Source organism: Oncorhynchus clarkii, chromosome 33 (genome assembly GCF_045791955.1).
Source record: "Oncorhynchus clarkii lewisi isolate Uvic-CL-2024 chromosome 33, UVic_Ocla_1.0, whole genome shotgun sequence".
Lineage (NCBI taxonomy): Eukaryota > Metazoa > Chordata > Actinopteri > Salmoniformes > Salmonidae > Oncorhynchus > Oncorhynchus clarkii.
In genome coordinates this window covers 7,616,035-7,760,213 of record NC_092179.1, presented here as the reverse complement: position 1 = coordinate 7,760,213, position 144,179 = coordinate 7,616,035, and the positions used below count along the sequence as shown (strand labels likewise).

Here is a 144,179-nt window from a genome sequence, read left to right as displayed (position 1 = left end):
TTAGAGGATGAGGAATGAATCAAGCTAGCTCGCTGGGTTACAGTGGCTTTGTCCTTACAGTCAACAAGGCATGTGACAAATAACCTTTTGCAGTTTAACCATACTACTCACACCACCAGGAGCCTGGAGTAGTCCCCTTTGGGAAACGTAAGAACCTTTGAGGAACACGTTGGTGTCTGTCACAGGCACTGTGTATTGAAATGTTGGTCCTGTCATTGCATTCATTTGAAAGAAAGGGAGTTCAATATAGAGTGTGATTTTCGTTTTCACTTAAGTCCATTACCCATCAGTTGGCACTGTGTTGGTGCATCTTTAGCTCCTAATCCTATGGGGACTGGGGCGCCATTTTGGATCCAGAAGCATTAGATGAACGCTGAGCTACAAGTGCCATTTTGTCTCCGCTCTGACCCAGTTTCCTGTACTCTGCCCTGCAGATCATTGGACCTGACAGGGCCGCTGCTGCTGGGGGGTGTTCCCAACCTGCCCGAGGACTTCCCTGTGAGGAACAGAGACTTTGTGGGCTGCATGAGGAACCTGAGCATCGACAGCCAACCCACCGACATGGCCAGCTTCATCGCTAACAACGGAACCACTGCAGGTAACAACCTTTGTTTGTTCACTCGCTGTTCGGCGGGTGAACAGCCAAACTATTAATTCATTCATTCATAGATACATATAGTTGTGTTCATCTTTACTCAGGTTAACTGTGTTGTTTGTATACTGCTACTGATTGACATCTATTATGACCCGTGTAGGTTGTCCTGCCAAGAGGAACTTCTGTACTAAGGATTTGTGTCAGAACAGAGGAGTGTGTGTCAACAAGTGGAACACCTACAGCTGTGACTGTCCTCTGGGCTACGGGGGCAAGAACTGCGAACAAGGTGAGGGTGTGTGTGTAGCTGATGTGAAATGGCTAACTAGTTAGCGGTGCACGCTAGTAGTGTTCAATCAGTGACGTCAATTGCTCCGAGACCTAGAAGCAGTTGTTTCCCTTGCTGTGCAAGGGCCACGGCTTTTGGTTGAGCGATAGGTAATAGTGCTTTGTGGGTGACTGTTGTCAATGTGTTCAGAGGGTCCCTGGTTCGAGCCCAGGTTGGGGCAAGGAGAGGGACGGAAGCTATACTGTTACGTGTGTGTGTGTTTCAAGATGGCATAAGGACCTGCAGCCGTGCATGTTACAGTGAGGGTCCCTCGTATTGAATATCTGGGTCGACATCTGTATGCGCCAGTGTGAACAGGACTTGTTTGTGTTACAGTTGATTGCATAAGGAAGTGAGGAAGGACACTGGAGTTAATGTGGCTTAGCTTCCTGTGAAGGAAGTGTATTTTCAGATAGCGATCAAGCAGGGTGTGAGAGCGTGTGTGTGTGTGAAGGAAGTGTATTTTCAGATAGCGATCGAGCAAGGTGTGAGTGCGTGTGTGTGTGTGAAGGAAGTGTATTTTTTAGATAGCGATCAAGCAAGTTGTGAGAGCGTGTGTGTGTGAGAAGGAAGTGTATTTTCAGATAACGATCAAGCAAGGTGTGTGTGTGTGTGTGTGTGTGAAGGAAGTGTCTTTTTTAGATAGCGATCAAGCAAGGTGTGAGAGTGTGTGTGTGTGTGAAGGAAGTGTATTTTCAGATAGCGATCAAGCAAGGCGTGAGTGTGTGTGTGTGTGTGTGAAGGAAGTGTATCTATGGATAGATATCCAACAGGAATCTGAGTTGACTGGTCATTACTGACTCGTACACGTGCTCTGCAAATCAATTCAAATGTTATTTGTCACATGCGCCGAATACAACAGGTGTATTACAGTGAAATGCTTACTTACACGCCCTTAACCAACAGTGCAGTTCAATAAATATATTTACTAAATCAAGTTTAAAAAAATCGAATCAAATCAAAAAGTAACAGGGTGTTACGGTACAGAGTCAATGTGGAGGCTATATACAGGGGGTTACGGTACGGAGTCAATGTGGAGGTTATATACAGGGGGTTACGGTACAGAGTCAATGTGGAGGTTATATACAGGGGGTACTGATACAGAGTCAATGTGGAGGCTATATACAGGGTGTTACGGTACAGAGTCAATGTGGAGACTATATACAGGGGGTACTGGTACAGAGTCAATGTGGAGGCTATATACAGGGGGACAGGTACAGAGTCAATGTGGAGGCTATATACAGGGGGTACTGGTACAGAGTCGATGTGGAGGCTATATACAGGGGGTACTGGTACAGAGTCAATGTGGAGGCTATATACAGGGGGTACTGGTACAGAGTCAATGTGGAGGCTATATACAGGGGGTTACGGTACGGAGTCAATGTGGAGGTTATATACAGGGGGTTACGGTACAGAGTCAATGTGGAGGCTATATACAGGGGGTACTGGTACAGAGTCAATGTGGAGGTTATATACAGGGGGTACTGGTACAGAGTCAATGTGGAGGTTATATACAGGGGGTACTGGTACAGAGTCAATGTGGAGGCTATATACAGGGGGTTACGGTACAGAGTCAATGTGGAGGCAATATACAGGGGGTTACGGTACAGAGTCAATGTGGAGGTTATATACAGGGGGTACTGGTACAGAGTCAATGTGGAGGCTATATACAGGGGGTACTGGTACAGAGTCAATGTGGAGGTTATATACAGGGGGTACTGGTACAGAGTCAATGTGGAGGTTATATACAGGGGGTTACGGTACAGAGTCAATGTGGAGGTTATATACAGGGGGTACAGGTACAGAGTCAATGTGGAGGCTATATACAGGGGGTACTGGTACAGAGTCAATGTGGAGGCTATATACAGGGGGTACTGGTACAGAGTCAATGTGGAGGCTATATACAGGGGGTACTGGTACAGAGTCAATGTGGAGGCTATATATACAGGGGGTTACGGTACGGAGTCAATGTGGAGGTTATATACAGGGGGTTATGGTACAGAGTCAATGTGGAGGCTATATACAGGGGGTACTGGTACAGAGTCAATGTGGAGGTTATATACATGGGGTACTGGTACAGAATCAATGTGGAGGTTATATACAGGGGGTACTGGTACAGAGTCAATGTGGAGGCTATATACAGGGGGTTACGGTACAGAGTCAATGTGGAGGCAATATACAGGGGGTTACGGTACAGAGTCAATGTGGAGGTTATATACAGGGGGTACTGGTACAGAGTCAATGTGGAGGCTATATACAGGGGGTACTGGTACAGAGTCAATGTGGAGGCAATATACAGGGGGTTACGGTACAGAGTCAATGTGGAGACTATATACAGGGGGTTACGGTACAGAGTCAATGTGGAGGTTATATAGAGGGGGTACTGGTACAGAGTCAATGTGGAGGTTATATACAGGGGGTTACGGTACAGAGTCAATGTGGAGGCTATATACAGGATGTTACGGTACAGAGTCAATGTGGAGGCTATATACAGGATGTTACGGTACAGAGTCAATGTGGAGACTATATACAGGGGGTTACGGTACAGAGTCAATGTGGAGGTTATATAGAGGGGGTACTGGTACAGAGTCAATGTGGAGGTTATATACAGGGGGTTACGGTACAGAGTCAATGTGGAGGCTATATACAGGATGTTACGGTACAGAGTCAATGTGGAGGCTATATAGAGGATGTTACGGTACAGAGTCAATGTGGAGACTATATACAGGGGGTACCAGTACAGAGTCAATGTGGAGACTATATACAGGGTATTACGGTACAGAGTCAATGTGGAGGCTATATACAGGGGGTACCGATACAGAGTCAATGTGGAGACTATATACAGGGGGTACCGATACAGAGTCAATGTGGAGGCTATATACAGGGGGTACTGGTACAGAGTCAATGTGGAGGCTATATACAGGGGGTACTGGTACAGAGTCAATGTGGAGGCTATATACAGGGGGTACTGGTACAGAGTCAATGTGGAGGCTATATATACAGGGGGTTACGGTACGGAGTCAATGTGGAGGTTATATACAGGGGGTTATGGTACAGAGTCAATGTGGAGGCTATATACAGGGGGTACTGGTACAGAGTCAATGTGGAGGTTATATACATGGGGTACTGGTACAGAATCAATGTGGAGGTTATATACAGGGGGTACTGGTACAGAGTCAATGTGGAGGCTATATACAGGGGGTTACGGTACAGAGTCAATGTGGAGGCAATATACAGGGGGTTACGGTACAGAGTCAATGTGGAGGTTATATACAGGGGGTACTGGTACAGAGTCAATGTGGAGGCTATATACAGGGGGTACTGGTACAGAGTCAATGTGGAGGCAATATACAGGGGGTTACGGTACAGAGTCAATGTGGAGGTTATATACAGGGGGTACTGGTACAGAGTCAATGTGGAGGTTATATACAGGGGGTTACGGTACAGAGTCAATGTGGAGGTTATATACAGGGGGTTACGGTACAGAGTCAATGTGGAGGCTATATACAGGATGGTACGGTACAGAGTCAATGTGGAGGCTATATACAGGATGTTACGGTACAGAGTCAATGTGGAGACTATATACAGGGGGTTACGGTACAGAGTCAATGTGGAGGTTATATACAGGGGGTACTGGTACAGAGTCAATGTGGAGGTTATATACAGGGGGTTACGGTACAGAGTCAATGTGGAGGCTATATACAGGATGTTACGGTACAGAGTCAATGTGGAGGCTATATACAGGATGTTACGGTACAGAGTCAATGTGGAGACTATATACAGGGGGTACCAGTACAGAGTCAATGTGGAGACTATATACAGGGTATTACGGTACAGAGTCAATGTGGAGGCTATATACAGGGGGTACCGATACAGAGTCAATGTGGAGACTATATACAGGGGGTACCGATACAGAGTCAATGTGGAGGCTATATACAGGAGGTACAGGTACAGAGTCAATGTAGAGTCTATATACAGGGGGTACTGATACAGAGTCATTGTGCGGAGGTACAGTATAGTCAAGGTCATTTGTAAAGTGACTACATATAGATAATAAACAGCAAATAGCAGCAGTGTAAAAACAAAGGGGGGGGGGGTCAATGTAATTAGTCAGGGTGGCCATTTGATTAGATGATCAGCAGTCTTATGTCTTGGGGGTAGAAGATGTTAATGAGCCTTTTGGTCCTAGACTTGGCTCTCCGGTACCGCTTGCCGTGCGGCAGAAGGGAGAACAGTCTATGACTTGGGTGACTGGAGTCTTTGCCATTTTTTGGGGGGCCTTCCTCTGACACCTCTGTAGCACCTTACGGTCAGATGCCGAGCAGTTGCCAAACCAGGCGGTGGCGCAACCAGTCAGGATGCTCTCGATGGTTCAGCTGTAGAGCTATTAGAGCACATATGTCAGAGTCAAGGCCCGCGGGCCACATCCGGCCCGCAAGAAGGTTTTTTACGGCCCCTGGGATGATCTTGATTTATTATTAGAACCGGCCCGCAGCAAGCCGGCAGCCCGCAGATCTTTTACACGCACCAATACTACATTTCCCACAATGCAAAGGTGACGCACCGAGCAGTAGGCTGCTTCATTTCAATATTTATTGGCACAGCAGTCGTCAGCATCACAGTAAAATTAACTTTCAGATACCCATCAAAAATGGCAAAACGGAAGGTGGATACTGAGAACCGGGGGTTTCAAACAAGGTGGGAGTCGGAGTATATGTTCACGAAGGTAGCTGGAAAACCTGTGTGTCTTCTGTGTGGAGAAAGTGTGGCGGTACTGAAAGAGTATAATCTGAGACGACATTATGAAACGAAACACGCGGACAAAAACAAGAATATGGACATGGAACAAAGGCTACAAAAGGCAGAGGAATTAAAACGAGGCCTCAAATCTCGACAGGCTCTGTTCAAAAAAGCCAAATCACAAGGCCAGGCTGCTGTCAAGGCCAGTTTTATTTTGGCAGAAGAGATCGCTAAATCAGCCCGGCCATTTACGGAGGGGGATTTCATCAAAAACTGCATGATTAAAGTTTGTGACGAAGTTTGCCCAGAAAAAAGGCAACTCTTTTTAAATGTGAGTCTGAGCAGAAACACCATTGCCGAGAGAGTAGACCAGTTGTCCATCAATCTAAAAGAGCAGCTTGTGAAAAAGGGAAAAGATTTTATTGCATATTCCTTGGCTGTGGATGAGAGCACCGACATTTCTGACATTGCCCAGTTGTCAATTTTCATCCGCGGAGTGGACTCCAACCTAAGCGTGACAGAGGAGTTTTTGGCTTTACGTCCTATGCATGGCACAACTACGGGGCATGATTTGTATGAAGAGGTGTCAAGATGTGTAAATGAGATGGAGCTGCCTTGGGAAAAACTCGTGGGTTTGACAACCGACGGAGCACCTGCGATGTGTGGACACAGGAGCGGACTGGTGGCGAAGATACGGGAAAAGATGCAAGAGGAAAACGCGACAGGTGAGCTGACAGCTTATCATTGTATCATACACCAGGAAGCGTTGTGCGGTAAAGCCTTGAAAATGGAGCATGTAATGAGCATCATCACGCGCACAGTTAACTTTATCAGAGCCAAAGGTTTGAATCACCGCCAGTTCAAGGCATTTCTGACGGAGTTAGAAACGGAGCATGGTGATTTGCCTTATCACACAGAGGTGCGATGGCTAAGCCAGGGAAAGGTGCTTCAAAGATGTTTCGAGCTTCGTGAGGAGATTTGTCTGTTCTTGGACAGCAAAGGGAAAGACACAACACAACTCCGAGACGAAATGTTTCTGTGTGAAATGGCTTTTCTGTGTGACATTACGAGTCATCTGAATGCAATAAACTTGCAGCTGCAGGGTCGGGATCGTGTCATCTCTGATATGTACAGTACAGTGAAGGCATTTAAAACCAAACTGACTCTGTGGGAGACGCAGATGCGGAAAGAAAATTTGAGCCACTTTCCCAGCTGCCAGACCATGAAAGAGAAGCTCTCTACCAGTGCGTTCCCGAGCACACAGTTGGCTGATAAAATAGGTATGCTTGCCGCTGACTTTCGACGCCGATTTGCTGACTTTGAAGCACAAAAAAGCAGGTTGGAACTGCTCGGTAACCCATTTGCTGTTGACGTGGAAAGCTCACCACCAAACCTCCAAATGGAGTTGATTGACCTCCAATGCAATGATGCACTGAGGGCAAAATATGCGGCAGTGGGTGCTGCGGAGTTCGCCCGTTTCCTCCCCGGCACAATGCCCCAGCTGCGCATCCAGGCTGCTCAAACGTTGTCTATGTTTGGCAGCACATACCTGTGTGAACAACTGTTTTCTTTGATGAACCTGAACAAAACATCACACAGAAGTCGACTTACTGCTGAACACCTCCACTCAATTCTGAGGATTTCTTCAGCTCAGAGCCTTACCCCGAACATTGATGAACTTGTGGAAAAGATGGGACACCACCAAGTATCACCCTCAACCTCAAACAAGTGAACATTACTGTGCAATCACATATTTAGAGTTTTTACTCAGTTCAAGTTTAAAAGTTAAAATTTAATATTTGTTTTCACTGCATGTTACTTCTCCTTAAACAAAGTGTTGTTTTTGATTAATAGATTTTTGCACTTTATTTTTTTGTATTTCAATCCAATTATATTTTTAAAATATTTCAGTTGAGTGGATGATAGAAAATTGCTATTATTGTTTTTTCTTTGAAGTAAATTTAGCCCACTTTTGCTAAAATAGAAAATATAGTCTACTGATGGTGCCTTGAATACCGGTTTCTTTCATTTAATGTTCATGTTATGGGGATATTTATATAAAGGAAATTTGTCTTTTGTGTCTGTTGAAAATTAAAGATTACTGACAGAGCCATAAGAAAATATTGCTTTATTTATCTGATCATATTGTAATATATTTGTTAGGTTTTCAGTAGGTTCAATTAGGTTCACTAGACTATATGCGTCATTTAAAAATTTTTCAATGAACATTCGAACAGTCCGGCCCTCGTCTTGTAGCTGATTTTTTTATTTGGCCCTCCGTCCATTTGACTTTGACACCCCTGTATTAGAGGACCTGAGGATCTGCAGCAGCTAGATGTTCATATAATAGTCAAACTAAGAACTTAGCCTGAAGAGCTGTTGTCTATTTCACTAATGAGACAATGACCAACTCTGACTCATATCATTGCTGGGGATCAAGAGACGGGAACACACACGCGGACCCTGTGGTTGCTCCGTTGTTGTTGAGCCAGATTGTTTACATGGAGCAGACCACAGAGCTCCTGTAATGTGTGTGTATACACTAGCAGTCATAACAGTCCTATATACTCTGCTGCTGATGGATGTGTCAGTGTGTGGTTACACTGTTACAGCTTGCCCTGTTTTGATCCTGACTGTTCTGTTGCTCATATCCCTCACTAGGGATGGATGGATGGGGTGGGGTGTGTGTGTATGTCTAACAGGCCTAATGATAGCGCTGTATGCTTGTATGACAGTGGTTTACTGGTTTTGTGGTCAGGTCTTGTGTAAGGCCAGGAGAGGGGTTGCTGAAATAGTGTGTGTGTGTGTGTGTTCCGCTGAAAGGGTTAAAGTAAGTGACTCACTCTGTGCATGTCCTGTCTCGCACACAGAGAGATTTCACGCTAAGTCATCACGGGAAGCTGTAGTGTGCGACTATGTTGTGCGCCTGTGTGTCAGCATTATGTCAATGTCTTTATTTGGGAAACTAACCAAGGCCAAGGCAATAGAACCAGAACAACACTTGCCAAATATATTGTTATTTTTACCTGAGCGAAATGAATTCTACAATATGACTGTGGGCAATAGTCGTACTGAGTTATAAAACAGTAAGCAGATGGCTTTGATTTAACCTCTAGGGCCTGCTTCCCGAACAATTAGAAAACACACAGACATGGATATTTGTTTAACTATCTCCACCTAGTCTGGGCTGGATGGCTGGATGAGGTAGCTGTGTAGTGGTGCCAGGCAGCAGATTGAGTATCTATAGTTGGGACTTAGGGACAGAAGTAACACGGATGGTTTGGCTGCTCCACTACTTGTTGACAAGCTGTGTCGAAAGCAGAAACCATAGACGTTATATCAAGGTTACAGACAGCACCCATGATAGACATCATATCACTTTTAGAGCGGCAAGGGACACCATAGACATATCAGTGGTACTGTAGAGGCGCAGCAAGGGAAGTATGACGAGACAGTCGATTTTGTAGTTGACTATTTCCCAGACACATTCTGTGGGGTTGGACATATGTTGCGGTTTAGTTGACCTGTGTGTGACGGTTTGGTGTGAGCTGGTGGCTGGTGGTTGCCCTCCACTCTCCACTGTCTTATGAACTGTATACTGAAGGAATTTTGTATCTTTGGTGTTGTTGTCTTTTTATGCATCATTGAAATCTTTTGACTCTTTCCAGGCACTGCGAATGAGCGATATATCATGTGGAAAAAAGAGACCGAGAGAGGGCAGCGGTTCAGGAGCTAGTCCCCCAGCATCTTCTGACTGTGTGTTTTTGTCAGGTGTGTGTGTGTGTGTGTACTCTGTGCATCAGTAGAAATATGTGCCCTGCAGAGAAGAGGGAGATCGAGAGAGCTTAGCGCTTCAGTTGTCTCGTAGGGGAAAAACCTAGGCTATGCTGACAGACGTACTGTTATACTGACTGACTGAGTACAACATCTGTTTGGCCGCAGGGCTAGTGGGTGCTCTGGAGTGTGGTGTGTTGCACTGTGGGCATGTTTGTCAAAGAAGGATTAGTGTCCTGTATGAAACAAGGTAATTGACAGTAATTGATGTCTTGTAGCTGAATTAGACACGGAGGGGTGGATTAGCTACTCTAATTATTCTCCCTGGAAGAATACACAAATGCAAGAACCAATCTGTATGTCCGACATACTACGCATTAACGATGGGGTGGGAAAATGGATACAGTTGCATATCGAGATATTGTTTTTGGACGATGTTATATCGAATAATTTGACTCTGGGTTATCGACATGTAAAAATACTCATGTTTTTGTTTGTTTGCTAGATAGCGCGAGCTAGCGCGATCCGACTGTACCTGCGCCAAAAACTCTGGTATTTTTCACCCTATAGCTTGTTCTCTTCTTTTCGAATAGCGAGCCGACGTCTTTTCAAGCACTTGTATTTCCTTTGACTGATCACATTTTCTCATGTCCTCTCATCTCTCTGCAGCAGACGTATAGAGAGCAATAGATTTGGGACATCAAATCGCGGCACAAACCGCAGTATAGAATCACAGCACAATCGTGAGAATCACAATACATATCGCATCGGACACCTAAGTATCATAATGATAATATCTTATCATGAGGTCCCTGGCAATTCCCAGCCCTACAAAGCAGGTGATGTGTTTGACACGCGACTTGGCCTTAACAGCAGTGGTTATTACACATATTATGCGTATTCTCATCGGTATTGTTCTCCTCCTCTAGTGATGCCGTCCCCGCAGCACTTTGACGGCCAGGCCCTGGTGTCGTGGAGTGACCTCGACGTCACCATCGCTGTGCCCTGGTACATGGGCCTGATGTTCCGGACGAGGCAAGGCACAGGCACGCTGATGCGGGCTACCGCTGGAGACTTCTCTACTGTCAATCTACTGGTGAGTTATTGTACGCACACAATAACGACGACAACAGAGCGAGCAGGTAAGTTGGCTTACATGGTTGATCGAAGTTGAGTGGACTGCCTGTGTGTTGTAATTGTCTCTCTCTCTCTCTCCGCCCACCCTCCCCTCAGATAAGTGATCAGTACGTGAGGTTTGAGGTGTTTCTGGGATCCGAGCGGGTAGCGTTGCTGGGCTTCCCTCAAGTCCGGGTGAGCGATGGGGAGTGGCACCATGTCCTTGTGGAGCTGCAGAGCGTCAAAGACGGCAAGGACATCAAGTACATGGTGTCACTGGACTACGGGCTATACGAGGTACTGAGCCGAACGCATGCACACCCGAGACACAGACACGAACACACACGCAGCAAATCTTACACTCTGTGTGTGTCTGCGTGTCTCCAGAGGTCTGTGGAGATTGGCAACGAGCTGCCAGGTCTGAGGCTGAGGGCTCTGTATCTGGGAGGATTACCAGGAGAGGGGAACCACGTCCACGAGGGCTTCACCGGATGCATACAGGTACGTTTTAACAGTAAACCACGTCTGGATGACATTATTCTCCACAACATCAAGTACTGTAGCCCACTGTATGTGTGCACCTACCTGTCTCCGGAGTGTGTGTACCTGCGACTCTGGGACTTAATGGAGAGGGTGTGTTCTTTCCCCACAGGGTGTGCGCATGGGTGAGACGTCCACCAACGTGGTCAATGTGAACATGCTGCTGGGCTTTAAGATTCATGTAGAGGACGGCTGTGACCTGGCCGACCCCTGTGACTCCAACATCTGCCCTGAGAACAGCCACTGCAGCGACGACTGGAGCGCGCACACCTGCGTCTGCGACCCAGGTAACACACTCATACCCACGTACGGACGCACATACACACACGCACACACACACACTGTAGTAGACATACACACACCTGCGTCTGCGATCCAGGTAACACACTCATACCCACGTACGGGCGCACATACACACACACACACACACACACACACACACACACACACACACACTGTAGTAGACACACACACACCTGCGTCTGCATCTCGTCTCATACCATTCACTTGCTCTGAAGGATATTTTCACCATGGGAAGGTTGTTTCATAGTCTTCAGCTTTAACTCTGAGTTTTGTGTGACTGTGTATAAGTCTGCCATGTTGTTGAAGACCTGCTGACCAGATGTCTCTCTCTCTCTTCTCTCCGTGACCCGTGTCCTTTCCCAGGGTACTTTGGGAGGGAGTGTGTTGACGCGTGTCACCTCAACCCCTGCGAGCACGTGTCCACCTGCGTCCGCAAGCCTAGCTCCTCCCATGGCTACACCTGCGAGTGTGGACAGAACTACTACGGACAGTACTGCCAAAACAAGTAAGACCTGGCCGCTTTGTGCAACTGCCTGTGTAAGTGTGTGTGGGTGTGTGTGTGTCCTGGCTTGGCTCCACAGTGCGGTGGGAAACACACATTCACATGCCTCCGATATCAACACAACATCCGATTTGTTTTTATGTTAGCCTAATCAGCCTCTGCTCCCTTACCTTCCTCTCTGTCTTTCACAAAAATGCGCCTCGCTCTTCATCTGCCTGGCAACAGCCTTTACTTTTACTGGCCTTACCTCAAAACAGTCCTTCTCCAGCACCCGGTGTAAGACTGCTGGTAATGAACCCCAGATGTGGCTGTTCCCAGACCTGTGATCTGAGCTCTCTGGGGGATTTTTTTTCTTCTTCCAAAACTGATCCCAGATCTGCCTTTGATTAGAGCAGGAATCTGGCGTGAGAGTCAGGAGCCTGAGGGTTAGATGAAACCACTGTGTGTTGTTCTAGACATTAACTGGGTCTTGTAACAAGTGTGTGTGTGTGTGTGTGTGTGTGTGTGTGTGTGTGTGTGTGTGTGTGTGTGTGTGTGTGTGTGTGTGTGTGTGTGTGTGTGTGTGTGTGTGTGTGTGTGTGTGTGTGTGTGTGTGTGTGTGTGTGTGTGTGTGTGTGTGTGTGTGGTTTAAATGCAAACGAGGTCGGTAGCGGGTGTGAGTGTGTGTGTGCCATATATAACGGTAAGCCGAGCCTCAGGCTTGGCTATAAAAGGTTCTGGCCATAACTGGCCAGAACTGTAGTTATGGGACTGTAGTTATGTAGCAGTACCCAGCAACATACTGTACTCCTGACTATTCCCCTGGGTGGTAGATTGGATGTCAATTCTTTACCCACCGACCTTTGACCTCCTGTCTATGGCAGGATGTGGGAACCCCTCATGCTTCACTGCTCCTCCATAGGTGTTTGGTCTCCACCTGCACTGCTATTCTGCTACTGACTACCCTGCCCCTATCAGAACCTCCTATCTTACCCCTCCATCAGCTCAGAGACATGAAAGTGTCTCTCTTCCAAGGGATAGAAGGTTTATTCTAGATTTGTGATGCAGTTGAATGCATTTTTGTTGTTAAGCGATATTGTTATAGAGCAGGTATGTGATGTGAAGGATAAATGCAGTCTCCTTTCTATCTTTCTTTCCCCCCCCCCCATTGGATTTCCATTCGTTATGTGCTAAACTCGACTAAATGTGTTGTTATTGTGTGACGTGTCAGGGTTGAGAAGCCGTGTCCTCGGGGCTGGTGGGGGAACCCCATGTGTGGCCCCTGCCACTGTGACGTCAGCAAAGGGTTCGACCCTGACTGTAACAAGACCAGTGGAGAGTGTCGCTGCAAGGTAAGAAGATAATCACGGTCACTCTTCTCACAGGCTAATGCAGCGTTTCTCAAATGTGTTGTGGACCCTCCCTATGCCTTTTGAGTTTTCTGTGGCCCTAAGATGAATCTAACTAGCTTTTCTCTTGAAGACCCCCGGTTGTAAACCAATGCAAACCTAGTAGGAATTGACCACAACTCCCAAAATAGGTCCCGAATCAACCAAGGCTGTATGTTGTAGGCTTAAGTAAGCTGACCGTAGTGGAAGGTGCTAATTGCTAACTTTCCCCCCATCTTCTCCCCTCCCCAGGATAACTACTACCAGCCCAAAGATGAGGACACCTGTTACCCCTGTGAGTGCTTCCCTCTAGGGGCCCACTCCCGTACTTGTGACCCCCACACCGGACAGTGCCCCTGTAAAGCCGGGGTCATCGGACAACAATGTAACCGCTGTGACAACCCCTTCGCTGAGGTCACCGCCACCGGTTGTGAGGGTATGTGGAAGGAAATGGTGCACATGCAAGTGTTTGATACTCCTAAATGCGATCTTGAGACCTGTGAGGGCATTCTGTCTCTCCTTTCTTCTGTCCTTCCTTCCTTGATGTGATCATTGTCAGATCAGTTATATAACACCAAGGACTGGAGGAAGGAAGGATTCCTGGTTCAAGGCCTTCCCTCTTTTAGATCTCGCTCTAGCTTCAGTAAAAAACCACGGTCCCCATACCATATCTGTCACCTAAGTGCTTCAACCCAACCTTGTGGCTACTGTATAAAAGGTCTTCAAAGAGTTACAATTATGGTCACTTAGGATATAAGCACTTGGGTGTGTATACAGTACAGCACATAAACAGACTGCATTACTTAGGGAGCCATAACAACACGCATACAAGTCTTAACCTGGTTTTGTTTAGGATTAGGCTACTTAATTAATTAAATCATGTGAATCATTTTGTATCGTTGCGTAACCACTCGAGTAGGATTATTGATATAATTGCTGGCCTGTTTGGCTGTTTTGAAAACCTCGGAAGAGTCGTTAGCAGTAGTGTTTCTTGGGCGTGTTAGATATGTGTAATGCAGCCCACGGCAGAAGTTGGTCTAGGATCAGATTACACAAACCTCACTGCCAACCAGAAAACTATAAGGGGATCACAAAACATCTGACCCAGTGTCAGTGGTTAGGGTTTATAGGGGCCACTTCTAACTGTGTGCCATCTGTCCCCTCTCGTCTCTCAGTGGTGTACGAGGGCTGTCCCAAGGCCTTCGACCAAGGGATCTGGTGGCCCAAGACCAAATTTGGCCGTCCTGCAGCCATGAACTGTCCCAAAGGATCTATCGGTGAGTTCCTCTGCACGCTACACAGCTCTTATCATAGCAGGAACAGTCACAATAACCCAGACCAATTCGTACAGATATCAAATGCTTCAAGGTATTTTATTCATAGTAAAGATTTTATGGGTGGAGAATGAAGGTTATGTACTGTGGTGTCCCTTAGTTCAAGGCCTTCTGCTGTTCCTAACACCTTTCTGTGGAAGGAACTCATTCACACAGCACACGGACGAGGCCCTCTCATTGGTCTATCAGGGCCTTTTGAGACTTGTCATTGGCCAATGGTGTTCGTGAAACTCTGTCTCTGGAGGGCAGCAGCCGGAGACAGAGACAAACACCGGGCCTTGTGAAGAAGACTTGACAACGTCTGCTTGGAAACACATCCATAATACCACAGAGCCGTGTGTGTTTGTGTGTGTGTGTGTGTGTGTGTGTGTGTGTGTGTGTGTGTGTGTGTGTGTGTGTGTGTGTGTGTGTGTGTGTGTGTGTGTGTGTGTGTGTGTGTGTGTGTGTGTGTGTGTGTGTGTGTGTGTGTGTGTGTGTTTCCTGCTCCACATAGAGCCTTAGCAGTAGAGACAATATGGGCAGGGCCAAGACGTAACATCGCTGACCTGCTCCCATTAAACCACAATAACCTCCCTAGTTACCCCCTTAGTTACCCTTGTCACCACGGAAACCCTTTGTTGCCCCGCTGGACACTCTTGGGCCGTTTTTATTGGGTGACACGGCTTGGCTCACATCAACCAACGGTCCTGTCAGTTCTAACCGTAAACTCTTTTCTCTGTTGAACGCTTGTTTGGAATTAATGGTAATGAGTTGGCATTTAGATTGTGCTTTCATCTAATTTATTATATCAAGTAACTCCCCATTTCTACCCATGTGTAGCAGCCGCCTGGCGCTAGGAAGAGACCCCCAATATTCCTCTTCTCCTCCTTTTTGTTTTTGCTTTTCCTACTGTAAGTACCGCGATCACCCAACTCGTTTACTTTCTCACTGTAGGAACTGCTATCCGCCACTGCAACGATGAAAAGGGCTGGCTGCCTCCTGAACTCTTCAACTGTACCACAGTCTCCTTCACCCAGCTCATGAAGATGGTGCGTATGCTCGATCTTATCCATAGTTCACTCACACAGAGACCTGTTCTAGCTACAGATGTGCATGTACACAGCTCTTTCGTAACTTGCAAATCTCCCACTGAAAGATTATACACAATTCAGAGTCACTTACGCAAATCTGAGAGTTCAGTGGTGGAAGTAAGCCTATACAGCGTCCCGGCAAAATACATTGTGGAGGTTACGGCGTACTCGGTAAAACTATAGGCTAAATACATTGTGGCGGTACGCCGTACCCGGTAAAACTATAGGCTAAATACCACTATTTAACATTACTGAATGTCAGCCACATGGAACATTTGCAAATTGCATTGTGGTTCAATGAGAACACTTACATTTTGCAAAAGTGGAGATGAAAGGTCAAGACGCGCGAGGACAAGGCACAAATTAGTGGCTGAGACCGAGCAGTAAAGATGAGTAGCTGACACCGAGCAGTGCAGACGAGTGGCTGACACCGAGCAGTGCAGACGAGTGGCTGAGACCGAGCAGTGCAGACGAGTGGCTGAGACCAAGCAGTGCAGACGAGTGGCTGAGACCGAGCAGTAAAGATGAGTAGCTGACACCGAGCAGTGCAGACGAGTGGCTGAGACCGAGCAGTGCAGACGAGTGGCTGAGACCGAGCAGTGCAGACGAGTGGCTGACACCTAGCAGTGCAGACGAGTGGCTGAGGCCGAGCAGTGCAGACGAGTGGCTGAGACCGAGCAGTAAAGACGAGTGGCTGAGACCGAGCAGTAAAGATGAGTGGCTGAGACCGAGCAGTAAAGATGAGTGGCTGAGACCGAGCAGTAAAGACGAGTGGCTGAGACCGAGCAGTAAAGACGAGTGGCTGAGACCGAGCAGTAAAGACGAGTGGCTGACACCGAGCAGTGCAGACGAGTGGCTGACACCGAGCAGTGCAGACGAGTGGCTGAGACCAAAGTGCCCGTTAATAACAGTGGACATCCATTCAGGCTACACGTGTAGGCCTAATGACAATCCCAGAATGTCATTACAATACATGTAGGTGTTCTGTAACAGATGTCTCTTTCAATTCATCAAATTGCAGGTGCACAGTGCACTGTGGGGTTTGGATGCTGGAACTATTTTGTGAGAGGAGGAACATGTGTGGGGAGCCTACAGGAGAGCGCCTTTGTTAAGTGGTTGATTGACAATCAGGTGAAAACATCATGACTGGTTGTGTTTATGCCACATTAAAAGGCATAGGTGGCATGTCCACAAGGCTAGGGGCAGCTTTCCCTAAAGTCAATTCAATTGCCAATTAAAAAGCCTAATTAGCTTATTTATGTCTACAAATAAATAAATAAACAATAGGCTACTACACTAGAAAGCAATGTTTTGGCTACAGAGGATCATTAGCTTCTTTTTTGGTTCTACAGTCAGAGGGGCCCGCAATTGGGGAGCGCACACGGCAAATACCAAATAGATGATTGTTGAGTTGTGACTGTCAGTGAAAAGCAGACAAGACTCAGCCAGGCATATCGTAATACTTAAAAACACAATCGTGGAAAAGCTGTTTGGGAAGCAAATGGCTATTGCTGTAAAGAGAGGACAATGAGAAGGCTCCAATCTCAACTTAATTGAGAGAACAGTAAGCCTGTCTCATTGGCACTAGCGGAGAACATCGGCCATATCTCCGGTGAGTCTCGGTCTTTATCATTGCGCCAATGCCACTTTTTGTTTTGTTTTTGGACAAAATAAATTCCTCCGGGTTAGATGCACGTCATATTGTATTTGTGTCTCCCTCTTTTCGTAGGCCGTTTATATGGATCCCACGACATTGTGTTTATTCATCCGTTTGTCAATGTCAGCACAGTAGGCTACCCTGTTAAAAAAAGTCTCCAGTCATATAAAGTGTAGTAGAATTGCTTGAAATGTGTTTATATAAAGGCCAACGTGAAAATGTATCTGATAGCCCTATAGCTTCTATCCTAGGCCTGCTCTACGTCACTACCCGCTGCATTGAACAGTCTTTTCTCTTTTCGAACAGTGATTGAGTTATATTATTAGCCTAAATAATGACTATCCAATAAAATCATCACATAAGTCTTCGAATGCGAGGATGCATGGAATGCTTTATTGGGGCTCTCGCATCTCAGTACAAGAGGCATCATCACTGCAGTACCTGGTTCGAATCCAGGCTAAGTCACATCCGGCCCTGATTGGCCAGCGCACAATTGGCCCAGCGTCATCTGGTTTTGGCTGGGGTAGGACGTCACTGTAAATAAGAATTTGTTCTTAACTGACTTGTCTAGTTAAATAAAGGTTCAATAAAATGACAAAGGTGCATGTTTATGGTGAAAATGTGCTTCCTCAAACTTGAAACCCATGCCCTGCCTGTGTTAAAAGGTGTTGCATGTTAAAAGGGATATATACAGTGGGGCAAAAAAGTATTTAGTCTGCCACCAATTGTGCAAGTTCTCCCACTTAAAAAGATGAGAGGCCTGTAATTTTCATCATAGGTACACTTCAACTATGACAGACAAAATGAGGAAAAAAAATCCAGAAAATCACATTGTAGGATTTTTTATGAATTTATTTGCAAATTATTGTGGAAAATAAGTATTTGGTCAATAACAAAAGTTTATCTCAATACTTTGTTATATACCTTTTGTTGGCAATGACAGAGGTCAAACGTTTTCTGTAAGTTTTCACAAGGTTTTCACACACTGTTGCTGGTATTTTGACCCATTCCTCCATGCAGATCTCCTCTAGAGCAGTGATGTTTTGGGGCTGTTGTTGGGCAACACAGACTTTCAACTCCCTCCAAAGATTTTCTATGGGGTTGAGATCTGGAGACTGGCTAGGCCACTCCAGGACCTTGAAATGCTTCTTACGGAGCCACTCCTTCGTTGCCCGGGCGGTGTGTTTGGGATCATTGTCATGCTGAAAGACCCAGCCACGTTTAATCTTCAATGCCCTTGCTGATTGCTGGAAGGAGGTTTTCACTCAAAATCTCACGATACATGGTCCCATTCATTCTTTCCTTTACACGGATCAGTCGTCCTGTTCCCTTTGCATAAAAACAGCCCCAAAGCATGATGTTTCCACCCCCATGCTTCACAGTAGGTATGGTGATCTTTGGATGCAATTCAGCATTCTTTGTCCTCCAAACACGACGAGTTGAGTTTTTACCAAAAGGTTATATTTTGGTTTCATCTGACCATATGACATTCTCCCAATCTTCTTCTGGATCATCCATATACTCTCTAGCAAACTTCAGACGGGCCTGGACATGTACTGGCTTAAGCAGGGGGACACGTCTGGCACTGCAGGATTTGAGTCCCTGGCGGCGTAGTGTGTTACTGATGGTAGGCTTTGTTACTTTGGTCCCAGCTCTCGGCAGGTCATTCACTAGGTTCCCCCGTGTGGTTCTGGGATTTTTGCTCACCGTTCTTGTGATCATTTTGACCCCACGGGGTGAGATCTTGCGTGGAGCCCCAGATCGAGGGAGATTATCAGTGGTCTTGTATGTCTTCCATTTCCTAATAATTGCTCCCACAGTTGATATCTTCAAACCAAGCTGCTTACCTATTGCAGATTCAGTCTTCCCAGCCTGGTGCAGGTCTACAATTTTGTTTCTGTTGTCCTTTGACAGCTCTTTGGTCTTGGCCATAGTGGAGTTTGGAGTGTGACTCTTTGAGGTTGTGGACAGGTGTCTTTTATACTGATAACAAGTTCAAACAGGTGCCATTAATACAGGTAACGAGTGGAGGACAGAGGAGCCTCTTAAAAGAAGAAGTTACAGGTCTGTGAGAGCCAGAAATCTTGCTTGTTTGTAGGTGACCAAATACTTATTTTCCACCATAATTTGCAAATAAATTCATAAAAAATCCTACAATGTGATTTTCTGGATTTTTTTCTCATTTTGTCTGTCATAGTTGAAGTGTACCTATGATGAAAATTACAGGCCTCTCTCATATTTTTAAGTGGGAGAACTTGCACAATTGGTGGCTGACTAAATACTTTTTTGCCCCAGGCTACTAGGACCACAGAGATCATATATGAAATTAATAGGTGCACGTGCTTGGGTGTCCCGTACTGGTAAGAAATTAAATCTACTTTCACCGCTGGTTAGGATTCATCTATTATTACCAACCTACCACAGACAGTCCATATAGTTGTAACTGTCTCCAGTATCTCTCTGTATTCTTGACCTCCTTCTCTTCCCCTCCATCCCTCCAGAATGAGGAGATGCATCGTAACGTGTCCAGGATGGACCGCGAGCGCGCCAACGCTATCGTCCGCCTGCTCCACAACGCCACCAACCACACGGACAGTTACTACGGCAACGATGTGAAGACAGCGTTTCAGCTGCTGACCAGGGTCCTCCAGTACGAGAGTCAGCAGACAGGCTTCGATCTCACGGCCACGAGAGACGCAGAGTTCAACGAGGTCAAGAGTTTTTTAAATATTTTTTTTACATAACGTTGCCAGTTTGCTGACTGCAAACTGGCTAAATGCAATATTTGTATTTTTTTCTAAAGCTGTGTTTTTATATGCGCGGTATTTCTCTCAGGGACCGTGCGCTAGTTGTCTGTTGTGTCAGACAGCAGGGCATTAGGTGCATTACCAGTGCATTATTCAGGATTATAAACTGGGTGGGTTCGGTTACACTGGGAAGACTGGAGGAATACTGCCCTCCTCTGGCTCTCTTCCAGTTCCACTAACAGGGGAAGCTGACCTGGCCAATGGGAACGCAGGCTGGAATGTATTTAGACCTGGAGGCAGCTCTGCAGAGTGGTCACTAACAGGGGAAGCTGACCTGGCCAATGGGAACGCAGGCTGGAATGTATTTAGACCTGGAGGCAGCTCTGCAGAGTGGTCACTAACAGGGGAAGCTGACCTGGCCAATGGGAACGCAGGCTGGAATGTATTTAGACCTGGAGGCAGCTCTGCAGAGTGGTCACTAACAGGGGAAGCAGACCTGGCCAATGGGAACGCAGGCTGGAATGTATTTAGACCTGGAGGCAGCTCTGCAGAGTAGTCACTAACAGGGGAAGCTGACCTGGCCAATGGGAACGCAGGCTGGAATGTATTTAGACCTGGAGGCAGCTCTGCAGAGTAGTCACTAACAGGGGAAGCTGACCTGGCCAATGGGAACGCAGGCTGGAATGTATTTAGACCTGGAGGCAGCTCTGCAGAGTGGTCACTAGCTGGCACAGTCACACATTCCTATAATCTGATTTTAAACATAACCTTGACCACACTGCTGACCCTAATGCCTTACTCTAACCTTAAATTAAGCCTTTTTTGGTTTTCATACATTTTTGACAATATAAACAATTTTGACTTTGCGGAAAACCGTTCTGGCTGCAGGGAAAGACTCGTGACAATAAACGTCAACCTGCAATATGAATTCTAATCTCCAAAAAGATGAGCTATTTAACATCTCCACATTATGTTATGGCATTTCTCTGTAGGCTGTACATATTTTAGGTCACCTATCTTATATAGGCCTACTTGAGCAGGTAACGTCTGCTACTCTAGGACTTAGACAGGAGTGACAGAGTTTGAGCTGTGCCCACATTCAAAGCGGCTTCCTGTCTGACCGTCCTGCTCCGTATTGTTAAACCCTTCAGAATCTGGTGAGAGCGGGCAGTGCCATCCTAGACCCTGGCACCAGAGACCACTGGGAGCAGATCCAGCGCTCTGAGGGGGGCACCGCCCATCTGCTGCGCCACTTTGAGGATTACACCAACACCCTGGCACAGAACATGAGGAAGACATACCTCAAACCATTCACCATCGTCACTGACAACATGAGTGAGTGAAGACACATTTACAGACCAATGAAGAGAGGATTTCAGAGAGTCGAGGAGCAGATTCCTAACTCCCTAACATAGAATGTGAACAAATATTCCATTGGTAATTTGTCTCTGGGTAAACTGCAGTCACTTTCATGCAGTGCAATTCTAATATATCACCCTTATCTGATAATGAGCTGGTCTCGACATGTGGTTCTTTCTCTCTCCTTAGTCATTGTCGTTGATTACCTGGACACGTCTGTCCCTGGGCGGGCCTCATTCCCTCGCTTCCATGAGATCCAGGAGTACTACACCAAAGACCTCACGTCCTCTGTCCGTTTCCCACAGTTCAACACGAGGCCCCAGGAGGTCCCCGACAAAGGTACAATCGTCTGCTCACACTACCGCTGGACCTGGACTGCTGCAAACTGTACAAACTCTTTTGGGCTGTAATCCATCAAAACCTTTGGGATTTGTCGGTGAGAGTGCTTGAAGTCCAGCTTAAGCAGTCGCGTAAACCCAGTCTCTTACCAAGACACAAAATGAATCGGCCGTGATTTGTATTCATATTTATTATGGATCCCCATTGGCTGCTGCCAAGGCAGGAACTACTCTTCCCAGCAAAATTAAGGCAGTTCTATACAATAAAAAAAAAACATGACATTACATTTCACAACAGATTTCACAACACGTTAAGTGTGTCCCCTCAAGCCACTACTCTACCTCCACATATCTACAATACACAAATCCATGTGTACGTGTGTTTGTTATCGTGTGTGTGTGTGTGTGTGTGTGTGTGTGTGTGTGTGTGTGTGTGTGTGTGTGCGTGTGCGTGTGCGTGTGTGTGTGTGTGTGTGTGTGTGTGTGTGTGTGTGTGTCTCTTCACAGTCCCCGCTGTTCCATAAGGTGTATTTTTATCAGTTTTTTTAAATCTGTATTTTACTGCTTGTATCAGTTACTTGATGTGGAATAGAGTTCCATGTAGTCATGGCTCTATGTAGTACTGTGAGCCTCCCATAGTCTGTTCTGGACTTGGGGACTGTGAAGAGACTTCTTGTGACATGTCTTGTGGGGTATGCGTGGGTGTCTGAGTTGTATGCCAGTAGTTCAAACAGACAGCTTGTTGCATTCAACATGTCAATTCCTCTCACAAATACAAGTAGGGATGAAGTCAATCTCTTCTCTACTTTGAGCCAGGAGAGATAGACAACAATAATTGTTTCACCTCTTCCACACTCACTTTACGGAATTCAAAATCGCCATGTTTGTCTTTCATAATTTGGTCAAATATGTGTAGGTTCAAAAATAGTTGTTGGCATGTCATGCCTAAGTTTGATCATTTTACCAATGAAAAAAACATCAAAGTAGTTATATCAGTGGATTTTGTGATGAATGAGCCAGCTGATTCAATAAATGATGGAGCTGAGTGTCTTTTTCCCCCAAATTCCATTTAAGGTGCTCCAAAACTTTTGACAATGATTCTTTATATCACTTATCTTCGTTTCATGCATCAGTGGGTCCCAATCTACTTTGTAGTAAGGACTTGAATAGGTGTTTAGGTTGTCTCTTTCACACTCTTACTCTCACTCTCTAGTAGTCAATCCCAGCCCCAGCGTCGAGCCCTCTCACACCGGCGCCCCTGAAGAGGATCACACCCATTCCAATAAGAGACGCCGTCATGTCGAGTCCGCCGCCCCCCTGCCTGTTGCCGTGGTGATAGTGTTTAGGTCGTTGGGTCAGCTCCTCCCTGAGAGATACGACCCGGACCGTAGGAGCCTCAGGTAACCAAGGGCAACACTTTACTACATTTTACTACGCTTTACTTCAATCTTTCACCAAATCTGACATAACCAGACACGGCCTTTTATCAATTTCTACATAGCTAATCTAGCCATCATAATAAAGACATAACATATCTCATAAATGACTCAAACGTGGCAACAGATATGGCAACTGTATTTGCGTTGGCACAAACCACTGTTTACTTTAGGTCTGATTATTGCCCCGGCGTACTGTGGGTGTTTGTCTCACATCATTGCCATGCTGTCTGAGCCTGTCACTGTATACCTTTGGACCACTCAAAACTCTATATATGATAAAAACACGTCGTTAGAAATGTAACACATATAAGGCAGAGTTAAATGTGGAACAGTTTGGTTGGCAGATTATAAGATTTAGCGCCGTGTGTGTATGTGATAGCTGCTACACTGGTACTAGAAGGACTCAGAAATCACTATTTGGCTGGTTGCCAAGCGGCCACAAACAGCCGAGAATGTATATTTTGGGAACTCCCGAAAAGGAGTGTTTGCTTGCGTGCGTGCGGTCATACGTGCGTAAACATTACTTCAAAAGCTATCAAAATAAGTGTGTCCGTTCATCCTTGTCGTGTGTGTGTGTGTGTGTGTGTATGTGCAGGCTGCCCAACCGTCCAGTGATCAACACCCCCATAGTAAGCACGTTGGTGTACAGCGAGGGTTCTCCCCTCTCCTCCCCCCTTGACCCCCCCATCACACTGGAGTACACACTACTGGAGACAGAGGAGAGGACCAAACCTGTGTGTGTGTTCTGGAATCACTCCATTGCGTGAGTACTACACACACATGCACACACACACACACGCACACACACACACACGCACATGCACACACACACACACCACACTCTTTACATGGTATTCATTGTCTGTCCTCTGTGTGTGTGTGTGTGTGTGTGTAGGATTGGTGGTACGGGGGGCTGGTCGTCCAAGGGATGTGAGCTGCTGAACAGGAACAACACACACATCAGCTGTCAGTGTGACCACATGGCCAGCTTCGCTGTGCTCATGGACATCTCCAAGAGAGAGGTAGGCTCATAGAGATATACTGTACAGAACTCTAAATTGTTGTCATTTAATTGCTATGGGCAGGATACACTACAGCAGTAGGGGGGGGGGGGGGGGGGGGGGTAGTTCATGTCCTCTCACTGTTTGCTGCTATCAAGTATGATAATGATCTTTACCCCCCTCTCTCTTTCTCACCCCTCTCCCCCTTTCTCTCCTCTTCCTCCCCTAGCATGGTGACGTGTTACCCCTAAAGATCGTGACCTACACCACGGTGTCAGCCTCCCTGGTAGCCCTGCTCCTCACCTTCATCCTGCTGGCTCTACTCAGGAAGCTACGCTCTAACCTCCACAGCATCCACAAGAACCTGGTGGCGGCACTCTTCTTCTCCGAGCTCGTCTTCCTCATCGGCATCAACCAGACTGACAACCCAGTGAGGAACATTTATCCTATGACCCCTGACCTCTTACTCTAACCCTGACGAACTGACCAGACTGACAACCTGGTGAGATGAACGGAACTAAGGAAGCCATTGTGACCTCTAACCAGGACCCTGACCTCTAACCCCTGAACTCTAACCTCTGACCCATCAACAAGACTGAAAACCCAGTGACTGAAAACTTAAGGGACCCTGACCTTGAAACTCCTGCAAAATGACATTGACCATGCTTTAGCAGGGATAGTTTGGAATGTTTAGCATTTGTGACTATCTGGATATGAATGAAAAAGATGTTGGTTGCTTGGTAGCACTCCTGATTCTGACGCTTAAGTGTTAGAAGTACACTAGCACCTCTTATCTCTGCTTGGAGCACAGGTGTGCTTTCCATTGTATTCACAGTTACAATGTAGTTCTTTAGTCCCCACATTTAGCCTACAAATGACAGGGATAACCTGGGATAACCCCGGGGATACAGCCCTGCAGCCATTTTCTCCTTGGCGTTATGGGAATTCGTCATCGTTGTTGAGCTGAGAAAAGACTCATGCGCTACTTCAGCATTACGGGGAAGTCTGTGTCTGCCTGCACAGGTTTCTCTTTTTTGATCAAAATCACATTGCAATGTTTAAAACACACAAACAACCCACGTTCATTATCTACACAGGCACACCCCTCCCACGTCCCCCCCACACACACCCAACATCTACAGTATTTGTCCTATTCCTGTAAGGGGGTGTGTTTTCAGGTAGGTTAAGGGATAAAGCAGGGATTTCCGTTTCAGGTTCACTCCGGTTAGAGGTTTCTGGTAAATAGCTGCTATTTGTTTTCCTGCAGCCATTCAGGTACTGCTGCTGACAGGAGCTTACAGGGATCGCTTCCACCTGAGAGTTTGTCTTTGTCTGCTAGATTTTTCTAGATTGTACATCTGTTGCTTCACTAATAGTGTTAGAGCTAAGGGATTTACTGTTCTGGATGGGACTAACCATCTCTCTGTTGTCGAACAACAGATACTCTATTTAAGGCATTCTGAGATGTCTGATACTGTGTATTCACATAGCATGTGATTCCTGTACCTGAAGGGCATTATAAAGGTTTGCCTATAGGCAAGTAATCTAATAGTGTATTTTGACATACATTTAAGTACATTGATGCAATTTACTCTGTAACTGTATTGCGCAACACACACGCCTGTGCGCACACACACACACACACACACACACACAGGCCTGCTGTCCCTCCAGGCCTGTGATAATAGAGACATGCTGTTACTGGTGCCTGACTGTTTGAGCCTCAGGGCAGTAGACCCTGTCACAGACAGACATACAGGTCTGAGTCTGTCTCCATAGACTCTGTTACTGTTCAAATCAAATTCAAATCTACTTCTTTCATATCAGAAGCTTTACAAATACCCAGCCTAAAACCTCAAAGAGCAAGCAATGCAGAGGCAAAAGCATAGTGGCTAGGAAAAACTCCCTAGAAGGCAGGAACCTAGGAAGAAACCTAGAGAGGAACCAGGATCTGAGGGGTGGCCAGTCCTCTTCTGGCTGTACTGTTACAACATTAGTAACGAACGACACTTACTCACTGACTCACCCTCTGTTTTTCTGAAGTTAGAAGCCTAGCCGCGCGCGTGCGTCAGTGCTGTGGAATGCTGTCGTCAGTCACAGCCCTGAGCATCTCCTGTTAGATTGATGACCCTCTGCTCTGTAGACTGTGATCTAGCTCTGTCCCTCCCCTACCTACTGGGAGATTCCCAAGAACACTGCATTCTTCCTGGAACAAGGGATGGAGGGAGATAAAGAAAAGTAGAGAGAGACCCACTCAGGGCTGTACACTGAGTGTACAAAACATTATGAACCCCTGCTCTTTCCTTGACACAGACTGACCAGGTGAAAGCGATGATCCCTTATTGATGTCCCCTGTTAAATCCACTTCAATCAGCGTAGAATGAAGGGGGGGGGGGGCATGTTAAAGAAGGATTATGACCAGATGGACTGCATGTGTGCCATTCAGAGAGTGAATGGGCAAGACAAAGCTCTGTTAGGAAGGTGTTCTTCACGTTTTTGTACCCTCAGTGTAGTGTGGCCAGTGCTGAAGCATGGGACTGGGATCTTGGATTAGTGGTTCTCGGTGTGATTGAAATGGATGTCCCGGGTGACCTCTGACCTCGTCCCTCTGTGACTCCCTGTCTGCAGTTTGTGTGTACGGTGATCGCCATCCTGCTCCACTACTTCTACATGTGTACGTTTGCCTGGATGTTTGTGGAGGGCCTCCACATCTACCGCATGCTGACGGAGGTCCGGAACATCAACCACGGTCACATGAGGTTCTACTACGCCATGGGCTGGGGCATACCTGCAATCATCACAGGTGAGGACACACACACACACACACAATATATGCACACACAGACGCACAAGCAGACAGACGTGCATGCATGCACTCACACACACTCACACACCTAAACTCCATCACCCCAATCCCAGGTAAACGAACCTAGTCACACCGCCTTGTCTGCGCCTCGCCTGCCTCCCCTTGAGGAACCTTTGATCCCCGTGGGAAACTTGGGAGGGGAGAGAGAGAGCAGTAGGAAAAGCCCAATAATATGAGGGAGAGAGCGAGGAAGCGAGCAGAAGGGAGAGGGGGGGGGGGAGAGACTTCCTGAAGTCTCTGTCCAGTAGTAGTCTCCAGCGCTATATGTCCCCTCCTGTCCTCAAGACTTCCTCTAGGTGATTAGACCTGTGTCTGCTGATGCCAGTCGGCCCATAATGCTATCACCTTCCACCCTGGCACACTCACAAAGCCCGGGGAGAGAATAAGTCCCTAACCCAGCCCAGCCTCCGCTCTTCTCTCGTGGATAATACCAGCGTAGACCTGTTTACACCGTTGTGCACTGCAGTGAGGTGTTTTATGAAGCCTCTGTGTACATCTATGGATTTGAATGAAGAAAGAAAGCGCCGTTCCCTAGCATGCTTTGCTTGACCTGCAATATCGTTTGTGGATGAACCATGCTCAGGCTTTCTAGTCTTCCTCTGCTATTCTCTTCTCCCATCAGTAATAGCCCAATGCGTCTACTTCTAACAGGTGCCACTGGCTTATTTTTCTCTGCATTTGAGTGAAGAAAGAATTCCTGCACAATGCAACTGTATTATTGTCCCAGTGCAGGTGAAGCTCATACTTCACAGTAGGCCGGTAGCTAACACAGTGTTGATGTGTTTCTCTGGTTCTCCCCTCAGGTCTGGCAGTGGGTCTTGACCCTCAGGGCTATGGGAACCCAGACTTCTGCTGGCTCTCTGTCCACGACACCCTCATCTGGAGCTTCGCAGGGCCCATCTCTGTAGTCGTCCTGGTGAGTGCCTGAGATAAATGGTGCCTTTTTTTTTTTTAAACCTCTAATGGCGATAGATTTTTTTTAACTTACTGTGCATGTTTCTTTTCAATGTTACGTTCTTTCTTTCTTTCTCTGCTCGTTCTTCTCTCCTCGCCCTTCCCTTTTATTGTTGTCCTTCCTTTGCTCGCTCTCCCTCTCTAATTCCTTAGTGAATGAAATGCCTGTGTTAAATCGTGATTTGCAGTTCGAGGTCTTGAGTGTATCTGTTGTTGGCTGGAAGTGAATTATCCTGTTGTCTGCCATGGTTCCAAGGCTTGTCTCGCTCCTCTCTCTCAGGTCAACATCGTCATCTTTGTACTGGCAGCCAAGGCATCCTGTGGACGCAGGCAGAGGTCCTTCCAGAAGTCTGGAGCCATGTGAGTTAACACTCATAACTTACACGCGCAGGACACCAACACACACGTACACACGCGCCCACACACACACACACACACACTTGAGGTGAAGGATATCAAAGCCCATTCTCTACATTACACGAACAGTCTATTAGTAGGATTTACGTGTGTGTCTGTGGACGCGTGGGTGTGTATGAGTGTCTGCATGTGTGTTTTATGTTGTGTGTGTGTGTGTGTTATAATCTGAGTCTCTCCCCCTACCTCCCTCCCCCTACATAGTCCTGCTCTGAGGATGGCCTTCCTGCTCCTATTGCTCATCAGCGCCACCTGGCTGTTGGGCCTCATGGCCGTCAACAGTGACGTCATGACCTTCCACTACCTGTTCGCCATCTTCAGTTGTCTGCAGGTGAGGGGTCAGGGACAGGGCCTCAGGATTAAAGGTCACGGGCCAGGCTGTACAGTCCACTGTCATTCACTGCACTCTCAGCTAAAACTCTCAGCCTTACTGTACACCAGTGATCACCAGTTTTTACACAATCCATTATTTTCTCTGATATTAGGCCAGGGCCTGCATTCATAAAGCATCTCAGAGTAGGCATACTGATCTACGATCAGGTTTTGCCTTTTAGATCATAATGAATAAGATTACATCGCCGGGGGGGAGGCTGATCCTAGATCAGCACTCCTACTCTGAGACAATATGTGAATGCAGGCCCTGGCCTAATATCAGTGAAGAGAATGGATTTTTGGTAAAGGCTTTCACTGACCCCCTCTCTCTCTGTCTCCTTATAGGGCATCTTCATCTTCTTCTTCCATGTGATCTTTAATAAAGAAGTGAGGAAGAATCTGAAGAATGTCTTTACCGGGAAGAAGGCTTCACCGGATGAGTCCAGCACTACCAGAGCGTCTCTCCTCACCGTGAGTGTACACACGGATAAACACACACATAAGAGATGAACAGATGTCTTGACTGTCTAGTACTGACTGGTTTCTTTCCCTCCCTCCCTCCCTCCCTCCCTCCCTCCCTCCCTCCCTCCCTCCCTCCCTCCCTCCCTCCCTCTCTCTCTCTCTCCCTCCCTCCTTCCCTCTCTCCCTCCCTCCTTCCCTCCCTCCCTCCCTCCCTCCCTCCCTCCCTCCCTCCCTCCCTCCCTCCCTCCTAACCAACCCCCCCTTCCTCCATTCCTCCCTCCAGCGGTCTCTGAACTGTAACAACACGTACACTGAGGACGGTCCTCTGTACAGGTCAGCCATTGCGGAGTCCGCTGTTTCTCTGGAGAGTACCGTCAGGTCAGCCAAAAGCCACAGCAGCTACCTCCCTTTACACACTCAGCTAGCACGGTGGCTGCCGCATGACTATGGCAACTGTCTGTCCTGTCTCAGTCTGGATCTCTCTTTTTTTCTCTGTTACTCTTTTGGTCTCTGAGCCATCTCTCTCTCTCTCTTTCTCACTCTCTACACTAACCCTAGTAGCAGCCTCCACAGCATCTCTGAGCCATCTCTCTCTCAATCTCTCTCTCTCTCCACACTAACCCTAGTAGCAGCCTCCGCAGCACCTCTGAGCCCTGTCTCTCTCAATCTCTCTCTCTCTCCACACTAACCCTAGTAGCAGCCTCCGCAGCACCTCTGAGCCCTGTCTCTCTCAATCTCTCTCTCTCTCTCTCTCTCCACACTAACCCTAGTAGCAGCCTCCACAGCACCTCTGAGCCATCTCTCTCTCTTTCTCTCTCTCTCTTTCTCTCTCTCCACACTAACCCTAGTAGCAGCCTCCGCAGGACCTCTGAGCCCTGTCTCTCTCAATCTCTCTCTCTCTCCACACTAACCCTAGTAGCAGCCTCCACAGCACCTCTGAGCCCTGTCTCTCTCAATCTCTCTCTCTCTCCACACTAACCCTAGTAGCAGCCTCCACAGCACCTCTGAGCCATCTCTCTCTCTTTCTCTCTCTCTTTCTCTCTCTCCACACTAATCTTAGTAGCAGCCTCCGCAGCACCTCTGAGCCCTGTCTCTCGCTCTCTCTCTCCCTCTGTCTCTCTCTCTGTCTCTCTCTCTCTGTGTCTCTCTCTCTCTCTCCCCCCCTGTGGTTTTGTGACTGTTTTTCTACCTTGCTGAATACTATTTCATGCGCATGCAGGCAAAGCATGGCTCAGCTTAACACAGCAGTTTGTCAACCACGCAAGCATACAAAAAGAGACGACACACCTACGCGCACACACAAGCACAAACACACACACAGGTCAACTAGTGCTAAGCCCAGCAGGTGGGGAGTGCCTGGCTGGAGGAGGGAGGTATATACAGTACCTGGTAGAATATTTCAGACAAACACAGCTGGCCTCTGGCAGTCAGCTAGGCTCCAGCCCCAGCAAGCCTAACTCTTAGATCAGAAGGCATCAGACAGGTTAGGTACAGTACAATATTGCTGTAGGCCCTCTGGCTAATGTCTCAATCTATAAGAGTTTGGAAAAGGTATGACTCTTGTTGCAGCGATGGGACAAGACTGTAACTACCAATTGAATATCACGAAATTGGGGAGGAAAAAGGGGTATAAAGTAAAATAAAAAATGAATTCCGTCATCAGTTCTTCTGCAGCTCTACAGTAAGTTGAAAGGCTCCAACGTGATTCCACCTAGCTGTGTAACTAACCTGTGTTTGGCCTGCTCTCTGATGTAGGGGTGACTCTGGCCAGAAGCACAGTGTATCGTCAGGGACAGCTAACGCAGGTCACACTGACCTGGACGGACCTCTGTTCCACAGGAACGGCACTAAAGGAGGAGACGGTAAGCCGTGATCCGGTTCAAAACTCCGTCAAACTGTCCTTGTTAGAAGAGTTGATGGAGATGGTGTGTCGTCTTCACAGCAGTGAGCTGCGTGTCTGCATAATGCCTTCATGTGTTGCTCTTTCTCTCCCTTTTGTCTTTTGGTCTCTCTCGCTCTCAGACTCGGACTCGGACAGTGAGTTGTCTGTCGACGAACACAGCTCGTCCTATGCCTCGTCTCACTCTTCGGACAGCGAAGATGATGACATGGACATCAAGCCCAAGTGGAACAACGAGAGACCGCCTCTACACAGCACACCTAAAGGGTCCAGCATCAAAGGTAGCCATCCATTTCTCATCCAAAACACCGCTCACCCTAACCGGGAACCTATCAGTTACCCGGAACGTCCATGGTCTCACTGCTCAGAAAGCACTGCAGTTTCTCTCATTTAGCTTTTTATTCATTCTTAATGACTCACTGGTAAGATGACATAAGTATTAGAATTAGAGCTGGATTATAGTGCATTATACCGTGTTATCAACAGTGTTATCAACATGATTTATTATTGTACTGTGTGGTATGGTAGTACTACCTACAACCAAAATACTGATTGGCTCATGTTTCTTCTTCCTCTGACCCTAGTGGAAGCAGTGTCCAATCATGTGAGGCCTCACTGGCCCAAGGAGGCGATGACAGCCAGTGACAGCGAGGATCCTGGGGGTGCAGAACGTCTGAGGGTGGAGACCAAGGTGAACGTGGAGCTGCACCAGGAGGACAAACACAACCACGTAGGAGAGAGAGGAGAGACACCCCAGGACAGGGAGACCCCCACTAGGGAGAATGGACCTCTCAGTCTACCCTCCAATGGGCCTCCCAGCCTGGGAACCCACCAGCCTGAGCCCAAGAAGGGTGAGAGATGTAGACATTCCATCTTTTATTTGTTTATTTTTTTGGTTTGTGTGTTTGTTCATTCACTCACTCGTTTGTTTGTTCATTCACTCATTCATCCAAGCATACACTACATTGGCCCTGTAACTGAGTCTTTATGTATTTGTGAAAGCTTTGTTATTACACCTAAAACAAATGTAAAACGATGCTGTATTTTCCCCATCTCAGGCATCCTGAAGAACAAGATCACGTACCCTCCTCCCTTGACCGACAAGAACATGAAGAACCGACTGCGTGAGAAGCTGAGTGACTACAACCCTCCATCCAAGACCCCCTCCGTGGCCTCCAACGACGGGCTGCACCCTGTCTCTGTGGGCAACAGCGCAATCATCAAGCCGCCGCTTGCCCCACGGCCACAATTACCACAGAATGGGGGCGTGGCTATGAGCATGAAGGCGATGACGACCAACGGAGGCCACGAATCAGACTCGGAGTGAGTGGGTAGTCGCGTGATGATGATGTCATAGTGTAATTCTTGTGTGTGGTGTTTTTCAATGGAACAGAGAATGTAGTGTCACTCGGCGTAAAGTGATGAATGATTCCTTTTAGCCTAAATAGTGAAGGATGAAGATGAGTTTTTTATGTCAGACTGCATCTGAATGGTATTTCATTAAGACATGTATCTGCTGATCATGGAGGCTATTGATGCTGACCTGCATGTATTAGGTGAAGTTTTTACATGAGGACATATTTCGCTGTTGTCTATATGTACCGTATGAATGAAAGTTCCCATCCCACATATGAATGCTGCACGTGGTTGTACACTGTCTAGTGGTGTTAGCCTGCATCCCTACCTGCACACATCTAACCCAGCATGTCTCCCCTCCCCTCCCTCTATCCTCCCCTCCCTCCCTCCCTCTATCCTTCCCTCTCTCCCTCCCTCTATCCTTCCCTCTATCCTTCCCTCCCCTCCCTCTATCCTTCCCTCCCCTCCCTCTCCTTCCCTCCCCTCCCTCTCCTTCCCTCCCCTCCCTCTATCCTTCCCTCCCCTCCCCTCTCCTTCCCTCCCCTCCCTCTATCCTTCCCTCCCTCCCTCTATCCTTCCCTCCCCTCCCTCTATCCTTCTATCCTTCCCTCCCCTCCCTCTATCCTTCCCTCCCCTCCCTGTATCCTTCCCCTCCCTCTATCCTTCTATCCTTCCCTCCCTCCCTCTATCCTTCCCTCCCCTCCCCTCCTTCACTTCCTCTATCCTTCCCTCCCCTCCCTCTATCCTCCCCTCCCTCTATCCCTCCCCCTCTATCCTTCCCTCCTCCTCCCCTTCCTCTATCCTCCCCTTCCCTCCCTCCCTCTATCCTCCCCTCCCCTCCTATCCTTCCCTTCCTCTATCCTTCCCTCCCCTCCTATCATTCCCTTCCTCTATCCTTCCCTCCCCTCCCTCTATCCTCCCCTCCCTTCCCTCCCCTCCCTCTATCCTTCCCTCCTCCCTCTCCTCCCCTCCCTCTATCCTTCCCTCCCCTCCCCTCCTCCCTCCCCTCCCCTCCTTCCCTCCCTCCCTCTATCCTTCCCTCCCCTCCCTCTATCCTTCCCTCCCCTCACTCTATCCTCCCTCCCTCTATCCTTCCCTCCCCTTCCCTCTATCCTTCCCTCCCCTCCCCTATCCTTCCCTCCCCTCCCTGTATCCTTCCCTCCCTCTATCCTTCCCTCCCTCTATCCTCCCCTCCCTCTATCCTCCCCTCCCTCTATCCTCCCCTCCCTCTATCCTCCCGTCCCTCTATCCTTCCCTTCCTCCATCCTTCCCTCCCTCTCTCTATCCTTCCCTCCCCTCCCTCTATCCTTCACTTCCTCTATCCTTCCCTCCCCTCCCTCTATCCTCCCCTCCCTCTATCCTCCCCTCCCTCTATCCCTCCCTTCCTCTATCCTTCCCTCCCTCTATCCTCCCCTTCCTCTATCCTTCCCTCCCTCTATCCTCCCCTCCCCTCCCTCTATCCTCCCCTCCCCTCCCTCTATCCTTCCCTTCCTCTATCCTTCCCTCCCCTCCCTCTATCATTCCCTTCCTCTATCCTTCCCTCCCCTCCCTCTATCCTCCCCTCCCTCTATCCTCCCCTCCCTCTTTCCCTCCCTTCCTCTATCCTTCCCTCCCCTCCCTGTATCCTTCCCTCCCTCTATCCTTCCCTCCCCTCCCTCTATCCTCCCCTCCCTCTATCCTTCCCTCCCCTCCCTCTATCCTTCCCTTCCTCTATCCTTCCCTCCCCTCCCTCTATCCTTCCCTCCCCTCCCTCTATCCTTCCCTTCCTCTATCCTTCCCTCCCCTCCCTCTATCCTCCCCTCCCTCTATCCTCCCCTCCCTCTATCCCTCCCTTCCTCTATCCTTCCCTCCCTCTATCCTCGCCTCCCCTCCTCCATCCTTCCCTCCCTCTATCCTCCCCTCCCCTCCCTCTATCCTTCCCTTCCTCTATCCTTCCCTCCCCTCCCTCTATCATTCCCTTCCTCTATCCTTCCCTCCCCTCCCTCTATCCTCCCCTCCCTCTATCCTCCCCTCCCTCTATCCTCCCCTCCCTCTATCCCTCCCTTCCTCTATCCTTCCCTTCCTCTATCCTCCCCTTCCTCTATCCTCCCCTTCCTCTATCCTCCCCTCCCCTCCCTCTATCCTTCCCTTCCTCTATCCTTCCCTCCCCTCCCTCTATCATTCCCTTCCTCTATCCTTTCCTCCCCTCCCTCTATCCTTTCCTCTCCTCCCTCTATCCTTCCCTTCCTCTATCCTCCCCTTCCTCTATCCTTCCCTTCCTCTATCCTCCCCTCCCCTCCCCTCCCTCTATTCTCCCCTCCCTCTATTCTCCCCTCCCTCTATCCTTCCCTCCCCTCCCTCTATCCTTCCCTCCCCTCCCTCTATCCTTCCCTCCCCTCCCTCTATCCTTCCCTCCCCTCCCTCTATCCTCCCCTCCCTCTATCCTTCCCTCCCCTCCCTCTATCCTTCCCTCCCCTCCCTCTATCCTTCCTTCCCCTCCCTCTATCCTCCCCTCCCTCTATCCTTCCCTCCCCTCCCTCTATCCTCCCCTCCCCTCCCCTCCCTCTATCCTCCCCTCCCTCTATCCTCCCCTCCCTGTATCCTTCCCTCCCCTCCCTCTATCCTTCCCTCCCCTCCCTCTATCCTTCCCTCCCCTCCCTCTATCCTTCCCTCCATCCCTTTCTCTCTCTCCCCGGAACAGCGGCAGTAATGAAACTTCAATCTGACCCAGCAGGAAAACCAGAGTGTCTCTGCCCTTATGAGAGGAGAAAAGATTACCTCTCTCTGGAGTAGAGGAGAGTAAAGGAACAACAGAAGAAATGACAATGAAAAGGAGAAGAGGAGAAAACAAGAGAGTAAAGGAGAAAAGAGAGGTGGGAAAAGGATAGGCATAAAGAAAAAGAGAGAAGGTTTCATGCCTATGTGCAATGGAGAAGTGACCTCTCACCCTTGACCTTTCACCTTCATCTCCTAAGGAGAGCAGTATTCCTTCAGAGCCACACCTGCCGAACTGAACTACAGACAAGGGAATGTATGTGTCAGACTAAACCAAGTAAAGGAGGAGGTCCTACCTACAGGACTAATGGAACCTCCTGTGCCAAACCACTAAAGAGGAGGTGAAGAAAGAGTCCATCCCCCAGAATGAGTGGCTCGCATTGGTTGGACAGAGACTCGAGAGCCTCAGGGCTGATACAGATATGGATATATGACCACTGTGTGCTGGTACAGTCAGTTGTAGTCCAGAGAAAGACTTCTAAGACTACAAATCCTATAGAGGCCTACAGGAAGTTCAGGAGAAACTCAGAGACTTACCATGTGCCCTGTTCCTCCAAGCTACCCATAGAAAGAGGAATATAGCCTTTCACCCAGTGTGTTTAGAGTGTAATTAATATGTAGATATTTCAACAACAAAAACATCTATATTTTGTATTTGAACTGTGTCATCATGGATGAGAGACAAAAATACATGTTTGTAAATTGAAAAGAAAATGCTTTTGTAAAAACAACAATTCTAGAATCCCTTTCTGATTGTGGAGAAATCCCACCCTGTAATAGGACATGTTCTTCTGTGGCTCAGACTAGCAAACCTGTGCCTTATCACTGTGCAAACCATACCCATCCCAATGCCCCCCCCCCCAAAAAAACACAGGTCAGCAGCACACACCCATTATTCTGCTTACCAAAGTAGGTAAAGAACCACTGCAGTACATATATGGTATGGAGTCTCTAATGTCAAGCTAACCACTACATAAGTAATACCTTTACAGCACTTCCTATCATGTGATCGGCACTGTACAAAATGTCATTTTTTTTGTACGATCAAAGACACTGGAATTGTTTTGTAACATATGTATATTTATTTTTATGGTTTCAAGACACTGGGGGAAAAAAACGATGATTGTAACTGTAAAATTAAAGAGGACATGTTGAATTCTTTTTAAAGCAGTCTGAATTCCGACCTCAGACACATTACAAAAAAAAGAAAATAAATACCCTTGAGGGAGATAAAACTGTGACATGAGGATAACTGTGAACGAGGTAACGGAGGAAAGAAAAGAGATGTACTTTGAATGGATTTATTTTCCTTAAAAAGGTAGTGTAGCAATGTCTTCAATGACTCCCTGTATATCATTACACTGTCCAAGGAATGTATTGTCTCTTTACACTCCTTGATACTGTCCTGTGCTGTGCCAGGCACAACTGGGAGTGTGTGTCTGGCTGGCTGATGGACTGTCTGCTGTGGGGTCCAAAGTCCAGACAGTGACTGAGGTCCAGGGCTAATCCTTTATGAAACAATGGTGCTTACTGGTCCTGCTGTGTGTGACCCTTCTGGGGTACCGTACTTTCTCTCACTCACTCACTCACACACACACACACTGTGTTATCCACTTGACAGGGGCAAAGTCAGTGTGTAATAGAAGAGACATTTCTGAAGTGCGTTGAGTTTTTCCTGACACCCTGATAAAGAGTTTAGGTATTTTATCACACTTTCTTAGTCGTTCTCTGACAAATGGCTCAAAGTTTATGGAGTAGGTGACCTGAGGTTTAAGCAATGAGTATTGATGATGACAAGGAGGAGGAGCAGGAATGTGTCCTGATTGAGACCAGACCCGTATTCACAAAGCGTCTTAGGATAGCTGATTTTGGATCAGTTTTGTATTTTATATCATAATGGGTTATATGGATTTTATTTTACCAGGTAAGTTAACTGAAAACACTTTCTCATTTACCAATGACCTGGGGAATAGTTACAGGGGAGTGGAGATTAATTAGGAGAAGCTGGGGATGATTATGTGGCCATGATGGTATGAGGGCCAGATTGGGAATTTAGCCAGGACACCGGGGTTAACACCCTTACTCTTACGATAAATGCCATGGGATCTTTATTTTTGTGACCACAGAGAGACAGGACACCTGTTTAACGTCCCATCCGAAAGGTGGAACCCTACACATGGAAATGTCCCCAATCACTGAACTGGGGCATTATAAAAAATATTACCAGAGGAAAGAGTGCCTCCTACTGGCCCTCCAACACCCCTTCCAGCAGCATCAGCAGCATCCAGCAGCATCTGGTTAAAAAAAGTGTGCAGCGCATCAACACTTCATTTAACAGATTACAGTTTGAATTGGACAGCAGCCAATCAAATTGTGCCAGCAGAGAAAAAATGCGAGTGGCAGTGCAGAGGACTACAGTGTTGCCAACTTAGCGACTTTGTCGCTATATTTAGCGAGTATTCAGACCCCTCTAGCGACACATTTTCAAAAAAGAGACTAGCGACAAATCTAGCGACTTTTTCTGGTGTTATTGGAGACTTTTGGAGACTGACGCGAAAGCACGTATCGTTCTTACTCTTCTCAACGAGCATGGCCCCACCCATGTCCCAAAGCACTCACAGGCAGCCCAGTCCTCGAGCAGCAGTCCCTCCCAGCTGCAGTCAGAACAGGAGATGTTCACCCCTCCTCGTTCAGACTGCAAATGAATCGCGCATGCGGGGAGCCCGCCCTGGCTTACATTAAAAAAAACAATTAACCTGAATCAGGGCCAGGCTAGGTTATCATAATTTTCTCACATTACCACTGACAGTTTTTTCTATTGTCTCTTTTTGGTCCATTTAGATTGTATACAAAAAAATGTTATGGTTAAAAATGTTCATGTTTTACTGTGACTTGTCGTAGGCTCCTAAGTGGACCATAAGTGTAAAAACCAAACCAAATTAAGAAAACTAAACTAAAAAAATGTAATAAAAAGAATTTTTTTTAAAAAATAAGTAACTCTGTTTTGGGTCACTTTTGCTGGTCTCAAGCCCCCAATCAAGGAGGGCTGGAATTGTGACATAAAAAAATAAACAATAATTGACAGAAGAAAGTTCATTTGTTGTTCTAAACATATTTAGGGTGTTTTTTACTCACTTTTTGTCTCTCCCACGGAGTTATTCCTCTCTCCAACAGCATCCATCACAATTACATGCACATGGCCAATTATGCAAATTAGGTGATGGCATTTTGGACAGCCAATAGCTACTGAGGAGTTGGCAACACTGCAGAGGAACGTCGGCGGGTGAATTCAGACGGAGCCCTTGGAAAGATGCACCTAATCTTTGCACCTAAAATTGAGCCGCAACTGGTAGCTGCTGTTCCTAAAACCATTGACATACATTAACCTACTGTAACCCCACACAGGGGTGTGTTAAGATTGGGCGATTGTGTACATGCCTACATCGCCCGATTCCGCCCCGTAGCGATCCTCAATAGTCGAGGGTATGGTGCAGTGCAGGTTTTATCTCCCATCTTTGGGATCTGTATATTTTTCAGACTTTCAGGAAAGGGTTCAAATTGTAGGCCTACTTGAAGTTCAGTAGCAGTTGTTTTGATGTACCTTTTAGCAAATGATTGTAACTTTATGGCAGGATTATTTTAGGTGTCTAGAGTATATCTGGAGAGAGAGAGCACTACAATATTTAGTTTTTGTCATATTGATGTCTTTCTCATGGCTACCCATGTTTTCCAAATGGAGATAAAGTTTATTTGGAAAATAAATATACTGTAGATATTTTTAAAAGCATTGATGATTTGTGTAAATTTAATATACTAACTATTATTCTTGTTAAAATTAAAAATATGAAATGGTATTCAATTTGGTGGAGAGCACATTATGACTTGTCTAGGACTCGAAAGTCAGTTTAGGACTTGAGACTTGACTTGTCGGTCTTGACTTGAGACTTGACTCGGACTTGTCTGTCTTGGGACTTGAGCGCTAAGACTTGAGACTTACTTGTGACTTGTAAAACAAAGACTTGGTCCCACCTCTGAAAAACAGCCAAGTGACTTCTCTGACAATGGAAATATACGTCCTCAATTGATTGAAAGCAGGCGAGATCAGGTGGGGCCATTCTAGCCAATGAGAGGGCAGATACTCCTGTGGAACAACAGGCACAGCCTTAGTCCGTTTTCTCAAATGCCACATGCATCCACTTATATCAGTACATTTGTAACAGCCTAAACATTATCAAACTTCTATTCAATCAAATAAGCCTCCCCTAATTTGACATGCTCTCATAGACCTACATACAAAAAAGGGTTTGTCTCATGCGGACAGTGTAAATCCTCTCGCTTTGCCTATTCCTCTCTTTTATTTATTTAACTAGGCAAGTCAGTTAATTAAGAACAAATTCATTTTTACAATGACAGCCTACCCCGGCCAGACCCTAACCCAGACGACGCTGGGCCAGTTGTGCACTGCCCTATGGGACTCCCAATCACAGCCGGTTGTGATACAGCCTGGAATCGAACCAGGGTCTGTAGTGACGCCTCTAGCACTGAAATGCAGTGCCTTAGACCACTGCGCCACTCGGGAGCCTCTCTGATGACATCCGGGCATTTAAAGTATAGGCTAATTGATTTTCAAATGTTCTGCCCTGCATGCATTGTTTGTAGTTTTCCTCTGGACATTTAGGAGAATCTTACAGAACTGCGTGCAGGATTTCCATGGGGTGTTCGTCCCAGTAGGTGAAATCTTGTTTTACAAGTGGAAACCCACTCCTCGCTGCATAAAGTGCAAATGGTTCAATGACACATTCAATTAGTTTTAGCCAAATTTTTGAATTTCAATTTGCGTTAGCTTTTTTTATTGTGTAGAATGCCCTGCGTGCTTTCTCAGTTTATTCACTGCCTCATTTAGGTGTCCAGTTGAGCTTATTGTTTTATTGTAGCGTGTGAAGTACTCTATGGGCCTATTGTAACCATCGATGGCCACTAAATTATCACCAGCAGATCTCTTGTTAAACATAAATATGTGCTAAATTCATCCGCACAGCTGATCTCAATTGCAACCATGACCTCATCTCCGCTCCCTAAAAGATAGTGTTACCGGAGTATTTCAGGATATGTTTTGCCCTCTGGTGGGTATTATCATCAGAACAACTTTGTCCTACTTTTTGAGCAGTCTCGGAGCGATTTATCTATGAGACAATTATTCCGTACAACTGAAATAAAGTATTTCCTAATTTCATAGGAAAAATAGCCACGGGGGGATGTGCCCCCCAATATTCAGAACAGGACGATTCGTCCCCTACAATCATTGATTTAAAATCAATGTTCGTTAGGGCCCCCCCCAGATAGCATATGAACATGTCATAAGGACAACATGAACTGCAAAATGTGCTTTCATCCTCATGGCATATTGTGAGGAATGGCATGAGATGAGCTCTGCTCATGGCAAAATATGTAGAATTGCAGGAAATTAGCTTTAAAACGGCAACATTCTTTTAGCCTAATGACAAAATGTTTTGAAATACAGGAAGTTAGCTGTTTCCCCGCTCAAAAAGTAGTTTTCCGTAAAACTTTTTTTTTCGGGGGGGCTTTGCTTTACCCTTATACTTGTCATTTCGTACACTCATTCTTTGTAGGAACACCAGTCAGCCATGACCACTGTCAGTAGCTCAAACACGGAGTTTACCTTGGACTTTCTTCACACACTTGGCTAATCCAACTCCAGTAAGAACATCTGCTTCTCTCCCATGGTCCACCTGGGGGCCAAACGAGACACTTCTGCTCTGATGAAACCAGTGCACAGTCACAAATGAATATTTTAGAAATACTTTCTCATCAACATTCAACGGTGAAACGGGCCTGTAAAAAGCACACATCAAGTAGTCTTCACCTCTTTCGCTGGAGTTAATTGTCCCGCTGTGGAGTGGTTCTACGTTTGAATTGTTTGTCCACAGATAAAAATGAAAGATTGTTAAACCAGGAAATGTCAACAAAATGACCAGACTGGTTCTTGTGAATGCTCTGTACTTTAAAGCAACTTAGTTACGTACATTCTCCAGTGCTCGTACCTCTGACCATCCATTTAACATCAACCAGGTGAGTGTTATCCCTTTAAGCAGCACTGGAATAGAGAATAAACATCTGAAATCCTGTATATTGGCATTTCAAATGACCCCACTACTAAAGGTACAGAACCTTCCCGTTAGCCTATACTGACATAGAAGACAGAACATTAATAAAACCACTACTGAAGATTGATAACCTCCAAGTACAACTCCGTCAACGACTTTATACTGAAAGTATAGAGCCTTACAACATCTATAGAGTTCAACTAGTTAAATGTGTCAATTAGCCAGCTAGCTTGGGTGCTTGACTGCCGTTGTAAGATCAGAAGGCTTGGATCAACCGTTCTCTTCAGCCAGCGCGTCCAGTATGTGTTCTGGATTAGCAAACAGACAACGCTCTGAATTCACAAATTACCCAGAGCGCACTCTAACACACTGGAGGAATATTTACGAAGGCACCTGACAGAGTGAGAAGAATGAAGCTTGTACAGGATAAAAAATACTCTAAAACATGCATACTGTTTGAAATACTTCAAAACAATGTAACTTTTTGTCCTGAATACAAAGAATTATGTTTAGAGCAAATCCAACACAACACATTACTGAGTACCTACCACTTCATATGTCAAGCATGGTGGTGGCCACATCATGTTATGGGTATGCTTGTAAAGTTGTTTTCATTGCAAGTTTAAAGCGTACTGTTAGCTGGCTAGCTAACGTTAGCTGGCTCGCTAGCTAACATTACGTATAGGATCTGTGTAGAAACCATTTGCATTTCTAGTTATAGCCTAATGTTAAATAAGATAGATAACATTGAATCTAGTTGGGGTGATTACGGGTCATTTATTGGACTAGATAAAGTGGATTTTTGCTACTACATCACTTTTACACTTGACATCTTTGGTTGTTTACTACACTACCTTACACTGTTTAACACCTGGCCTTACGTGAATACTTAAAGAAATGGGTTGAGCTAAGGCTTAAGAAGATGTGAATGGTGCTGAATGGGTGTAGACAAAGAAGAGCTATCCAGTAGGTGTACCAAAACATTCAAGGGCCATGTTATGGGTACCCCCCTATCCACATCGACGGGACAGTAGTGGAGAAGGTAGTAAGTTTTAAGTTCCTCGGCGTACACATCACGGACAAACTGAATTGGTCCACCCACACAGACAGCGTGGTGAAGAAGGCGCAGCAGCGCCAACCTCAGGAGGCTGAAGAAATTTGGCTTGTCACCAAAAGCACTCACAAACTTTCACAGATGCACAATCGAGAGCATCCTGTCGGGATGTATCACCGCCTGGTATGGAAACTGCTCCGCCCACAACCTTAAGGCTCTCCAGAGGGTAGTGAGGTCTGCACAACGCATCACCGTGGGCAAACTACCTGCCCTCCAGGACACCTACACCACCCGATGTCACAGGAAGGCCATAAAGATCATAAAAGGACAACAACCACCCAAGCCACTGTCTGTTAACCCCGCTATCATCCAGAAGGCGAGGTCAGTACAGGTGCATCAAAGCTGGGACCGAGAGACTGAAAAACATCTTCTATCTCAAGGTCATCAGACTGTTAAACAGCCATCACTAACATTGAGTGGCTGCTGCCAACATACTGACTCAACTCTCGCCACTTTAATAATGGAAAAATGTATGTCATAAATGTATCACTAGCCACTTTAAACAATACCACTTAATATAATGTTTACATACCCTACATTACTCATCTCATATGTATATACTGTACTCGATACAATCTACTGCATCTTGCCATCTGTATGTAATACATGTATCACTAGCCACTTTAAACAATGCTACGTTTATATGTTTACATACCCTACATTACTCATCTCATATGTATATACTGTACTCGATACCATCTACTGCATCTTGCCATCTGTATGTAATACATGTATCACTAGCCACTTTAAACAATGCTACGTTTATATGTTTACATACCCTACATTACTCATCTCATATGTATATACTGTACTCGATACAATCTACTGCATCTTGCCATCTGTATGTAATACATGTATCACTAGCCACTTTAAACAATGCTACGTTTATATGTTTACATACCCTACATTACTCATCTCATATGAATATACTGTACTTGATACCATCTACTGCATCTTGCCATCTGTATGTAATACATGTATCACTAGCCACTTTAAACAATGCTACGTTTATATGTTTACATACCCTACATTACTCATCTCATATGAATATACTGTACTCGATACCATCTACTGCATCTTGCCTATGCCGTTCTGTACCATCACCCATTCATATCTTTATGTACATATTCTTCATCCCTTTACACTTGTGTGTATAAGGTAGTTGTTGTGAAATTGTTAGGTTAGATTACTCGTTGGTTATTACTGCATTGTCGGAACTAGAAGCACAAGCATTTCGCTACACTCGCATTAACATCTGCTAACCATGTGTATGTGACAAATAAGATTTGATTTGATTTGATTGTCATCAGCAGTCTGCTTTCCAACAGACGCTGGGAGACAAATTCAACATTTCAACATGAGCTTACCAAGATGACATTGAATGTTCCTGGGTGGCTTAGTTACAGTTTTGAAAATCAATGGCAAGACTTGAAAATGGCTGGCTAGCAATGACCAACAACCAACTTGACAGAGTTTAAAGAATTTGTAAAAGAATAATGTGTGCAAAGCTGTTAAAGACTTACCCAGAAAGACTCACAATTGTGGTTGCTGCCAAAGGTGATTCTAACACAAATTGATTCAGGGGGTTGAATAAATTATATCTAATATATAGTATTAGTGTTTTATTTTCCATTAATAACAACAACAACAAAACATTTATTTTGGATAGATCCTTGACAAAAATGAATGACAATTAAATCCATTTTATTCCCACTTTGTAACACAACAAAATGTGGTAAAAGTGAATGAGTGTCAATACTTTCTGAAGGTAACCTGTTCAATTATAAGTGGTCTCTTCCATTCTTATGTCAAAGCTGGAAAAAGAGCTGACACCAGAGAAAATGAACTAGTGGACGGACAGGAGAAACATGGATGCCGACACTAAGGTCACCGTCAACCTTCCTAAATTCACTCTTTCACCTAATTTAACACCTGATTTACTTTTTTTTTTAAAAGACATCTCAATAGGTCCAGGGCTTTCCTTTTTTCTTCTATATTGCTTGTCTATTGTTCCTCAAGGGGGGAGGCCAATGACAGGAATTATTCCCATCAGACCAACTCCTTCAATGCTCTACTTCTTGAAGTTTGCCAAAAATATATATATTTTGGTATAAAATGTTTTTTTTTTACCCTTTAGTGTGTGTACTTTGCTGTATTTATATTTGGGATATCGCTTTTCAACAGTAAAACGTCGCTGAAGGATGTCTTTAAAGTTGAGGACAACCAATTGAGGGAGCATCTGTCTCAACTAGACGTGACTAACATGTTTGACAATGACAAGGCAAACCTGTCTGGGATGAACCGAACAAAAGCTGACGCATGTAGTGGGGTTAATGCGAGGCAGATCACGTTATTCTAAAAAGAGGTACTGCCTCAATGCAGACCACCCCTTACTCTTCTTCACCAGACACAAGACCAACTCCATCCTCTTCCTCGGCAGATTTGTGTCTACTACAGAAGCCCTGAAGTCCACCCCATCCCCCCAAAAAAGAATTGAACTCTTGGAATTATCTCGTCTGAACGACTTACGATCTCGTTGGAACAACTTAGTATCTCATTTTGAATTATTTAATTTTTTTACTAAGTAATTCCAACAAGATATATAGCAAGGCCACACTTACCTGGACCACACTTAGCAAGGCACAATTAGTACGAAGTAAGTGGAAATGCTAGAATGGTCTTGCTGAAGCAAGGCACACTAATAAGTACAGTACGTTGTGTGAGGGGAACGTGAGGGAACGTCAGTCAGCCCAGTGACAACAGGCTCTACCTCAGGTGACAGAGCTGGTGTGGGACAAAGACAGGTGAGGATGTGTGCAGGTTGTAATGAGGGTTGTTAAGGATAGAGGTAGTCTTGGGGGCACCTGAGACCAAGAGCTTTAAAAATCTCAAGATGTTGTGCTCTCGAAGTCGTGATAAAATTTTAAAAAATTCACAAAATGTCAGAGTGTTTTTCGGTCTGAGATGAACAATCAGCCAATACTCCTTTTATTTCATACTCTTCAGAATCATATGTTCACTGTATAATCACACTCCGTGTGTATCGTTGGGGGTTAAAGAGGAGACACTTTAGCCTCCTCAGAAGACTGGCACTGACCTTTCCTCTCTAAATGATCTTTGCCCCACCTGAGTATCTCTCAGGCACTGTTATCATTTTAGTAATTCATCTTCCTGTAGGCGGGCCCATGGTGGCACCACTGGAAGACAGTGCCATACAGCAGATACACAGACTTCAGCAAACTGTCCTCCTTGTCGGCTCAAAAAAGTCCATGACAATGATCCTACACTGCCATCTATTGGTTGTGAAATAGTATCACAACAAGTACATTCTATTGCAGATACATTCATCTCACCTGCCCTGCAACAATAGATACCAGGGCTGATGGGTAGGGGTAAGGGCCCTGATTGAATACCTCTTGGTATGCTCTAATTGTCTTAAATCTGGACTAAGGGCTCCCTTTTAGGATTTTCTCTGGCGTGTGTGAAGTCTAGACTACACACACGCAAACACACACACACGCACACTTAGTGTCACTGAAATGAAAAAAGTCACCCCTGCCACCTCTTTCCTCTTTACTTTCCTCTGCCTCTAAGCGAGGGGTGTCAAACATACGCGAGGGGTGTCAAACATACGCGAGGGGTGTCAAACATACGCGAGGGGTGTCAAACATACGCGAGGGGTGTCAAACATACGCGAGGGGTGTCAAACATACGCGAGGGGTGTCAAACATACGCGAGGGGTGTCAAACATAAGATCAAACATACGCGAGGGGTGTCAAACATACGCGAGGGGTGTCAAACATACGCGAGGGGTGTCAAACATACGCGAGGGGTGTCAAACATACGCGAGGGGTGTCAAACATACGCGAGGGGTGTCAAACATACGCGAGGGGTGTCAAACATACGCGAGGGGGATCAATCTGGCCCACAGTTGGTTTGAGCTAAAACAAGATATAAAAAAAGACCAAATGGAAAGTGTCTAGAATGGAGATACATTTATACAATTTCTGACTGTATCCATCTGTCTAAATCACGGAAATTAAAGCTAAACAGTCAGTGACATTGTGGATTATATATATATATATATATTATTTTTTTTTGGGGGGGGGGGGGGTATCATTTAAGATGCTCTTTGACGAGGTACTGTTTCAGGTGTTTTCAGAAGATAGACAGGGACTCGACCTCGTTGAAGCCCGAATGCGGAGTTGGACACCCCTAAACTAAACTCAACCATCTCTGCACACCATCCTCTTGACATCTTACAATGTATTTACATTCATTAAGGTTGCCAAGGCAGCAGCTACACTTCCTGGGGTACAGCAACATTAAGGCAGTTACATTACATAACCAAAAGTATGTGGACACGTGCTCGTCAAATATCTCATTCCAAAATCTTTGTGCAGACCAGTCAAGTTCTTCCACACTGATTTCGACAAACCATTTAAGTATGGACCTCGGTTTGTGGACGAGGGCATTGTCATGCTGAAACAGAGAAGGACTTTCTCCAAACTGTTGCCACAAAGTTGGAAGCACAGAATGGTCTAGAATATCATTGTATGCTGGAGCAGTATTATTTCCCTTCACTGGAACGAAGGTGCATAGCCCGAACCATGAAAAACAGCCCCAGGACATTATTCCTCCTCCACCAAACTTTACAGTTGGCACTATGCATTTGGGAAGGTAGCATTCTCCTGGCATCCACCAAACCCAGATTTGTCCATAGGATAACCAGATGGTGAAGTGTGATCCAACGGTGGCGAGCTTTACACCCCCTCCCAGCCGTGTGTGGATGCTCGGCCATGGAAACCCATTTCATGAAGCTCCCAACGAACAGTTATTGTGCTGGTGTTGCTTCCAGTGGCAGTTTGGAACTTCTGTAACAGACAGACAATTTTTAAGCAATACGCGCTTCAGCACTCAACTTTGAACGTTTCTTCAAATGCAGTCACAAAAAACATAATGTGCTATGATGAAACTGGCTCTCATGAAGACCGCCACAGAAGAGGAAGAACCAGAGTTAAGTTAATTAGAGTTACCAGCCTCAGATTGCAGCCCAAATAAATGCTTCATAGAGTTCAAGTAACAGACACATCTCAACATCAACTGTCCATTGGAGACTGTGTGAATCAGGCCTTCATGGTCAAATTGCTGCAAAGAAACCACTACTAAAGGACACCAATAAGAAGAAAAGTCTTGCTTGGGCCAAGGAACATGAGCAATGGACAGTATACCGGTGGAAATCTGTTCTTTGTTCTGATGAGTCCAAATTGTTTGTTCTAACCGGCCTTGTCTTTGTGAGACGAAGAGTAGGTGAACGGAGGATCTCCACATGTGTGGTTCCCACTGTGAAGCGTGGAGGAGGTGTGATGGCGTGGGGATGCTTTGCTGATGACACTTGTTGTTTAAAAAAAATTCAAGACACACATAACCATCATGGCTACCACAGCATTCTGCAGCAATACGCCATCCCATCTGGTTTGCGCTTAGTGGGACTATCATTTGTTTAACTCTTTTTTTTGGTTACTACATGATTCCATATGTGTTATTTCATAGTTTTGATGTCTTCACTATTATTCTACAATGTAGAACATAGTAAAAACAAAGAAAAAGCCTTGAGTGAGTAGGTGTTTCCAATGTTAATGTGGGCTATTTCTAGCACTTCTCTGGGATGCTTGGTTGTTTTTATTGCTTTACTTGGAAGCTTATCAGAAGTAGACATGACAATGTTATTTATGTTTGAGCATATAGTGCAGGGTGAGCTTCACACAGTGGACTTCCTACTAGGACAAACCGCCTCAGTGCTAATAGTATAACTCTGGTTCATAGGCACATGATTATTGTATACAATATCTGTAGGATCGACAGAGGAATTCAGGGGAGTTAGAGGGACATGAATTAGGCTACTTACATTGTGACTGCCAACCCCACTGGGATAATGTACATTTCCTGCAGCATTACGACAACTCAGCGACACAATAGTAGGGATTATCTGATCTGGGCTTGGGTCATTGATAAGTCATTGTCTCAATGCAGCCTTGAAAAGCGTGGACAGAGTCCAGGAGCCAAGATGATTTGGATGCACTCCGTCATTCTTGTGGAGCATCGTCTGTTTCTAGAAGGTGTCAAAGTTATCTATAAAAGTTATTCCAACAGAGCTACAGTAATCTGTTAGCCAGGTGTGTCATGCCAGTAGCCTGATGAATCTTTCACACCCATGGCTCAACAATGGGTGTGAGTGCTACTCTCTCAACGACAACGATGAGACAGCCTATAGGGAGGAGGTCAGAGACCTGCCGTGTGGTGCAAGGACAACAACCGCTCCCTCAATGTGATCAAGACAAAGGAGATGATTGTGGACTACAGGAAAAGGAGGACCGAGCATGCCCCCATTTTCATCGACGGGGCTGTAGAAGAGCAGGTCGAAAGCTTCAAGTTCCTTGGAGTCCACAATATCAACAAACTATTATGTTCCAAGCACACCAAGACAGCCGTGAAGAGGGCACGACAAAACCTATTCCCCCTCAGGAGACTGAAAAGATTTGGCATGGGTCCTCAGATCCTCTAAAAGTTCTACAGTTGCACCATCAAGAGTATCCTGACTGTATCCTGACTGCGTGCATCACTGCCTGGTATGGCAACTGCTTGGCCTCCGACCTCAAGGCACTACAGAGGGTAGTGCGTACGGCCCAGTACATCACTGGGGCCAAGCTTCCTGCCATCCAGGACCTCTACACCAGGTGGTGTCAGAGGAAGGCCCTAAAAATGGTCAAAAACTCCAGACATTCTAATCATAGACTGTTCTCTCTGCTACCGCATGGCAAGTGGAACCAGAGCACCAAGTCTAGTTCCAAAAGGCTCTCAACAGCTTCTACCTCCAAGCTATAAGACTCCTGAACAGCTAATCAAATGGCTACCCAGACAATTTGCATTGCCCCCCACCCCCCTTTTACGCTGCTGCTATTCTCTGTTTAATATCTATGCATAGTCACTAACTCTACCTACATGTACATATTACCTCAAGTACCTCAACTAACCGGTGACATTGACTCTGTACCAGTACCCCCTGTATATAGTCTCCACATTGACTCTGTACCAGTACCCCCTGTATATAGCCTCCACATTGACTCTGTACCGTAATACCCTGTATATAGCCTCCACATTGACTCTGTACCAGTACCCTCTGTATATAGCCTCCACATTGACTCTGTACCAGTACCCCCTGTATATAGCCTCCACATTGACTCTGTACCAGTACCCCCTGTATATAGCCTCCACATTGACTCTGTACCAGTACCCCCTGTATATAACCTCCACATTGACTCTGTACCGTAATACCCTGTATATAGCCTCCACATTGACTCTGTACCAGTACCTCCTGTATATAGCCTCCACATTGACTCTGTACCATAATACATTGTATATAACCTCCACATTGACTCTGTACCGGTACCCCCTGTATATAGTCTCCACATTGACTCTGTACCAGTACCCCCTGTATATAGCCTCCACATTGACTCTGTACCGTAATACCCTGTATATAGCCTCCACATTGACTCTGTACCAGTACCCCCTGTATATAGCCTCCACATTGACTCTGTACCAGTACCCCCTGTATATAGTCTCCACATTGACTCTGTACCATAATACCCTGTATATAACCTCCACATTGGCTCCAGGTACTGGTACAGAGTCAATGTGGAGGCTATATACAGGGGGTACTGGTACAGAGTCAATGTGGAGGCTATATACAGGGGGTACTGGTACAATTGACTCTTGGGTACTTTGCCAGAGTTTGATGTCCACGGTGAGTGACATATCTTCATGGATGGTTGGTAGGACGAGAACAAGAACATCCACCAAGTCATCCAGTAGCATCCTACTAACTCCAATATTTATTTTTGATATTTTTATTTCACTTTTATTTAACCAGGTAGGCCAGTTGAGGACAAGTTCTCATTTACAACTGCGACCTGGCCAAGATAAAGCAAAGCAGTGTGACACAAACAACACAGAGTTACACATGGAATAAACAAACGTATAGTCAATAACACAATAGAAAAAAATCTATATACAATGTGTGCAAATGAGGTAAGATTAGGGTGGTAAAGGCAATAAATAGGCCGTAGTGGCAAGTAATTACAATTAAGCAATTAAACACTGGAGTGATAGATGTGCAGAAGATGAATGTAGTAGAGATACTGGTAGAGATACTGGGGTGCAAAGGAGCAAAAAATAAATAACAATATGGGGATGAGGTAGTTGGATGGGCAATTTACAGATGGGCTATATACAGGTGCAGTGATATGTGAGCTGCTCTGACAGCTGGTGCTTAAAGTTAGTGAGAGAGATACAGTATGAGTCTCCAGCTTCAGTGATTTTTGCAATTCGTTCCAGTCATTGGCAGCAGAGAACTGGAAGGAGAGGCAGCCAAAGGAGGAATTGGCTTTGGGGGTGACCAGTGAAATATACCTGCTGGAGCGCGTGCTACGGGTGGGTGCTGCTATGGTGACCAGTGAGCTGAGATAAGGCGGGGCTTTACCAAGCAAAGACTTATAGATGACCTGGAGCCAGTGGGTTTGGCGACGAACATAAAGCGAGGGTCAGCCAATGAGAGCATACAGGCCACAGTGGTGGGTAGTATATGGGGCTTTGGGTGACAAAATGGATGGCACTGTGATAGACTGCATCCAATTTGCTGAGTAGAGTTTTGGAGGCTATTTTGTAAATGACATCACCAAAGTCAAGGATCGGTAGGACAGTCAGTTTTACGAGGCTATGTTTGGCAGCATGAGTGAAGGATTATTTTTTGTGAAATAGTGGCTAGGAGAGTTTACAGGAAGGAGAGTTTACAGTCTAACAAGACACATAGGTATTTGTAACTGTCCACATGTTCTAAGTCTGAACCGTCCAGAGTAGTGATGCTGGACGGGAGGGCAGGTTCGGGCAGCGATCGGTGGAAGAGCATGCATTTAGTTTTACTTGCATTTATGAGCAGTTGGAGGCCATGGAAGGAGAGTTGTATGGCATTGAATCTCGTCTGGAGGTTAGTTAACACAGTCTCCAAAGAAGGGCCAGAAGTATACAGAATGGTGTCGTCTGCATAGAGGTGGATCAGAGAATCACCAGCAGCAAGAGCGACATCATTGATGTATACAGAGAAAAGAGTTGGCCCGAGAATTGAACCCTGTGATACCCCCATAGAGACTGCCAGAGGTCCAGACAACAGGCCCTCCGATTTGACACACGGAACTCTGTTTGAGAAGTAGTTGGTGAACCAGGCAAGGCAGTCATTTGAGAAACCAAGGCTGTTGAGTCTGCCGATAAGAATGTGGTGATTGACAGAGTCGAAAGCCTTGGCCAGGTCGATGAATACGGCTGCACAGTATTGTCTTTTATCGATGGCGGTTATGATATGGTTTAGGACCTTGAGCGTGGCTGAGGTGCACCCATGACCAGCTCAGGACCCAGATTGCATAGCGGAAAAGGTACGGTGGGATTCGAAATGGTCGGTGATCTGTTTGTTAACTTGGCTTTCGAAGACCTTAGAAAGGCAGGGTAGGATAGATAAAGGTCTGTAACAGTTTGGGTCTGGAGTGTCTCCCCCTTTGAAGAGGGGGACGACCACTGCAGTTTTCCAATCTTTGGGGATCTCAGACGATACGAAAGGGAGTTGAATAGGCTAGTAATAGGGGATGCAACAATTTCGGCGGATAATTTTAGAAAGAGAGGGTCCATATTGTCTAGCCCAGCTGATTTGAAGGGGTCCAGATTTTGCAACGCTTTCAGAACATCAACTATCTGGATTTGGGTGATGGGGAAATGGGGAGGCTTTGGCATGTTGCTGTGGGGGGGTTGCAGGGCTGTTGATCGGGGTTGGGGTAGCCAGGTGGAAAGCATGGCCAGCCATAGAAAAATGCTTATTGAAATTCTCAATTATTGTGGATTTATCGGTGGGGACAGTGTTTCCTAGCCTCAGTGCAGTGGGCAGCTGGGAGGAAGTGCTCTTATTCTCCATGGACTTTACAGTGTCCCAGATATTTTGGGAGTTTGTGCTACAGGATGCAAATTTCTGTTTGAAAAACTGCCTGTGTATTGGTTCCTAACTTCCCTGAAAAACGTCCCTGAAAAGTTGCATATCACGGGGTCTATTCGATGCTAATGCAGTACGCCACAGGATGTTTTTGTGCTGGTCAAGGGCAGTCAGGTCTGGAGAGGGCTATATCTGTTCTTGGTTAAAAAAAAATTTAATGGGGCATGCTTATTTAAGATGGTGAGGAAAGCACGTTTAAAGAATATCCAGGCATCCTCTACTGACGGAATGAGGTCAATATCCTTCCAGGATACCCGGGCCAGGTCGATTAGAAAGGCCTGCTCGCTGAAGTGTTTTAGGGAGCGTTTGACAGTGATGAGGGGTGGTCGTTTGACCGCAGACCCATTACCGACGCAGGCAATAAGGCAGTGATCGCTGAGATCCTGGTTGAAGACAGCAGAGGTGTATATAGAGGGCAGGTTGGTCAGAAGGATATATATGAGGGTGACCGTGTTTACGGATTTGGAGTTGGACCTGGTAGGTTCCTTGATACATTTGTGTGAGATTGACGGCATCTAGCTTAGATTGTAGGACGGCCGGGGTGTTAAGCATGTCCTAGTTTAGGTCACCTAACAGTACGAGCTCTGAAGATAGATGGGGGGCAATCAATTCACGTATGGGGTCCAGGGCACAGCTGGGGGCAGAATGTGGTCTATAACAAGCGGCAACGGTGAGAGACTTGTTTTTGGAAAGGTGGATTTTTAAAAGTAGAAGCTCAAATTGTTTGGGCACAGACCTGGAAAGTAATACAGAACTCTGCAGTAGATTGCAACTCTCCCCCTTTGGCAGTTCTATCTTGTCGGAAAATGTTATAGTTAGGGATGGACATTTTTGGTGGCCTTCCTAAGCCAGGATTCAGACACGGCTAGGACATCCGGGTTGGCAGAGTGTGCTTAAGTAGTGAATAAAACAAACTCAGGGAGGAGGCGTCTAATGTTAACATACATGAAACCAAGGCTTTTACAGTTACAGAAGTTAACAAATGACAGTGCCTGGGGAATGGGAGTGGAGCTAGGCACTGCAGGGCCTGGATGAACCTCTACATCACCAGAGGAACAGAGGAGGAATAGGATAAGGGTACGGCTAAAGGCTATTAGAACTGGTTGTCTAGTGCGTTAGGAACAGAGATTAAAAGGAGCAGGTTTCTGGGCACGGAAGAATAGATTCAAGGCGTAATGTACAGACAATGGTATGGTGGGATGTGAATACAGTGGAGGTAAGCCTAGACATTGAATGACAATGAGAGAGGTTTTGTCTCTAGAGACATCAATTAAACCAGGTGAGGACACCGCATGTGTGGAAGGTGAAACAAAGGGCTTAAAATTAAATTAATCAACTTTTTTAAAATTTTTATTACAATTGACATGCATATCAATTCATATCTGATCTCCTTTCTATCTCTTACAAAATGTCTAATCTCATTTCCCCTCATACAATTGTGTGTTTACATCATTAAAGCAGCACCAACCCCTCCAAGCTGTTCTATAATTGACTCAAAGTGTGTTAGTTGTGATTGCGTAAGAAGACAACATGTGCAATGAATGCTCTAGAAAACGCTCAATTGGGATTAGGACTTTTCTTAATAACATGGAGGGAGGATTTGGGCGCCTCAGCCATGATATATATATATATAATATATACAGTATATATATAAATAAATAAAAGAGAGAGAGTTGTGTTTAGGCCAGAAATAGAGTAGGGATTACTTACTGTAAAACCATGGTATAAAATAATTTAGTTTCCACAAAACATACCTCCTGCTACTGTTACATGTCCAATGAGAAATTTGGGATCAGGATTTTATGTCATAGTACTGTGATATTGTGTCAAATAAAATGTGTTACAATATTGTAAGACGGTCATTGAATTACCTCAAATATGGTCTCAGTGGACTTACGTAACACAACGCATATGCACAGTGGTGATTGAAGTTTTTAAGTCTTGATTTGAATTTCTCTTAATCTGCTGTATTACTTAACAATGTAAGATAGTGTTGTGAGAGGATGACCTGGCATTTTATCTGATTGGTTTTACTGCAAGATGCTTGAATTGCAAAACAGTGCTTGCTTTGCTCATCCAGTGCAATGATGAACAGCTCAGTGACATTTTAGTGGGGTCCATCTGTTTCATGTTTGTTAAGTGAGCATCACCTCGTGGAGGACATTAAAAGAGAGGGAGAGAGAGTAAAGAGAGAGAGTGGAGAGAGAGAGAGATTGGGTAGGAAGAGAGAGAGAGGGAGACCAGACTTCTGCCTAGTCCAAAATCAAACCCTCTTCTCCTAGACACTTTGTTGGTCTGAATGGATCAGATGGATGCAAGCCATATCATGAAATCATGAATATTACAGCAGCTCCACCTAGAAATACATTCTCAGATCTAGGTTTACAGGACAGACAAGCGACAGAAGGAGGCTGGTTCTGGACTGGGCCAAAACACTGAACAAAGGTCCCATGTTACATGTGGTGAAATAAAATATCCCAGAAATGTTCCATACACAAAACAGTTTATTTATCTCAAATCTGTACATCCCTGTCACTGAGTATTTATCATTTGCCAAGATAATCCATCCACCTGACAGGTGTGGCATATCAAGAAACGTATTAAACAGCATGATCATTACACAGGTGCACCTTGCAAAGGCCACTCTAAAATGTACAGTTTTGTCACACAACACAATGTTACAGATGACTCAAGTTTTAAGGGAGCGTGCAATTGGCATGCTGACTGCAAGAATGTCCACCAAAACTGTTGCCTGAGAATTGAATGTTAATTTCTCTAGCATAAGCCACCTCCAATAGCGTTTAGAGAATTTGGCAATACGTCCAACCGGCCTCACAACCGCAGACCACGTGTAACCATGCCAGCCCAGGACCTCCACATCTGGATTCTTCACCTGCGGGATCGTCTGAGACCAGCCACCCGGACAGCTGAGGAAAGAAATACTGAGGAGTATTTATTTCTGTAATAAAGCCCATTAGTGGGGAAAAGCTCATTCTGATTGGCTGGGTCTGGCTCCCCAGTGGGTGAGTGGGTGCCCAGTCATGTGAAATCCATAGATTAGGGCCTAATTTATTTATTTCCATTGAGTGATTTCCTTATATGAACTGTAACTCATTGAAAAAAAATAATAATTGAAATTATTGCATGTTGAGTTCATATTACTGCTCAGTATACATGTCAGAGAGGCATGTTTGTTCTACATAGCATATTACTATCTGAACATTCCAAAACATTGCATCCTGCTGAACATGCCCCAGTGTAAGTCTATATGCCTACTGAAGGGATTCACTAATTTGAAGGGGTGTCCACATACACTATATATACAAAAGTATGTGGACACCCCTTCAAATTAGTGAATGTGGCTATTTCAGCCTCACCGTTGCTGACAGGTGTATAAAATCAAGCACACAGCCATGCAATCGCCATAGACAAACATTGTCAGTAGAATGGCTTTACCGAAGAGCTCAGTGACTTTCAACGTGGCACCGTCATAGGATGTCAGTTTCTGTCCTGCTAGAGCTGCCCCGGTGAACTGTAAGTGATGTTACTGTGAAGTGGAAAAGTCTAGGAGCAACAACGGCTCAGCCGCGAAGTGGTAGGCCACACAAGCTCACCGAACTGAACTGCCGAGTCAGCACAATAACTGTTAGTCGGGAGCTTCATGAAATGCTGTTCATGGCCGAGCAGCATGCCAAGTGTCGGCTGGAGTGGGGTAAAGCTCACCACCATCGGACTCTGGAGCAGTGGAAACGCAATCTTTGAAGTGATGAATTATACTTCACCATCTGGACAAATCTGGGTTTGGCGGATGCCACAAGAATGCTACCTATTCCAATGCATAGGGCCCACTAGTGTTGTGAGGAGGAATAATGGTCTTGGGCACTTTTTCATGGTTTGGGCTTGGCCCCTTAGTTTCAGTGAAGGGAAATCTTAACGCTAAAGCATACAATGACATTCTAGATCATTCTGTACTTCCAACTTTGTGGCAACAGTTTGGAGAAGGCCCTTTCCTGTTTCAGCATGACAATGCCCCCGTGCACACAGCAAGGTCCATACAGAAATGGTTTGTCGAGATCGTTGTGGAAGAACTAGATTGGCCTGCACAGAGCCCTGACTTCAACCCCATCGGACACCTTTGAGGTGAATTGAAACGAGACTGCGACCCAGGCCTAATCACCCAACATCAGTGCCCGACCTCACTAATGCTCTTGTGGCTGAATGGAAACAAGCCCACGCAGCAATATTCCAACATCTAGTGGAAAACCTTCCCAAAAGAGTGGAGGCTGTTATAGCAGCAAAGGGGGATCAACTCCATATTAATGCTCATGATTTTGGAATGAGATGTTTGACGAGCAGGTCTCCACATACTTTTGGTCATGTTGTGTACTTTTGGCCATGAAGTGTATCAACAGTCTCATCACTGAGTCACAGACCTAGTCTCACAACAGACTGACAACAGACAGACAGACACATTGTTCTAAGTATCAGCATGTACAATAGAACAAATTACTTTCAGCTGCTGGAGAGTATAGAGAAGACCATTCATTGTATGGTGACAATTGCATGTTGACTAGTCTACATTAGTTTTTGCGACTGTAATACAGGACAAACGCCTTATACATTGTTTTGGAGCTCATTTCTGTAGATGATGGATGTTTAGATTTCTGCCTTGCTCATCTGAGTGGACACATGCAAAGGTTTTGTATTTCAAAAACACTTGCCAACTGTTTGGTTATTTCATTAAAAATGGTTTTGTTGCAGTTTATATATAAATAATGTTTATATATGTGCAAATGTAAATTAATTCAATGTATGTATGTATGCAATATTTAATTATCACCTGTATTACATGAGAGAACTGTCCCAATAATATATGACATCAACTGTGCACATGCAATACTGTTGGTAGGCCTACATCGTTAAAATACTGTCAGCCAACAGAGGATGCTGATGGGCATTATGAAAGCAGACGAACACATAGTGAGAGGTACAACAACAGCAAGGGCAGGCTTGTTGATAACTTTGAAACTCCATAAGCGGCCCCTTTAAGAAAGGACGTCTGCTGACATGACGAAATGTCCTGGTCTTGTGTGTGAGAGCTATGAAATCAACAAGCGAGAGAGACTGGTTTCAAACGGTACTGAATGAGATAGTCTATGCTATTCTCTCTTAGGGGGGGGGGGAGTTGGCATTTCTACAAAACTAATCAAGGCTGCAGCGGGATGTAAATCGTTGCTCTGGTTTACAAAAGAGCGGATTGTGATGGCGGGGCTGAGGCTCAATAAACAGCTTGTGTCTTGGCGGTTGTGAGCAGGTGTACGCTACTGGATACATTCAAAGGCAATTCTCAGTGTTAATGAAACTCTGCTACGATTTACGGGCTGGGTAAGAAAAACTTGATATTTTTAAATATAAATAATGTCCATGCAATGTAGCCTAGCTCAAGTATTTACGTGTTGTGTCTGTTGGCTTTTAGTTGGGTAATTCATTATTATTTAATGGAGCGCAAGGTCTACTGTGCGTAGTCTCATTTACGAAGATTACAATTTAATTGGGAAATAGGAATTGGGAAGTACAAATAAACAGTATTACAAATGAACGTTGCATCGCCATAGCGTCAACAAACAAAAAAATGACTGGTGGGAAGCTGAGACTAACCTAACGGACTTGTAACATTATGTCACAGCGGGCCAACACCTACTGTTGCTTACGCGCTTTGTTACAGTCGCGAAGCAGCACAACACTGGTCCTTCATACTCCGTCGATCACGGTGTTTTTAGGCTCATATCTTACCAGTACCTTTTATCCTTTAGAGCAGAAGTCTCAGTTCCATTAGTTCCATTCCACAAGTCATTGGATCAAGGCGTCTTCTGTACGGGGAAGGTTTGTTAAGAAACCCCCAGACGCTCGGTCTGAACATTACATGCATCGCATGCCGTACGGTTTTGGAAGCATAAGGATCTTTCATATCAGAAATAAATAATTTGTGAACAACGTTAAATTGATACTTTTTTTATAGGGTTGGGGGGGGTCAGTGTCCCCACATGGACATATATCCATGTTTGTGTGTGCTTATAGAAGACACCTGTTCTAATGTGCTATCTGGTGGCATGCTCCCAAACACCTGTATGTAACAGAAGGCCGCTAAGAAACATGTTGTCACTGAAAAAAATACGGTTAGCTGCAACTGTGGAAAAAGTTGTTAAAACGGTACACAACACAGCCTTGTTCACAGTGAAGGCCTTAATTCCACTATCCGTTTTGGAATACTGACTGTCCAAACAGCAAGAGACAAGTGACCTAATTTGGATTTGTGTGTTCAGACCGCTGACAATAACTACGCTAGTTGTCATAATAAGTGTGTGCTCAGCCTTCCTTCAGAAGTGATGTAGTAAGCTATGGTGACAAACAATGCCTCCTGCCATGGATGTTTCCCAGTAAGAATATAATTTTTTTTAAAGCCTCAAAGGACGAGATGATCCAACTTTCAAAACGAAGTCCATTTTGGATGGGCAACTTAGTTACCAACCTAGCTAGCTGTTTAACCTTCTAGCACATTCACTCGTTTGTTTGGAAACCAACAAGAAATGCCAAATAACAGTCTAAAAACCAGACGGGTAAATGAATCCGATTTGACTGTTCAAACAAAAGTCCCATGGCCAGGAATCAGATTTGTATTTGACTTCAAACCGTTTGAAATATGGCTTGAAATATCTACCACCATGTGCTTTTTGGCTGTTTAGATTGCAGGAAAAATAACCGATTCTTATGGGATATGCAGAGAAACAGGATTTGAGTCGCTTCAAACTGCCAATGCTTAAGTGTGTATTTTGCATTTGTGAAAGGATTTTAATGTGACATGAAAGTAAACGGATTTAGGTTTCTAGAACCATATCGCAATTGAGAACCGATTCATGCTTAGTTTTTGGCTGCCAGAGCTTGTCTACCTTTGAACATAACATATATATGGTACTTTGACTCTTTTAAGGAGTAATGGTAAGCTCCTTAAGAGTGCATCTTGGTTTAGCAGTGCCTGTCCCTCACCGATGATGTGTTCATTGAATAGAGTTATTAGCAGAGTTGATATGGCGACTGGAATAATGGGGTCAGCTGTGGCTAGTTAGACTCGGTAGCCTACTGTAATTTATATTTGGGTCATAATTTGATCACCCATCATAGACTGAATAGCCTCAATCACAGCACATTATCAAACATTGTATTGTGATGATGAGTCTTCCTTTCAACCTAACGATTTACAGTGTGCCTACCTAGGCAATATGGCCCTCCGCCTTGATTCCGACTGTAATAAAGTGAATTCCTTATTCGTCTCGTAGTTTAGGCCTATAGTGTGTTGTCATCCTGATTTAGCCTAGCTTCTATTTGTAAAATATGTGAGCTTGGACCAAGTGTAGTGAGACTCCTAGACCAAGTAGAATCTCAGCAACTTGGATGAGAGAGAAATAAGCATGACTAGCTTTCTGGTGTCCTCCGAGAACTATACCAATGTCATTTTATAAATTCTAATCGTTGAAATTTAGTTATTTTTTGTCCCTATTCCACTAAATTTGTAATAAAAATGACCCAACACTCAACTCCTTCACTAAAACGTTTCAACAGATAGCCTAACTTTGACATTCATTCAGAAATCACTCTCCTGAATGAACAATCACATGTAGACTACATGTTCAGTGGGTCTGCAGCCAGGAATGACATTGACAGGGGGTTGTGTGTATTTCATGTGAAACTAAACAGTCACTAAGGTGACTGCCTAGTAAATGTAACACCTACAAGTGGGTATGAGATGTGTAAAGCACTTGCCAATGAGGGTTTCCGGGTGGGCGTTTCTGGTTGGTATTATTCTCAGAAATGTCTGTCAATTTGTTTTACTATCTCTCACCCTAAACCTAACCATGTTTGATTTAATGTCTCTGTTGAATTCAACAATGTCCTATTTTCTATGCAAGTGTGGGGTCTTCCATCACTGCTAACAATGCCAGTGACTATCCAGTTCCTAGAATGCTGTTCTCTTCTCAGAAAGTGCTCAATCAAACACACACTAGGCATTGAAGAGAGCAGAGCCAAGTCTCTCTGTGGCCCCTTCTCTTTTCCAGCAGACCCACATCAGAGGTTGGAAGCTCATTGACGTGAGACATGACAGCACTCATGGCTGGCATGCAGTAGCAATGGCTCTCCATAGGAGTATATAGACTGATGTGCAGTCACGAGTACTGTGTGTCAATGTGCCTGAAAAGTTATGAGGTGTGTGTCTTGAGTCTGTGTCGTCTAACTGTGTATATGTTTGACTGATTTGAATGATTAAGCAGTACTTCAGACCTCTCTGGGAATATCCCATTTGAAGAAGCACTCACTCTCTTCTCTGAACAACATTACAGCTTTACCCTATAGTACCGCCTTGCTCCCGCAACTGTCCAAATGCTTCACTAAGCTGATGGTGTTGAGTTCTGTGGTCAATATCTGATCTAAGGTAGAGGTTAATCAACTCCCTAAATGGTCATGGTTAGGATTAGGGCAATGGCAATCTGATTCTAGATCTATGGTTAGGGGTAACTTCTACCTTGATCATCATTGGCAGGGGCTTAGTGACACACTGACCATAGAGGTGTATAATAAGGTGAGCAGAGGACTTCCTAGAGATGCACATGAGGACACAACAAGCTTAGATGACATCCACCTTGAGAGCCAGATCAGATTCCCCTGGCCTGAACTATCCTATAGGAAGTCCTGTGCCTCCATGTGTGCCATCCTTTTTGGTCTGCTCTAATGGTGTCATCACTTGTAGGACAGAGCTCTGATGCTCACCATTTTACATTAGAGTGAAGGATCCCTTGGCTGTGTAGATTTGTCATTGGTGCTATTCGCATCATTAGATGCTCTCTCAACATTTAGGTTTGTTTGTGTGGGATTTTAATGAAGTGTGAATGAGCCAAGGCCTTTCAGGTAGGTGTGTGTGTGTATCGCGTTCTTTCTCTGTTCACATGTGGGTGGAAGTGTTTTTGTTGTTTTTTCAGCTGAAGGAAAGGGATAGAGGTATGACGGTCCTGATGGTTTCTCTGCCCACACAGAGACCAGAGTCAGTGTTGTGATCAGAGAAACATTGAGTATAATTCCTCTCCTTTCTTTCTCTCATCTAGTGGGCGCCAGGCTTTCCAGCTCCTCTATCTCACTGTTACTCTGAGATGTGCTGCTTCTGCTCCAAACGAATGAAAACGTGAAGGCTGTAGATAGAAAGATGCAGTAGGCCTATAACAACACAGCTAGAACCTTGAGCGCTGCATGGTGTTATCAAGCCAGATCTGTTTCTAAGGGGAGGGGTGTGTGTGTGTGTGTGAGAGCTATTGTGTCACCCACAAAGTTTCCGCTAGCCCCTTTCCACCCCCTTTCCAGGGCCGGCTCCAGACATAAGCGGTTGCTTAGGTCCCCGACCTGTTTGTTTTCTTCTATTCTTGTTTACAATGAAAGTGACTTGAAAGTGACAATTCCCAACCATAACAAACTGAAAATGCATCCAAAAAGTTTGTAGAGTCACACTTGATGTAATCATTGCGTGCTAGGAATATGGGTCAAAATACTGTCAAGTTTAATGTAATACACTATTAGTTAATTTGTCCAAATACTTATACCTTCAAATGGGGGGGGGGGGGGACTAGATACAGAGTGAGAAAGTTAGACCTAAATGCTAACCTCCCCTGTTATTGGTAATGGTGAGAGATTAACATGTTTTAGGGGTATGCTATTATGATACCTTTTGAATGGGGGGGGGACTAGATGCATAAAGTGCTTTTATTTGTAAATGGTAGAACGGATATGTATGAAAATCCCTCAAGTTAAAGGTGACATTCTGCACTGTTGCCTCATACAGAACATTTGATCTAAAATACTGGAGTAGGCTATAAAACCAAATTAAATGTTTGTTTTTTTTTAGCTTCACTGCCCAAATATATACTCAGAGGGGGTAGATCTAGGTCAAAAGGATTCGCATGAATCAAGTCGTTAAGTCATATTTTTGGAGTGTTTGAAGTGAGAGGATGATCGCATCTTGTCTCCATCTCGCTCCATGCCTCGTTCTGGGGTTGTGATCATTTCCTAAGCAGGAAGGGCTGTGGCCCTGGATGATGGCTGACGACTGAACCACTGATGGGCCTTCGATGGATCTACTGCTAGATCTATATGGCTGTGTTCCAAATGGCACTCAATTCCCTTTTCTAGCTCACTACTTTTGAGCAGGGCACTGTAAAGGGAATAGGGTATTTTTTTAAACGCTTGTATCGGCAACTCTTAACTTGTGCATCTGTGCTCCGTAGTGTTTAGGTACTTATTTACAAGAAACTACTTCTGTGCAAAGAAATGTCTTGCTATCGACCCCACCCTTTCATTTTCAGTGCTTTTCAAAGGGGAACCTCTGACCCTTGTCTGTTTGTCTTTTCAGGATTGCTGTACACCATGCTAAGGTAAAGCCGCTGAAGAGAGGGGTGTTGAACATGCTAAAGCGGCTGGACAAAATCAGGTTCAGAGGTCAGAAGCGAGACGACTTCCTGGATCTAGCAGAGTCCCCCAACGGATCCGACAATGAATGTAGTGATGACATCCTGCTGAGGACGAGGCCTTCACTCAAGTCACAAGACACGGAAGAACTAGGAGACCCTGTAAGAATGCATTCCACTTTGCTGTGTTCTTTGACTCAAATGAGAGACCGTGAGTAGGGCCACAAGTTTTTCCTTGCAATGTTACCCGACCAAGAAAAACTCTGGGCCATAGTTGGTCTGGAAAAACTCTACGTCAGTGTTTCCTAGCGTCCATGTTTTTACCTGTGCGTGCGCAAGCTTAGGGTTCTGTATACAAATTGCCTATTATTTTGGCTGGCATGGCTAGAATAAGCGCTCTGACTTTGAGAGGCCTCAAAGGAGCATAGGGGGTGTGTGTCAGTCACCAGATTCTTGGAACGGCGCTTGACAAAACACACGGCATCAACGGCATCAACAAAACACAAAGCTATGGAATTTCTTGTGCAAGAGTGGTGTCGCATCCCTCCAATAGAGTTCCAGACTCTTGTAGAATCTATGCCAAGGTGGATTGAAGCCGTTCTGGTATCTCGTGGTGCCCCAACGCCCTATTAAGACACTTTATGTTGGTGTTTCCTTTATTTTGGCAGTTTCCTGTATATTGTGTGTCAGTTAGTGATGTGCAGGCTGACTCAACCTGCAGTCCCCACGGTTATATCCACAAGGCAGATGGGTTTAGGGTAGAAGTCAACCGATTAATCGGATTGGTCGATTAATTGGGGCCGATTTTACTTAAGGCCGATTTCAAGTTTTCATAACAATCGGAAATTGGTAAATGTAAACTCTGATTTTGCCGATTTAAAAAAAAAATATATATATATATATAGTTATTAATTATTTTTTTATATTTTTTTACACCTTTTTTTTTAACCATTCAAGTCAGTTCAGAACACATTCTTATTTTCAATGACGGCCTAGGAACGGTGGGTTAACTGCCTTGTTCAGGGGCAGAACAACAGATTTTTACCTTGTCAGCTCGGGGACTCAATCTTGCATCCTTACGGCTAACTAGTCCAACGCTCTAACCACGTGCCTCACGAGGAGCCCACCTGTTACGCGAATGCAGTAAGAAGCCAAGGTAAGTTGCTAGCTAGCATTAAACACTAATCAATCATAATCGCTAGTTATAACTCCACATGGTTGATGATATTACTAGTTTATCTAGTATGTCCTGCGTTGCATATAATCGATGCAGTGAGCATTCGTGAAAAAGGACTGTCGTTGCTCCAACGTGTACATAACCATAAACACCAATGCCTTTTTTAAAGTCAACACGCAGAAGTATATATGTTTAAACCTGCATATTTAGCTAAAAGATATCCGGGTTAGCAGGCAATATTAACCAGATGAAATTGTGTCACTTCTGTTGCGTTCATTGCACGCAGAGTCAGGGTATATGCAACAGTTTGGGCCACCTTTGCCAGAATTTTACGTAATAATGACAACATTGAAGGTTGTGCAATGTAACAGGAATATTTAGACTTATGGATGCCACCCATTAGATAAAATACGGAACGGTTCTGTATTTCACTGAAAGAATAAACGTCTTGTTTTCGAGATGATAGTTTCTGGATTCGACCATATTAATAACCTAAGGCTCGTATTTATGTGTTTTATTATGTTATAATTAAGTATGATTTGATAGAGTAGTATAACTGAGCGATGGTAGGCACCAGCAGGCTCGTAAGCATTCATTCAAACAGCACTTTTGTGCGTTTTGCCAGCAGCTCTGCTGTTTAGGACTTCAATCCTATCAACTCCCGAGATGAGGCTGGTGTAAAGATGTGATGTGAAATGGCTAGCTAGTTAGCGGGGTGCGCGCTAATAAGAGTTTCAAACGTCACTCGCTCTGAGACTTGGAGTAGTTATTCCCCTTGCTCTGCATGGGTAACGCTGCTTTGAGGGTGGCTGTTGTCGTTGTGTTCCTGGTTCGAGCCCAGGGAGGAGTGAGGAGAGGGACGGAAGCTATACTGTTACACTGGCAATACTAAAGAACATCCAATAGTCAAAGGTTATATGAAATACAAATGGTATAGAGAGAAATAGTTCTATAATAACTACAACCTAAAACTTCTTACCTGGGAATATTGAAGACTCGTGTTAAAAGGAACCACCAGCTTTCATATGTTCTCATGTTCTGAGCAAGGAACTTAAACGTTAGCTTTCTTACATAGCACATATTGTACTTTTACCTTCTCCAACACTTTGTTTTTGCATTATTTAAACCAAATTGAACATGTTTCATTATTTATTTGAGGCGAAATTGATTTTATTGCTCAATTATATTAAGTTAAAATAAGTTTTCATTCAGTATTGTTGTAATTGTTATTATTACAAATACATTTTTAAAATCGGCCAATTAATCGGTATCGGCTTTTTTTTGTCCTCCAACCTGTATTGGCGTTGAAAAATCATAACCGGTCGACCTCTAGTTTCGGGTCATGAAATATTGTGTGTGTCAGTTAGTGATGTGCAGGATGACTCAACCTGCAGTTCCCACTGTTATATCCACAAGGCAGAGATGGGGTTTAGGGTCATGAAATATTGTGTGGATGAAGGGCAGGTGGGCGGTCGGGTTGAATAAACTGAATACATAAAAATACAAATGTATCATTCTTATGCCATTTATATCTATAATTGACATTAGGTTTTTCTTTCAAAGTTTAACATTTTTTAAATTAGTGTGTATGCCTGACTTGACGCATGACAAATAGCCTACACACCAATTTCCAAATGGGCAGGAAAAGTTAACTTGGATCCACTGAGGTTAAAAGGACAATGTCTGCGTGTTTAATTCAATAAGAGAGAAGCTACAAAATGGAGAGTTAAACATAAAAGAGAAGGGAGGGCCAGAAAAGTGATGTTTGGTAAAGATTTGATGATGGTAATAGAGAATGATCAGTGCCTATGTTGTTTGAGGAGCTATGCAAATTCGCCAGTCACAAGACCAGGACTTCAAATAGACCTACGGCATGTCAAGGGAACTGTTGCCTACTGTTCAGAAGGATTAAATGTCAACTGAAATCTGGACACTGACTATACAGTGCATTTGGAAAGTATTCAGACCCCCTTGAATTTTTCCACATTTTGTTACTTTACAGCCTTATTCTAGAATGTATTAAATAGTTATTTCCACGTTATCTACACACAGTTCCCCGTGACAAATCAAAAACAGGTTTGTAGAAATGTTTGCCAATAAAAAAAATGTAAACTACTGAAATATTCAGACCCTTTACTCAGTACTTTGTTGAAGCACTTTTGGCAGTGACTTATAGCCTCGTCTTTTTGGGTATGACGCTACAAGTTTGGCACACCTAACCTGTATTTGGAGTTTCCCCCATTATTCCCCCATTATTCTCTCTCTCTCTCAGGTTGACTGGGGAGCTGCACAGCTATTTTCAGGTCTCCAGAGATGTTTGATCAGGTTCAAGTCCGGGCTCTGGCCTGGCCACTCGGACATTTAGAGACTTGTCCCGAAGCCACTCCTGTGTTGTCTTGGCTGTGTGCTTAGGGTCGTTGTTCCGTTGAATCAGTTTGGCTGGGCGGCCAGCTCTAGGAAGAGTCTTGGGGGTTCCAAACTTCTTCCATTTAAGATTAATGGAGGCCACTGTGTTCTTGGGGACCTTCAATGTTGCAGAAATGTTTTAGTACCCTTCCCCAGGTCTGTGCCTCGACACAATCCTGTCTCCGAGCTCTACGGACAATTCGACCTCATGGCTTGGTTTTTGCTCTGGCATGCACTGACATGCACCGTGGACCTTATATAGACAGGTGCATGCCTTTCCAAATCATGTCCAATCAATAGAATTTATCCCAGATGGACTCCAATCAAGTTGTTGAAACATCTCAAGGATGATCAATGGAAAAAGGAGGCACCTGAGCTCAATTTCGAGTCTCATAGCAAAGGGCCTGAATACTTATGTAATTAAGGTATTTCTGTTGATATATTTGCCAAAAGTGTCAACCTGTTTTTGCTTTGTTATTATGGTTGTGTGTGTGTGTGTAGAGATGAGGATTTTATATAATCCATTTTAGAATAGGGCTGTAACGTAACAAAATGAAAAAGTCAAATGAATACTTTCCAAATGCACTGTATGTCTATGACCTGTCTTTAATATCTCCTGTTTTAATGTTACGTGTGTGTGTGTGTGTGTGTGTGTGTGGCAGCTTCCAATGGAGTTGATTACATGTCCCTCAGGGAGACATAATAGACAAACCTACTTCAGAGAGGAAGGGAAAGCGAGTGAAGGAAACACAGGGCGGTTTGATATGCTCTGTTCCTGTTTACTCTGCTCATTCTTCAGAGGGAGGGTTGGCTGGATGGATGGAGGGAGGGACACAGGGTAAACACAGTACTTCTATCGACTTTCATCCACTATGGTTACTCCGTGAATTTATCCTCCCCTGCTTGCTTGTTTGGACTTCTCTTGTCTTAAGGGGATATTTTAAACTGCGCCGGTCATCTTGACTTTTTCGTGCTTCATCACCATCAGCCAGCCAGTGTTTTCCCCCCCCAAATTAAAACAGTAGATTAGTCACTTGATTGTATAATTTCCTCAAAGGAGGCCAGTTTCTTGTGCTCATCTGCTGGTTTCTAATATAAATTGAGTCCTTTGCAGGGTTAGGACTCTAGGCTGAGTGCACACATTTTGTGCGCACGTGTGTACGTCTCCCAGTATTTGTGGATGTCGCAGGCAGCCCTGTGTTTCTATGCCAGGCATGTGGGCAGCTGCTCACTGAGTGGGTGTGCGAGGTCACTGACTGCAGGAGGCCTCAGGAAAACACACAAACATTGCGTACGCTCTTCATATACGGTGCCTTCGGAAAGTATTCAGACCCCTTGACTTTTTCCACATTTTGTTACATTACAGCACCTGTCTAGATAAGGTTCCACAGTTGACAGTGCATGTCAGAGCAAAAACCAACGTGAGGTCGACGGAATTGTCTGTAGAACTCAGAGACCGGATTGTGTCGAGGCACAGATCTGGAAAGGGTACCAAAACATTTCTGCAGCATTGTTAAATGGAAGAAGTTTGGAACCCCCAAGACTCTTCCTAGAGCTGGCCACCCGTCCAAACTAGAGGTCACCGATTTAATCGGAATGGCCATTTTAATTAGGGCCGATTTCAAGTTTTCATAACAATCGGAAATCTGTATTTTTGGACACCGATTTGGCCGATATTTTTACTTAATTTATTTAAAAGAAATATTTAAATAGGTAAGTCAGTTAAGAACACATTCTTATTTTTAATGACGGCCTAGGAACGGTGGGTTAACTGTCTTGTTCAGGGGCAGAACGACAGATTTTCACCTTGTCAGCTCGGGGGATTCAATCTTGCAACCTTACAATTAACTAGTCCAAAGCTCTAACCACCTGATTACATTGCACTCCACGAGGAGAGACTGCCTGTTACGCGAATGCAGTATGCCAAGGTAAGTTGCTAGCTAGAATTAAACGTATCTTTATAAAAAAACAATCAATCATGTTAACTACACATGGTTGATGATATTACTAGTTTATCAAGCATGTCCTGCGTTGCATATAATCGTTGCGGTGCGTATCGTTGCTCTAATGTGTACCCAACCATAAACAGCAATGCCTTTCTTAAAATCAATACACAGAAGTATATATTTTTAAACCTGCATATTTAGCTAAAATAAATCCAGGTTAGCAGGCAATATTAATCAGGTAAAATTGTGTCACTTCTCTTGCGTTCATTGCACGCAAAGTCGTTGTATTTGCAACAGTTTGGGCCGCCTAATTTGCCAGAGTTTTACTTCATTATGACATAACAATGAAAGTCTTGCAATGTAACAGGAATATTTAGACATGGATGCCACCCGTTAGATAAAATACGGAACGGTTCCGTATTTCACTGAAAGAATAAACGTCTTGTTTTCGAGATGATTGTTTCCGGATTCGACCATATTAATGACCTAAGGCTCGTATTTCTGTGTGTTATGTTATAATTTTGTCTATGATTTGATAGAGCAGTCTGACTGAGCGGTGGTAGGTGGCAGCAGGCTCGTAAGCATTCATTCAAACAGCACTTTTGTGCGTTTTGCCAGCAACGCTTCGCAAGCACAGCACTGTTTGACTTCAAGCCTATCAACTCCCGAGATTAGGCTGGTGTAACCGATGTGAAATGGATAGCTAGTTAGCGGGGTGCGCGCTAATAGCGTTTCAATCGTCACTCACTCTTGGAGAAGTTATTCCCCTTGCTCTGCATGGGTAACTCTGCTTCGAGGGTGACTGTTGTAGTTGTGTTCCTGGTTCGAGTCCAGGTAGAAGCGAGGAGAGATACGGAAGCTATACTGTTACACTGGCAATACTAAAGTGCCTATAAGAACAACCAAATAGTCAAAGGTTAATGAAATACAAATGGTATTGATAGAAATATAATAACTACCACCTAAAACTTCTTACCTGGGAATATTGAACTCATGTTAAAAGGAACCACCAGCTTTCATATGTTCTGAGCAAGGATCTTAAACGTTAGCTTTCTTACATGGCACATATTGCACTTTTACTTTCTTCTCCAACACTTTGTTTTTGCATTATTTAAACCAAATTGAACATGTTTCATTATTTATTTGAGGCTAAATTGATTTTATTGATATATTATATTAAGTTAAAATACGTTTTCATTCAGTCGTTATTTTTGGTCCTGCAATAATCAGTATCGGCGTTGGAAAATCATAATCGGTCGACCTCTAGTCCAAACTGAGCAATCGGGGGAGAAGGGCCTTGGATTCTTGGTCACCTCCCTGACCGATGGTCACTCTGCCATAGCTCCAGAGTTCCTCTTGGAGATGATTGTTCTTCTTGAAGGTTTTCCCATTTCTGTAGCACTCCACCAATCATGTATTTTAATGGTAGAGGGGCCAAATGGATGCCACTCCTCAGGAGCATGACGGCCTGCTTGGAGTTTGCCAACAAGTTTCTCTGTTCTGATGAAACCAGGATTGAAGTCTTTGGTCTGAATGCCAAGCACCACATCTGGAGGAAACCCGGCACCATCCCTACGGTGAAGCATGTTGGTGGCAACATGCTGCGGGGATGTTTTTCAGAGGCAGGGACTAGGATGCTAGTCATGATCGAGGCAAAGATGAACGGAACGGAGTACAGAGATTTTGCTCAGGATCTCAGACTGGGGCGAAGGTTCACCTTCCAACAGGACAATGACCCCAAGCACACAGTCAAGACAACACTGGGGTTGCGTTCTCAGCCCCATCCTGTACTCCCTGTTCACTCATGACTGCATGGCCAGGCACGACTCCAACACCAAGTTTGCCGACGATACAACAGTGGTAGGGCTGATCACCGACAACGATGAGACAGCCTATAGGGAGGAGGTGGTGGTTGTGTGGTTGCTCTAGAAGACCTGGTTGTGTTGTCAGGACAACCTCTCCCTCAATGTGATCAAGACAAAGGCGATGATTGTGGACTACAGGAAAAGGAGGACCGAGCACACCCCCATTTCTTATCGATGGGGCTGTAGTGGAACAGCTTCAAGTTCCTTGGTGTCCACTTCACCAACAAACTATCATGGTCCAAACACACCAAGACAGTTGTGAAGAGGGCACAACAAAGCCTATTTCCCCCTCAGCAGAAAAGATTTGGCATGGGTCCTCATCCTCACATTTCTACAGCTGGTTGCATCACTGCTTAGTATGGCAACTGCTCTGCCTTCGACTGCAAGGCACTACAGAGGGTAGTGCGTACGGCCCACTACATCACTGGGGCAAAGCTTCTTGCCATCCAGGCCCTCTATACCAGGCGGTGTCAGAGGAAGGCCCTAAAAATTGCCAGACCCCACCCACCCCAGTCATAGACTGTTCTCCCTACTACCACATGGCAAGCTGTACCGGAGCGCCAAGTCTAGGTCCAAAAGGCTTCTTAACAGCTTCTACCCCCAAGCGATAACTCCTGAACAGCTAATCAAATGGCTACCCAGGCCCTTATATTTATTTATTTACATTTAAAAATAAATGATGCTGCTGCTACTCTGTTTATAATCTATACATAGTCGCTTTAAATCTACCTACATGTACATATTACCTCAACTAACCGGTGCCTCTGTACCAGTACCCCCTGTACATAGCCTCGCTTGTTATTTTACTGCTGCAGTTTTAATAATTTGTTACTTTTTAATTTTTTACTTACATTTTTTTCTTAACTTAAAGTATTGTTGGTTAAGGGCTTGTTGGTTAAGGGCTTGTAAGTAATTACATTTGATTTGAGGAGTGGCTTCGGGACAAGTCTCAATTGTCTTGAGTGGCACAGCGAGAGTCTGGACTTGAACCCAATCTAACATCTCTGGAGAGACCTGAAAATAGCTGTGCAGCAACACGCTCCCCATCCAACCTGACAGAGCTTGAGACGATCTGTAGAGAAGATTGGGAGAAACTCCCCAAATACAGATGTGCCAAGGTTGTAGCGTCATACCCAAGAAGACCGAGGCTGTAATCGCTGCCAAAGGTGCCCCAACAAAGTACTGAATAAATGTAATTTTTCAGTTTCTTATAAATTAGCAAACATTTCTAAACAGTTTTTGTGTGTGTGTGTGTGTGTGTGTGTGTGTGTAGATTGGGGGGGGGGGACAATTTAATTAATTTTTTTAAATTATTATTTACAATGACGGCCAAACCCTAACCCGGACGACACTTGGCCAATTGTGCGCCGCCCTATGGGACTCCCAATCACGTCCGGTTGTGATACAGCCTGGAATCAAACCAGGTTCTGTAGTGACACCTCTAGCACTGAGATGCAGTGCCTTAAACCACTGTGCCACTCGGGAGGCCATATACAGACTAGGAAGGTAAAAAAAGGGGAGTAGGATTCTTTAGACTATTGAAATTGTCTCCCATTCCCCTGTGTTTAACCTCTTAACTCACGTGTCGAACTCCAGGCCTGGCCCTCTAGCCCATTCAATCTGGCCCGCAGGTGGCCAGATAACTGTGTAGTCAGTTACACAGTTATCAGATAACTGTGTAGTCAGACATAATGGACCTACATTTGTGTTCAGTTTCCTTTGTCCAGCTTGCTAACAGTCAACTAAAGCTAGACAGTCCAGGAGCATCGAAAGTTCCAATAGTGATGGAAAGAGGACTATTTTTACGGTGAGGAAATCTAGTAAATTTAAGTGCGGCCCTCCAGATCTTGGTAAAGACTGAATGCGGGCCCTGGGAAAAGGAGTTTGACACCCCTAATCTTATCTGGTTAACTCGCACTTCTAATGAACTGGCACACAGGCACTGGTCACGAGTATTAATCCCCTGGCCACAGCACACCCAAAATGTTCTCCCTCTGTGATTTAAGCCTGCACTGGGAACAGTGCCAGAGATACTGGGTCACCAACCGTCGCCACGCCTTCTTCCCAGTAGCCTAGAGTACTGCTGCTGCTTCAGGTTACTCTGTGTTAACGGTTAGCGTTACATCACCTTATGGCTTCTTGGCATAAGATGATACGAAAGTAGTTGTTTTCCTCCAGTACTCGTCTCTTTGGTCTCGCTATCTCTCTCTCACTGTCTCTAAACCGTCTCTTTGGTCTCGCTATCTCTCTCACTGTCTCTCAACCGTCTCTTTGGTCTCGCTATCTCTCTCTCACTGTCTCTCAAACGTCTCTTTGGTCTCGCTATCTCTCACTGTCTCTCAACCGTCTCTTTGTACTGTATGTACCTCTCTCTCGTTCTATTGTCTCTGTCTTGTTTCTGTGGGTTAGATGATGACAGGAGAAGGCTGTTGATGGAAGAGAAGTGGAGTAAATGTTTATTTTCAGCTCAATAAGATGTCTCAGCCGGTCTGTAGCTTAAGGGTGAATAAGATAAAACAAATTGCATGACAGGAGGCAATTCCTCAGCGGCGATATCCTGGCCGTTCTAGTTTGACCTATCTCCTGTAGCTTTTCATTCAATATCTCATACAACACTGAGATTGTAGGTGCAAGTGATCCATCCACATGTCAATGCACTGTCCCCATTCCTGATTTTTAAGGCTTTCTGCAAAGGTACAAGGCTCTGATGCATTCTAATCAATATTTAGCTAAACTATGGAACTTTCGGATTGGTTATATTGAGCAGGAGTACCGTTGACTATCTCGGAGCAATCATGAATCTATTCCATGCTTCTGTAATGTTATGGTTCAGCCCATTTTTTTGAATCCCCATCTAAGTAGAGCAAATCTCACTAGGAGTTTTTTGCAAGTCATGGCCTGTGATTGAACCCAGAGGAATACCAAAAAAGCAGTGTTTCTACAGCTTCTAGAGTTAAGACTTGCTTTTTAACTCCCGACCTTCGCCAAGGCGTTGTTTGCTTGACCTAATGTGGAAGGAGTTCTATCAACGTGAACAGGCATCTTTAGTAGTCTGTCTGGCAGACTGTATAGCAGTCCAGCCCCTCTCTACAACACCAGGCCAAGCCTGAGGGCTACAGCCTACAGCTGTCTCATGGGGCCCTTATTGCTCCCTATATGAACGGAGACTGTTTTGCACACATCCAACTTGGCACTGGAACTGGACAAAACTATAGAAAGAAAGGGTGATGTCCTCACTGTTTTCTGCTATAAAACATCCATCCTTTCCCCCCCTAACACTCCCTCCTATCACAGCAGACCAGGTGGGTGGATCTGTCATTGATCTTTGCTAGAATGCTCTGATAGTGATGTTGAGGTCTTTCTGTTAGGCGTGCTCTCTGATTGATTCCTTCCCACAGGGTCTGATTGTGAGTGGTCTGCCTCTGATGTTGGGGATCTGTGATTGGTCTGTCTGTGATGGTTGGTGTCTGTTATTGGTCTGTCTTCGATTGGACAAAATTGTTTCCCCTATAATCACACGTCAAATATACCATTATGTAGCTTGTAGTTTGACGTTTTACCTGCCACAGATATAATTATTAGGGTTGGAAGGTATCCAGTTTTGTCATACTGTTTCTGTACCATATTGGGGTATACTGTATTACCGGAGGTTTACACAAGGGGCGCTATTAAACAACAAAAATGGTACGAACAGTGCATTCGGAAAGTAGTTAGACCCCTTGACTTTTTCCACATTTTGTTTGGTTTACAGCCTTATTCTGAAATGGATGAAGTTGTTTTCCCTCATCAATCTACACACCAGCACCTTTTGGCAGCGATTACAGCATCGAGTCTTCTTGGGTGTGACGCTACAAGCTTGGCACACCTGTATTTGGGGAGCTTCTCCCATTTATTCTCTGCAAATCCTCTCAAACTCTGTCAGGTTAGATGGGGAGCATCGCTGCACAGCAATTTCCAGATTTCTCCGGAGATTTTAGATCAGGTTCAAGTCCAGGCTCTGGCTGGGCCACTCAAGGACATTCACAGACTTGTCCCGAAGGCACTTCTGCATTGACTTGGCTGTGTGCTTAGGGTCGTTGTCTTGTTGGAAGGTAAAACCTTCATCCTCAGTCTGAGGTCGTGAGCGCTCTGAAGCAGGTTTTAATCAAGGATCTCTCTGTACTTTGCACCGTTCATCTTTGCCTCAATCCTGACTAGTATCCTATCCCGGCCACTGAAAAACATCCCCACAGCATGACGCTCCCACCACCGTGCTTCACCGTTAGGATGGTCCCAGGTTTCCTCCAGAAGTGATGCTTGGCATTCAGGTCAAAGATTTCAACTTGGTTTTATCAGACCAGAGAATCCTGCTTCTCATGGTCTAAGAGTCTTCCAAGCAGGCTGTCATGTGCCTTTGTTTACTGAGTGACTTCCGTCTGGCTACTATTATAAAGGCCTGATTGGTGGAGTGCTGCACAGATGGTTGTCCTTCTGGAAAGTTCTCCCATCTCCACAGAGGAACTCTGGATCTTAGTCACCTCACTGACCAAGACCCTTCTCCCCCGATTGCTCAGTTTGGACGGGCTGCCATCTCTAGGAAGAGTCTTGGTGGTTCCAAACTTCTTCCATTTAAGAATGATGGAGGCCACTGTGTTCTTGGACATTCAATGCTGCAGACATTTTTTTTGGTACCCTTCCCCAGATCTGTGCCTCGACACAATCCTGTCTCGGAGCTCTGTGGACAATTCCTTCGACCTCATGGCTTGGTTTTTTTCTCTGACATGCACTGTCAACTGTGGGACCTTATATAGAGAGGTGTGTGCCTTTCCAAATCATGTCCAATCAATTGAATTAATCACAGGTGGACTCCAAGTTGGAGAAACCTCAAGGATGTTCAATGGAAGCAGGATTCACCTAAGCTCAATGTTGAGCCTCATAGTAAAGGGTCTGAATACTAATGTAAAGGATTTCGTTTTTGATTTATTAATTTGCAAAAATGCCTTCTGTTTTCTGCTTTGTTATTATGGGGTATTGTATGTAGATTGAGAAACGTTTAATCAATTTTAGGCTTTAATAATGTAACTGTGGAACAAGTCAAGGGGTCTGAATACTCTCTGTGTGTGTGTGTGTACAAAACATTAAGAACACCTGCTATTTACATGAGACTGACCAGGTGAATCAAGTTCAAAGCTGTGATCCCTTATTGATGTCACTTGTTAAGACCTGTTAAAGATGCATTTTTAAGCCTTGAGACATGGATTGTGTTTGTGCAGTTTCCCATGTGTATCAAGAATGGTCCACCACCCAAACAACCAGCCAAATTCTGTGGGAAGCATTGTAAACAACATGGGCCAGTATCCCTGAGTAACACTTTCAACTTGTTGTAGAGTCCATGAATTTAGACTGTTCTGTTGGCAAAAGGGGGGGAGGGACTTGATATTAGGACAGTGTTTTTTTTTTTTTTTTTTAACACACACACTGAGTGTACAAAAAATTATTTAAATATTTATAATTTAAAAAAATTATACACAACAATTTATGCAACAGGGATCTTGATCCAGGAGGGGATTGAATGTGGTGTAACCTAGAAGCTTGATCTTGACATCTAGCCATCTTAGTTAGCAAATATATAGCTAGAGCACTGAAGTAGATAAATTAGTTGACACGTCTTAGATTTCATGGGTGGGGGGGTGTCTTTTATGGGTACCCTTGAGCGGTATTGTAAATCTTACTGTCGATATTTCAAAATAGTCCGTTATACGGTGTAAGCCTAATAATTCTATATGTTTTCTGCCCAGGAACAAACATGAGACCAGCTCAATGCCAGCTGCTGACTTTCTAGTAATTTTCTGAAAAACAACTTTCACAATCATAGAAATAGAAGCATAGAACTGAGGGGGAGTAGACATGAACAGTGGTTTTCTAAATGAAGATGCCCGTAATATGCTTCCCCCATTCATCCAGAGTTTGAGAAATAACCTTTTGTTGGGCTACGCGGCGTCCTAGTTCTTTAAATTTCTGGGCTCTGCAACATAGACCCCCCCCCCCCCCACCCACCCACTAACACACATGCTGTGTTGTCGTCTTAGGTCTCTCTTTATGTGGTGTCTCTCTTGTCATGTGTTTTTGTCCTACACTTTTATTCTTAATCCCAGCACCCGTCCCCGCAGGAGGCCTTTTGGTAGGCCGTCATTGTAAATAAGAATAAAAGTTGAACAAATAAAATCATCAAACAAACACACACTACTGCTCGTTCCTCAGTGCTGCAGATACTCCATGCTAGTTCTGCACTGCTGCTTCTTTACTCCTCAGGACCAGATCACATGACCTGGGTGTTTACTTCCTGTTCCAGACGCACCCAGTCTAGCCCCATCCCCTCTTGTTTCTCTCTATCCTCCTTTTCAAATCAACTCTCTGACATTTGGGCTACAGAGTGAAGGCTCTCTGTTTTAGTTTTTCATTCATCTCACCGTCTTTTCTCTTCATCCCTTGTTAATCACTGGCTGCATCCCAAGTAGGGCATCTTTAACTAAATTCCTTTCGCTCTTCTCATCCCTTGTTCTCTCTCTCATGCGGTGTTTGTCTCTCATGCACTTGACAGGCAACATAACAGATTAAGACACGCTGCAGTCAGGAATGCTTCAGGGAGAAGAAGCTGCTGCAGTGTGTGTTTGGCTTTATGTGTGTGTTGGCCGTGACTGTCTTTGTCTGTGGCAGGAGCCTCTTAAAGGGACACCCTGCCTGCCTTGGTTCGTTGGCGGCTGGTAAACCTGCAGTGGCTCAGAATAACTGCAGCTTCCACGCTTTCCTTCTCTCCTCCCCTCCTTTCATCCTCTGTTGCTTTCTTTAACGCAATCCTATTTCTGTCGCTTTCTCTTGACACATCTTTTTCATCTACTGATCCTCTTCCCCCCTCCACTCTTCCCCTCTTTCACCATCTCTCTCTCACCTGGTATTGGTCTGGTAATCTATGGAGTAATGCGGTGTCGTGGACTAAAGCCATGAGTCAGTTGGGGGTAGAGAGTGGTTGAGTCATCAGTGTTGCGTTTAAACTAGAGGACAGTCAGTCGGTAGGGATCTCCTCTGCAACGCTTTTCAAAACGGGAGGGAAACGCACTGGCTGTGTGAGTCATCATACTGGAGATATAGCTACTCCGCCGTGTGTGTGTGTGTGTGTGTCGGTTTTATTCATGCATGTTTTAATGTGTGTTAAGTCGATCTCATGTATTTTTTTTAACGTGCGTTTCTTCTGTGTGTGTGATGTCATGCCTGTATTAATGTTAATTTAGCCTCTTGGTGTGTGTGTGCGTGCGTGCAGATGAGTTCTGGGGCTCTCACCATGGAGCCCGCCTTTCAGGACTTCCATTGCGTGTGCGTTGATATTACGCCTGTATGAACGTGCGCTTCTCCTCTGTGTGCAGGCGGGTTCGGGGGCTCTCAACATGGCTGCAGCCTTTCAAGACTTCCAGAGGAGCGAGTCGGACCGGCTAAACGAGGTGAAGGGTCATCTAGAGATTGCCTTACTGGAGAAACACTTCCTACGTGAGTAACCTTAACAACCCCAACACACGTTTTAGCTGCTGTAGCTTTTTATTCGTCCTCCGTTGCGATCTGCTTGTGGACATGAATTGGGGGAGTCTGTGTGACAATGGGAGAGGCTGGAGGAATGGGTGTTGTGATGGGGACAAGAGGGTGGTGGAGGGATGTACGAGGGAGTTGGGAAGCTGAGGCTGAGGGGGAAACTGAGGCTGAGGGGGAAGCAAATTAAATTGTGCCGATTCATGTTCATACTCTAACACACACACCTCTGTGCTGGGTCAGCCACTCTCCTAATGCCTCTGGCCAATGTGGCTGCCCTGCCCCATTAACCCAACTCAGGGATGGGTACATACTGTACCAAGCCTATGCTGCTGTAGTGTAGCACGTGTAGTGGCCTGTGCTGTGTGTGTGTGTGTGCAGTTTTTCCATCCACAGGTCTGCCAGTGTGCCTCTGCATCCCTGAGAGTGTGAGTATTCATTGCTGAAGCTAACACGCGGGCTAAAACTGTATGGCTAAAGCCTTTAAGGCTATATGGCTGAAGCTATAGGCTTGAAGCTATTGCTAATTGCCAGTGCTAAAGCTATATATCCAAAGCTATAGTGAAGCTAAAGCTCTATGTCCAAAGCTATAGTGAAGCTAAAGCTATATGGCTACCTGTACAGTGCTAAATATACACTCCCCTAGTAATTATTTGGATAGTGAAGCCAACATTTTTAATTTCGCTCTATACTCCAGAATTTTGTTTTATATGTGGCGACAGTACAGAATATCACCTTTTTTTTGAGAGTTTTTCATACATACTGATTTAAAAAAAATTATGTTTAATTTTATTTATTTTTTTTAGAAATGAAAGCACTTTGACTCTAAGTCCTGTTAAATAAAACAGCACACAGAAAGACTTCCATAATTCATAAATTACCAACTGACTCTGTAGTGAGAATGTAAGCTAATTAAAAGCAAGCTAATTGCAATGCCTCATAAAGATTCACATTGGTTAAAGAGGATGGGCTATCAGCTGATCATTCATGTTGTTGATTATATAAATCTACCAGTTAGCTAGCTATGCTGTCCCCCAAAAAATGTTTGTACTTGATTTTAGTTTCTTCTGTTGCTGACGTGCCTCTTACCAGTGGCAAACACCCCATTTTTATATATATATATATATATATATATATATATATATATATATATATATATATATATATATTTTTATGGTTGATACATGCCAACAAATCCACTACACAACACTAAACAATACATAAATTGCACTATAATGGTGACAAACTGTGCCCACAAACTGTTAGGGCCTACATAAAGCTGTCCCAACAGCAGAGGTTTCTTTTCAGCACCATGGATTGACTCCTTACCACCTCTACACCTGGCTATCAGCCTTGTCTGGCAGTGACACAGTTCATTCAGCCTCATTTACTGCCTTTTTAAAAAGACATGGCTACTATGGCTGACTTGCCTAAACAAATGTGTTTTCTACTGATTATTGAGATTTAGAAATTATGGCCCGACAAGCGTATAAGAGGCCATCCGTAATTTCTATTAATACATTAATGAGCGAGCTAGGATGTATGTAGTCAGTATAACTATTTGTTCAGCACTTTTGAAATGTACAGCGACAGAATATAGTAGTTCTCAGAATATACAGTTCTCCCTGTACACCAAGTCAGAACAGTAGGATAAATAAAGGGGGCATATAAGCAGATAATGAAAGCTCTTACAATATTAGATTACATTTTGCTAAAACAGGCTATAGGCTACCTGTGCACCACCAAGTCAAAACAGTAGGTGAAACTATGAGGGGGAAAGGGACAAAATTATTAGGGTGAGGCACATGGGGCTTTCAAGATGCTGGGAACTCGGGCGGGGGGAACAAGGTTGACTCATGACGTCAGTGATCTTTAGGTCGGAGCTCTAGAAAGAGGCCAGAGTTCTCAACTTGGATTTCAGAGTTTGATGACTGAGTTTCCAGTTGTCTTCAACTGTAGTGTATTAAAGTATTTATTTCAAAGGTTAGTATTTTGTTCTCATTCCTAGCACGCAATGGTTACATCAAACTTGGGACTCTACAAACTTGGATGTTGGATGCATATGCAGTTTGTTTCGGATTATGTTGTGTCCAATTTGAATGGTAAATAATGAATTTGGTCATTTTGGAGTCACTTTTTTATTGTAAATATAAAAATATGTTTCTGAACACGTCTACATTCAATGTGGATGCCACCATGATTACGGATCATCTCTGTTATGTATACGCTGGGAGTCAGAAAGCAGAAGGTGAGTTTGTTTTAATAAGGAACAGATGCAAAAGAACAAACATGGGATGCGAACTGAACGTGGGAGACAATGATACCCAAGGACTGATTTAACAAAGAGGGCTAAATAATCAGGGAAGTGCAGGTGTCCATAATGAGGGGGTGCCAGGACCGGTGGTTAGTAAACTGGCGACATCGGGCACCGGAGTGGAACTAAATGTGACAATTGTGAATAATGAGTGCATAAATATCATAACCACCCCCAAAAATGCTAACTGCCTCTGTTATTAGTAATGGTGACAGGTTCGCATGTTTTGGGGGTATGATCTTATGACACCTTCAAATTGGGGGACTAGATGCATAAAATGCTTTGACTTCTAAATGGTTAAATGTATTAAAATACCCCTAAATAAAAGGTGCTATTCTGTACCTTTGCCTCATACAGTACCAGTCAACAGTTTGGACACCTACTCATTCAAGGTGTTCTTTATTTTTTTACTATTTTCTACATTGTAGAATAATAGTGAAGACATCAAAACTATGAAATATAACACACATGGAGTCGTTAAACAAATCAAAATATATTTGAGATTCTTCAAAGTAGCCACTCTTAGCCTTGACAGCTTTGCACCCTCTTGGCATTTTCTCAACCAGCTTCACCTGGAATGCTTTTCAAACAGTCTTGAAGGAGTTTCCACATGCTGAGCACTTGTTGGCTGCTTTTTCTTCAATCTGCAGTCCAACTCAGCCCAAACCATCTCTATTTTGTTGAGGTGAGGTAATTGTGGAGGCCAGGTCATCTGATGCAGCACTCCATCACTCTCCTTATTGGTCAAATAGCCCTTACACAGCCTGGAGGTGTTGGGTCATTGTCCTGTTGAAAAACAAATGATGGTCCCACTAAGTGCAAACCAGATGGGATGGCGTATCACTGCAGAATGCTGTGATAGCCATGCTGTTTAAGTGTGCCTTGAATTCTAAATAAATCACTGAGTGTCACCAGGCTCGCACCATCGCACCACCTCCATGCTTCACAGTTCAAACCACACATGCATAGATCCGTTCACCTACTCTGCGTCTCAGAGGCATGGCGGTTGCAACCAAAAATCTCAAATTTGGACTCCTCAGACCAAAGGACAGATTTCTATCAGTCGAATGTCCATTGCTCATGTTTCTTCTGCCAAGCAAGTCTCTTCTTATTGGTGTCCTTTAGTAGTGGTTTCTTTGCAGCAATTTCACCATGATGGCCTGATTTTCACAGTCTCCTCTGAACAGTTGATGTGTCTGTTACTTGAACTCTGAAGCATTTATTTGGGCTGCAGTCTGAGGCTAGTAACTCCAATGAACTTGTCCTCTGCAGCAGTGGTAACTGTGGGTCTTCCTTTCCTGTGGCAGTCCTCATGAGAGCCAGTTTCATCATAGCGTTTAATGGTTTTTGCGACTGCACTTGAAGAAAATAAATTCCACAAATTAACTTTTAACAAGGCACATCTGTTAATTGAAATGTATTCCAGGTGACTACCTCATGAAGCTGGTTGAGAGAATGCAAAGCTGTCATCAAGGAAAAGGGTGGCTACTTTGAAGAATCTCAAAATATATTTGTTTAACACTTTTTTTTTTTTTTTTTTTTGGTTACTACATGATTCCAAATGTGTTATGTCTTCACGATTATTCTACTATGTAGAAAATAGTAAAAATAAAGAAAAACCCTGGAATGAGTGTCAACTTTTGACTGGTATTACAAATATGTAACATTTGATGTCAAGTGACGTCAAATCCAAATTAAATGTTTTTAGTTAAAGCTGGTATGCCAGGTGTGCCAGGTATGCCAGGTGTATCCTGTTAAGTTTTTCTTATTTAGGTCAATTCTGTTAGCAGTTTAATTATTTAGCCGTAGTCTCCCTTAGCCCTGTAGAGGGTCCTTATGAAGACCCTGTTACACACACACACACACACACACACACAGATGGATGAGAGACTCGGCATCTAATAACAGCACGGTCTCATCACCAGTACTTATTTAGACAGACCAATAATGTCCCAATGAATGTTGTCTACAGAGTTGAGTGCCATTTGTGTCGTTGGTACTTAGCCCACTTTTTTTTGGGGGGGGGGGGGGGTCAGGGAAATTTGCTCTTTCAAGTTCATTCTCCTGTTTGTGTGGGATCTGTATGGAGAGGGGAGGTAGTTAGAGGGGAGGTCTATCTAAAAGGTAATCTGCATATATACTTGACATACTCATGCATTATTCACCTCTGCTTTGTTATCAATGACAGTCTTCCATAGCTGATGTTTGAGTTTAGTGTTTAGCATGTTATAGAAGACGGTCCCAACATGGCAGCCTTGCCTTGCTGAAGGTCAGAATAGAGATGTTGTGTTTAGTCCCTGGCCTCTCTACACACTTCATACTCAATGGCAGTAGGGGACTGTTGTGTTCGTGAACTGGAGTGAATCTGTTTCTGGGTAATACAGGTCCTGACCAGGCCCCCCCTCTGCTCTCTTTCTCCCGTCCTCTACCCCTCTCTTCCTCCCAGTGTAATTGGACCAGTAGGAGTGGTGAAGCAGGAGAATCCATTAGCAGCTAAATGGACTTTGCTCTGTTCATTCTTGCTTTCGGTTCATTTCTGTTCTGTTCATCTCTGTTTTCATCACTGCACAGTTTGTTCAAGTGTGGGGAGGGTAGTGGAGCAGGGTCGAAGAGAGAGAGAGACAAGCATATGGGGTCTGAGTGGATGAGATTTAACTTGCTCGTGGTTAGATTATAGCATTGCCTATAGTTGTTCTGAGGCCCCAGTCTGAACAGCTGAAAAAAACTCAAGCCACTAGACAGGCTAATATGCTACTAGAACTCTCAGGCAATCTGTACACATGCGATAAAGAGATCAATCGAACTCGACTAAAATAATGGATATGCCATTGAAAATGCGAGCGGGAAAGGGTTCCCCCCACCCCAGCAAAATTGGCCTATATTTTAGACTATTGTTTGTGTGTTTCACACTATGTTGAGAAAAAGATCTGACGATAATGCTTGTTTGGATTTCGACCCCAGTACATGTTCATGTCATCGTCCCCAATTAACTGCATTACACTTGGACTGACTACCACCACTGATTTCTGTAGCTAGCTCTGCTACCAGCTTATATGAACTGGAGTTAGCACTTAGGAGTAATTTCTTCTAAACCTGAAAAGAGAGACCCTTTTAAAATGTTGTGCTGTGAAAACGGCTATAGATATAGATCTATATCTCAGACTGTAGTAACCACATTGTGGGCCTGTTACAATGCATAGATTTGTTGAGTGTGAGCCAATCTGGCATCCTATCAAATCAAACGAGATTGTGGACTACAGGAAAAGGAGGACCGAGCACGTCCCCATTCTCCTTGAAGTGGAACAGGTTGAGAGCTTTAAGTTCCTTGGTGTCCACATCACCAACAAACTATTATGGTCCAAGCACACCAAGACAGTCATGAAGAGGGCACGACAAAGCCTATTTCCCCCTCCAGGAGAAAATATTTGGCATGGGTCCTCAGATCCTCAAAGTTCTACAGGTGCGCCATAGAGAGCACTGGTTGCGTCACTGCCTGTTACGGCAACAGCTCGGCCTCCGACCGCAAGGCGCTACAGAGGGTAGTCCGTATGGCCTAGTACATCACTAGAGCTAAACTGCCGCTACTGGAGCACCAAGTCTAGGTCCAAAAGGCTTCTCAACAGCTTTTACCCCCAAGCCATAAGACTCCTGAACAGGTAATCAAATGGCTACCCAGACTATTTGCATTGTGTACCAACATTCGTGTCTAGTTTGAGAAACAAACATCTCATAATTTCAACTGACAGCTTCATTAAATACTACCCGCAAGACACCCGTCTCAATGTCAACAGTGAAGAGGTGACTCCACGATGCTGGCCTTTTGGGCAGAGTTGCAAAGAAAAAAACATATCTCAGACTGGCCAATAAAAAGAAAAGATTAAGATGGGCAGAACAGACACTTGACAGAGGAACTCTGAGACTGGTGTTTTGCGGGTACTATTTAAGAAAGCTGCCAGTTGAGGACTTGTGAGGCATCTGTTTCACAAACTAGACACTAATGTACTTGTCCTCTTGCTCAGTTGTGCACTGGGGCCTCCCACTCTTTTTATACTGGCTAGAGACAGTTTGTGCTGTTCTGTGAAGGAGGTAGTACACAGCGTGTTTTTATTTTATTGCTTCTTTAATTGCTTTAATAGTTTTCAGCTGTGCTAACATAATTGCAATGATCTTGGATTGGCTAACAACGTGCGATTGGAACACAGGAGTGATTTTTGCTGATAATGGGCCTCTGTACACCTATGTACAGTTGAAGTCGGAAGTTTACATACACTTAGGTTGGAGTCATTTTTCCACCACTCCACAAATTTCTTGTTAACAAACTGGTTTTGGAAAGTCGGTTAGGACATCTACTTTGTGCATGACGCAAGTAATTTTTCCAACAATTGTTTACAGACAGATTATTTCACTTATAATTCACTGTATCACAATTCCAGTGGGTCAGAAGTTTTCATACACTAAGTTGACTATGCCTTTTTAAACAGCTCGGAAAATTCCAGAAAATTATGTCATGGCTTTAGAAGCTTCAGATAGTCTAATTGACATCATTTGAGTCAATTGGAGGTGTACCTGTGGATGTATTTCAAGGCCTACCTTCAAACTCAGTGCCTCTTTGCTTGACATCATGGGAAAATCAAAAGAAATCAGCCAAGAGCTCAGAAAAATTATTGTAGACCTCCACAAGTCTGGTTCATCATTGGGAGCAATTTCCAAATGCCTGAAGATACCACGTTCATCTGTACAAACAATAGTACGCAAGTATAAACACCATGGGACCATGCAGCCGCCATACCGCTCAGGAAGGAGACGTGTTCTGTCTCCTAGAGATGAATGTACTTTGGTGCGAAAAGAGCAAATCAATCCCAGAACAACAGAGAAGGACCTTGTGAAGATGCTGGAGGAAACGGGTACAAAAGTATCTATATCCACAGTAAAATGAGTCCTATATCGACATAACCTGAAAGGCCGCTCAACAAGGAAGAAGTCACTGCTCCAAAACCGCCATAAAAAGCCAGACTATGGTTTGCCACTGCACATGGGGACAAAGATTATACTTCTGGAGAAAAGTCCTCTGGGCTGATGGAACTGTTTGGCCATAATGATCATCGTTATGTTTGGAGGAAAAAGGGGCAGGCTTGCAAGCTGAAACACACCATCTCAACCATGAAGCACTTGGGTGGCAGAATCATGTTGTGGGGGTGCTTTGAGCAGGAAGGACTGATGCACTTCACAAAATAGATGGCTTCATGAGGCTGGAAAATTGTGGATATATTGAAGCAACATCTCAAGACATCCAAATGTACAATGACCCCAAGCATACTTCCGAAGTTGTGGCAAAATGGCTTAAGGACAACAGTCAAGGTATTGGAGTGGTCATCACAAAGCCCTGACATCAGTCCTATATAACATTTGTGGGCAGAACTAAAAAAGTGTGTGTGTGTGAGCAAGGAGGCCTACAAACCTGACTCTGGAGGAATGGGCCAAAATTCACCCAACTTATTGTGTGAAGCTTGTGGAAGGCTACCCAAAACGTTTGACCCAAGCTAAACAATTTTAAAGGCAATGCTGCCAAACTCGATGCTAATTGATTGTATGTAAACTTCTGACCCACTGTGAATGTGATGAAATAAATAAAAGCTGAAATAAATCACTCTCTACTGTTATTCTGACATTTCACATTATTAAAATAAAGTGGTGATCCTAACTGACCTAAGACAGGGAATATTTACTAGGATTAAATGTCAGGAATTGTGAAACTGAGTTTAAATGTTTTTGGTTATGTAAACTTCTGACAACTAGATATTCCATAAATAAATTAGTCGTTTCCAGCTGCAATAGTCATTTACAACATTAACAATGTATACACTGTATTTCTGATCAATTGAGAGAAAGCCAAGAGTGTGCAAAGCTGTCAAGGCAAACAGTGGCTACTTTGAAGAATATAAAACATATTTTGATTTAACACCATTTTGGTTACCATTTTGGTTTCTACAATGTAGAAAATTGTAAAAGTAAAGAACCGTTTGAATGAGTAGGTGTGTCCAACGTTTGACTGGTACAACAGGGCCCAAAAATGGTGTTCTATGTAGGGTATAGGGTGCCATTTGGGATGCAACACCCCTCACTATATGAGATGGAGAGTCAGTGAGGAAACAACAGGCTTGTCTGTGGTGATCCTGTTTGTTCTTGTGTTGCCTGATCATCTTTATCACATTGATTTATTGATATTGTCAACTAATCACTCCTTACATTTCAGTTCTACAGGGACCGTTTTCCCAGTGCTGTTGTAGCACTAACCAGAGTCGTTGACACAATGTAGGTTTGTAGAGTGCGCCGCCCTATGGGACTTCCGGTCACGGCTGGTAATGACCCATAATGACACAGGCTGTAGTGACGCCGCAACACTGCGATGCAGTGTCTTAGAATGCTGAGCCCCTCAGGAGGGCAGGGCATATTATTATTATTTTTTTGTTGATTATTTCACATGTAGATGTGGGAAGCTAAATATGCTAATTAACATGCTTTTTTTTTTGCCAGGCTGCCTGCTAGTTACTGCTAGCAAGGGAAGGCAACTCTTCCTTGCGTTCACAAACTGAGCTTACAAGTTTCTATCGCCCCCTTGTGAATGGGAGTGGGACCGGTGTGCATATCACGTTGCCAAAAGGTGTCTGCTCCTCAAAAATCCCACTCCACACACACACACACACACACACACACACACACACACACACACACACACACACACACACACACACACACACACAGATCAACTGAGTGAAGCTTGTCGTAACATCCTCTTCCTCCTCTCATGTTGGGTCAGTGGGTGTGTTGCAATGCTTGACAGACAGAAAGAACAGCTGGTCCCTCTCTCTCTCACGGCGTGTGTGTGTTACATTTTTGCTGTGTCACTGTTGCCCTACGGTAGCTCCTGGCTCTCAGAACAGATTAGTACAGTTTAGATCTCTCTCTCTCTGTCATGGCTGAGTCAACCTCTCTTCCCTACAACCCTCTCACTTCATGTACCCTGTGAAAAATCCGACAATGTCTCCTAGAACGACAAAGCACTATCGATACACAGGTGCTTGTTTGGCTCTATTATGACTGGTTACGGACTGAGCTACTCACGACTTCCTAGCTAGATCTGTGTTTTACGTGTTACTCGTTGTGCAGAAGAGGAATCTCAGTACTGTCGTTGGTTTGGTTTCCACTGCTTGCAGCCTGTTGTGTGGTTGTCCGGGGGTGTGTCTGTACTTCATGATTCTGAAGCATGCATTCTGCAGGCAGATACCTCCTTTAAGCATAAAGTACTGCAGATAATGAGACATTGCACAGTGGATGTTTACATTTATATAAGGAGTTTAACTCAATACATGAAACATTAGGCAGCAACAAGCAGGCCGCAAACAAACAGCATCCTCCTCCATCCCTATGTCTTCTCTCCAGCTATTTACAGTGGCATGCATCTCCCTGGTTGTCAGCAGGCTAATACTGTAAGTATGCTGTTTTAGGACACAGCAGTTAAACTATATTCAATATGTTATATGGATGATATAACATGGGCATATACCGTCAGCAATAAAGTCATATTAATTTATATAGAATATAATTGTAGTTCTTTCAGTCGACTCAGATCTCACTATGGGTCATTGGTTAAGCCTTGTTCAAGCACGTCTAACAGGCCAATCTATATAACACCCCGCAATGCTATGGTTTCTTCGCCACTTCACAAGTCTATTTGGTTACTAGCTTGTTAAGCAGCTGTCTTCAGAATACTAGCTCTCTAAACGGTTCCTTTTGGTGTGGATTTGGTATTTTATTAGGATCACCATTTAGCTGTTGTGAAAGCACCAGCTACTCTTCCTGGGGGATGCCACCCACCACAGAGCGTTGTGGCTTCTTTTCTATTTTCAGGAACTTCAGTTTAATTTGACTGATTGTCAAGTTAGCTTGTTAAGAGAGCTTTTTGTAGACTGCTAGCTACAGTACACCTGTTGCCTGGCATGCATGCAATTAGCATTGATAGCTCGCTAGCTCCACTGCTTTAGCATCCCGCCTATGGGTTTCCACTAGTTTTAGCTCATTTTACCTGTGGTCTCTAGCTCACCATCGGTTCCCAGCTGAACATTCCAGTGTCTTCGCTAGCTAGTGGGCTAACGGCACCACAGGTGCTTTAGCTCTCAACTTCTGCGCTAAACCCCCATTCAGTTTGTTTGGCTAACATGAGCGGCGCTGTTTCTTCTTAGTGTGTTACGCCACCATTGAAGCACCATCCCTTTTTAAATTCCCCTGTAGAAGATGACCTAGCTGTTTTGTTTCTACCTCGTGCTACTTGGTTTACAAACCGGGTCACTATTCTATTTTTCACACTACGGCTAGCTAGCTATCATCACTCAGGTGAAGATAACCAGCTAATTAGCTAGCGTCCCTGTTAGCTCTACTTTCACTACACGGAAAGTATAAAGACTGCATTTATTCCCCACCACCCTGGTAAATAAAGCTGTCATCCTGCTTAACTGACTCAAGCTCACGTTACCCCGAATCTCTCAACTTCACGTTGTTGTAGTAGTGTGAGTAGCTAGCTATCTATCCCCACGGTAATTCCATTTGCTTTCGTCCGTCCGGTCGAAACGAGATGTTGACAGGCTTACAGTGAATTTGTCAGGGAAGGGGGAGAAAAAGCACCCAAGCCTAGCAAAGCTTGCCTTTCAATTTCAATCGGCTCTGTGCTACTTGCCTCGGCGTAGACCACGTTTTCGCGGCTCTCGTTAACTCTGCTAGCTCTGTGCATTGCGCTAAGCTGGGCCCTGGTGTCATTTAAATGTAGAGTACAGCACATGCACACTTCCATTAGTCCACAACGTTTGGAGAATGTTTACTTCTGAACAATGTTTCCTTTATTATCACCACTTCCTGCCTTAATGTTCCTGTCATAACCTTGTTGAGCTCTAAACTCTTATCTTTTTTTTTTTCTCTCACCTTTATATAACCAGTTAGGCCAGTTGAGAACGAGTTCTCATTTACAACTGCGACCTGGCCAAGATGAAGCGAAGCAGTGCAAAAAAAAGTTACACAAACACATGTACAGTCAATAACACAATAGAAAAATCTATGTACAGTGTGTGCAAATGTAGGGAGGCCATAGAGGTGAAATAATTACAATCTAGCATTAACACTGGAATGATAGATGTGCAGATGATGATGATGATGATGTGCAAGTAGAGATACTGGGGTGCAAAAGAGCAAGAGGATAAATATGGGGATGAGGTAGATGGGTGTGCTATTTACAGATTGGCTGTGTGCCGTGATCGGTAAGCTTCTCTGACAGCTGGTGCTTAAAGTTAGTGAGGGAGCTAAGACTCCAGCTTCAGTGATTTTTTATTTTATTTTTAATTGCAATTCGTTCCAGTCATTGGCATCAGAGAACTGTAAGGAAAGGTGGCCAAAGGAAGTGGATGAAATATACTTGCTGGAGCACGTTCTATGGGTGGGTGTTGCTATGGTGACCAGTGAGCTAAGATAAGGCAGGGCTTTACCTAGCAAAGATTTATAGATGACCTGGAGCCAGTGGGTTTGGTGACGAATATAAAGCGAGGGCCAGCCAACGAGAGCATACAGGTCGCAGTGGTGGGTAGTATATGGGGCTTTGGTGACAAAATGAATGGCACTGTGATAGACTGCATCCAATTTGCTGAGTAGAGTGTTGGAGGCTATTTTGTAAATGACATCGCCAAAATCAAGGGGCGGTAGGATAGTCAGTTTTACGAGGGTATGTTTGGCAGCAGGAGTGGCGGCTTTGTTGCGAAATAGGAATCCAATTCCAGATTTCATTTTGGGTTGGAGGTGCTTAATTTGAGTCTGGAAGGAGAGTTTACAGTCTAACCAGACACCTAGGTATTTGTAGTTGTCCACATTCTAAGTCCGAACATTCCAGAGTAGTGATTCTAGTCGGGTGTGGGCATCAATCAGTTGAAGAGCATGCATTTTGTTTTACTAGCACTTAAAAGCAGTTGGAGGCCACGGAAGGAGAGTTGTATGGCATTGAAGCTCGTTTGGAGGTTTAAGTGTCCAAAGAAGGGCCAGATGAATACAGAATGTGTCGTCTGCGTAGAGGTGGATCAGAGAATCACCAGCCGCAAGAGCGACATCATATATACAGAGAAGAGTCGGCCCGAGAATTGAACCCTGTGGCACCCCTATAGAGACTTCCAGAAGTCCGGACAACAGGCCCTCTGATTTGATACAGGGTTCTGTGTGTGTGTGTGTGTGTGTGTCTCTCTAACCCAGTGGGATGTAGGGCAGGGCAGCAATAGGAGAATATTGATCAGTCAGCCAGCCAGTCAGTCACCAACAGAACAGGACAGAACTAACTGTCCTGTATGGAATGTAGTTGGATTGTGTCAGGACAGCAGTGACATCAACAATAGCATGAGGTATGGTGACATCGGGGTCACAGTAGGGTGGAGTTTGTGTCAATCGTACAGTGCCTCTGTGACCTGTAGGGTCTGTGTTGTTTAATAGATCGACCCTGTGTGCATGGGCTTTGCATGTGTGCCGGGGTTAATAGATCAGCCAACCAGTCTCTGACTGTCCCCACCTACCGATTTGACCAATCCACATCGTGCGTGTTAAATTGAAGTCTACGTTTATAGTACATAACACTGCCATGTTTTTTTTTAAATGTATGTGTACATGCATGCATAGCGCTGTCTTACACGAACTACTTACCCTCGTTGTTGGTGTGTTAAGTACTGTACAGAATGTGAACAGTGAACACAGCAGGTCGGTGTGTGTGAATGGACCCATTGTTCTGCTGGTGTAATCTCATGCAGTACTTTTCCTTCTCTTAGCCTAGATGAGAGGGAATTTTTTTGGTCTGCTTGCATTCACACTGAACGCTGCCTTTGACTATTATAGGGGTCCTGAGGTTCTGTCGGGACAGACTGCATGGGAGGGGAGTAGTCCAACGTACTTGGTTGGTAGATTCCAGGAAGTTTTAGGGACTCAACAAGGCTCCATGTCTAACTCTGCAGACTGGAAGGCCTCTCTTGTATTTATGCTATAGGATCCAGCTGTGACTCGCTATAAGCAGACTTGACCCACATACCCTGATTCTCTCCTCTGGAGTTTTGATCAGCTATGAGGTTGTTTGTTTGGTACACATGTCGCAGTGTGACGCAAGGCTATAAACTTGACACCTAGACCGGCTGACTGGGAGCTGTATTTGAGTGCAGGGAGATTCTGAGTCTATTTGGGTCAGGTCCGTTAGGCAGTAACCTTCCACTGAATCCCAACTTCAGCGTAGTGGGACGAGGTTGTTTGGGCCTGTATCAGTGCTGGCGGGTTGCTTTTCTGAGGTGTAGAGAGTTGGGTCGCTACTGGATTTGGTCGATACCATAGCCCAGTTGGAGTGTGGGATCCTGTGGTGTCGGTCAATACCTTAGCTCAGCAGGGTGTGCTGGCTGTGTATCAGAGGAGATGGAGGACTGCAGCGGCCCAGGCCCAGACTTTGACGGGCTCGTCGACGGAGGTTGGACCGACAAGATTAAATCTCACAAGAGCAACCTCAACCTCAGTAAGTTAACCTGACCCATTTTAGTTTTTAAGACCTCGGTCTCCCACAACCTCAGTAGGTTCATGTGACCCGTTTGTCTGTCTCGATAGCCCCAGAATATTTAACCTGCCTTTTCTGGGTAACTATCTCCTAACTCTCTGGGAAACAGGCACGCTCTGTTACTGTGCCACTGTGACCCAGGGTAAACTGCACTCCTGATTCTGACGCTTAAGTTTTAGAAGTACACTAGCACCTCTGTTATCTCTGCTTGGAGCACAGGTGTGCTTTCCATTGTATTCACAGTTACATTTAATTATCACGTCTGTATAAATTGTATTTCCAGGCACTAGCGTTTTGTCCCGTCCTAAGTTGGTTTAGACATGATTCTTCCGCCCCCTGGCTGAGTACAGAGAGAAATATGGTGTCTCCTATTGCCCTGGAAGAGGTCGTCTTCACTGATATATCCCTTAATCAATGTGAACTGTGCCTTGGTCTTATTATTGCTCACACATTTTCTGTTTGCCGCAAAATTTAAAAACAACTGAGTCAAAATGCCTTGCGATCTGGAGGGTGGGCTTTTGCATCCCACAAAAAGTGTGTGTGTGTGTGTAGGTAAGTAAAGAAACAAAACAACAGTAAAAAGACATTTGAAAAAAAGAGTAGCAAGGCTATATACAGACACCTGCTAGTCAGGCTTATTGAGGTAGTATGTACATGTAGGTATTGTTAAAGTGACTATGCATATATGATGAACAGAGAGTAGCAGAAGCGTAAAAAGAGGGGTTGGCGGGTGGTGGGACACAATGCAGATAGCCCGGTTAGCCAATGTGCGGGAGCACTGGTTGGTGGGGCCAATTTAGGTAGTATGTACATGAATGTATAGTTAAAATGACTGCATATAAGATAAACAGAAAGTAGCAGCAGTGTAAAAAGAGAGGTTGTGGGGGCACACAATGCAAATAGTCTGGGTAACCACTTGGTTACCTGTTCAGGAGTCTTATGGCTTGGGGGTAAAAACTGTCGAAGCCTTTTTGTTCTATACTTGGCACTCCGGTACCGCTTGCCATGCGGTAGTAGAGAGAAGAGTCTGACTCGGGTGGCTGGAGTCTTTGACAATTTTTAGGGCCTTCCTATGACACCGCCTGGTGTAGAGGTCCTGGATGGCAGGCAGCTTTGCCCCAGTGATCTACTGAGCCGTACGCACTACCTTCTGAAGTGCCTTGCGGTCGGAGGCTGAGCAATTGCCGTACCAGGCAGTGATGCAACTGGTCAGGATGCTCTCGATGTTGCATCTGTAGAACCTTTTGAGGATCTCAGGACCCATGCCAAATAGTTTTTGTTTCCTAAGGGAGAATAGTCTTTGTTGTGCCCTCTTCACGACTGTCTTGGTGTGTTTGGACCTTGATAGTTTGTTGTTTATGTGGACACCAAGGAATTTGAAGCTCTCAACCTGCTCCACTACAGCCCCGTCGATGAGAATGGGGACGTGCTTGGTGCTCCTTTTCCTGTAGTCCACAATCATCACCTTAGTCTTGGTTACGTTGAGAGAGAGGTTGTTATTCTGGCACCACCCGGCCAGGTCTCTGACCTCCCTATAGGATGTCTTGTCGTTGTCGGTGATCAGGCCTTCCACTGTTGTGTCGTCAGCAAACTTAATGATGGTGTTGCAGTAGTGCCTGGCCATGCAGTTGCGGGTGAACAGGGAGTACAGGAGGGGACTGAGCACGCACCCCTGGGGAGCTCCAGTGTTGAGGATCAGCGTGGTAGATGTGTTGCTATCTATCCTCACTACCTGGGGGCAGCCTTTCAGGAAGTCCAGGATCCAGTTGCAGAGGGAGGTATTTAGTCCCAGGATCCTTAGCTTAGTGATGACCTTTGAGGGTACTATGGTGTTGAATGCTGAGCTGTAGTCAATGAACAGCATTCTCACATAGGTTTTCCTTTTGTCCAGGTGGGAAAGGGCAGTGTGGAGTGCAATAGAGATTGCATCATTTGTGGATCTATTTGGGTGGTATGCAAATTGGAGTGGGTCTAGGATTTCTGGGATAATGGTGTTGATGTGAGCCATTACCAGCATTTCAAAGCACTTCATGGCTATGGACATGAGTGCTACGGGTCTGTAGTCATTTAGGAAGTTTGCCTTTGTGTTCTTGGGCACAGGGACTATGGTGGTCGCCTTGAAGGATGTTAGTATTACAGACTCAATCAGGGACATGTTGAAAATGTCAGTGAAGACACCTGCCAGTTGGTCAGCACATGCCCGGAGCACACATCCTGGTAATCCATCTGGCCCCGCAGCCTTGTGTATGTTGACCTGTTTAAAGGTTTTACTCACGTCAGCTACGGAGTGCGTGATCACAGTCGTCCGGAACAGCTGATGCTCTCATGCATGCCTCTGTTGCTTGCCTCAAAGCGAGCATAGAAGTGATTTAGCTCTTCTGGTAGGCTCGTGTCACTGGGCAGCTCGCGGCTGTGCTTCACTTTGTAGTCTGTAATAGTTTGCAAGCCCTGCCACATCCGACGAGCGTCGGAGCCGGTGTAGTACGATTCAATCTTAGTCCTGTATTGACGCTTTGCCTGTTTGATGGTTCGTCGCAGGGCATAGCGGGATTTCTTGTAAGCTTCCGGGTTAAAGTCCCGCACCTTGAAAGCGGCAGCTCTACCCTTTAGCTCAGTGAGAATGTTGCCTGTAATCCATGGCTTCTGGTTGGGGTATGTACGTACAGTCACTGTGGGGACGACCTCCTCAATGCACTTATTGATAAAGCCAGTGACTGATGTGGTGTGTTCCTCAATGTCATCGGAAGAATCCCGGAACATGTTCCAGTCTGTGATAGAAAAACAGTCTTGTAGTTTAGCATCTGCTTCATCTGACCACTTTTTAAAGACCGAGTCACTGTTGCTTCCTGCTTTAATTTTTGCTTGTAAGCAGGAATCAGGAGGATAGAGTTGTGGTCGGATTTACCAAATGGAGGGCGAGGGAGAGCTTTGTACGCGTCTCTGTGTGTGGAGTACAGGTGAGCTAGAATTTTATTTTCCCTCTGGTTGCACATTTAACATGTTGATAGAGATTTGGTAGAACTGATTTAAGTTTCCCTGCATTAAAGTCTCCGGCCACTAGGAGCGCCGCCTCTGGGTGAGTGGTTTGCTTATTTCCTTATACAGCTGACTTAGTGCGGTCTTGGTGCCCGCATCTGTCTGTGGTGGTAAATAAACAGCAACGAAAAGTATAGCTGAGAACTCTCTAGGCAAGTAGTGTGGCCTGCAGTTTGTACACCCAGTGTATATTATCTGTGTCCATGTTCAGCCACAACTCAGAGAAACAGGTATTACAGTTCTTCAGGTCCCTGTTCTTAATGTTTTGTATACTCAGTGTATTTTAACAGACAACTCCTATTTTTACAACTTAGGTCAGCTTTTCTGGCCTATAGAAACTACCGAACCATCCAATGATGTGATTTATAAATAAATGATCTGTGCTCCCGAAAGGATTGATCTCCATATAAACAACTTTTAGAAAGCTCATTCTGAGCTAGCCGTTAATGAATCTGAACAACCCTTTAACTGGAGCAGAATGTGAAACAATATTACCTTGACATCCCGTAATCCGAACCATCTATTTAAACATTTTAAGTTTGTTCAGACTGGTGCTTAAATTCAAGGAAAAGTGTACTGTTCCCCCTAAATCAGGTAGGCACATTCCTTCATATGGTGTGGGAGTGCCCTGCAGTTACATTTCAAAGTGCATGAATGTAAATATTCAATGAGTTGCATCTACTATGTTACTAAACATCAGTAGCTCCCTGAATCTCTCAAATGATCAGAGACCATTACAACTGTCAGGCAGAACATCAAAAAAGATGTTGGCACTTAGAAGGCAATCACCCCCCGTCACTGTTAGAAGTTACAACATTACAATTATTGACAGTGAGAGCGAATGGTGCTAGTCAAATAACAATTAAGGCCTGGAAAATTATACCCATACAAATAAACAAACGATAAAACCAACATTTTTACAAAATCTTATTTTTTTTAAAACTTTATTTGCTTTCAGACCCACAGGGAAGGGGTGGAATGGGGAGGGTGGAGGTAAATGCATCCTCTGTTGATGAGCAACCTTAGATGTTTCGGTGGGGTAGAGGGGGTCCGGGCTTAGGGCAGGCAGGCCCAGTGTTGGGTCCATCTCGATGACCTGCTGACGGGATGAAGAGTGACAGAGTGTGACTGGCTTTGCCTGATTACTCCAGTACATTCAATACCCATTACACAAGCATGGGGAGAGGCCTGTGTGTTACATTACCCAGAATGCTTCACTCTTATTACATAGGCTGCCTCTCTGTCCTGTCAGCTGTTGTCTAATAGGGTTACAGGCATTCTCTGGCACTTAGCACGAGGTCACAACTAAGCTACTTATACCACGCAGTGCTCAAGTCGAGACTAACTTTTTCCACCGGTGGCGCTTGTGCTACAAACCTTTTCAGTGGATGGGCCCCAGCACCTGATTTGGTCGCACACAATAAAATGTGGCCACTCTAAAATGTGCAGTTTTGTCACACAGCACAATGCCACAGAGTTAAGGGAGTGCACAATTGGCATGCTGACTGCAGGACTGTCCACCAGAGCTGTTGTCAGAGAGAATGTTATGTTCATTTCTCTACCGTAAGCTGCTGTTTTAAAGAATACATCCAACCTGCCTCACAACCGCAAACCTCGCGTAACCATGCCAGCCCAGGACCTGCGGGGTCGTCTGAGTTCAACCACCCATACAGCTGATGGAACTGTGGGTTTTCACAACCGAAGAGTTTCTGCACAAACTGTCAATTGTCTCCAGGGAAGCTCATCTGCATGCTCCTCGTCCTAACCAGGGTCTTGACCTGACTGCAGTGGGCAAATGTTCACCTTCAATGGCCACTGGCATGCTGGATATGTGTGCTCTTCACAGATAAATCCCAGTTTCAAATGTGCCGGGCAGATGACAGTCGGCGTTTACGACTTTGTTTGGGCGAGTGATTTGCTGATGTGAGCAGTATCCCATGGTGGGGTTATGGTATGAGCAGGCATAAGCTATGGACAATGAACACAATTGCATTTCATTGATGGAAATTTGAATGCACAGAGAGAGGGTGACGAGATTCTGAGGCCCATTGTGCCATTCATCCGCCGCCATCACCTCATGTTTCAGCATGGTAATGCACGGCCCCATGTCGCAAGGATTTGTACACAATTCCTGAAGCTCAACATTTCCCAGTTCTTCCATGGCCTGCATACCCACCCGACATGTCACCCATTGAGCATGTTTGGGATGCTCTGGATCGACATGTACAACAGCGTGTCCCAGTTCCCACCAACATAGTTGTCCTTTTTTAATTCAATTGCACGTCTTAGCAAGAGTCCGTTGTGTTTGGCTAGCTGTTTTTGTCCTGTACAGTGTAGGCCATATGTGAGGGCAAAGTTTGCTAAACGAATGCCCCGCGACTGATACAAATCCTCACATCATTCAGCCAGGTAGGCTTACTTTGCAGTTAACATTTAAATTAGGAAGGGTTTTTAGGAAAGCCTTTACAAATGTTCATTCAAACAGATCATAATGACCGAATTGCGCATTGGCAAAGATTCAACCAAAACGTTGGGACTATTTGCATACATGGTATGCAATACCCATTGCTGTTCTGAATAAATCTTGACAATTTTAAAAACAAAGCGAATTGTGAACCAACAACTTGCTCCCCTTTTTTTTTGTTCAGTGGCAACCTAGTCCCACTCTAAACAGGGCTGACACAGAACCTTTACCCTATAGGACACACACAGACGTTTACATAAATACACGTTTACACATACAAAGTGGGGTAGAGGTCAAATAAAGCAAACTCCCATTGTTAAAGTACTGTAGTAACTTGCATGATAAGCCGAATTGAAGCGGAGTTGTACTAGCTACTAAGTAAGTGGGCTTGTTTTTAGATACTCCCCTGTAGTACTGGAGTATACAGTAGAGCTATAGTCAGGTGGGCCATTCTGTCAGTGCTTCAGCCAACTCTGCCGTGTTCATTCATACCAGATGGTATCTGTAGGATGACGAGGCGTGCCGTTTTTTTTCTGCAAGACATATGAGCTTTCCACCCAGACGGGTACTTTTATTCATACACTGACAGAACACAATGAGATATTCCATTCTACCTGTCTGGAGGCCATCATTAACTGGATTGAGGGACAGAGAAAGGGAGTAAAATATCTATACAAGGAGGGAGTAAAAGATCTGTACAAGGAGGGAGGAAGAGAGGTGAAGGGAGGGCGGGGAATGTATGGGGATGGGAGAAAGAGACATAGCTCATCTGTCTGGGTTCTATATCCTAGAAATGTAATGAATTCTATTTCTATGTTCTGTATCCTCCAGCTCAGAGAGAGAACTTCGATACTCTGCTTGTGGCTGTGCTAGCAGGTAGGGGGTAGCGTGGGGGACTGATACATATTTGATGAGGGTTAACAGGTAGAAATGAGAGCGATGGAGAGAGAGAGAAGTGTGACACTGCTGTAGTATAAATCTCCTATGTTAGATAATTAGGGAGATGGTGGTAGAGGAAACAGTCTGTGAATTATACATGTAGCCCTACAGGGGGGAGTAGCGCCGTCTATTTTGCCCTCTCAACCTCTTTTTGTCAACCCCCCCCTCTTTCTCTTCTCTCAACATGCACTCACCGGGCGGACAGAAATCTATTGATCTGTTCTTTCTTTTTTTTCCTCTCTCACCCTCTCTTTTGTCCTTCTCTGTTTTGATTTTGACCCCTGGTGTCTGTGCTGCTTTGGAGTCAGAGTGATCCTGGTGACAGGTCTGTCTAATCACACTGTACAGGCTAGCGGGGTTGCTGTGTAAGGTTGCTTCAGTACATAGGCGACTCGGAATAAGATGGGACGTTAGTAGCAGCACGTAGCACGTTTTCTTTTGGAACAGCACTATTAATGTTTAGGAGAAAGACTGATCGAAGGCTGTGGGGTAAAGTAACACCAATATCTATATGGACGCATGTCATGTGGGTGCAGTACTTTGTATGTAGCTTATAGCATTAGGTCAGCCTCTGAGTTATGACTGGTGTGTGCGACAGGACATTATACCCTTGTAGTTGTATGGAGACGAGTGTTGTGATATGGTGTGGGTAGTCATTTATAATGGATGTTAGTTCCACTGGCTGTTGCGCTGTGTTCATTTACTGTAATTGACATTCCCATAGAAAATAAGTACCCTGAGCGGTGAACCTACGCTCAACAACAGTGTTTACCTTTTTCTTGTTGTTTTTGTTTTGCTTAAGCTTTTACCCACCTTTTGCCGAAGGAAAAAAAAATGCATTGACAATATAGGCGCTTTACTTCACTCACTGTGAACGGCGGTCAGAGTTTACCCATCTATTTTTATCACTGATAATACATTTGACAACCCCTCACCTCAGCACTGATCTACAGTATGGCAGTGTTTACCCTACCCTTCCTTACCATTTGTATAAGGGCGGTGGATCTCCTCACTTTGCTTTGTTGCTCCTGACCAGAGTTTGGCTTCTATTGTTTTCCAACTGACAACTCAGTTGAAAACAGTAGAACTCGACTCATCTCATCCTCTGCTCCAGTCTTTTTTTTTTGTTTCCTTTTGTTTTGTTGGGTGGGGTGGATCGGCTTTAATATTTCAAATTGATTGTGGCTTCTACGTTGTAGAATAATAGTGAAGACATCAAAACTATGAAATAACACATATGGAATCATGTAGTAACCACAAAGTGTAAAAAAAAAAAATCTTATCTAAATATTTTAGATTTGAGATTCATCAAAGTAGCCACCCTTTGCCTTGACAGCTTTGCACACTGGGCATTCTCTCAACCAGCTTCATGAGGTAGTCACCTGGAATGCATTTCAATTAACAGTTGTGCCTTGCTAAAAGTTAATTTGTGGAATTTCTTACCTTCTTAATGCGTTTGAGATAATCAGTTGTGACATGGTAGGTAGGTGGGGGGAGGGGGGGTATACAGAAGATGGCCTTATTTGGTAAAAGACCAAGCCCATATTATGGCAAGAACAGCTCAAATAACCAAAAAGAAATGACAGTCCGTTGTGACTTTAAGACATGAAGTTCAACATTTCAACAAGGTCAACATTTCAAGAACTTTCATAAATTCTTCAAGTGCAGTCGCAAAAACCAGGCGCTGTGATGATACTGGCTCTCATGAGGACCGCCTAAGGAAAGGAAGACCCAGAGTTACTATTGCTGCAGATGATAAGTTACCAGCTTAGGAAATTGTAGCCCAAATAAATGCTTCAGAGTTCAAGTACCAGACAGATCTCAACATCAACTGTGAGACTGTGAATCAGGGCTTCATGGTCGAATTGCTGCCAAGAAGCATGGTGGAGGAGGTGTGGTGGTGTTTTGCTATGATTTTATTTAGAATTCAAGGCACACTTAACCAGCATTCTGCAGTACTACACCATCCCATCTGGTTTGCGCTTAGTCCCACTATCATTTGTTTTTCAACAGGACAATAACCCAAAACACACCTCCAAGGCTGGGTAACGGCTATTTGACAAAGAGGAAGCGTGACCTGGCCTCCACAATCACCTGACCTCAACCCAATTGAGGTGGTTTGGGATGAGTTGGACTGCAGAGTGAATTCAAAGCTGCCAACAAGTGCTCAGTGTATGTGGGATCTCCTTCAAGACTGTTGGAAAAGCCTTCCAGGTGAAGCTGGTTGAGAGAATGCCTAGAATTTGCAAAGCTGTGAAGGCAAAGGGTGGCTACTTTGAAGAATATAAAACATTTTTTGATTTGTTTAACACTTTTTGTTACTACATATATAATATTTTTATTTTATTTTTTTATTTTACCTTTATTTAACTAGGCAAGTCAGTTAAGAACAAATTCTTATTTTCAATGACGGCCTAGGAACCGTGGGTTAACTGCCTGTTCAGGGGCAGAACGACAGATTTGTACCTTGTCAGCTCAGGGGTTTGAACTTGCAACCTTCCGGTTGCTAGTCGAATGCTCTAACCACTAGGCTAACCACTAGGCTACCCCTGCCGCCCCATATGTTCCTTTATGGTTGTGAAAGTATTCACCCCCTTGGAATTTTTCCTATTTTGTTGCCTTACAACCTGTAATTAAAATATATTTTTGTATCATTTGATTTGAACAACATGTCTACCACTTTGAAGATGCAGAATATTTTTTACTGTGAAACAAACCAGAAATAAGACAAAAAAACAGAACTTGAGCGGTCATAACTATTCAAGTCAATAGTTTGGAGAGCCACCTTTTGCAGCAATTACAGATGCAAGTCTCTTGAGGTATGTCTCTATAAGCTTGGTACATCTAGCCCCTGGGATTGTTGACCATTCTTCAAGGCAAAACTGCACCAGCTCCTTCAAGTTGGATAGGTTCCGCTGGTGTACAGCAATCTTTAAGTCATACGACAGATTCTCAATTGGATTGAGGTCTGGGCTCTGACTAGGCCATTCCAACACATTTAAATGTTTCCCCTTAAACCACTCATGTTGCTTTAGCAGTATGCTTAGGGTCATTGTCCTGCTGGAAGATAAACCTCTGTTCCAGTCTCAAATCTCTGGAAGACAAACAGGTATCCCTCAAGAATTTCCCTGTATTTGGCACCATCCATCATTCCGTCAATTCTGACCAGTTTCCTAGTCCCTGCCAATGGAAAAACATCCCCACAGCATGATGCTGCCATCACCGTGTGTGGATGGTGTTCTTGGGGTGATGAGAGGCGTTGGGTTTGCGCCAGACATAGCATTTTCCTTGATGGCCAAAAGGCTCCATTTTTGTCTCATCTGACCAGAGTACCTTCTTCCATATGTTTGGGATCTCCCACATGCCTTTTGGTGAACACCAAACGTGTTTGCTTATTTGTTTTTTTAAGCAATGGCTTTTTTCTGGCCACTCTTCCATAAAGCCCAGCTCTGTGAAGTGTACAGCTTAGTGGTCCTATGGACAGATACTCCAATCTCTGCTGTGGAGCTTTGCAGCTCATTCAGGCTTATCTTTGGTCTCTTTGTTTACTCTCTGATTAATGCCCTCCAATGTCTGAGTTTTTTAAAATGTTGTTTGTTTGTTTATTTATTTATTTATTTTTAATAGGTGGGCTGTCCTCTCTTGGCAGGTTTGTTGTGGTGCCATATTATTTCAATTTTTTTTATAATGGTCCTTTAATGGGATGTTCAAAGTTCCAATTATATTTTATTTTTTATAACCCAACCCTGATCTGTACTTATCCTTAACTTTGTCCCTGACCTGTTTGGAGAGCTCCTTTTTTAAATGTTATTATTATTTTACCTTTAACTAGGCAATAATTCTTATGTTCAATGACGGCCTAGGAACAGTGGGTTAACTGTCTTGTTCAGGGGCAGAACGACAAATTTTAACTTGTCAGCTCGGGGATTCTATCTTGCAAACTTTCGGTTACTTGTCCAACGCTCTAACCACTAGGCTGCCTGCCACTCCTTGGTCTTCATGGTGCCGCTTGCTTGCTGGTGCCGCTTGCTTGCTGGTGCCGCTTGCTTGCTGGTGCCGCTTGCTTAGTGGTATTGCAGACTCTGGGGCCTTTCAGAACAGGTGTGTGTATTTTATTTATTTATTTATTTATTTATTTATTTACTCTTTCTATATAGTATATATATATATATATATATATATATATATATATATATATGAGATCATGTGACACTTAGATTGTGTACAGGTGGACTTTATTTCAATAATGATCTAACTTCTGAAAGTAATTGGTTGCACCAGATCTTATTTAGGGGCTTCATAGCAAAGTGGGTGAATACATGTGCACGCACCACTTTTCCATTTTTTTTAATAGGGGGAGGGGGGTTAAAAACAAATCATTACACAAAATTGTCCAAATTGGTTAGGTGTATGTTCAATACATGAATTCCAAATAAAAATCCATTTAAATGATGGGTTCTTATGCAACAAAATAGGAAAAATCGCCAAGGGGAATGAATACTTTTGCTTGTGTGGTGTGTGTGTAAACTCAGCAAAAAAAGAAACGTCCCTTTTTTCAGGACCCTGTCTTAATTCATAAAAATCCAAATAACTTCACAGATCTTAATTGTAAGGAGTTTAAACACTGTTTCCCATGCTTGTTCAATGAACCATGAACAATTAATGAACATGCACCTGCGGAACAGTTGTTAAGACACTAACAGCTCACAGACGGTAGGCAATTTAGATCACAGTTATGAAAACGTAGGACACTAAAGAGGCCTTTCTATTGACTCTGAAAAACACCAAAATAAATATGCCCAGGATACCTGCTCATCTGTGTTAACATGCCTTAGGCATGCTGCAAGGAGGCATGAGATCTGCAGATGTGGCCAGGGAAAGACATTGCAATGTCCGTACTGTGTGACGCCTAAGACAGCGGTTCAGGGAGACAGGTCGGACAGCTGATCGTCCTCACGTTTGCAGACCACGTTGTGTGTTTATTGTCGAAGGAATGAGCCTTACACCGAGGCCTGTACTTTGGAGCGGGATTGATTTGGAGGTGGGGGGTCCTTCGTGGTCTGGAGCTGTGTGTCACAGTATCATCGGACTGAGCTTGTCATTGCAGGCAATCTCAGCGCTGTGTATTACAGGGAAGACCTCCTCCTCCCTTGTGGTACCCTTCCTGCAGGCTCATCCTGACATGACCCTCCAGCATGACAATGTCACAAGCCATACTGCTCGTTCTGGGCGTGATTTCCTTCATGACAGGAATGTCAGTGTTCTGCCATGGCCGGCAAAGAGCCCGGATCTCAATCCCATTGAGCATGTCTGGGACCTGTTGGATCGGAGGGTGAGGGCTAGGGTCGTTCCCCCCCAGAAATATCAGGGAACTTGCAGGTGCCTTGGTGGAAGAGGCGGTTAACATCTCACAGCAAGAACTGCCAAATCTGGTGCAGTCCATGAGAAGATGCACTGCAGTACTTAATGCAGCTGGTGGCCACACCAGATACTGACGGTTACTTTTGATTTTTGACCCCTCCTCCCTTCTTGTTCAGGGACACATTATTCCATTTCTGTTAGTCACATGTCTGTGGAACTTGTTCAACTTGTCTCAGTTGTTGAATCTTATGTTCATTCAAATGTTTACACATGTTAAGTTTGCTGAAAATAAACGCAGTTGACAGTGAGAGTACGTTTCTTTTTTTTCTGTGTGTGTGTGTGTGTGTTGCAGTCACTTTGCAAAGATTTGAATCTGGCGTCACTTTTGGTATCCGTTAATGTGCCATGTTCATCAACCATGTGCCTCCAGTCTTTGTGAGAGGAGCTGCCCTCTCTCTTCCAGTATTCATGAGACTCTGGTTGTGTGAGCATGAACACAGGGCTGAGCTCCGGCATGGGGCTGAGAGGAGTCATGGTCTGCCCGGTCACCTGATGACACCTGACACTACTGGAGTCAGCCAGGCGAGGAGAGAGGGGAGGGAGGGAGGGAGGGAGGGAAAGAGGTCAGTAAGAAAGAAGAGGATCAGAGAGGTGAAAGAGGAAACGAGAAAGAAACGGGACGTTAGTGAAACAATTACCGGAGTGTTCTGTCAGCTGTGTATTGTGACTAGTGACCAGCCTCTTAGCATCGCAGTGGCTCGGCTCAGGATACATAGCATAGCAGTGAAAGGAGCCAAGTGGGACAATGTAAGAGGATCACAATCTCATCCCATGATTATCATTCTGTACTGCCGTCTGCAGAGGTTGAAATTTAATCACAGCTCAGAAGCTACCAGAATAACACTATTGTTGTTCTGAAACGGCCCCTTGTAAAGATGTGACAATATGATCCAGATCATCTCAAAGGTTTTGCAAAACCAGATTTTGAACAAATGGAAATTGTGTTCATCTTTCTGTGGCTTAACAGGGGTAAACAAATGTGGTGATAATCCTCATTTGTCATCATGATACCAGTCATTTAATGTGTTGTTTTTCAGAAGAGGAGTTGAGGAAGCTACGAGAGGAAACAAATGTGGAGAAGATAAAGGAAGAGCTGGAGAGGGAGAGAGGGAAGAGGCTCGACCTCGAACTGAGAATGAACGAGGTGCTAAAATCCAGGTCGGTGATGGAGAGAGCGAGGGGAACATAATGTGTGTCATCTCATTCTCTTAAGTGTTGCTCACTTAGAGATAGTCACATCCCTCTCTGTCTGTCTCTCGGTGTGTCTCTCGGTCTGTCTGTCTTCTGTGTGTTGTTTTTGTCGGACTGCTTTGCTTTATCTTGGTAAGGTCACAGTTGTAAATGAGAACTTGTTCTCTACTGGCCTACCTGGTTAAATAAAACAACTCTAGGTGTGTGTGCTGCCTTCTTTGCTGCAACCCTGCCTACCCCAGTGAGTTGTCCTTCAGTGGGGTGGATCACCCTGCGCTCCAGCGGGTATAAATAGCTTGAAAACATGATTGGTGGCATGCAAAACATGTTGGGACTACATAACAAATACCTAAGCCTTGTGTTCACCCAGTCTGTTCAGAATGGATTTCAGTGGCAAGCTCCTGCCAACAGGCCCTTCCACCATGTGGAATGTCTCCTTGTCCGTACAGTAAGGTCCACAAGGGCATAGAGGGCATGAAGATGTATTACACATCAAATAACCAACATTTAGAGGCATAAATCCCATGAAGGGTGTGACTTGAATGAGTCTTTGCAACACTATGTAAACAAACAATCCTTTTCTCTTTTTTTTCTCCTTTTTTTTTTCTATACTTCTATCAGGTTGGAAGACTCGCCGCCACAGCCTGCCCGTAAACCCCCGTCTCCAACGCCTGCTGCCAATGGCAAAGACGCAGGTAAGCAAGGCAGAAAGTGGACGATGGTGTAACGCCTATGACCGCTGATGGTAAACCCCAAAAACCGCCCCCCCCTATCTGTACGGTTTATGGATTTGAAGAGACCAGATTGATACTGCTCACACTGATCCCAGATCTGTAAAGATCTTAAATAAAGATGCCAGTTTCAGTATTTAACGAGCCTTGGGTCAGAAGAAACCTTTGTCAGAAACGGCAGTAACTCCCATCGGTGAAATAAAAAGGGTTTGTAGGACTACGGGGCAGCCAGGGACTGTGGGAAGGCATTCGGGAGTCTGGTTGAAGCCAGTGATAGCCCGGTGGGGCTGTAGACCTGACAGGAAAAGAACAGGGGACCGACGTTTCCTGTGACTCTCTATAGGGACTGTGGGAAGACTGTAATAACCCTATATGTGTGTGTGTGGGAGGGGTGGGGGGGATTCAGGATGATGGAGAATCTATTTTCTCCATGGGGGATTTCACATATTGACAAACACACTCACAAAGGATCTTGAATCACTTGAGACAATGCAGAATACCTGTTTTTCATCAAAGTTAATGTGTGTGTGTGTGTGTGTGTGTGTGTGTGTGTGTGTGTGTGTGTGTGTGTGTGTGTGTGTGTTCTCATATCAAAACAATTTCTTCAAAAAGGATCCGTTTCCCCATTCATTTTAAAACTAACCCAACCGTAAGGACGAGCAGCTTTAATAGCAGTGTTTAGTGCAGAACACATTCTGGGCGCTAAACATCCTGTTTACCAGATATATATTTTAGTGTGTGTGGAGCACAGATTACTGGCAGGCAGCCTATCTGCCAGCAGGCTGGAAGAAAGACACTGTGTACGTGGGACGGAACAGTTTGAACTGTAGAAGTATCTTTTGTAAAAGCAAAAATCTTGATTCTTTTAGGGTTCCAGAACCAGTTTGTCAAGTAGCTTCAGGCGCTGGTGACACTGGTAAGGGTTTTATTTTAGGGTTCCTGATCACTGTTTTAGGGTTTCAGAACCAGTTTGTCAAGTAGCTTCAGGCGCTGGTGACACTGGTAAGGGTTTTATTTTAGGGTTCCTGATCACTGTTTTAGGGTTCCAAAACCAGTTTGTCTAGTAGCTTCAGGCGCTGGTGACACTGGCGAGGGTTTTATTGTAGGAAATGGGCTAGGTTTAATCTAGGCCAAACAGGCCCATGGTGTTAGTTAGAGCAGCCTCGCCAAATGTAGAATGTGCGTACTTGAATTTGTGTTTCTGTACGAGACACACAAGGAGCTCAGTGTGTAATTTAGGTTAATGGGTCTTTGGTATTAACTCTAAATTAAACCAGCGTCTTAACAGGGCGATCTACAGACCTGTATCTCCTTCTCTACCCGTCTTCATTTAATAAACGGCTTCAGGTAGGTAGTTGCCCTTGGTCACAGAAACTCCAAACCGACAGGGAGGCAACTTCATTGTACTAATTATAAACCTGCGCTGCCTGTAAACCTCTCTTCCTGTGTCTGTCTTGTCCTCGCTCTCCCTCGTTCCCTGTCTTTCGAATGTGCATTTTATTCATGTTCAGTGTCCTCTTCATGTGCAGTAATGTGAAGCGCCCACTAACAAATAAAGAAGCCTATTGAGACCGTGACCTTCAACTCTGCCCCCTCCAGACAAAGAGAAGCCGCCGCAGGGGGAGACCCTGTACTTGCGGGCGTGGAGGTGGCTCTATGACAGGTTGGGGGTCTACATCGAAGACTTCCGCTTCGTCCCGGAGGAGAACACTGTGGAGGCTGAGGAACCGCTAAGCGCTAAAAGGTGTGTCGTTGTGCTCATACGATGGGTTGTCAAAATCCTAGAAATACAATAGAATGAATGGGTCCTCCCCATCATGGATTATTGGTTTAAATTGGAATGTCTGTTCTTGTAAATGAATTTCTATGTTCTAAAAGGTGAGTACTGAATGAGGTGGTGAAAACGGCAATCACATTGAGAGGCTGCGTTGTAGTAGTCTATCGGAACATGGTGAATTTGTTGCACCCCACATGGCCAGTACTCTACCACTCACAGAAACAGTAGTCTTTCACCCCAACCTTAACAGTAGTGATGTGAATCCTATACACACTCTCGATCTCTGGACCTTCTCTATATGTTGCACATCACTGAATACGGTGTCTGTGCCCTCTGGTGGTGGCTCGACCACACTACCACACTCCTTGCAGCCGTTGACTGAGGCTATAGACATTGCCCTCGGGCACTGATTTAGGATCAGCTTCACTATCCCCCAATTCTAACCTAAATTCCTCACTGATCTTAGATCACTGTCTAGATGCAACTCATACATTATGCTCCACTTTAAGCTAGCTGGGTTCAGTCTAGGACTTGGCTCATTTTGCTGCTCAGCACAGATCAGATTGTACAGGGTTTACTCATCCTTCAGGTCATTGGCTGCTGTGACCGTAGGCAGACGAGTACTGTGAACACACACGTACGTACACGGTTTGAAGTGCACACGGATTGGATAAAAGTTGGCAGCACAGGTGGAAAGCTCTAGAAATAAAGAATGTAGAATGTATTGTAGCAGACCTTTTGTGGAGAGAACCTAAAGAAATGGATTGAGCTCTTCATTCTTTCCTCTCCTCCTTGCCTCTGTGTGACTCATAAACAGAATGATCAGTGGGTTGAGGTGTTGCTACCTCCGCAGGAACATTTCGCTCTTTTAGTAGACGTTTGAGGATTGTGCTCCCCCACTGTGTGGTGTCTGTGTAAAGTGCATGCTAAAATTCCTGTTGTAACATCTACAGTTTTGTATGTCCCTCTCTCCAGGCTAACAGAGAACATGAGGCGACTCAGTGAGTATTTATAGATGAATTCCCACTCAGAACAGTCACACCTTCTGCCGTTGAGCTACTGCTGTCAGATTTTGTAATGTGACAAGTTGATGACTGATTTTGTATTTTCCCCAGAGCGAGGAGCCAGACCTGTCACTAACTTCATGAGGAACCTCTCAGCCTTATCCAACTGGCACTCCGTGTACACCTCAGCTATTTCCTTCATAGTGAGTACAACTGCTCCTATCTGTCTTTTTTTTTTTTTAAGATATGCGAGTCATGTCCAAATCATCTAGAAGTAACTTCATTGTGCTACACAATTCATTTGAGTAACTTTTAGGATGATTTAGACATGAAGCCCCCAAAAAATGCTAATATTGGTACCGTTGACTTGCATTGGAGTTGTGCCACAAATATAAAAAGTTGGCATTTGGTGACGGATGAACAAAACCAAAGCATGGATCGCTGTCATACCATGTCCCTAGACTGCTCACAGGGTAAGGAAACTAATATGTAACTGTAGGAGTTTGACTACTGGGAAACCCTTCTCTCGACTTTGACACATGCTATTCCACAGAGATGGACATCGACCAAATGTCTCTTCTGTTTGTCTCTTCGACTTCCTCTCATTCGATGTCCCAGATCTCCCACGATATTCAGTAGTGCTTGTCATTTGGAAAACTTGTATATTACATCTAGTGATTGCGAGAAATAGGATGCAGGCTAAGTGCTGGATGAAATGACGAATGCCATTTGTGTTTCCTCCGGTCTCAGATCTACATGAATGCTGCGTGGCATGGCTGGGCCATCCCCATGCTCCTCTTCTTGGCCATCCTGAGGCTCTCCTTGAATTACCTCATTGCTAAGTGAGACATGCATACACACACACACACATTGATATTACATTGTCATGTATTGATGACGCTGAGTGATCCAACTACACTGAACCAGAGTATGTGAGTGGAGCTCGAGCGGAGCGTGCCCAAATTCCCAAAGACTGGAGCGTCGGACTTCTCATCCGCTCCAATTTTGTTCCGGTAGCACTCACTTCACGAACTCAGGGCATGCCTGGCCCAGCATGCATCTGTGGTCTACTCGTGTGCTGCCTCAGCTACACTGTCATGGAGTTCACTAAGTATTTTCATAAACTGATAAAACACACAGGTGCTAAATCAAGGTGACTTATAAAGATGAGGACCAAGAGAAGGGAGTGCAGTGATGTAGTGTCCACAACTAAGGTGGAGATATAACGAAGTGTGTCGTTGTAGCAAAGTATTTATAACACATCTAAATCTCTTAAACGTTTCGTACATGTTTTGTTCTATGATCTATACAATAGGCCTGGCATATCCCCATGTTCAAGGAGCTTTCTGTTTTGATTGGGTTATTTAGCCTAAAAACCTTTTTAGACCTACATATAGACAAATAAATAAAAACCAACTCTGCATCTCTGCACAGCCTGAAAAGATTCGCCAAAAGGGTGTTTATCATCCCCAGTGACTCTGCAAGTGAGGGGATATTCTCTGCTCCTGGCCGGCTCTCCATGTACCGTCACGTAAGCCTGAAGCCACAGACTGGCCAAACTCGGATTTCTAAAAATGTATTATAAAAATGAATTCAAAGGCACTTTTTTTTTTAAATTTTTTAATTGAATTGAATACTTAGTATATCACAATTTTATAGACTGTACTGATGTAACGCAACGGAATGCTGAGGGCTTTATGTCCCTACCAGCCTATTGTGTAGCACTCGCAAATGCTTCACAATGTATTTCTTTGTAGTCTATAGCCTTGAAATAATATAGCCCTAAATAATGATTGTTCCTTCCTTAGGCTCCCTGTCTGGCTCCTGGCCTATTTAGAGTGTTTATATGCTGTTTAATGTGACATGTAGCCCATTTTGAAATGGTTTGCTTTTTCCATTCACCTTTTTCATGTTTAAACAAATACTTTTCATTCAAATCCGTATGGTTTGGTTTCAATACTTAAAAACCAATTGGTTAGGTCCAGGTAGTCACAAAAATAGATGGGTGTTGGTTAAATTGTGATTTTAATGAATGGAGCTTATTTGGAGTGTTTTTTTTTAGCTGAGCTGTAGGAAAGGACATGGAACGGTGTGAATGCAAACATGCAACAATTTCAAAGATTTTACGGAGTTAGTTCTTCTCAGGAAATCAGTCAATTTAAATCAATTAAGCCCTAATCTATGGATTTCACATGACTGGAAATGCAGATATGCCTCTGTTGGTCAGAGACCTTTTTTTAAGAAAGAAAAGTAGGGGCGTGGATCAGAAAACCAGTCAGTATCTGGTGTGACCACCATTTGCCTCATTGTGGGTGACACAGCTCTGTCGCATAGAGTTGATCAGACTGACGATTGTGCAATGTTGTCCCACTCCTCTTCAATGGCTGTGCGAAGTTGCTGGATATTGTCGGGACCTTAGACACGCTGTTGTATACGTAGATCCAGAGCATCCCAAACATGCTCAATGGGTAATATGTAAAATGCAATTGTGTTCGTTGTCCGTAGCTTATACCATAACCCTACCGCCACCATGGCGCACTCAGTTCAATGTTGACATCAGCAAACCGCTCGTCAACATGCCGCAATACACGCTGTCTGCCCGGTACAGTTGAAACCGAGATTGATCTGTGAAGAGCACACTTCTCCAGCGTGCCAGTGGCCATTGAAGGTGAGAATTTGCCCACTGAAGTTGGTTACGACGCCCAAGTCAAGAACCTGGTGAGGATGAAAAGCATACAGATGAGCTTCCCTGAGAAGGTTTCTGACAGTTTGTGCTGAAAGTTTAAGGTGCAAACCCAGTTTCATCAGCTGTTCGGTTGGCTGGTCTCAGACGATTCCGCAGGTGATGTGGAGGTACTGGACTGGTGTGGTTACACGTGGTCTGCCGTTGTGAGGCCAAATACCAAATTCTCCAAAACAACATTTGAGGCGGCTTATGGTAGAGGAATTCATTTAATCTTATCTGGCAACAGGTTGGACATTCCTGCAGTCAGCTTGCCAATTGCACACTCGCTCTAAACTTGAGACATCTGTGGCATTGTGTTGTGTGACAACTGCACGTTTTTAGTGGCCTTTTATTGCCCCCAGCACAAGTTGCACCTGTGTAATGATCACTCTGTTTAATCCGCTTCTTGATATGCCGACCTGTCAGGTACACTATCGGTCAAAAGTTTTAGAACACCTACTCAGTCAAAGGTTTTTCTTTATTTTTAGTGAGGACATCAAAACTATGAAATAACCCATATGGAATCATGTAGTAACCCAAAAAAGTGTTAAACAAATCCAAATATATTTTATATTTGAGATTCTTCAAATAGCCGCCAGTTGCCTTGACAGCTTTGCACACTCTTGGCATGCTCTCAACAAGCTTCTCCTGGAAAGCTTTTCCAACTGTCTTGAAGAAGTTCCCACATATGCTGAGCACTTGTTGGCTGTTTTTCCTCCACTCTGCAGTCCAACTCCTCCCAAACCATCTCATTTTGGTTGAGGTCGGGGGATTGTGGAGGCCAGGTCATCTGATGCAGCACTCCATCACTCTCCTTCTTGGTCAAATAGCCCTTACACAGCCTGGAGGTGTGTTGGGTCATTGTCCGGTTGAAAAGAAAAATGATAGTCCAACAAAGCCCAAACCAGATGGGATGGCGTATCACTGCAGAATGCTGTATTAGCCATGCTGGTTAAGTGTGATTGACTCAAACGCATTAAGAAATTCCACAAATTAACTTTTAACAAGGTACACCTGTTAATTGAAATGCATTCCAGGTGACTGGTTGAGAGAATGCCAAGAGTGTGCAAAGCTGTCATCAAGGCAATTTGAAGAATCTCAAATATAAAATGTATTTTTGATTTAACACTTTTTTTGGTTACTACATGATTCCATATGTGTTATTTCCTAGTTTTGATGTCTTTACTATTATTCTACAATGTAGAAAATAGTAAAAAATAAATAGAAACCCTTGAATGAGTAGGTGTTCTAAAACTTTGGACCGGTTGTGTAGATGGATTATCTTGGCAAAGGAGAAATGTTCACTAACAGGAACATTAAAGAAGTAACTGTGTGTGTGTGTGCACATTATATTTCAGCTCCTGAAACAAGGGACCAATACTTTTACATGTTGAGTTCATATTTACCAAGTTTTGATCAATAAATTCATACGCCACTCTCTTACATGTAATTACACTGTACCTACATATTTAATGTGGTGCAGCTCATTTTCTCAATCTATTCAGAGCAGGGATGGGCCACTTTGATAGGGGTGGGGGCTTCCAAAAATATAAACTCATCATGGAGGACCACAGAGGCTCGCGGGTGCAGACCCCACACATGCAGTCAGAACCGTCCCTAGTCTTTTTAGAGACCCCAAGCAAAACTTTGTTCCCTGCCACTTTGCGAAACAAAACATTCTAACGGCCCCCTCTAGACTGCAGATAAACATTTTGAGTGAATGACTTAAAAATCAAAGGGTGTGATTACTAAAAGTGTAGATAGCTGGCCGCTAGACTAATTTACCTAAAATTTATCTAAAAAATATTAGCTGACACGGGCAAATTACGTGACAGTCAGTGACTGACATAAGAGAAACTGCTTATGCACAACCAAAATGTGTGTTCTTTTATTTGAACTCTCAACAGTAAGATCATTTGAAATTGATCCGCAGGTGCGGGCTGCCAGTTGCCCGTCCTGCTTTTTAGAGTTTGTTGTTGTTGACATTTTTACATCTTCCCTTTTCAGAGGTTGGAGGATTCAGTGGAGCATTGTGCCGGACATTACGGATCCTATAGTAAGACGCCTCCCATTTCACATGACTTCCTCTTAGCTTCCTGATCCCACAGGGTGGCCTGTCGTATTTCCTGCCTATGGCATGAGCTGATTTGTTGGTTTGTTTCGTGCAGGAACCGTCAAAGGATGATTTGACTGTGTCTGAAAAGTTCCAGTTAGTGCTTGATGTGGCACAAAAAGCCCAGGTACAGTAGTAGTCAGCACCGACACACACAACCACGCATAAATACGCACGTCATCACACATACACACACACACCACATTAAGACATTGTGTGTTTTGGGAAAGTCATTTTTCGGGGCTTTTTTTTCACAGAACCTTTTTGGTAAGATGGCGGATGTTTTGGAGAAAATAAAAAAGTAAGTAAGAAATGGCTGTTTCACTGTCTTACCATTCTATGCTCTTTCCCTCTGATGTTGGTCTGAATAGTTAATCAAAAACGGTTTCTCTCTCGCCCCTCGCTCTGTCGCTCTGTGTGTGTGCAGCCTATTCATGTGGGTGCAGCCTGAGATCACTCAGAAGCTCTACATCAGCCTGTGGGTTACCTTTCTCTCCTCCTGCATACTGCCCTATAAACTCGTGGGCTTCATGATTGGTGAGTACAAGCACACATAAACATACACACACAGACACGCTGCTGCAGCCACACACACACACTGAGTGAAATGCTATAGTTACGTAACATTCAATATAAAAACACCCCTTTGTTCTCTTCATTGCTGCTCAGGGGCATTGTCTCTTGGCACACTGAGATTCATTGTTTGTTCCTCTCTAAAGCAATTAGTCTTCTGTGTGTTCCCTGTTGGTGCCTGATTAGTTTACAGCAGACACACGTTTTATGAAATGCATAAAAACAAAGTATACCAACAATTAATTTTTTTTTGTGCCATCCATTGTGCTTAGCAACATTACTGTCAACTTTTTTTAATCTGAAGAGAATTGGCTTTTTAAAGTCTCTTCTTTTTCTCTCAGGGCTGTATGCAGGGATCAAGTTCTTCATCATAGACTTCTTGTTTAAGAGCTGTCCCAAGCTGAGGGACAAATATGACACCCCTCACATCGACTGGAACAACCTACCAACTGATCCACAGTTGAAGGAGAGGACCAACGCTACAATGTCTCGACGGGTGAGGACACGCACTTATGATGGCGTACACAGACGCACATGTACATATCCACACGCAACATATCCAGCATACAATAACACACACACACACACACACACACACAGTCATCTGACATAACTTACTCTGGGCACGCACAAATAACTCTCCCCATAGAGAAAGGAACCAATTGTTTATCCAACCCAAACTTCCCGAACACTAGCCCTTATCCAAATGCTAAATAACTAAACCATAACCACAATACAAAAGTATCTACTACAACTCAAGCATAGATTTTTGATTTAAAAATAACCATGATGAACCTTTTACCACTTTTTAAAAAATGTAACCCTTTAAACAAACCTAATTTACCTCGACACTGCCACCTGAATGTCATGCTCTGTCATATGCGTGTGTGTGTGTGTGTGTGTGTCTGTGTGTCTGTATGTGACCGTGTGTTGAGTGTTTGCGATGTCTTATCTTGGTCTGTTTCCTCAGCCAGTTGGCAGTACTGTTAGTGGTGCTAGATGGTCTTTTGCTTTAGTGACTGTCAACTATACGTTGTGTTTTGTTTCTCTCTCTCAGCTGTCTGGGTCTGAGAAGGTAGGGACTCTGGTGTGCCTCTGTCCCCTTACGTTACATAGTGCCTGTGTGTGCCACCAGCTAAAACGTGTGTGTGTGTGTGTGTGTGTGTGTGCGCGCGCGTGTGTGTGTGTGTGTGGTTCACGACAAAACCTCCCAGCATTAACTGAGTGTTTGAATAAATGGATCATAAATGTCAATGTCAATATCCACTTTTCGTGGGCCATAATGGTGAACCCTTTACTTGAAACAATTCTGAATTGATTTGTGACATTTCTTTTAATCCATTTTACCAGACATACTCTGTAGTAACCAGGCTGTTCAGTGTGCTGCCACAAACCCAAAGCACCACTGTTAAAAGCCACTTCAATGTGACTAGAGTAGTAATACACTATAGTCCGGTTTACAGTAGCACCTCTTATTTCCCACATAGTTTACCTCTAGAACACACAATTGTTATTCCTTCATATCGATGGTAAGATAATCAGGTAAGGTAAAACTTTCTAGTGATTCCAATTTAGTAGAACAATCACTCGATTTTTAAAATCATTTGCCAGGTAACCCTTGGACAAACAGAGCTAACTAGTGTGTCTGAATATTCCACAACTATGTAGCTAAGACTTATTCTACTGCTATGTAACGTTACAAATAATCCCATCTATCTACTGTATAGTTAGGGGCCGGCCTGCCTGCCTGCAGCATGAGGGCGTATATTGTACTGTAGCTGTAAACGGCATGGCCATTTATCTGCAGAGCTCCCTACTCTCACTCCCAGCATTACATACACTAACTAATCCACTACTATACCATACTGTCTGTACTGTACACTGACTTCTGATTTCCCCCCCCCCTGCCTGACGTGTGCACTCGCTCACCCCCCTTCAGGGATTTACCCTTCACTAAAAGCATTGGATTGGTGGGTGTAAGTCTGCATAGGCAAAAAACAGGTGGGCAATGTTCCACCATAAATCTATACATTGAGGGGTAGTGAACCAGTGCACACTTCAGGGCAGAAGTGTAGAGGATGGAATAGACAATTCAATAAATGAAGTTTACATAGCAATGTCCTCACTTAGAAATGAAACTAACAAAGATGACTGATTTACCTACATGTACTACTGTAAGTGTACTGTGTCGATATGAGTGTGTCTGGGGGGGGGGGGAACTGCTCTGCGCTTTGCACGAGAACCTCACCCTGAGGCTGATGTTAGATAAGACACAAGTTGTTTGCAAGGCTATGTTATGAGGAGCACATACTCCTACTGTGTACAGATGAATGGCCTCCATCTTATGTTTCCTATCTCTGTGAGAGGCTGTCTCCCAGTTTAGTCTCCGAGAGAATCCGTAGTGGAAGATGGCTACAGTAGTGCTCTGTAGTAAAATTATTCATCTTCTTCCTCCTCCTCCTCCTTCCCCACCCGCTCTCCAACTCCTTCTCCTCATTTTCCTCCCTCTGTGTGTGTCCCCCCCCCTTCCTCCCACACCCCCTCCTCTCTAGATTCAGCCTGTGGTGGCTAGAGGTAGCCTAGCAACCGTCCCGTGCGGTGTAAGCCTGGATGCTGACAGCGCCAGGATTCATAGCACCAAGAAGGGAGCCTTTCATGAGATCTTCAACGTCTCAGAGAATGAGCGCCCTCTACCAGGTCAGAGGACTAACTGCACCTAAAATATTTAGTTTTTTTCTTTTTCTGCCATTTAACTTTTTGGTTTGTTGTTAAAATACATTTGGGGAGCTGTCCAGCCGCTTGTGGAAGTAAATCAATATAAACAGTTTTTCTGTTTGTGTGTCTACAGTGTGTGAGAATGGGTGGAGGTGCTGCCTCATCAACAGAGACCGGAAGATGCCAACGGACTACATACGAAACGGCATGCTCTATGTTACAGAGAAGTAAGTAGACCTAACTCATCACACTAGCTTGTCTCGTCAAGTACGGATTCTCTATGAGACCAAACTGGTAGACAGCCTCTCATAACAGTAGCTTTTCACCTCTAGTGGTCTGCTCATCCTTTTAGGTGTGCCATCTTTACTCTCTGATGTGGCTGTGTACAATGTGCCACGAAATGTTGCCATTATGCTGCAGATTCTCGGCGCTAGATCCAAGAGTGGATGATTTGTGCTGACTCTCCTCTCCATCTTTGGTTCTCTCCTCCTCCTCCTCCTCCTCTCTCACCATCTGTCTCTTTGTGTCTCAGTTATCTGTGCTTCGAGAGCTCCAGTTCCAAATCGGCCTCCTCCAAGAAGAATAAGGTCATTAAGCTGGCGGACATCACAGATATCCAGAAGGTGTCGATCTACACACTCAACTAATTCAATGTTTTTGTCATATCTTTTCTGTGATGTCACATCCTGATGTGCATCTTCCAGCAACTGATAGATTCCTTTTGAAATGAATAGATCATAATTGTATTTATCTGATACCTTCTCTGTTCCCAGTACAAAGTGCTGTCTGTCTTACCTGGGTCAGGAATGGGGATCTCCATAGCCACTCCCTCCACACAGAAGGTATGGAGGAAATAAAGACTCATTTGACCTTTTTTATTATCCTTCACATATTTCTGAGTAAAATGAAATATGATTTGTGGATTTCTGTCTCCTCAGCCTCTGGTGTTTGGTGCCATGATCCATCGAGACGAGGCCTTCGAGGCGATCTTCACCCAGTACATGAAGATCACAACCACCTCCAGACAGCCCTTGGGCAGCCCTGAGCTGTAGCCCTGAACTGTAGCCCTGCTATCCCCATGGAAAGAGGCCTGGGCTGGGGTCAGGGCTGGGCCACCTACCCCTGAACCCTCCCTGGCTGGAGAAAAGACAATTGGGGGAAGTGATGGGACACACCTCTTCTCCTCCCTCTCTTATTTACAGTGACTGGACAATCTTCTTTTATGACGGAGAGGTGTCTGGTGTGCGCGCTCGCCCCTCTGTCTGGTGTGCGCGCTCGCCCCTCTGTCTGGTGTGCGCGCTCGCCCCTCTGTCTGGTGTGCGCGCTCGCAGCGTCTGTCTGGTGTGCGCGCTCGCAGCGTCTGTCTGGTGTGCGCGCTCGCAGCGTCTGTCTGGTGTGCGCGCTCGCAGCGTCTGTCTGGTGTGCGCGCTCGCAGCGTCTGTCTGGTGTGCGCGCTCGCAGCGTCTGTCTGGTGTGCGCGCTCGCAGCGTCTGTCTGGTGTGCGCGCTCGCAGCGTCTGTCTGGTGTGCGCGCTCGCAGCGTCTGTCTGGTGTGCGCGCTCGCAGCGTCTGTCTGGTGTGCACGCTCGCCCGTCTGTCTGGTGTGCGCGCTCGCCCGTCTGTCTGGTGTGTGTGGAGGTGGGACTTATAGTCCAATAGGGATGGTGAATACATTCCAACACTGTGGGGGGGGGGGGGGGGTCATTATTTTTAACACAGACTTCTCATCATAGGGGAAGGAGCTGGCTCTCCTGCCTGCCTGCCAGCTTTCATTTGCTTCAGAGAGATGTGTGTGTGAGCTGCCAAGACATCGTGCGTCTCTACTCACCTGTCTTCTCTCTTTCTCGTGAAGTCTTGAGTCGGTGTTACTGTTACTGCTGGTCTTGCACGGAACCGTACGGTAGCTAGATGTTTGTGTAGAAAACAAAAAGCTGTGGACATCGAGCTAGCATCGGAAACAACGTTCAACACGACAAGAAGCCTTTTCCATCCGTTTACATCGTTGCTGTAGATTTGTCCTTGGAGACACTCGCGCACATTTCAGCAACAAACCGTCTGCTTTCAGATGTCTGTTTGCATATGACGTGTATGTGTGTTGTGCGTTCAACACTCACGACTGACCTGTACTGTGTGTCACACACAGCGGTGGGGACCCTTGGCGATGATGTTCGTTGTGAAACGTTTTCAAATACCTTTTCTTTTCAATTCCGCTTATTTTTCTAATAACCAATGGAATGATGAGGAACTGGACTTAAGGCAGGTCCTGGATCTGTGGATTGTGTTATAAAACTAGAGTCATAGCAGACCTAAACCCTGAATAATGTGTCGAAACTGAAGGTACGTAGTTTAAATGTAACCTTGCTGGTTCAGTGAACTACACTTGTGTGCTGAGTAACCCCGGGGCCTAAAAGATTAGTTAATGCCTTGGCTTTAGCCTAGTAGACGAACACATCCTTAAGGTGCGTACTGTAGGTCACATAAACATACTAATGATTTTTGCAGTGTCTCAAGGCCCAGTACCTGTTACTTCAGTATTTAGTGACATGTTACAGTATAGTAATACTATGGTAGTTTTTTAACGGTAATACCACTAATACCAACCTGTAGTATTAACACTGGAGTGGTCAGATGTGTACAATGTGCTGTCCTATTCAGGAGTAAATTTGAACTTGGTTAACTTGACTAGTAACTAGTTAATTCGTCCGGGAGTCAGTATTTCAATGCGAGGCAGTCAACTGGCTTGGTTCCGTAGTCTTCATTCACAGCAGGATGAAGAAGTAGTTTGAACGGAATATTTCAATGTCACTTTATCATTGTCACCGGTGTGGGTTTAAAAGCTGGTCTTTTATTTCTCAGATAGGTTTGATATGTAGAATTGTCACGAATGCCAAACCCAGTGGATGTGGACACCTTTCTGTGTTTTGTAAAATGGCTGGAAGAGTTATTGTGGACGTCTGGGCATATTTCTGGTCTATCGTTTGCTTCAAATGAGAGAGTAGATTATACTTATTATATTTTTGCCTCTCAGCACAACAAGCTAGTCCCCTGAAAAGCATTCATCTTCCCCCACTGTTAACAAGCCCGTATGAACTGTGTCAGTTATCGTCTTATGACTGGGTGTGAAATGTCATTTCTATAGGTCGTCTATTGTCTAAGGAACTCATGCTGTTAGTGTGTTGATTTGAATGATTGTCTGACTTTACGTTACTGTAGTCTTAATGCTTACCTGGAACTTAGTCGAGTAGTAACCACGCACTTTGAAATCAGGGTCTGTCCTAAAAGAGGCGCACACAGAATGTATTGTGTTACTGCTGTAAAACTCCTAGTTTATTTTTTGTTGTTGCCAAAACGTTATTGTTGTTCTTCTTTTTACTGCTGCCCATGCTCTGCCAACACCTACATGTTTACTGAAGGTTGGGTTAAAAGACAGAATTCATTTCTTGTTTTGTTTGGAATGCCGGTTTGAGCTCCTTGCCACAGGTGGAGTCATGAAGACTGGACAGACATCTTCCTCTTGCGTTTTTGAGTTAGTGTGTCAACTGTCAGCATTTAAAAAAATCTGCTCAGACTGGTCTCAGGACAACCTCTGCTGCTCAGCGTCATCCCAACGGCAAACGTAACCCTGATCCCTGATCTGTTTTATAATACTTTAATAGCTAAAGCTAAAGTTTTAGCTCTTCTGTTGAGTTTGTTGTCATAGCATATACTGTGTACGTGTACTGAGTAGCATGGTGATAAAAGTCCAAGGAGTTGGATCATGCATCTAGTGACAGACCTGGGACCAGGCTAACAGTAGGTAGACGGTGATATCCGAGAACATTCTAGTCGGATTATATTCACGCTGCAACAAAAAAATGTCAGTGATCGTTCATAGGGTAGTGCTGTGCGGTACATGGTACAATCATGATAATCTTTTAGCTGTTTTTGGATCACTCACAGGCCTTCCTTACAGGCAGCAGAGGTCATCATGGTGACTCGGAGAGCTGCTGTTCACTGGTTTCTACTCTGGTTTCTATTGGTCTCCTTCTGTGCGTCTCATTGTGTTAACCAAGTATTAGTTCTAACTAAATGTAAACGTTAGTCAATTACTTCATGATATTCCCGTACAGTATATCACTGCGAAGTTCAATATACTGCAATCATCTGACAGTTGTGGGTAATTATGTCATCTGTGTGTCCAAGGACTAAAATGACGAAAGAGGAATTTATATACAATAACGTAATCCTTTGCGTTTTTAAAGAAGACAATGTCTATTGTAAAATATGTGATGTACATTTTTTTTTATTTAAATAAAATGAAGTATTTCCCATTCTCTGTATTGTAATCCTTTGTACTACACCTATCGATACTTAAGAGTAATGTTAGTCATTCCAAATGAGCATGGAGGTACTTGTTGTTTGAGGTCCGGAGACTGCAATTCCCACATTCGGCCACTTGATGTCACTACAGGACAGATGGAGACCTGATAATGACCCTTACAGAAACTAGAGGGCAGGTGTTTCAAAGGCTGTGAAATCATGTAAAAAAGAACTCCCACGGTATAGGTCACACTAACGATAGTGTTTCTCAATGTATTTTTGCATTACCATCTAAGTATATTGTAAAGACCTGTTCTGCATTTTATTTTGTGTAATGTGGTGGAAGGGAATATATGACTGCATTCACACGGAGTGTTAACTCTTTGTACTTGTTTTATGGTAAGAAACGATTACGATTTCATGATTGCATACATTTTCACTTGATGCTCCTACCGAATTCTTATTCTTCGCAGTGAAAAAAAAATCTCATTAATTATAACTGCAAAAGCTTTTCACTGATCGACAACTTCTACCCCTCCAACACAAAATCAACAATTTGGTAAAAGTATCCTCATATTGGTACTGTAGAGAATGACACCGAGCCCCAAATTTCTCATCTGAACACACAAAAAAAAAAATATATATATATTAAAGCACAGTGAGTTTATTTCCTGTTGGAAACACCGACATCGTCCCTGAGTGGATGGGTATATGCTACACTACGAAGAGTTGAAGAAACGCAGCATCCGTCACACACTTTTCTCTACTGTATGCCTTTGGCAGGATGGGGAAGTTAGTTCAGAGAAACTATTTAACAAATGATACCCCTGAGTTGCCTGACAGTTTGATGGAGCCGGTGTATTTTTAGGCCTTCTGATTGAAAGCGACATTGCCAAGATACCCCCTCCTGCTCTAGTTGACAGGGTAGTTTGTACACTTTGACAAAACAGTGACACTCTCTCGCCAATGGCTCAAATCTGTCTGACACACACCACAACTCTGGTGAGTGATGTCTCCCATCATCACCAGTGGGCTGAGGTGACCTCCCTAGCTCCATGGGAGGTGGAACGGTGGACATTTGGCTCTTTGAAGTGGACATTATTCACTGTGGTCACGTCCCAAATTACACCCTATTCCCTATATAATGCACTATGTAGGGAATATGGTGCCATTTGGGGTGCATTCTGTATACATGTTAAAACGATGTTCTCCCACAAGGATACCAACCATAGCCATTCCTCTCGCTGTGAGGCCTGGCTGTCAACACTGCTAGGCTGAATACTGATTACCCAACGTTAGGTCTACGGTGCCAGTCTACCAATAACTTTAATATGTTACCAAGGTAATCACAGCACAACAACAGACCAACTTAGTGCTGCGTTTGTCTCGTGTACTTTTGGTCCTGTTCACCTACTTCACCCATATTCCTGTATATGCGGTGATAAAAGCAACTAAGAATCCCAGAGGTTTTATTTGGCCCGCCATTGTACTTTCCTGTTACTTCACCCATATAATATTCCTGTGGAGTTATGTGAGGGAACTGCTGATTTCCCATGTGTCTATGATCTATGTTGTTAAGAAACAAGATGGGTAGTGAGGGTTAAATCAGGATTGGTGGGTAACTGATTACATGTAATATGATTACAAAAACGGTGAGAGACTGTTACAGATGTCGAAGAGCCGGATGCCTGACAAGACTGCTTCGACTAGTGCAGGGGTGTCAAAGTCAAATGGACGGAGGGCCAAATAAAAAAATCAGCTACAAGACGAGGGCCGGACTGTTCGAATGTTCATTGAAAATTTTTTAAATGACGCATATAGTCTAGTGAACCTAATTGAACCTACTGAAAACCTAACAAATATATTACAATATGATCAGATAAATAAAGCAATATTTTCTTATGGCTCTGTCAGTAATCTTTAATTTTCAACAGACACAAAAGACAAATTTCCTTTATATAAATATCCCCATAACATGAACATTAAATGAAAGAAACCGGTATTCAAGGCACCATCAGTAGACTATATTTTCTATTTTAGCAAAAGTGGGCTAAATTTACTTCAAAGAAAAAACAATAATAGCAATTTTCTATCATCCACTCAACTGAAATATTTTTAAAATATAATTGGATTGAAATACAAAAAAATAAAGTGCAAAAATCTATTAATCAAAAACAACACTTTGTTTAAGGAGAAGTAACATGCAGTGAAAACAAATATTAAATTTTAACTTTTAAACTTGAACTGAGTAAAAACTCTAAATATGTGATTGCACAGTAATGTTCACTTGTTTGAGGTTGAGGGTGATACTTGGTGGTGTCCCATCTTTTCCACAAGTTCATCAATGTTCGGGGTAAGGCTCTGAGCTGAAGAAATCCTCAGAATTGAGTGGAGGTGTTCAGCAGTAAGTCGACTTCTGTGTGATGTTTTGTTCAGGTTCATCAAAGAAAACAGTTGTTCACACAGGTATGTGCTGCCAAACATAGACAACGTTTGAGCAGCCTGGATGCGCAGCTGGGGCATTGTGCCGGGGAGGAAACGGGCGAACTCCGCAGCACCCACTGCTGCATATTTTGCCCTCAGTGCATCATTGCATTGGAGGTCAATCAACTCCATTTGGAGGTTTGGTGGTGAGCTTTCCACGTCAACAGCAAATGGGTTACCGAGCAGTTCCAACCTGCTTTTTTGTGCTTCAAAGTCAGCAAATCTGCAAGTTTATTGCATTCAGATGACTCGTAATGTCACACAGAAAAGCCATTTCACACAGAAACATTTCGTCTCGGAGTTGTGTTGTGTCTTTCCCTTTGCTGTCCAAGAACAGACAAATCTCCTCACGAAGCTCGAAACATCTTTGAAGCACCTTTCCCTGGCTTAGCCATCGCACCTCTGTGTGATAAGGCAAATCACCATGCTCCGTTTCTAACTCCGTCAGAAATGCCTTGAACTGGCGGTGATTCAAACCTTTGGCTCTGATAAAGTTAACTGTGCGCGTGATGATGCTCATTACATGCTCCATTTTCAAGGCTTTACCGCACAACGCTTCCTGGTGTATGATACAATGATAAGCTGTCAGCTCACCTGTCGCGTTTTCCTCTTGCATCTTTTCCCGTATCTTCGCCACCAGTCCGCTCCTGTGTCCACACATCGCAGGTGCTCCGTCGGTTGTCAAACCCACGAGTTTTTCCCAAGGCAGCTCCATCTCATTTACACATCTTGACACCTCTTCATACAAATCATGCCCCGTAGTTGTGCCATGCATAGGACGTAAAGCCAAAAACTCCTCTGTCACGCTTAGGTTGGAGTCCACTCCGCGGATGAAAATTGACAACTGGGCAATGTCAGAAATGTCGGTGCTCTCATCCACAGCCAAGGAATATGCAATAAAATCTTTTCCCTTTTTCACAAGCTGCTCTTTTAGATTGATGGACAACTGGTCTACTCTCTCGGCAATGGTGTTTCTGCTCAGACTCACATTTAAAAAGAGTTGCCTTTTTTCTGGGCAAACTTCGTCACAAACTTTAATCATGCAGTTTTTGATGAAATCCCCCTCCGTAAATGGCCGGGCTGATTTAGCGATCTCTTCTGCCAAAATAAAACTGGCCTTGACAGCAGCCTGGCCTTGTGATTTGGCTTTTTTGAACAGAGCCTGTCGAGATTTGAGGCCTCGTTTTAATTCCTCTGCCTTTTGTAGCCTTTGTTCCATGTCCATATTCTTGTTTTTGTCCGCGTGTTTCGTTTCATAATGTCGTCTCAGATTATACTCTTTCAGTACCGCCACACTTTCTCCACACAGAAGACACACAGGTTTTCCAGCTACCTTCGTGAACATATACTCCGACTCCCACCTTGTTTGAAACCCCCGGTTCTCAGTATCCACCTTCCGTTTTGCCATTTTTGATGGGTATCTGAAAGTTAATTTTACTGTGATGCTGACGACTGCTGTGCCAATAAATATTGAAATGAAGCAGCCTACTGCTCGGTGCGTCACCTTTGCATTGTGGGAAATGTAGTATTGGTGCGTGTAAAAGATCTGCGGGCTGCCGGCTTGCTGCGGGCCGGTTCTAATAATAAATCAAGATCATCCCAGGGGCCGTAAAAAACCTTCTTGCGGGCCGGATGTGGCCCGCGGGCCTTGACTCTGACATATGTGGACTAGTGGATAATCCGCCCTCCGTTCTACTGGAGAATAAAGTGGATAAGCTCCGTTCAAGACTATATTATCAACAGGACATTAAAAACTGTAATATTCTATGTTTCACCGAGTCGTGGCTGAATAAGGACATGAATAATATACAGTTACCCAGGTTTTCCGTGCATCTGCAAGACAAGATCGGGGTGGGGGTGTGTCTCTTTGTCAACAACAGCTGGTGCGCAATCTCTAATATTAAGGAAGACTCGAGATGTTGCTTGCCTGAGGTAGAGTACTTCATGATAAGCTGTTGACCACACTATTTACCAAGAGTTCATCTGTATTCTTCGTAGCTGTCTATTTACCACCACAACCCGATGTTGACACTAAGGCCGCACTCAATGGCTCATAAGGTCATAAGCGAGGCAGCACTCCTAGTGGCCGGGGACTTCAATGCAGGTTAAACAGATCTGTTTTTACCAAATTTCACATGTGCAACTAAAGGGGAAGAAAACCTCTAGATCACCTTTAATCCTCACACAGAGATCCGTACAAAACTCTCCTCTCACCCTTAATTTGACAAAATGGACCCTAACATTATCCTCTTGATTCCTGCTTATTGGACAAGCAAAAACCAGCTCAATACAGAAGTGGTCCAACAAAGAAGGTGCTAAGCTACAGGACTGTTTTACTAGCGCAGACTGAAAAATGTTCAGGGATTCATCCGATGGCATTGAGGAGTATACCACATCAGTCACCAGCTTGACCGTACGGACATATCCCAACCAGAAGCAATGGATTACAGGCAACATCAGCACTGTGATGAAGCTAGAGCTGCCACTTTCAAGGAGCGGGAGACTAATCTGGACGCTTATAAAAAAGGGCTTTATTAGAGACAGAAACACTCCTCAGCACCCCCGAAATGTGTGCACAACATTTTTGAGAAATAAGCTTTTTGTGCATATGGAACATTTCTGGGATCTTTTATTTCAGCTCATGAAACATGGGACCAACACTTTACATGTTGCATTTATATTTTTATTCAATCCAAAGTTTTAGAAAACCTGCTCATTCAATGCTTTTTCTTGATATATATAAATACAAAAGTATGTGGACACCCTTTCAAAATTAGAGGTGTATCAAATCGAGCAAACAGCCATGCAATCTCCACAGACAAACATTTGCAGTAGAATGGCCTTACTGAAGAGCTCAGTGACTTTCACCGTCATAGGATGCCACCTTTCCAACAAGTCAGTTTGTCAAATTTCTGCCCTGCTAGAGCTGCCCCGGTTAACTGTAACTGCTGTTATTGTGAAGTTGAAATGTCTATGAACAACAACGGCTCAGCCGTGAAGTGGTAGGCCACACAAGCCCACATACTGAAGCGCGTAGTAAAAATCGTCTGCCCTCGGTTGTAACACTCAATACCGTGTTCCAAACTGCCTCTGGAAGCAACGTCAGCACAAGAACTGTTCATCTGGAGCTTCATGAAATGGGTTTCCATGGCTGGGCAGTCACACACAAGTCTAAGATCACAATGCGCAATGCCAAGCGTCGGCTGGAGTGGTGTAAAGCTCACCAGCATTGGACTCTGGAGCAGTGGAAACGGATTCTCTGGAGTAATGAATCACTCTTCACTATCTGTCAGTTCGAAGAACGAATTTGGGTTTGGTAGATGCCAGGAGAACGCTACTTGCCCGAATGCATAGTGCAAACTGTAAAGTTTGGTGGAGGAGGAATAATGGTCTGTGGCTGTTCATGGTTCGGGCTAGGCCCCATGTTCCGGTGAAGGGACATTTTAACACTGCAGCATACAATGACATTCTAGATGATTCTGTACTTCCAATTTTGTGGCAACAATTTGGGGAAGTCCCTTTCCTCTTATCAGCATGACAAAGCGAGATCCATGCAGAACTGGTTTGTCCAGTGTGGAAGAACTTAACTGGCCTGCACAGATCCCTGACCCCAGATCCCATCGAACACCTTTGGGATGAATTGAAACGCAGACTGCGAGCCAGGCCTAATCGCCCAACATCAGTGCCGAACCTCACTAATGCTCTTGTGGCTGAATGGAAGCAAGTCCTCGCAGGAATGGTCCAACATATAGCGGAAAGCCTTCCCAGAAGAATGGAGGCTGTTATAGCAGCAAAGGGGGGACCATTTTGGAATGAGATGTTCGACGAGCAGGTGTCCACATACTTTTGGTCATGTAATATATTATATATATATATACACATTAAATACTGTATATAAAAAGTATATGTACAACAGAGATATATATATATACACACACACACACACGCCCGTTCTCTCACTGGGTGAAAGCAGAAATTAAGGCAATGACAAGTGGAAGCATTCCTTAGTCCAACTAAATTAGTTGTTGTGGTGACAGCCAGTGACAGTGTCACTTTTTATTATCCATCCTCCCCTGTCCAATCGCTCACACTCAGCTGCCAAACTCCACGGAATGAGGGGAGGCTAGCTGGGGTCAAGCCACTGTCAAGACTCGGTGGCTAGTGTTTTCCATTTTTTTCCCCCACAATACAGATTATTTGCTCAGAGCCTCAGAGAAAGCAATTACTGGTAGTGTTATGAATTGTTTACTGTTATGAACGGCAGGGCTATTGATCCAATGTCATTAGAGTGATTTGAGACAAGAGGTTCTTTTCGATCTGTTTTGCTGAAGCGTTCCAATTTGAAGGTAATGAGCCGACATACGTGAATGCAGTCTCCACTAACTCGGGAACATTGACTTTAAATTTCAATCACGCTGTAATGCTGAACTTCCTTGATACAGGTTGAATAGAGCCCAAGGTCTGCAGTAACATAATGGATAGACTTATCTGGCAACCATTGAGCACGTTTTTGTTTAGTGTTGTTCAAGAGGGGGGGGGGGGAGACAACAAAAACAACCCAAGTCATTTTATCACTCCGGTTGAATATATCTGAGAGGCCAAGACCCTTTCAGATATGTGTGGGGGAATTAGCGGTGTTTCTCTGTGCAATGTCGAGCAAACATCTGTGATGTGTCCCCCCCTTACACTTAAACACCTGCTGTTCAAAACGCTCCCTCTCGGGAGGGAGGGAGATCCATAATTAATGAAGGGTTTTTATGCGAGGGAGAACCACTAAATCCTCTGATAGGAAACTTCCTAGTCAAATATTAAATATTCATAAGAAGTCAGATAACTTGGACAGCATGAGATTGAGGTAAGGAGGCTTTGATGATGAGGTATTAGGAAGTTTAGGGCTACATTCTATCAGATCTATGCTAGCTGACATCCACATAGCGGTTGTTTTGGCAGTGTCAGAGGTGGAACTATGTTATGCCCATTCACATTGTGACGAATTTATTATGACCTACGTCCTCTTCAGAGAGTCTTGTTCCGCTACTGGACGCAACAATTCCTGGCATAGGAAGACTGGGGACATTGTCATGAATATTCATGAATCTCGGCGAGTGATTGGTTGACCCTTTTTTTTTTTTTTTTTGAATTTTACCCCTTTTTCTCCCCAATTTCGTAGTATCCAATTGTTGTAGTAGCTACTATCTTGTCTCATCGCTACAACTCCCGTACGGGCTCGGGAGAGACGAAGGTTGAAAGTCATGCGTCCTCCGATACACAACCAACCAAGCCGCTGCTTCTTTAACACAGCGCACAGCCGCACCAATGCGCCGGAGGAAACACCGTGCACCTGGCCACCTTGGCTAGCGTACACTGCGCCCAGCCCGCCACAGGAGTCGCTGGTGCGCGATGAGACAAGGACACCCCTACCGACCAAGCCCTCCCTAACCCGGGCGACGCTAGGCCAATTGTGCGTCGCCCCACGGACCTCCCGGTCGCGGCCGGTTACGACAGAGCCTGGGCGCGAACCCAGGACTGATGGCACAGCTGGCGCTGCAGTACAGCGCCCTTAACCACTGCGCCACCCGGGAGGCCCTGGTTGACCCTTCTTGAGTGTGCGACGTCACACAGATGCTCTACAAAGCCTTTTGTTTAGCTAGCACGTACCGCCTGCATGAGCAGAGCACTGACCGAACAATCAGCTTTAGCTTGATCACCAAATTAATTGGAAAATAAATAGAAAGCTTCACCAGCTAGCTACCAATCTATTTTATTTTATATTTTCACTGTCCGATCATTCAAAAACGGTTGACAATGTTATTGGTGCATTACCGGCACCTACTGTGCTGGAGTTTGGGCCAGAGACGGCACTAGCAACATCACTGGCAGTGGGAGGTGTTCCTAATGGTATTCCTAATGTTTGGTATACTTAGTGTACATCTAGCTGGTTTTTCTATGCATCGGCAAGATCGAATGGCAGCATCAGGTAAGCTGAAGGGGGTAGGTGTGTGCCTCTTTGTTAACAACAGCTGCAGTGCAATCTCTAATATTAAGGAAGTCTCAAGGTTCTGCTCGCCTGAGTTAAAATACCTCAGGATAAGCAGTAGACAATACTATTTACCAAGAGTTTTCATCCATATTTTTCGTAGTTGTCTATTTACCACCAGAAACTGATGCTGGCACTAAAGTCGCACTCAACGAGCTGTATAGGTCCATAAGCAAACAAGAAGATGTTCATCTAGATGTGGCGCTCCTAGTGGCCGGTGATTTTAATGCAGGGAAACTGAAATCTGCCTTACCTCATTTCTACCAGTATCTCACCTGTGCAACTAGTGGAGACAAAAAAACTCTAGATTACCTTTACTCAACACACAGAAATGCAAACAAAGCTCTCCCTCGCCCTCAATTTGGCAAACTTGACCATAACTTTATCCTCCTGATTCTTGCTTACGAAAAAAAACCTCAAACAGGAAGTACCAGCGACGTGCTCAATATGGAAGCGGTCCAATGAAGCGGATGCTAAGCTACAGGACTGTTTTGCTAACACAGACTGGAATATGTTCCACTACTCATCCAATGGCATTGAGGAGTTTACCTCATCAGTCACCGGCTTCATTAATAAGTGCATTGATGACGTCAATATTTGCACCCTTGGTAAATATGAGCAAAACTGGCCATGATAAAAAAATTATTTGCTGTTATCCTCTTTGGTCTTTCGTTCAAAATATTCACAAAAATGCAACCTTTAATTAAAGTTAAATTATTTTAAAAAATAAATGTAAAAAACATATTTTTCTCAGAAACATTTGTGCTAAAATGATTGGCACCCCTAGAAATTCTTATGAGTAAATCTAACTGAGGTATATTCCCATTCATATTTTACATTTTTAAGTTCACCTGAGCGATTAGTAACACTTAAGTGGTAAGCCACGACCTGTTTCACTTGGGTATAAATATGAGTTGACACACAGGACACACATCCATCACTATGGGAAAGACCCGAGAATACAGTAATGATGTGTGACAAAAGGTTGTTGAGATGCACAAATGAGGAAATGGCTATAAAAAAATATCTCAACGGTTGAAAATGCCCATTTCCAATATCAGGGCAAAAATGACCTGCAATGACCTCCAACAAGCCACCAAAAAGGCAAAGCTTCAATACAGGACTAAGATCAAATCCTACTACACCGGCTCTGACATTCGTCGGATGTGGCAGGGCTTGCAAACTATCACAGATTACAAAGGGAAACTCAGCCACTAAATGCCCACTGACGCGAGCCTACCAGATGAGCTAAATGCCTTTTATGCTCATTTTGAGGCAAGAAACATTGAACCATGCATGATAGCACCAGCTGTTCCGGATGACTTTGTGATCACGCTCTCTGTAGCTGATGCGAGTAAGACCTTTAATAAACAGGTAAACGTTCACAAGGCCGCAGGGGCAGACAGTCCGCAGGACCAGGATGTGTACTCAGAGCATGTGCTGACCAGCTGGCAAGTGTCTTCACTGACATTTTCATCCTTTCCCTGACCCAGTCTGTAATAACTACATGTTTCAAGCGGACCCCCATAGTCCTTGTGTTCAAGAACGCCAAGGTAACCTGTCTAAATTACTATCATCCCATAACACTTGTCTTCTTTAGCCATGAAGTCCTTTGAAAGGCTGGTAATGGCTCACATCAATACCATCATCCCAGACACCCGGGATCCACTCCTATTTTCATACCACCCCAACAGATCCACAGATTACACAATCTCTATTGCACTCCACACTGCCCTCTCCAACTTGGACAAGAGGAACACCTGTGTGAGAATGCTGTTTATTGACTACAGTTTAGCATTTAACACCCTAGTACTCTCAAAGCTCATCACTAAGCTAAGAACTCTAGGACTGAACACCTCCCTCTGCAACTGGATCCTGGACTTCCTGGCGGGCCGCCCCCATGTGGTGAGGCTAGGCACCAACACATCTGCCATGATGACCCTCAACATGGGGGGCCCTGGGTGCATGGGTGCATGCTTAGTCCCCTCATGCATGCTTAGTCCCCTCCTGTACTCCCTGTTCCCCCACGACTGCGTAGCCGCGCGTTACACCAACATCATCATTAAGTTTGCTGACGACACGACGGTGGTAGGCCTGATCACCGCCAGGGTTGGGTAGGTTACTTTCTAAATGTAATCCGCTACAGTTACTAGTTACCTGTCCAAAATTGTAATCAACAATGTCACTTTTGGATTACCCAAACTCAGTAACATAATCTGATTACATTCCATTACTTTGAGATTACCGTCCCCTTAAGTGGCATTAGAAGAAGACAAAAATGTACGTTACCAATTGAACAACATTTATTGCAGGATAGCTGGCCATATATGGATGTTACATTTTACTTTATGTTATGGGTTGGTTATGTAGGCTTCTCCTAACCCATCTCTTTCTACTACATCTAATAATACGATTAAATTATATCTTTACATTAAAAACCAAAGTCCATCAGAGTTCCAGTCATTCCAATAAATGTTATACTCCTTGATCTTCAAGAATAGGACTTGGAAATATGGAAGCATAGATGAGCCAAATTGTTTTACCTGAGCGTGACCCCAAAACTAAGGACTTACTGTATTAGCCAGCCCACGTCTGTTGTTTATGATTTTGTTGTCAAAGAGTACTGATCGGGCTCATTGATTCGCGTTGAAAAATAAATGCTGCGCTCATGGAATGGCATGCTTTGAGCACTACTGAAAGGTGCTATTTACAGTTGAAGTCAGAAGTTTACATACATTTACATACACACCAAAAAAATAGTAGAACTCCTTGGGAGCAATTTACAAATGCCTGAAGGTACCACGTTCATCTGTACAAACAATAGTACGCAAGTATAAACACCATGGGACCACGCAGCAGTCATACTGCTCAGGAAGGAGACGCGTTCTGAACGTACTTTGGTGCGAAAAGTGCAAATCAATCCCAGAACAACACCAAAGGACCTTGTGTAGATGCTGGAGGAAAGGTACAAAAGTATATTTTTCCACAGTAAAACAAGTCTCTTATTGACACAACCTGCAAAGATTGTACTTTTTGGAGAAATGTCCTCTGGTCTGATGAAACTTAAATAGAACTGTTTGGCCATAATGACCATTGTTATGTTCGGAGGAAAAAGGGGGAGGCTTGCAAGCCAAAGAACACCATCCCAACCGTGAAGCACGGTGGTGGCAGCATCATGTTGTGGGGGTGCTTTGCTGCAGGAGGGACTGGTGCACTTCACAAAATAGATGGCATCATGAGGCAGGAAAATTACGTGGATATATTGAAGGAAGATCTTAAAACTTGGTCGCAAATGGGTCTTCCAAATGGACAAAGACCCCAAGCATACTTCCAAAGTTGTGGCAAAATGGCTTAATGACAACAAAGTCAAGGTATTGGAGTGGCCATCACAAAGCCCTGACCTCAATCCTATAAATGTCTGAGCAGAACTGAAAAAGCGTGTGTGAGCAAGGAGGTCTATAAACCTGGTTCAGTTACACCAGCTCTGTCAGGAGAAATTCTACCAAATACTAATTGAGTGTATGTAAACTTCTGACACTGGGAATGTGACAAAATAAATAAAAGCTGAAATAAATAATTCTCACGACTATTATTCTGACATTTCACATTCTTAAAATAAAGTGGTGATCCTAACTGACCTAAAACAGGGATTTTTTACTTGGATTAAATGTCAGGAATTGTGAAAAACTGAGTTTACATTCACCTGAGCCAAATACATTTAAACTTCCGACTTCAACTGTACATGTGAAAAATGAATGCCATATGCTTCATTTGCTATAGGCCTATTGTTCACCTTTTTGTTGGTGACACTTTGATATCTTGATAATATGCAGCTGTTTAAAGGGCAAATCCTCAGATGAAACAATAACTAAACGGATGCCCCTCCTCTGTTTTGGTAAAAAGCTGAGGGATGGGCCTGGAGAAATGTAACCACTCTCAGATTAAGCTATGGATGCAAGAACTGACCATCCCTGATATCAACATTATAGTTTTAACCATGAGGCGATACAGTGTTTGTTTACATTCACAATGTTTACAAACATTGGAGAAAAACAAGCTTATATTTTGGGTTTTCATTTCTAAGTTATGTTCTTCAAGAATCAATGGACATACACTACCTTTCAAACGTTTTGCATAACACATATGGAATAATGTAGGAACCAAAAAGATTTTAAATCAAAATATATTTTATATTTGAGATTCTTCAAAGTAGCCACCCTTTGCCTTGATGGCAGCTTTGCACATGCTCGGCATTCTCTCAACCAGCTTAACTGGGTAGTCTTGGATTTTACTTCAATTAACGGATGTGACTTGTTAAAAGTACATTTGTTGAATTTCTTTCCTTCTTAATGCGTTTGAGCTGTGTTGTGACAAGGTAGGTTTGGTATACAGAAGATAGCACTATTTGATAAAAGACCAAGTCCATATTATGTCAAGAACAGCTCAGAGAAGCAAAGAGAATCAACAGTCCATCATTACTTTAAAACATGAAAGTTAGTCGATATGGAACATTTCAAGAACTTTGAAAGTTAATTCAAGTCCATTCGCAAAACCCATCAACCGCTATGATGAACTGGCTCTCATGAGGACCACCACAGGAAAGGAAGAACCAGAGTTACCTCTGCTGCAGAAGTTCATTAGAGTTACCAGCCTTGGACATTGCAGCCCAAATAAATGCTTCACAGAGTTCAAGTAATAGACATCTCAACATCAACTGTTCAGAGGAGACTGCGTGAATCAGGCCTTCATGGTTGAATTGTTGCAAAGAAACCACTACTCAAGGACACCAATCAGAAGAAGAGTCTTGCTTGGGCCAAGAAACATGAGCAATAGACATCAGACCGACCGATGGAAATCTGTCCTTTGGTCTGATGAGTCCAAATATGACCTTTTTGGTTCCAGTCTTTGTGAGACGCATAGTAGCTGAACGGATGATCTCCGCATGTATGGTTCCCACTGTGAAGCATGTAAGAGGTGGTGTGATAGTGTGGGGGTGCTTTGCTGGTGACACTGTCTGTGATTTATTCAAGGCACACTTAACCAGCATGGCTACCACAGCATTTTTCAGCGATACGCCATCCCATTTGGTTTGTGCTCAGTGGGACTATCATTTGTTTTTCAACAAGACAATGACCCAACACACCTCCAGGCTGTGTAAGGTCCATTTGACCAAGAAGGAGAGTGATGGAGTGCTGCATCAGATGACCTGGCCTCCACAATCACCTCACCTCAACCCAATTGAGATGATTTGGGATGAGTTGGACCGGAGAGCGAAGTTAAAGCAGCCAACAAGTGCTCAGCATATGTGCGAACTCCTTCAAGACTGTTGGAAAAGCATTCCAGGTGAAGCTGGTTGAGAGAATGCCAAGAGCGTGCAAAGTTGTCAAGGCAAAGGGTGGCTACTTTGAAGAAGTTGTAACTTTTTTGGTTACTGTATGATTCCATATGTGTTATTTCATAGTTTGTCTTCACTATTATTCTACAATGTAGAAAATGGTACAAATAAAGAACAGCCCTTGATAAGTAGGTGTGTCCAAACGTTTGACTGGTACTGTAAATATAATTGTATGTCCAAAATCGGATGTGGCAACTACAGATTGCCCCTTTAAGTCTACCAAAAGTGTGCCCGTTTGAACATATGTCCATTAGGCCTATGGAAAAATATGTTTTGTCAGTAGGAATTCGATTCAGCAATAAAAGCCCCACTTTTATTCCCACTGTGCAGCTGTTGCAAGAGCGCATTTTTCACTGGCTGACCACTGGTTTCAAAAACAACGATTGATGGGCACCTTAAACTTCTTGAATTCAACCATTATTGGGTTCAAATACACATTTAGATTTGTGAACAGCCATCAACAACGACCACTATCCATCCGTAAGGCGCAAATGGCTAAATGAGAGAGCAGCAGTGTGATTCACATCAATGCGCTATGTAGATATCAATAATAAGTGATATCCGTATCACAGTAGACTACACCACTGCTGTCATTCTTACCTCCAAGCGTTTATTCAAGTTGGATAATCTTTGGATGCCGACAGCAGCCGCACCATAGGAAGACATAGCTTGGACTGTAGCCTACAAAAGCCTTTTGGTGCTCTTTTCCCACGATCCACCAAACACACCTGCTGTGTCTTCATAGTGGTCTCTGACTTGTGTTCAGACTCGCTCAGGTGGAACAAACTAAAACTTGCGATTTTTTTCAATGCTGATTTGAATGTCATTGAGAAAACAGAGAAGTGTCAAATATTTTTCCCCCACAAAAATCCCTTCTGAATTTAAAAGCAATCCTCGAAGTAATCATCTAGTTTTTCAAAAGTATCTGTAATCTGATTACAATATTTTTGGATTACAGTTACCGTTTTATTGTAATCTGTTACTCCCCAACCCTGACAATGAGACAGTTTATAGGGAGGTCAGAGACCAGGCAGTGTGGTGCCAGGATAACAATCTTTCCATCAATGTCAGCAAGACAAAGGAGCTGATCGTGGACTACTGGAAACGGAGGGCAGACATCGACGGGGCTGTAGTGGAGTGCTAGTTGAGAGCTTCAAGTTCCTTGGTGACCACATCACTAAGGATCTATCATGGTCCACACACACCAGAACAGTTGTGAAGACGACACGACAAAGCCTCCTCCCGTCTAGGAGGCTGAAAATATTTGGCATGGGACCCTCAGATCCTCAAAAAGTTCTACAGGTGCACCATTGAGAGCAAGTCATAGAATGTTCTCTCTGCTACCGCACAGCATGCGGAACTCGCACAGCAATTCTGGAACCAACAGGACCCTGAACAGCTTCTACCCTAAGCACAAGACTGCTAAACACTAAATTAAATAGTTAACCAAATAGCTACCAGGACTATGTGCATTGACTGAGCCTTTTTGCACAACTTTTTTGACTCATAACATATGCTGCTGCTACTGTTTATTATCTATCCTGTTTCCTAGTCACTCTAGTTATATGTACAGTACATATCTGTCTCAATTACCTCTGCACATCGACTCCGTACTGGTACCCCGTGTATATAACCAATTTATCATTATTCATTGTGTATTTATGATTCCTTTTCTATTATTTCTCTATTTTCTCTGCATTGTTGGGAAGAGCCCGTAAGTAAACAGTTCACTGTTAGTCTACACCTGTTGTTGCTGAAGCACCTGACACAATAGAATTGGATTTTGATTTGAATTGACAGTTTTGGAACACTGAAATGTGAGATGTTATCTACACCTCGATTACACTGATAGAAATGGTCATTATTGAGCTAAATGATTTGCAATTTGAGCGGCATTACTTCTATATAGCCCACGCTCTCTCGTTCTGGAATCCGAACTCGTGTCAGACAGGTGCGGCTTGACAGTGATCACAAGAGCAGCTGCTCACCGATTTGACAGCTCCAATGCAGTTACTCCTCCAACACCACCAAAACAACAGCTATGCGGGTGTCAGCTATCGCCCGTTAACACTTGATCTAATTGAATCTAGGCCTTGGTTTAGTTCATGTTGCTAGACTATGCGAGATTCCCAGTTTCCCAGCCTTCCCCTCCCCTCAACTCCCTGCGTAACACTGACTGATGATGGTTGTTGGTATTAATAACTGTTGGTATTAAGCACTTCAGTGCATATTCCCCCACCATGGGTCTGCTGCTAAATGCAGAACACACAGTAGCAGATTTACCACAGGCCTGTATAAATCACTAGGACTTTAACACAGACTGCAGGTCTCGGGCAAGGTTCCTTATCGTGTAAGCTTGGTTCACCAAACCACCTCTCCATCTCTGTGTGGTAAAGCCAGAGACACAGAGGTCTCTTTTCTTCCAGGTGAGAGAGAACGAAGATTCCAATCTAACTCTCCTTTAATCCCCCTCTCTTATCGTAAAAAAAAAAATGCCTGATGACATGGCTTTCCTGCAATCACTATCATTTCCTTCACATCCAAGTGTCTTTCTGTCGATATCCTGGCAGCGTCCCAAATGGCACCCTATTCCCTACATAGTATACTGCTTTGTAGTGACTAGTGTGCCATTCGGGATGTACGCCGTGTCCACACTACACCGGCAGATTAAATTACCTTTGTGGCACACGGCCGTTGTGATACACACAGCGCTGGCTAATCATACCGTGGTGATTCAGACCGTTGGATAAGAAATTTAAGGAATGTAATTGCTGTAAACATGGACATGCTCCCCAGTTAGGTTATGGTAATTAAGGGTATTAATTAAGGGTATTAGTGCTGTATGGAGGTGGTAGAGAGCTGTAGCCAAGGCACTTCCGAGTCTGGAGAGACATGAAGTCTTCCACAATCGGAGGGGCTGAGCTACTGTTCTCTCTCTTGCCTCAAGCCTCTCTTCCCTTCTCTACTCTCTCCACTCTCCCCCTTCCCCCATGTCATATATTCTCTACTTATCCTCCAATAGTGACCGAACCTTTCTGTGCCATGGCCCACCAAGACCTTTCCTTTAAAACCAACCTGTGTTGATTATCAACCCACCGTTTGTGGACCACTGTGTTTGCTAATGGCCATTTCAAAAAAAGTTGTGTTAAGGCCACTCTGTTTATTGGCTTTAAAATGCTTCTTCCCCCCCCCCCCCCCCCCCATTCAGAGGACTGTAGCAGACAGGCAGATACTGTGCTGGAGGAGGAGATAGAGGAGATGGAGAGGTTCTCAACAGCAGGTGAGGGAAGATCAGGCCCTTTACTTTACTTTAGCTGCTGACTGGCGCTGTAGAGAGCCAAAGTGGGCTGAGGCTAAAGCAGCGGCCCAATTAGCACCCTATTCCCTGGCTACATAGTGCACTACGCTATGGGCCCTGGTCAAAGGGTGGAATTTGGGATGTAGAATACTGTACATCCTTACGGGAGCAGAGGGAACACTAGGATGGAAAGAAGAAGGTGGTTCAGAGTAATTTTGAAGCCTCTAGCATCACTTTAAGTGGTCTGTTTAGTTGGACAGACTGGTGCTTGCTGTGAAGCTAAGATGATGGAAACAAAGTCTGGACTTTTGATGTGTAATAATAACGACAATAAGTCTGACGTCTTGTGGAATTACCATCTCCTTTTGATTTAGAAGAAACTATTGAAAATGGCAAACTGTGTTTGGGTTTACTTGAATATAAGAGACTAAATCATATTTTACTCGATTCACAAGTAATGAAATGTATAAATCACACCTTAAAGTTGTTGTTTCTGGTGTTGAAGAATCTTATTGTTCAGAAATGTGGTGGGTACTCTCTTCGTTCGCTGGACTTTATCCTGCTAACTGTTCCAAATGTCCAAACTGAATTTGGTAAAAGGGCTTTTATGTCCTCTGCGCCATCGTCTTGGAACACCTTACAAAATACTTTTAAACTGGAAGAACTTGTCCCGATTGGTGTTTTTAAATCACCGATAAAGGATTTTGAGGCTGATTCCCTGACCTGTCAATGTTTTTAATTTGCTGTTTTATACTCTTGTGAATTCAAAGGTTTTTACTAGATTACTTGTAGTTTTTAACTCTGTTTAGCTGGAACTCTGTGGGTGCTGTACGATCTGTAATACCCCAGGTGACCACTGTGTGGCAGTCCCTGAACACGGTAGTGAGTACTGTACTGAGACCAATAAAAACAGGAAGGTCCCTGATCCTTGACTGCTGTCCACATAGTAACAGAGGGCAAAAAGCATCCCGTGTCAGTGCAGCGCTCTCATGTTGCACTACAAAAGTGTGTGTGTGTGTGTGAGTGTGACAAGTGAGACCTGAATGAGGTGAGAAAGTATATTTATCTGAGTGATGATCATAATTACAATAACTCTTTGTGCTCACAATTATACTCTGCAGTGTGACTTCACACAATTTATCTATGTAATCGATATGGTGTCCTCCCTTGTTAAGTGTGTTTATATGTTAATGTTTGTAAGTGCACGCTGTTTAGCTGGAACTCTGTGGGTGCTGTACGATCTGTAATACCCCAGGTGACCACTGTGTGGCAGTCCCTGAACACGGTAGTGAGGACTGTACTGAGACCAATAAAAACAGGAAGGTCCCTGATCCTTGACTGCTGTCCACATAGTAACAGAGGGCAAAAAGCATCCCGTGTCAGTGCAGTGCTCTCATGTTGCACTACAAGAGTGTGTGTGTGCGCGTGTGCATAAGGGCCACCAATGGACGCCTATATGTCTGGTCACAAACCCATACTGAGGCTCATGGGAGCTGTAACACTGTAAACGTTCTTGTTATCCTGAGAGCAGTTACCAAGGTTACCCTTCTAAAATGCTTTCCGTCTAATGGCAGTTGTATCTCACTGCGCTGTACCAGATGTAATAAACTGCTGGGTAACTACACTCTCTCTCTCTCTCTCTCTCTTTCTCGGTCTCGCTCTCTCTTGGTCTCTCTCTCTCGGTCTCTCTCTCTCGGTCTCTCTCTCGGTCTCTCTCTCTCTCGGTCTCTCTCTCGCTCTCGGTCCCTCTCTCTCTCTCTCGGTCCCCTCTCTCTCTCGCTCTCGGTCCCCTCTCTCTCTCTCTCTCTCGCTCTCGGTCCCCTCTCTCTCTCTCTCGCTCTCGGTCCCTCTCTCTCTCTCTCTCTCGGACCCTCTCTCTCTCTCTCGGTCCCTCTCTCTCTCTCTCGGTCCCTCTCTCTTTCTCTCGGTCCCTCTCTCTCTCTCTCTCTCGGTCCCTCTCTCTCGGTCTCTCTCTCTCTCTCGGTCCCCCTCTCTCTCTCGGTCTCTCTCTCTCGGTCTCTCTCTCTCTCTCGGTCCCTCTCTCTCGGTCTCTCTCTCTCTCTCTCGGTCCCCCTCTCTCTCTCTCTCTCTCTCTCTCTCTCTCTCTCTCTCTCTCTCGGTCCCTCTCTCTCTCGGTCCCTCTCTCTCTCTCTCTCTCTCGGTCCCTCTCTCTCTCTCTCTCGGTCCCTCTCTCTCGGGCCCTCTCTCTCGGTCCCTCTCTCTCTCTCTCTCTCTCTCTCTCTCGGTCCCTCTCTCTCTCGGTCCCTCTCTCTCTCTCTCGGTCCCCCTCTCTCTCTCTCTCGGTCCCTCTCTCTCTCGGTCCCTCTCTCTCGCTCTCTCGGTCCCTCTCTCTCGCTCTCGGTCCCTCTCTCTCGCTCTCGGTCCCTCTCTCTCGCTCTCGGTCCCTCTCTCTTGCTCTCGGTCCCTCTCTCGGTCCCTCTCTCGGTCCCTCTCTCGGTCCCTCTCTCTCTCTCTCTCTCGGTCCCTCTCTCTCTCTCTCGGTCCCTCTCTCTCTCTCGGTCCCTCTCTCTCTCTCGGTCCCCCTCTCTCTCTCTCTCGGTCCCCTCTCTCTCGGTCCCTCTCTCTCGCTCTCTCGGTCCCTCTCTCTCGCTCTCGGTCCCTCTCTCTCGCTCTCGGTCCCTCTCTCTCGCTCTCGGTCCCTCTCTCTCTCTCTCGGTCCCTCTCTCGGTCCCTCTCTCTCTCTCTCGGTCCCTCTCTCTCTCTCTCGGTCCCTCTCTCTCTCTCGGTCCTCTCTCTCTCTCGGTCCCCCTCTCTCTCTCGGTCCCTCTCTCTCTCTCGGTCTCTCTCTCTCTCTCGGTCTCTCTCTCTCGCTCTCGGTCCTTCTCTCTCTCTCTCGGTCCCTCTCTCGGTCCCTCTCTCTCTCTCTCGGTCCCTCTCTCTCTCTCTCGGTCTCTCCCTCTCTCTCTCGGTCCCTCTCTCTGTCCCTCTCTCGGTCCCTCTCTCTCTCTCTCGGTCCCTCTCTCTCTCTCTCGGTCCTCTCTCTCTCTCTCTCGGTCCCTCTCTCTCTCTCTCGGTCTCTCTCTCTCTCTCGGTCCCTCTCTCTCTCTCTCGGTTCCTCTCTCTGTCTCTCTCTCGGTTCCTCTCTCTGTCCCTCTCTCGGTCCCTCTCTCTGTCCCTCTCTCGTCCCTCTCTCTCTCTCTCGGTCCCTCTCTCTCTCTCGGTCCCTCTCTCTCTCTCTCTGTCCCCTCTCTCTCTCTCTGTCCCTCTCTCTCTCTCTCGGTCTCTCTCTCTCTCTCTCTCTCGGTCCCTCTCTCTCTCTCTCGGTCCCTCTCTCTCTCGGTCCCGCTCTCTCTCTCGGTCCCGCTCTCTCTCTCGGTCCCCTCTCTCTCTCTCTCGGTCCCTCTCTCTCTCGGTCCCGCTCTCTCTCGGTCCCTCTCTCTCTCTCTCGGTCCCTCTCTCTCTCTCTCGGTCCCTCTCTCTCTCTCTCGGTCCCTCTCTCTCTCTCGGTCCCTCTCTCTCTCTCTCTCTCTCTCTCTCTCTCTCTCTCTCGCTCTCGGTCCTTCTCTCTCTCTCTCGGTCCCTCTCTCGGTCCCTCTCTCGGTCCCTCTCTCTCTCTCTCTCGGTCCCTCTCTCTCTCTCTCGGTCCCCTCTCTCTCTCTCTCGGTCCCTCTCTCTCTCTCGGTCCCTCCCTCTCTCTCGGTCCCTCTCTCTCTCTCTCGGTCCCTCTCTCTCTCTCTCGGTCCCTCTCTCTCTCTCTCGGTCCCTCTCTCTCTCTCTCGGTCCTCTCTCTCTCTCTCTCGGTCCCTCTCTCTCTCTCGGTCCCTCGACCTCTCTCGTCCCTCTCTCTCTCTCTCGGTCCCTCCTCTCTCTCTCTCTCGGTCCCTCTCTCTCTCTCGGTCCCTCCCTCTCTCTCGGTCCCTCTCTCTCTCTCTCTCTCGGTCCCTCTCTCTCTCTCTCGGTCCCTCTCTCTCTCTCTCGGTCCCTCTCCCTCTCTCTCGGTCTCTCTCTCTCTCTCGGTCCCTCTCTCTCTCTCTCTCGGTCCCTCTCTCTCTCTCGGTCCCTCCCTCTCTCTCTCTCTCGGTCCCTCTCTCTCTCTCTCGGTCCCTCTCTCTCTCTCTCGGTCCCCTCTCTCTCTCTCGGTCCCTCTCTCTCTCTCTCGGTCCCTCTCTCTCTCTCTCGGTCCCTCTCTCTCTCTCTCGGTCCCTCTCTCTCTCTCGGTCTCTCTCTCTCTCTCTCTCTCTCTCTTGGTCTCTCTCTCTCTCTCTTGGTCTCTCTCTCGGTCTCTCTCTCGGTTTCTCTCGGTCTCTCTCTCGGTCTCTCTCTCTCAAGCAATAGCTGTCTTCTTCTACAAGTGAGAGAAACAAACAACACTGGTGATTTAGTTTACTGTGGTTGACTCAGTGCCCTTGTGTGGTCCATAAGTGGACGCCTACCTGCTGTGCGAACCTGAGCGTGTAAGTGCGTGAGTATGTACCTAAGTGTGTACCTGCTGCTCACCAGTAGTGGTTTCCACGTCTGAAAGGTTTGGTTTTTCTATGCTCTCTGGACATGGTTCTTTAAATGGTTTAGAAATAGCCCAGACAAAACATCTTCCATCAGCCCCCCACACTGAGAAAACACAGGGATTATGTGTGGAGGTGTGTTAACTCTTTACCAAATCTCTCCTCTCTCCTCAAGACAAGTTCACAAAATGCTTCACGTTCTCATTTCAGAAGCTATTACCAACCTGACAGTATGTTATAAAGGCTAATCAGCTTCAGAGGTCTACAATCGGAGCTTTCAAACACTTAGAAAGTGGTTTAAAGTATCAAAGAACCATAGGGTCTTGTCTTCAAATAAGAGCTGGTCCCTTTGTTAAGGCTAAGCTATTAAAAGGCAGAACAAAAAGATGAACATCTTAGTCCTGTCATCTATAATCGTTCACTAAAATAGACTGGTGATATTCTTCTCGTCCCACTCTCCTACCATTCTTCTCTCTGGTCTGTCCACTAACTCCCACACACACACCTACATCCCTAGACGCTTTCCAACTCTCCTAACGAGTAAGGAGTGGAGTACGGTTGGTGTGTAGACACGGTTCTACCTACCTATGCTTATGTATTTATGTCATTTAACCTTTATTTACCCAGACAAGTCCGTCGAGAACCAATACTCATTCACCTAACATTGCATAACAGTGAACAGGACCACATACAATACCACGGAAAATACACGAAACACACTGTACAGAGGAAAGGTACAGAGTCATCAAATACACAACAATAAGAAATATACAGTGGGTCAGAGCAGAAAAGTCCAAGGCAACACGGCAGACTTAATGATCCTCAGATAGCATTTCCGTGAAATATGTTTTTGAAAGGGTGTAGTGGGACGAACGTATCAAGTCTGAGGGTCTTTCGCGGCTCGTTCCAGTCGTTGGCGGCGGGAAGCTGGAAGAAATGGCGGCCGAAAGGAAGTGAAGGCCTTGGGAATGAGTGAACACAGGTTGCTAACGTTAGGACTTGCCCATGAGGGACTTAAACTGGTACGTTTTGGGACGTTTTGTACGTAACGAGGGCCAGTTGACCAGGGTGTAAAGGTCACAGTGACGAATGTGGCAGGGGACACTGGTAACAAAGCAGATAGCAGTGTGATAAATTACATCTAGTTTATTGAGGGACGTGTTGGGGGGCAAGCCTGTAAACTAGATCGCCATCGACCAGGATTGCCAGGATGGTCATTTCGGTCTAAATGTCTGTGTCTTTGGCTGTTAGACTCCCCTCTGTCCCGTGTAATCACCACACAATAGTATAAGTAGAGCCAAAATACGAATAGGTTGAACAGAATGTTGAGCAGAGTTAGATGCCAGGTGTACTGTGGGTTGTAAGGTTGTGTCGTCAACCCTCCTCTTGATCCTTGGAAGTACAGGAGGCCATAAGGTGACTGTCTAACTATTGGCGGCAGTAGGGTCTTTCTCCCGGTTGCCATGGTGAGCTCTGAGCAGAATGAAGATGAAAAGCGCGAGGGGAACAGTAATCAGATTGTCTCC

At 44.7% G+C, this 144,179-nt stretch overlaps 2 protein-coding genes across 5 annotated transcripts in view; both read left to right on the top strand.

The window, feature by feature from the left end:
- Positions 1-36,154, top strand: part of LOC139392554 (cadherin EGF LAG seven-pass G-type receptor 1-like) — a 74,634-nt gene extending 38,480 nt beyond the window's left edge. The window contains exons 6-34 of the mRNA XM_071140601.1: positions 435-598; positions 756-881; positions 10,364-10,530; positions 10,668-10,847; positions 10,938-11,051; positions 11,203-11,377; positions 11,757-11,898; positions 13,106-13,226; positions 13,515-13,698; positions 14,438-14,539; positions 15,530-15,624; positions 19,825-20,034; positions 21,222-21,405; positions 21,619-21,768; positions 22,981-23,167; positions 23,802-23,969; positions 24,102-24,228; positions 24,437-24,637; positions 26,836-27,010; positions 27,877-27,989; positions 28,308-28,387; positions 28,646-28,772; positions 29,159-29,284; positions 29,559-29,653; positions 31,031-31,137; positions 31,298-31,456; positions 31,760-32,026; positions 32,234-32,498; positions 35,212-36,154. Of these exons, the coding sequence (XP_070996702.1) occupies positions 435-598; positions 756-881; positions 10,364-10,530; positions 10,668-10,847; positions 10,938-11,051; positions 11,203-11,377; positions 11,757-11,898; positions 13,106-13,226; positions 13,515-13,698; positions 14,438-14,539; positions 15,530-15,624; positions 19,825-20,034; positions 21,222-21,405; positions 21,619-21,768; positions 22,981-23,167; positions 23,802-23,969; positions 24,102-24,228; positions 24,437-24,637; positions 26,836-27,010; positions 27,877-27,989; positions 28,308-28,387; positions 28,646-28,772; positions 29,159-29,284; positions 29,559-29,653; positions 31,031-31,137; positions 31,298-31,456; positions 31,760-32,026; positions 32,234-32,498; positions 35,212-35,236 (4,336 nt within the window). The 3' untranslated portion in view covers positions 35,237-36,154. The remainder of the gene's footprint in view (positions 1-434; positions 599-755; positions 882-10,363; positions 10,531-10,667; positions 10,848-10,937; positions 11,052-11,202; positions 11,378-11,756; positions 11,899-13,105; positions 13,227-13,514; positions 13,699-14,437; positions 14,540-15,529; positions 15,625-19,824; positions 20,035-21,221; positions 21,406-21,618; positions 21,769-22,980; positions 23,168-23,801; positions 23,970-24,101; positions 24,229-24,436; positions 24,638-26,835; positions 27,011-27,876; positions 27,990-28,307; positions 28,388-28,645; positions 28,773-29,158; positions 29,285-29,558; positions 29,654-31,030; positions 31,138-31,297; positions 31,457-31,759; positions 32,027-32,233; positions 32,499-35,211) is intronic.
- A 21,559-nt stretch (positions 36,155-57,713) lies between these two features.
- LOC139393173 (GRAM domain containing 4a) lies at positions 57,714-118,041 on the top strand. Of its 4 annotated transcripts, XM_071141572.1 has the most exons (20): positions 57,714-57,999; positions 63,062-63,278; positions 77,911-78,031; positions 104,887-105,007; positions 105,662-105,735; positions 107,371-107,515; positions 108,524-108,549; positions 108,664-108,755; positions 109,303-109,394; positions 113,285-113,333; positions 113,446-113,517; positions 113,648-113,691; positions 113,818-113,927; positions 114,305-114,459; positions 115,021-115,038; positions 116,516-116,660; positions 116,812-116,905; positions 117,211-117,301; positions 117,452-117,520; positions 117,617-118,041. In XM_071141572.1, exons 1-20 carry the CDS (start codon positions 57,971-57,973, stop codon positions 117,728-117,730), a joined length of 1,878 nt encoding a protein of 625 aa, XP_070997673.1. In that variant the 5' UTR covers positions 57,714-57,970; the 3' UTR covers positions 117,731-118,041. The 4 variants fall into 4 exon arrangements, with proteins under 4 accessions (XP_070997673.1, XP_070997674.1, XP_070997675.1 ...); XM_071141573.1 differs by lacking the exon at positions 115,021-115,038; XM_071141574.1 differs by lacking the exons at positions 57,714-57,999; positions 63,062-63,278; positions 77,911-78,031 and adding an exon at positions 91,621-91,950.
- The last annotated feature ends 26,138 nt before the right edge of the window (positions 118,042-144,179 follow it).

What these genes read in the sequence shown, in the direction of transcription:
- LOC139393173 (XM_071141572.1), top strand. Translation starts at nt 57,971, where the DNA reads ATGAAACTCTGCTACGATTTACGGGCTGG. An exon ending in AACGAGGTGCTAAAATCCAG is followed by an intron (nt 105,008 to 105,661) that starts GTCGGTGATGGA and finishes TACTTCTATCAG; the next exon opens with GTTGGAAGACTCGCCGCCAC. An exon ending in ATGTGGCACAAAAAGCCCAG is followed by an intron (nt 113,518 to 113,647) that starts GTACAGTAGTAG and finishes TTTTTTTCACAG; the next exon opens with AACCTTTTTGGTAAGATGGC.